At 43.0% G+C, this 144,179-nt stretch overlaps 1 protein-coding gene and 1 non-coding gene across 2 annotated transcripts; one reads left to right on the top strand and one right to left on the bottom strand.

Moving 5' to 3' along the window:
- Window positions 1-2,231: 2,231 nt before the first annotated feature.
- LOC136462068 (small nucleolar RNA R71) lies at window positions 2,232-2,336 on the bottom strand. The gene has a single exon (XR_010760590.1). It is a non-coding gene; the product is annotated as a small nucleolar RNA R71 (small nucleolar RNA).
- Window positions 2,337-30,080: 27,744 nt separating this feature from the next.
- Window positions 30,081-134,549, top strand: LOC136460617 (uncharacterized). Its single transcript, XM_066460249.1, has 7 exons — window positions 30,081-30,637; window positions 30,969-31,235; window positions 31,302-33,417; window positions 34,195-34,485; window positions 133,803-133,941; window positions 134,197-134,337; window positions 134,446-134,549. The coding sequence occupies exons 1-7, from the start codon at window positions 30,081-30,083 to the stop codon at window positions 134,547-134,549; spliced, it is 3,615 nt and encodes a 1,204-aa protein (XP_066316346.1).
- Window positions 134,550-144,179: the final 9,630 nt, after the last annotated feature.

Here is a 144,179-nt window from a genome sequence, read left to right as displayed (position 1 = left end):
AACCAGCCAATTATAATCCAAAATAAGAGAAATAAACATACTTTTGACAAATATGCCTTTACTATTGACCTAGTTCCACTTGTATTCGAGAAAACATGTTCTGTAGGTCACAAGTTTGAATACAAGTGGAAAACATACCAAAAGGCGCAAACAGAAGGCGTAAAGCAGAAAAACACAAAGGAAATACATGGAGAAGCCCACCTACACAACGTACCTAGGTAGAACACCACCGTGGATAGGGTCCAGGCCCATCTAGGAACTGACCAGGCGAAGGCGGTCGCGAGGCGGGCCCACCAGGGTGCGGGCGCACCGTAGGTGTGGCTACACCCCCATAGCATCCGCTCGAGCCCACGCTCCTCTGGCGGTTGCATGCCACCATGCATAGGCGGTTCCCGAGTGTTTCCTAATTTTCTAGCGCAAACCGACCCAGCTTCACTATATAAGAAGGGCTAGAGCTCATATGCAACACACACAATCATTTTGGAGCCTCTACCTCACTACCACCTCTTAGTCTCTTTTAGCTTTTAGTAGTAATTGTGAGCAAGGCAAAAGCTACTTGGAGAGCTTGTCTCCTTGGAAGAAGAGAACCTTCTTGGTATGAATACTATAAAGAGTTCTTCCAAGTTCTTGCTCTCATATTACTTATATATCAATGCAAATGAACTAGACTATAGTTCTTGTGTTATGATCATGATATATGAGCTAGTATATAGTTTGTGTGTTATGATCTTGACATGTAAAACTTTGTGCTTAATCATTCATATAACATACATGAGTAGAATTAGAGCTAAATTGAGGTGGCGGTTCATCATGCCTTCGGGTGTGCCCAAGTCCTTTACCTATCGATCTGTAGGGTCAGGGACCCTAGGGAATTTGGGTAGTTTCTATGTACGCAACCATGGTGCTTGGGTATGGAGAAATAGGTGAATACATTTCCTACTCAATAGTTGAGGGGTAGGCAACAGGTGGTGATAGCCCTATCCGTCCCTTGTAATCCCCCATGTTCGGGTAGGGTGTAGGAGTCTAAATTGTCAGATGAGGTTGCTGGCAAACTAGTACTTGGTGGCCTCTTGACCTATCTCACATTTAGTTCTTGCTCTAACCATATTCGTTGTATGATTATCAACTGTTCTTTGCAAGGCTATATTAGAACACGCCCGCTCCACTTAGAAATATTCTTTTATTCTTTGTTTTCCTTTTATCCTTGAGGTTGGCCCAGATGTGTGTCCACTATCCATGAAATACTATTTTTACCCCTATCTTGAAATATGGTCCACTATGCAAGTATGTAATCATGTTTATGTCTATGCTTGAATATGTATACCTTGCCCTCCTTTGGGAAAATATAAATAACGATACCCTTAATACTTTCGGGTGAAATGCTACAACGATGGATCCTGTACACTTGTGGATGTTGTCTGTAATCTTTAAGGACTATCATAGTTGGTTTTTCTTGGGAGCGTTGCTAAGATTAACTCAATCTTAGTAATGGTGTTAAGAAAGACCAACATGCATTTCTGGTGCCGTTGTCGGTGATGGACTTAAAACCTCCTCACTCGGTGATTGCGCTAAGAAATGCCAACAAGTATTTCTAGCACCATTGTCGAGGAGGGCATAGGTTAAAGAATCTAGCATAACATGAACGATGATCACATGCATGTAATGGTAGCCATAGTTTATGCAGGCTAATTCTGCTTGTTTTCTTGCAGTTGTGGAATGAAAACAGGATAGTGTATGAGTAGTTTTGATCTACCGAACAACTACATAGATAATCCTGAGGCACTCCTAAGAAAGAACAGGTCTTGTACCACTTCTTCTTCTACTACTCCACTGGCAGTCAAACCAGTCACCCCCGTACCATCCACAACTACCGTCATGGCCAAGTCACTTCACGATTATTCCACCCCCGCTGTTGCCAACGTGCCTGTTGGGCCCGCTATCAACACTAGGACTGGAAACTTTGAGCTATGCACTGGCCTCATAATGATGGTGTAGGAAAACCAATTCTATGGTTTGCCAAACAAGGACGCAAATGCACACTTGTAACACTTCCTTGAGTTGTGCGACACCATCGTCATCAAAGACATCACACAAGCTAGTATCATGCTCCGTCTATTTCCCTTCTCCCTCATGAGAAAGGCGAAATAGTGGTTTTACTAGAGCAAGGAAGCCGTCGACATGTGGGACAAATGTTCCGCGGTGTTCCTCATGAAATTTTCCCCATGGGCTAAACCAGTGGGGAAAATTTCAAACTTCTAGCAAACTTCACTTGAATCCATCCCCGAGGCATGGGAAAGGCTCCAGGATTATATCTAGGCCTGCCCACACCACGTAATGGAGGAATGGCTCATGCTCTAAAACTTTTATGAGGGGCTTATGCCCATGTCAAAGGGGCATGTCGATGTCGTTGCTAGAGGAGCATTCCTCTCCCTCACCACCAATGGAGCTAAGGCTCTCATCGAGAAAATGGTGGCCAACCATAGCTGGGGAGAGGAGCGCAAGCAACAAAAAGGCATGCATTTCGTGAAGGAGGCTAACAGGCTTGCCACAAAAATAGATCTACTAATGAAAAGGCTGGACGATCATGCTGCTGAGAAAGAAGCCATGAAGAGCACCATCGAGGCCATGGACTCACACATGACGTGTGAGGTCTATGGTGGAGTTGGCCACTCGGGGAATCACTGCCCCGAGACCCATGAAGAAGCTTCATACAGAACAATAATGGGTGGAACAATCAGTCCCGCCCGTAAGGAGGTAATTCGAACTTCAATTTAAATTACAATTCGAATCAACCTTCCTTGAAAGACTTGGTTCTAGGCCAAGCTAAAATAAATGAAAACATAACTAAAAAGCTTTCATACAATGATAAAATGTTTGAAAATATAAATTCTAAACTTGAAAATTTATCCTTCTCTATTAAGAATCAATTGAGCTTTAATAAAATGATAGGAACTCAAATAGCTCAAATAGCTGCTGCCATACTTGTCAACAACACGGGGAAAATCCGAGGGCAACCCGAGAATTTCCCTGAGTTTGCTCATGCAGCTACAAATCAATGAGGAGAAAAAGTCTTTCCGATGGACTATAAATGTCGAGCCCTTGCCGAAGGTAAATTGGTAGTTATCTTTTAAAAATTCAAAAAAAAATAAAAAATTTAAAATTTTTAAAATTCAAAATTTAAAATTTGCTTCAAAATAAACTTTTCAGAAAAATAAAATAAAAATCATTTTCTGGCATTATAGATTTTTCTATTATCATTTCTAATTTTTAAAAATATTTACAAAAATTCAAAATATAATAAAAGTTTTATGGAAAATAAAAAATGTGAGCAATTTTTCGAAAACGAAGGGAGCACCAACGGCTACCGCGGGTTGATCGATTTGTTTTCACTAACGTAACCCCATTTGCGAGTTTTGTTGTTGTCTTTTTTCTGCCATGGGCAAGTTCGGGAGAAAGCTCACCGGTGCTTTCAAGAAGGCCGTGGGAGCAAGCTCAAGTCACTCCCGCGGATGCTCAAGTGCGTGCTACACCGAGCCCAAAGAGAGCCCGATGCATGAAGAAGAAGAAACTGAGCCAACAGAAGAGCAAGAAGAAGTGCAAGAGCGACCAATGGAGGAAGGCGACGATGATCCACACCTTGATTTGGAGTGAGACCAGGAGACGTAGGCGTACAACCTCATCAAGAATCACGAGTTCATCCACATGCCGGCATATGACCCTGACCTCCTCCAAAAGATAGGTATGGACACCAAATTCGCCACCATCTGGAAAGCCGTTGGATGGGAGAATGTTGCTCCCGTCGATGAGCTTTGTTCTCGCCTTTTAACAATTCAATTCTTATGCTCTATGCAAGAAGTTGAGGGTGGGATTACTTTCCATCTTTTTGAGAAAGAATATTATCTTACATGGAGAAATCTCAGCTCTCACATAGGCTTTAATACAAGATGCTCAATTGACTTAGATCATGCTCTCAAAGGTTTTAATCGCCATGAATTTTGGAGAATGATTTCTAGTCAAAACGTAGTTGGCAAGTTTCAACCTCAAAATATGAATATTCATCATCCTACTTTGAGGTTCATGCATCGGTGGATTGCCATGACTTTGTTTGCTAGGCAAGACGTAAGATTTGTTTATCATGTCGAATTACAAATTCTCTATGCCATACTTAAAAAGATTAAAATTGCTCCTATGAAAGAAATGTTTAAACATTAGTTAGAAACTTTCAAGGCCTCTACATCTATCTCTTGCACATCCCGTATGACTCGTATTGCTACCAATATTGGTGCGTTGGATGGACAAGATGTGACATACATCTCTACTCCACGCATTGATAATGATGAGCACTACTTGATGCAAGGCACCATTTAAAATAAGATGATGCAGGGAACCTTGCATTTTTCTTTCTGGGATATATAAATGAGATCCCGCTCCCTAACCCGGGATTCTCTTTGTATAAATCCCCGTCACTCAATTTCACTCTTGTCGAACAAGATGAAGCACGCATGAGTTCTATTTCTCGTAGGGGGATCAAGAAGCATGGCTAGGGACGAAGCTGGTAGCTCTCAACAACCACCAACACCACTTGTGCCTAAGGCATTCCATACGGAGTGGTTCCTAGTCATGCAGACACCTAGGTTCACCCTCGGGTATCAGCCAGGCTGGGGACACACCCCGCAACCACATGAGGCTTGTGGATCGGGATGGCACGATGCCAATGATGCGGCGTGGGCGCACCACTTGTTCGACTCCGAGGGGCTACCACCACCCGTTCATCCACGATAGTCCACTTCAGACCATCGAGAGTTGGACGACATCAACACTCGCCTCGGAGGATTGAAAATCCACATAGGTGAAATTCAAAATACACTTAACACTCACATGCAGGATACAAGATAGTGGCACCTACAGTAGCAGCAATAGTTCGCGGACATCAACGCACTGCTGAGACAATAACAAGAAGCATAAGTGGCCTACTGGCAGTCCATGGGATACAATCCTAGACCATAGGCCTAGAGCTAGCTTGGAGGAGGACCCCCGTAGCGGTACCCTTGTATCTTTTCAATTCCCGCATTTTTATTTTCTGCATTTATTATTTATTAGCATATAAAAAAAGAAAATATGAAAAATTCAAAAATACCAAAAAAAAAGAATATGATAAAAATACCAAAAATATGAATTCCACTCTCATATGTGTTTTAAGAATGTTTAGTTTCTCCTATGTTAAAATGATAAATAGTTGCTCTGTCTATAATTCATCTGTGCCTAGGTTATAACTCAATATTCCCCAAGATTTAAGTTTGTTGGCTAAAAATGTCTCATCCTAAGAACTTTAAAACTTGGGGTTTGCAAATGCATGCTCCTTTTCTAAGTTGTTGCGAGTTATGTTATGCTACAAATAGAATTTACTATAACTTTATTCTAAGAGAGACTTGACATCCAGAGATTTCATTTTCAAAAATGCTAAAATTCAAAGTTCATCAATGATTATGAAGACCTACCAAGGCCATATGACACGATATTCAAAATCAAAACCTTAGTCATATGCTACTTGTTTGAGCATTGAGCTTTGTCAAATTATTGTGACTCTTGTTGAGATTCTCGTCATGCACCCATGATCAAGACGCACGTGCACCCACAAATAAAATTGCTGACTCTTACACTAAGAGTTATGCACAAACATGCTTTTTCCATCCACCAAATAATTACTCCATTCATCTATCGTGTCTCTCTTTCTCTCTAAAATTTCATATGCCAAAAAGAATAGTATGGCTATGCTAAAAAAGAAGAGAAAAAAATATCCATGCCAAAAGACATGAGAGAAAAAAATATACAAAAAAATGCAGGCCAAAGAGCATGAAGAAAAGAAAAAGAAAGAAATAAAGATAGCTCATACTTTTAAATAAAGGCATTCATTGAAAAGAGAGAGAGAGTCATGATTCAAGGAGTGCCAAAAATATTTAGAAATAGGAAGTTATAAAATTCCACACACTTGCATGTCTTGATCAAAGTGTATGACTTGCATCTTCTTGATGTCCTATTTTTGACTTAGCAAAATATGTGATGCAAGTATGCCCCACTTTTCATACCTACCCAAAACTCCACTCAAAAGCCTTAGTGGTAGGACATGAAAAAGAAGCCAAATAACAAATGCCTTGGTGATGTTTCATACACATTGAGCGATCGAGAGAATCATTTGAGGAACTTGCATTTATTTTACAAAACTTATAAAACCTCCAGATAGATGGTTAATCAAGGAATGAATGATTGGTGATTCTGTTATAACCATTCTATCTTCCAACCGCCCAAGAACTTGGAAAAGCTATATGCCCTAGAGGGATCAAGGTAAAGTGTGGATAAAATGCCAACTTATTTAAATCATGGAAGAATGCTTTGTTATAGACATGGCACTTGTGAATTGTATCGGCATAGTAGCAACTCTTGATCAACAACCAAGTACTTAGCTATTTGCTCGGGATGACCAAAGGTTAAGCTTGGGGGATTTGTTGGCGGTCACTAGCGACCATTTCAAACTACCAATTATAATCCAAAATAGGAGAAATAAACATACTTTTGACACATATGCCTTTACTATTGACCTAGTTCCACTTGTATTCCAGAAAACATGTTCTGCATGTCACAAGTTTGAATACAAGTGGAAAACATGCCAAAAGGCACAAACACAAGGCGTAAAGCAGAAATGCGTGAAGGCAATACATGGAGAAGCCCACCTACACAACTTACCTGGGTAGAACACCACTGTGGACAGGGTCCAGGCCCATCCAGGAACCTGACCAGGCGAAAGTGATCGTGAGGTGGGCCCACCAGGGTGCGGGCACACCCTGGGTGCGGCGACACCCCCACCGCCTCCGCTTGGGCCCATGCTCCTCTTACTGTGGCATGCCGCCTTGCATAGGCGGTTCCCGAGTGTTTCCTAATTTTCCAGCGTAAACCGACCCGGCTTCACTATATAAGGGCTAGAGCTCATATGCAACACACACAATCATTTTGGAGCCTCTACCTCACTACCACCTCTTAGTCTCTTTTAGCTTTTAGTAGTATTTGTGAGCAAGGCCAAAGCTACTTGGAGAGCTTGTCTCCTTGGAAGAAAAGAACCTTCTTGGTATGAATACTATAAAGAGTCCTTCCAAGTTCTTGCTCTCATATTACTTATATAGCAATGCATATGAACTAGACTATAGTTCTTGTGTTATGATCATGATATATGAACTAGTATATAGTTTGTGTGTTATGATCTTGACATGTAAAACTTTATGCTTAATCATTCATATAACTTACATGAGTAGAATTAGAGCTAAGTTGAGGTGTCGGTTCACCGTGCCATCGGGTGTGCCCAAGTCCTTTACCTGTCACTTCGTAGGGTCGGGGACCTAGGGGAATTTGGGTAGTTTCTATGTACGCAAGCATGGTGCTTGGGTATGGAGAAACAGGTGAATACATTTCCTACTCCACGATTGAGGGGAAGGCGGCAGGTGGTGACAACCCTGTCCGTCCCTTGTAATCCCCCACGTTTGAGTAGGGTGTAGGAGTCTAAATTGTCACATGAGTTTCCTGGCAGACCAGTACTCGGTGGCCTCCCGACCTATCCCACATTTAGTTCTAGCTCTAACCATATTCGTTGTATGATTATCAACTGTCCTTTGCATGGCTATATTAGAACATGCCTACTCCACTGAGGAATATTCTTTTATTCTTTGTTTTCCTTTTATCCTTGAGGTTGGCCCAGATGTGTGTCCACTATCCATGAAATACCATTTTTACCCCTATCATGAAATATGGTCCACTATGCAAGTATGTAATCATGTTTATGTCTATGCTAAAATATATGTACCTTGCCCTCCTTTGGGAAAATATAAATAACGATACCCTAAATACTTCTGGGTGAAATGCTACAATGAAAGATCCGTATGCTTGCGTATGTTGTCTGTAATCTTTAAGGACTATTGTAGTTGGTGTTTCTTGATGGCGTTGCTAAGATTAACTCAATCTTAGTAATGTTGTTAAGAAAGACCAACAGACATTTCTGGCACCGTTGCCGGCGATGAACTTAAAACCTTCTCACTTGGTGATTACGTTAAGAAATACCAACACTAAGTCGTGGAGGTGAAAAAGCCTTATCCCATCGGCATAGTGGTCCGAGGAAGGCATCCCGAGGAGGCCTGTGGTCACCCAATGAAATAGTAGTCCGAGTAAGGCGTAAGGCAGCCCGTGGAGGCGCGTACCTCACACAGCAGCATGGTCCATATCTGGTCTCCTACAAGATAAATATATAAAATTTTGTAGTTATTGATATTCAGGATAGCAAGTTGGGAGCAGGTCCCATGCATGCAAAATATTAGGTTGGGTGCGGATCCCAGTATAATGAAATGCTTGTAAAAGTTTTTCGCGTCTTGCTCTTACTAGGCTGTGTAAATTCCCTGAGTAATTGACTCCGTATTTGTAAGCACTTGTATCTCCGACATATGGTGGTGAGGTTCATGACCGTGACCATGTGAGCCGTGCGAGTAAATAGTGTGTCACAAATGTAAGTTCGAATTACTCAAGTATTCTTACAACCATTAAGAGAAGACTAGAGTAGTCGGCGTTGCGCGAAAAAGAGAATGTGCGAGGAGCACCTGTTATACTACAAGCGCGGAGCTATATGTGTAGTCGGAATGCATATTGTATTGCCGCGGAGGCGCATGTATAATATTCGGAGATATATGAAAATTAAAGAATATGTAGAAAAATATTAAAGCTGTGACTTAGCTTGATTCATGACCGAGTGGAGTAGTCGGCATGTCGTGGAGGCATAGTCGAACGGCTTGTTGCAGTCCGACAGCTTGCTTCCGGCTTGGATGGCTTAATGCATCGGACGGGTGCGCGGAGTCGTAGTCGAGCCGTGTTAGTCGGGCGAAGGTTGAAAGCACCCGAGCCTCAACTTGATATCTTTGGCCAAGTATTACCGTGGCCAAGTAGTCGGATGTTGATACGTCGAGCGCTCGGAACCCATCCCCGACTAGTGCGTTGGGTCCGAGTAGTCGAAGTAGTCGTCGCAGCGAAGTCCTTATGGCTGCTGATGTGTATGAGTCTTCCTTCCGCGTACATGCAAACCATAGTAACTTTGCTTGGCTCTACATACATAACTAGCTTGTATGTCTCTGATTAATCCGTACATGCATGCATGCTTGATACCCACATGCGTACATATGCAAGATTGTGATTGGTCTTTGCATGCTGTCGGATGAATTTTGATTGATCTCTGGCAATTGAGCGTTGATGCAAGTCAGAGCCCAGAGCGCGTTGCTTGTACTGCTTTGTCCGATTTGGGGTCGAAGTCGGCACCAGCCAGAGTTGATTCGAACTCGGAAAGCGACACTCGGCAGAGGCTAGCGAGCGTGGGTCGGAGGGAGTCGAACTCGGCTCCACGCGAGCCCATGTCTGATGCTGGTTTGTCTTGCATGTAGATTGGATCTTATCTTGAAACGATGGAACGTGCGGTTGCATGGCACTGTTTTTGCAGAGGAGAAATTCTTCTGATCGCGAGGTCCAAATCTCATGTGTGTTGCAACAGAGTACCGAATCTCTCCGTCTTTGTGAACTCGCTTCGGATCTCATCTCGACGGAAGTCCAGGGAGCCTAAAGATGCTCGGCAGTCCACCGAAGCCCACGATAGTAGATTGATTAGTAGAGATGCGCGTGATTAGAAATTAGATGGTAACATAGACACAAGACACAAGATTTATTCAGGTTCAGGCCGTCAAAATGTCGTAAAACCCTACGTCCTGTGCTCTGTTGATTTGTATTGATCTGGATGACCATGTAGCTCCTGACTAGGGGACCCTTGCTCCTCCTTATATACTCTGGAGGGGTAGGGTTACAAGAAAAATATCACAATCGGTTATATGGTAGGATTACAACTTCTATAAGAGTCCTAGCAAACCGTATCTTCAAGATATCTTCTAGAAGCCTTGCGGTGCACGTCGACTAGTGTCGTATGCCGCAAGTCTTGATGTCGCGGGCTGGACCGTCCCTGATGGTGCGGTCCATGTCTTGTGCCAGTGGGTATCTGGGGTTGTACCCCCCACTGTTAGTCCCCGAGTGCCTTGTATCCGCTTGGTGACGTCGTCTTGACCAAATCCGAGGAGTCTAGTACAGAGCTGACTAGTTTAACTGACGACCTGGGCGGTGAAAGTCAAAGCCGATCAGTGTAACTGGTGACCTGAGCGGTGAAAGTCAAAACCGACCAGTGTAACTGGTGACCTGAGCGGTGAAAGCCGGAGCCGACCAGTTTAACTGGCTTGTAGACCTTAGAGAAAACAAGTAAGGCACATCAATAGGATGTATGGAGCTCAAGTAAAAATTCAAAAATTCTTGATCGGTGAAGTGTACACACTTAAGTGCCAATTACGATGGCGTCGACGACATAGTCACCAGAGCAAAACAAAGGCATTAAGTGACAGATTTGGCGTAGCCTAAACATCATGAAGAAGAACCAGTACATGCACCGCAAGATGCAGTGTACAGACTGTAGTCCCCGAGCCTGAGATTAGGTGGAGAATACATCTGGTGTTAGGGTCTTGTACAAAAAATATGCAGTACCTGGCGTAGCCAAGAATGCATCCAGTCTCCAACGTAGCTGAGAAGGCATAGCAGTACATTCACCGTAAGGTAAAGTGTACAGACTTAGACTTAGTCCCTGAGCCTGCTAGAAGATGAATAATAAATCTTGTAGCAGGGTCAAAGAAAAAAAGTTTGAAAGCTTGCCAATGTCATCTATCATGTGCGTATCAAGACTGCCAGACGTGCTGTCCAAGATCAACACCCTGATCCGAACAACATAGGAGCAACTTGATAGCACACCGATGAGACGTAGCAAGATCCGACAGCCAGGGAAGTCCCCAGCTTAGCTAGCAACTCTTGCACGAAGAATCTGAACGTCAAGGAGTTCACAGCTTGGCTGGCGAGCCCTTAGCGTAGCTAACGATGAAGCCCAAGATACGAACAATCTGCCTAGCTGGTCGATGAAGGAGCAAGCACCAAGCAGTCTAACCAACTAGTCGGCAGCGAAGCGAGCGCTGAGTAGAAGTAAGCGCCGAGTAGAAGTGAGCGCCGAACAGACCGACCAACTGTTGGCGACGAAGTCCATGAACCTAGCGGTCCGACTAGTTGATCGGCGGAGAAGTCCGACTGCCCGGTGGTGCGACCACCCGGACGATGATCCTTTTGTCCTTCCTGGGTAATCCAGTCCCTGAGCGTAAAAGATAAGCTCGTTGACTGAACCAAGCTCCTACAATACAAATATGTAGAACGGGTAGTACATGATGTAAAAATATATGAACTCGGCGATGAAGGCAACAGAGTAGAGTGGATAAACATTATGTTTGTTTCAAGTGTTCATATTTTAAATATGAGTAACTTCCTTCCAATTGGTTCTATATCACGTCACCAGCCCTGACTAGCCCAAGCTCTATAGCGCGGAGTGGCCGGCACCTGTGTACGCTGAAACGATCAAGATGCCCAAGAGGGGGGGGTTGAATTGGGCTAATTCTAAATTTCTTTGCAATAATTAAATCCTATGGTTAGCCCAATTAACCCCTTGTGCCTAGAAAGTATTTCTAAATGTTCTACCGCATAAAATACTTGCAACCTAAGTTCCAATCCTACTCTAGCATGGCGATTCTGTGAATGTAAAGACAAGTATTGAATTGCTCAAAGTAAATGCTCAAAGTAAGTGCTCAAAGTAAATAGAGAAGGAGGAACATGGCGATGTTTTGCCGAGGTATCAGAGAGTCGCCACTCCCCACTAGTCCTTGTTGGAGTACCCGCGCAAGGGTGTAGCTCCCCCTTGATCCGCGCAAGGATCAAGTTCTCTCTACGGGTTGATTCTTCGACACTCTGTCGCGGTGAATCACCCACAACTACTCACAACTTGAGTTGGGTCGTCCACAAGCTCTCCGGATGATCACCAAGCTCCCAATCACCACCAAGCTATCTAGGTGATGGCGATCACCAAGAGTAATAAGCACGAACTCTCACTTGACCACGACAAGCCTAATGAGAAGGGTGGATGCACACTTTGCTACTCTTGATCTCACTAATGAGGGCTCTCTTTGGGATTCTCAAATCTCAATCACCTCACTAGGACCTTGCTCTTCTTGACACTCTCTAAAGTGTTTCTCAGCTGTTGGAATGAGCAAAAGTACCCCCACACACGAGTGGAGGTGGTATTTATAACATGGGCTGAAAAACGAACCATTATGCGCCTCTGCGGGGTGACCGGATGCTCTGGTCATGTTGACCGGACGCTTTGGTCAGTACTCCCCGAACTCTAGTGCTTACAGTGTGATCGGACGCTGGCCAGCGTCCGATCAGCACTGACCGGACGCATCCGATCATGATTTTCCCTCTCTGGAACCTTACTGGAGTCGACCGGACACAGGCGCTCAGCGTCTGGTCACTTCACCTCTCAGCGTCCGGTCATGCCAGACGATTTCACCTTGGTCAAATGAACTGACCAGACTCTACGCCAGCGTTCCGGTCAACCCGGAACCAGCGTCCGGTTAGTATTTGACCCTTCATTCTCTTCCAACTCTCGATCATATGTTAATGAAGTTTGCTCCATTGGATCTAAGGGCTGTTTTGGAGCTACCTAGTGCTAGTTTTAACAAGTGTGCACCACACCTAACTCACTAGACTCACCTAGGTCAAGCTACCCGTCCATACCCCCTTAATAGTATGATCAAAGGAAAAACAAAGTCCTAAACTAATCTAAGTGTCTCTCCAACTCCAATTGACACTTGGAACTAGTCCATCCTTAACCTTGTCAGTCCATCCTTTGAAAACCGAAATGATTTCCATCGTAGGGGCATGACCACCTTAATTGCCTAATCGATCTCCATTACTGTGACCTAACTTGATTGCCTCTGCAAAACACATGTTAGTCACAGTAATCACGTATTGTCATTAATCACCAAAACCCAACTAGGGGCCTAGATGCTTTCAATCTCCCCCTTTTTGGTGATTGATGACAATACTACCTCGAGTATGTGAAAGAGATGAGGTTTTTAACATGCTTGGTTCATATAAGCTTTTGGCAATAAGAACAAAAGTGTTAGGCAAGCTTATATGATCCAAGCTAACATAATGTACTCCAAGGATATGAAATAAGCATGAGTACAAGTAATAAAGCTCTTTTGCATCAGAGTAAAACACGGAAGCAAAGGCAAATGAGGATAACACAAGTGATATGACATATAAATAATTCAAAGTAGAGAGCACACATGTCATATATCATGATCACGTAGATATCACTATCACATAAATATAGTTCAATGCATGAAAGTAAACACACGATGAATGCATAATAGTGTATCACACATAAAAACTCTAAATGTAATAGATAAGCTAATATAATAACTAAGCTCCCCCTAGATATGTCACTCCCCCTAAGGCTAACATACTCGAACCCTCTCCCCCTTTGATGTTAAACACCAAAACCTAAGGGTTGGTCGACGGGGCTGCAGCGGACGAGCCGGGCGCTGAGGTACGAGGAGCGAGCTAGAACTGGGTGCCATCATCATCTGATCTGGAGCTCTGAGCTGTCTGACCCTCTATAGCTGGAAGCGATGCTGTAGCTGTCTGGGTCGGATCAACAATTGGTGCGGTTGTAAGCTGAGCTGGTACAACTAAAGCAGCAGGCTCTGATGATGCCACTGACGAAGGGAGCATCTCTATAGTGCTGGTAATAGGTGCAACAATAGAAGGACCGAGGACATGTAGATATAAGAGGAGTAGGCTGCCCTGTCAACTCACTAAAGGAAGCTCCAAGGCTCCTGGACACTGTGGTCTCTAGCACTAGCAGCGATGATGTCTTAGCCGGAGTGAAGCCCATACGAAATGGTGTGAACTAGCAGGGCTAGCACTGACGTAGCAAACCACTAGGACACCTGCTCTATAGGAGAAGCAAACTATGCTGGTGGCTATCCCTTACTCTGAAGCCCACTAGGCTGTAACGCTGGAGTCGTGCAAGTGGTGGTAGGCTGACCAAGCTGGAGCGAAGGCTATGGCGGTGGAGCCCCAATAGCTGTCACTACATGTTGCATAAATCCAAGAAGCTACTGCTGCATGAGGAGCTGCTGCTGATGCATGGCCTACTGCTGCTGCTGTAGAGCCTACGTCTGCTGCTGAATAGCCAACTGCTGCTGCTAGATCTGCTGCTGCTAGCGCTGGAACTCATCCTACCGAGTTTGGAACTGTGCAAATGTAGCAGCTATCTCTTGAGCCTAGCGAATCTGATCCTGCCTCATCTGCCCAAGTATAGCAAGGAGAGCGGGGTCTGTCTGTGGGGTAGGTGGTGCTGAACTAGAGCTGCCGGCCTCATTATCATGTCATCGTGGAGGCATCTGAGGAATGGGCTAGTAGTCATCATCAGAACTATCACTAGGGTCGCTCACGACCAACCCCTCCTGCTGAGCAAGCTACTCCTCCTCTATAGCTGCAATACCCTTGATAATATCATCCTGCTGGGCTACAGTCTCTAGCACCTCAAGACAACGGTGTAGCTGACTAGGTGTTGTAGGTGTACTATGCCGAATCATCTGTGTCATGTTATAGGTAAGGAACTCTGTCGTAGCACCACTATACTCTGCAAGCATCTCAGGTGGCCTAACTGTGACTACTCTGTGGATAAGGAATGCAATCTAGTGAGCATAGGGTAGCTGCCTGTGACCTCTGAAGCCCTCAGCTATAGTGTCCTCCATCTCTAACAGAATAAGATCCCAAATATCAAAAACTGTCTGCTGCATTAGAGAGTTGATAAGCCACAACTGTATGCGAGTCAAGCCCTCATGATACCCCATCCTCAGTAGCAATGTCCTCCTCATAATAGCCTCAAGCACATGAGCAGTAGGAGTAAGATCACTAGGGTTCCTACGTGACCCTTAGCCGAAAGGCTTAGTGAAGCAGTGGCGAACCAAGTCTGTAGGGGGCACCATACCACCATGTGGACGTCTGGGAGGCGCTGTCTATCCATAGCAAACCTGATGAAGTCTGATAGGCTACTCCTAAAGCTTGAGTATCTCTCTGACCCTAGTGCTCGTCAGCCGGTAATCTCGGCCTCTGAATCCAAAGTGAATAAAGTTATGCTGCGGGTCAATCCAGAGAGTAGCATAGAACTGACGAACCCAAGATGGGACATATAATCTAGTCCATCTAATCAAGTCTGTCAGCCCTGAATAGATATGCAAGGTAGGGGAAAATGTGCTCTCCAGCTGCTACAACTATCGAATCAATGTGGCACACCCTCTGAGATCTGAATATAGCACCACTATTGAGATAGGCATTATAGAAATCCTCCTGGAGTGGTGTGTAGAAGCCCTCTGATGCTCTATCATCCCTCCTTGGTGGCAACCACACCTCAAAGTCCACGAACCTCAGCTGCTGCACCTGCTTGGCCGTGGTGTCCCTCAAGTCAAGATGGGTCACTAGAGGAGGACCCTGTGGTCTAGGCGGTGGATGAGAACCCCTCCGTTGTGTATCTACCCTCGGTGTGACTGGAGCACGGGTACGACCAGAGCAGCGAAGCTATGGCTGAGGTGCCTACTCTGTCTCCTCTACCTGCTATCCCTCCTGACCCTCCTAAGTCTGCTCTGCTAGCTGTGCTTGCTGCTGTGACTCCCCCTGAGGCTAACCCTCATCAATAGCATGATGCCATCCACCAATCATGAGAGTCCTAGCTAGACCACCATGAAGGTCTCAACCTCCTCAAGTATAGCCCTCGCATCTAGTGAGAGCTAATCTATGATCCGGACTCCACTACGAGCACCTCCTCTCTTGGCACGCTCTATGGCCTCTACAACTACGGCTGCTCTAGCTATCTCTGCATCTGGGTACTTGCGCTTCTTTATTGCAATCTTCTTCGTCACCTTGCCTTTTGGATCAGCAGGCAAGCGAGGCAGATGCCTTGGATCCTCATCTCCCGAACCACCTCCGGCGTTCTTCACATGAGCCATCTGATGAAACTAAAAAGATCAACTACTACTGACAAGAAACAACTACCACTAACACTTACGAGGCTTGGCCTTGATTCGTACTCAAGAGCTTGGCCCCGAGTTGACTGACAACTGCAACCATGATCTCAACAGGCACTGACTCGCTGCACGATGGTATAGATAGGATATACAAATAATCTTAATTATTCATCTAGAGATGCGAAATCCTAGGAAGCAAGCAATTTAGGTACGAAATTGAAACGGAGGCTTGCTACCTGATGAATCGGCGACCCGAGAAGAGAAGAGAAGCAACACGTGGGGAACCACTGAACCATGAGGCTAGGGTTAGGGTTTGTGGCTTGATGAAATCTACAACCGAGAAGATGTGGAGGAGCTGATTTAGGGCATGAGCTCGGTTGCTAGGGCAGAGGTACGAGCGTTGGTGAGGAGGCATTGGAGCTCGGCGGGCGCATAGGATAGGATGGCATGGTGGCGTGAGCTTGCTCAGTGGTGCACGGGCACAAGGAGGCTCATGGTGTAGCAGGGAGACACGTGGGAGAGGCAGCAGCATGGAGCTGGGTAGCATGGCGGCAGTGGACAGAGGCGAGCATGGGCAAGAGTTGCGGTGGTGAATTCGGCGGGCAGTGATGTGGCGACTCGGGACGATGAGGGCGCTACAGCGATGTCGACGGATAGGTTAGGTCAAAACCCCGGTGCTGAGATTTGTAACACCTCGGGTGTTTAAATATTAAAATCTAGCATGTCATCATATGCATTGCAAAGCATTTGGCATTTGGTGAAAACTTTGATATGAATACACTAATACGAGTTTATATTTATGTGGTATGTGTTGCAATGTATTGTTTGACTCAAGTTCAATGTTTGTTTGGATTTTGAATTTTTCGAGAAAACCCTGCTTTTCCACATTTAAACCCTACCCTGAAAATCCATTTTTAAAATCTAAGCATATTTTGGGGTTGGGCCCAAAAGCAAAAGTGTAGAGCTTGGCAAGTTATACAAAGTTTATTTTTGGAGTTTTTCAAGTTGTTTAGAAAAATTTTGAGTAATTCAAAAAGGCGTAATTCGTTAAATTTCCCTATTTGAATTCAAAATTTATTTCAAAATCTAGACCGAATTAGGAAATGGTTGTAAAAGCAAAGTTGTAGAACTTTTGATTTTGAACAACTTTTATTTTTGGAGATTTTTGAGTTGTTATGAAAATTTGGGAGTAATTTATGAATTTTGGCGAATGGCAAACTTGTAATTTCGATGAACAGTTTTCACCGCTCACGCTACACCGGCGGCGACCTTCGGTTTGCTTCCAGGCGCGGTCGTGGCCGTCTTTGGCGTCGCGCTGGCGCGGTGAAGGCCACAGCGCAGCTTCCTTGCGCTTCTGAGCTGCTCTATTTAGCCCAGGCCATCGCCGTTGGCCCCGTTCTCTTGCTCTGTTTTCCCGACGCCACCGCCATAGCTCCGGCGAGCCCGCACCGTCTCCCTAGTGCCGTGGTCGTCTTGGTAAAGGCCGTTCCAATTCCGTCTTTCTCTTGCGCATCCATCCAGCCAACTATGGTCGGCTGATTTCGTCGGGAACTCGCTGACCACGCTCTTCTTCCTCGCGGCCGACAGAGTCCCCGTCGAGCGAGCGCCGTCGTGGCCAGTACTCTACGGTGAGCTTTTGGTCTCGGGAAGCATTGTTTCAGCTTCTCCGTGATGCCGTGGTGCTTAATATCTTGTTGATTGCTCGTTTTGTCCACCACAGCCACTGGAACACCACCGTCGCCATTGCTCGCACCGCCGTGATCGCTGTGAACGCCGCCCCGCTTCACCGTTGCTTCTCCGGCCTTAATTCTTGCTTGAACGTGTTCGTGGTGAGCTACTGGACCTTCCCATGCCCTCTGTTTCCCCGTTTTCGGCTTCGTTTCGCCGGCGTAGCACTGCCGTGCCATCGCATCCGCCATAGCCGATGTTGAGCTAGCATAGGACCGTTATCAGATCAAGTAGGGACGTCAATAGATGCGCCTAGTCTTGGTGAACGTTTTGGTACCTTGGCCATCGCCATTGGACTCACCGTCGGCGAGTTATCTCCGATCAGAGCCGTCGCTGCCGTGGTCAACGTCGGAGGTTGAAGATGACATGTGGGACCCGTTGTCAGTGACTCAGCGTTCAAATGGATTTTTTCTATTTTCAGATTTGAATGAAATTTGTTTTGCCACTTAGTTAACATGTAATGAACATGTACTAAAATTTTGAGCTCAATCAGAATAAGTTGATTTATTTCATAATTTTGAATTAAATAATTAATTCATAAAAGCAAATAGTAACCTTTAATGATTTAGGTTTTTGTTTGGACTTTTGGATTGAGTAATGACCTCGGATCATTTGTTGTTAATGATCCTTGGTAGTTGATATATGTGTTACGAAAAAGATTTAGTTTGTTTGACTTGCAACTGTACCGCGAAGGAAAGTTGTATTCAAATTATTAATTTTGCATCCATCATCGAGCATCATATTTCGTATTCCGCATCATGTTAAACATGGCATTGTTATTACGTGTAGTGAACGAAGGTGAAAACGTGGTAGTTAATCAAGCTATTGAAGAGGTTAATCCGTCTGTTGAGGTCGGATCGAATACTTGTGTAACGTCGCAGGAATCGGACTTTTCCGTCAACGAAGGCAAGCCCCGGATGCATACAACCCTACCTTGTGTTTTACAAATTAATTTTGCTTTTGCTTTCCGTTACTGCATTAAGTGATTAAGAGTTAAGTAAAAGCCTAATTGGTGCATTACCACCCTTGTTATTCCATATTTACCATTTTATCAGTTTTAAACTCGTATATGCCTAGTTTTGCTTAGCTATGCGTAGAACGATGAAAGTCGGGTGACTACCTGCCACCTGTAAGTTTTAAATGGAACATTGGTTAATTATGTTAGCATGTGATATGGGAATGTGGAGTAATAAATCTAGACCGGGCGGACTCGGTGTGTGTGAGCCACAGGACATGGAGGTCTTGTGAGCGGGTTCTTTCCGCCTGTGTCGATTAAGGCACGTCCGTTATTGAATTGTATGAGGTGAGAATTTGTAGTACTAACCACATACTCCGGTAAGCCTGAACTTGGCAATTCTATTACGAGAATGGCTACTCGCGCACTGGGAGTGGAGAGATGGCGGGAATAGCGTGTACCCACGTGGCCATGGGCTGGAATGGTGGAGTAGTGTGTTCTCGAGTGGCGCGGACCCGTTCTTATTTTAGAGGATCCGAGGGTAGGTTGGTATATGGAGGTCAGGGACCTGCATATGTCAGTGTGGTCTGGAATTCCCAGCTGGGTTTATAATCGGTTCGAATCAGTCGTTGCTCCTCGGTTAAGGAGACTCAACTCACTGTTCATCATCGTAGAATTAATAACCGGAACTTGAATAAGGCTTGTGAAGGTGCTGAATATGAAGTTTCATGATCTCAGTGCGGATCGTGTCAGCTTTATATATAATTCTTGAGAAGTTTTCTATATAAAGAATGTTGTTAAAATAGCTTTTACGCAAAAGAACTTTGATCATTGTTAAAGCTATACCTTGAATCCCTGAGCCTGCATTACTGAGTTTATCAGTTAATATTTCAGATAAGTCTTGTTGAGTACTTTTGTACTCAGGGTTCGTTGACCCCTTGTTGCAGGTGAACCTCATGAGCAGATCTGTTTTGGATCATGCTGCATGACTATCGTTCGTTCTGACGAATGAGAAGTAAATGTGTGATCCTTGGGCAGGATGTTTACTTTGTGTGTTATGTATATATTAATCATGCCACTCCACTACTACTATGGTTTGTAATAATTAAAGAACTTAGTTTGTAAGGTTTGAAATAACTGGTTTGTAAACTATGTTATCGTAAGACTTCCACTGATTTTACTTTGGTTTTGATATTTGAATAAATGTTGTAATACTGCAATGACTCTGTAACGTGATCCTGCTCGGAAATCGTGGATGATTCGGGGTTCCCCGAGGACACCCGACAGTCTTTTTAAGTTCATGGAAACATATGCATAGATGTCAAAGGTCGCCGGACAGTGACTAGGTGCATGTGAGCCCTATAACTTAGGAGGTTCTGCCACAGAATGGTATAAGAGCGATCGTTACAAGGTTTTGTTGTATTGTTTTACAAAAACTTCAAAATGATTTGGATGACTAAATTTAACTTGGTAATTTAGTCCAAATTGCTTCTGACTTATCTTATTTCTTTCTCACCATTCCCTATTTGATTAAAAGGTTTTTGTGTGGTGGAGTAGTAATCATACTATGCCCTATATAAAAATAAATGTTGTTTATGTGCATTATAAACTTTGATGTTTTTGTTCGTAAGAACGATTCATGCATCAGGAATAATTCACTCTTTACTTCCTTCACCTCTTAGTCTGGAGTTAAGCAGTGAGTCTGGTTTGAGGAATGTAATCCCTTTTAGCTACTTTTTAGATTTTGATCTAATGGTCTTACTTGGATTAAATTGGCTTCCTATAGTATGGCTTGTGCCAAGATGACGCCCCGTAAGTCCACCGGACCCAAAGGAGTTCCTCGTCACCAACTTGCCCCCAGAAACGATGGTGCTAGCAGTAGCAGTTCTAGGCCTGATCCTAAGGCAGAGATACAGAGGATTTCCACAGAGTTAGCACAAGCTACTAGAAATAGGGCTTTGGATGCTATACAGGTGGGAGAATTACAGGATCAATTGAGGCGTCTCACTACCGCACACAGGAACTATGAAAGTATGTTAGTTTGTACGATGGAAGGAAGAAATGAAGCTTGGCACAGGGAAAATGTAGCTAGAGCTCGAACTCATGAGCTAGAATTCTATGTAGAAGATTTAGAAGAACATAATACATATCTACATGAGGAAGTTCATAGGCTTAGCAATCTACTAAATCCGAATCATGAGCCTCAAGCTGATGCCATGGACCCCGGTGTCATCCTTGCCGATGATGATGAATCGAGAGAGGAAGAAGAAGAAGATCCTGAAGAATTAGTAATGATCGATGAAAGCGATGATGAAGGCGGTAATAATTCCGGAATGGATACCGAGCCTGAAGTTTGAAGAAATTGAGGAAAAGAGTAGAGTTGTATAATAATAGCTCTAGCTAAGTTATGTAGTTCTAGTTTTCGTACTCGTGGGTTTGTTTGTACATTAGTAAACTCTATGTAAGGTGTCTAGAGTAAGCTTTGGTACAATTCAATAAAGGCATGTGAATAAAGTTTGGTTTGTTATGAGCAGATGCGTCAGTACACTGGGGTTCGTTTATTCCGGGAACTTCACAAGATGAGGACGGTATTCCAGATCCGCCACCAGTTCCAACCAATTTAGCTGATGCTATAACTGCACTTGTCAATGTGATGGCTGAAAATTCTCGTTTGCTTCATGAGATGGCTCAGAGTAATCAGAATCAGATGTACGGAAACCTGTGGACAGCCACCATAACCTAACAGGAGGCTACATATGTTGATTTTACAGACATAAGACCCCCAGTGTTCACCAAGGCAGATGAACCATTGGAGGCTGATGACTAGCTTCGAACCATGGAGCAGAAATTTGACCTTATCCCATGCACGGAGTATCAGAAACCTACGTTTGCCGCCCAACAACTTAGAGGAGCAGCAAGTGCTTGGTGGGCAAACTTAGTGGCTATGCAACCTGCTGGTATTCCAATAACTTGGGCTGAGTTCCGTACATCCTTCAGAGCCCATTATATTCCCGAAGGAGTGATGGCTATGAAGCTAGATGAATTCCTTGCTTTGAAACAAGGAGATCAAACCGTGATGCAGTATGTGGGAAGATTTAATCATCTGTCCCAATATGCATCCGAACATGTCAATACTAATGCCAAGAAGAAGAGGTGGTTTATGAGAGGCCGGAATACCAAGTTGCAGACTATGATGACCACTTGCACTAATGTTACTTATCATGAGGCAGTAAATATTGCAATTGCTTCAGAATCAAAGTATCGGTAGCATAAGGAGCTCAAAAAGAAAAAGAGTGTGCCATCTGGATCTTTTGGAGGAAATCCGAAGAGGCAGAGGGTGATTTATCATCCAGTACATCATAATCGTCCTCCTTATCGTCCGCCGCAGTTCCAAGCCAGGCAATAGTCAAATGTCCGTCCTGCTATAACCTATCCGAGTTCACAGTCAACCAATACTCCTGGTGGCAATGCTCCAACATCCCAGGGTCACAACTATCCATGTTACAATTGTGGAAGAACTGGTCATTTTTCCAGGGAATGTCCATATCCTAGGCAGGCTAATCAAAATTATCAGAAGGCCCCTGCTAATCAACAACAGGGTCAGGCACCAAACAAGAACCACAATCAGAATGCTCAGAAGGGCAAAGATGAGAGAAAGACAGGACGGGTGTTCTATATTCAAGCTGGAGAAATTTTGGAAGGGGAGCCAGTGATGATGGGTATGTTTCCTATTGCTAATCACCCTGCCAGTTATACTTTTTGATTCTAGCGCATCACATTCATTCATCAATAGAACATTTGTCGTGAAGCATGAAATTTCAATTGGGGCAACAAAGGAAAGTTTCTTTATATAGTCACCCGGGGGACGTCTATGTACTAAGGAAATGGCATACCAGGTACCCATAAACCTAGGTGGGCATATTTTTCCCACTACCATGATTATCCTTAAGGATCAGGATATAGATGTAATTTTGGGAATGAATTGGATGTATCAGCATAAGGCTGTTATAGATGCTTTGAATAGGACCTTACGAGTGAATTTGCCTGATAGTAATTCTCAACTTCTTATCCAACTTCCAACCCTAAGAAGATCAGTGGGCAATATTTATGCAACTACTGTCAAAGAGATTAGAGATATTCTGGTAGTGTGTGAATTTCCGGATGTGTTTCCTAAAGATTTACCTGGTCTACCACCTGATAGGGATGTACAGTTTAATATAGAGTTACAACCTGGAACAGCTTCGATTTCTCGGAGAGCTTATAGGATGCCACCTAAGGAATTGGCCGAGTTGAAGACTTAGTTACAAGAATTGATTGAGAAAGGGTTTATCCAACCTAGTTCTTCACCTTGGGGATGTCCGGTAATTTTTGTGAAAAAGAAAGATGAGACCCTGAGGTTATGTGTTGACTATCGTCCGTTGAATGAAGTGACCATCAAGAATAAGTATCCATTACCTCGGATAGATCTGCTTTTTGATCAATTGGCCGGAGCCAAAGTTTTCTCCAAGATAGATTTAAGATCAGGATATCACCAAATCAAGATAAAGCCTGAAGATATTCCAAAAACCGCGTTTACCACAAGATATGGATTATATGAATACTTGGTAATGTCTTTTGGTTTGACAAATGCTCTAGCTCATTTCATGTATCTAATGAACTCAGTAGTCATGCCTGAGCTAGACAGGTTTGTAGTGGTGTTTATTGATGACATTTTAGTATATTCCAAGAATAAGAAAGAACATGCGGAACATCTTAGAATTGTTCTGACCCGTTTGAGAGAACATCAACTATATGCCAAGTTCAGGAAGTGTGATTTTTGGCTTAAGGAAGTGTAATTTCTTGGACATGTCTTATCAGCCGAAGGAGTTGTAGTTGATCCAAGCAAAGTGAAGGATGTGCTTGATTGGAAACCGCCAACCACAGTTCATCAAGTTCAGAGTTTTCTAGGTTTAGCGGGGTATTACCGCTGGTTTATTCCAAATTTCTCAAAAATATCAAAGTCCATAACTGAATTGTTGAAGAACCAAGTTAAGTTTATCTGGTCATCAGATTGTGAGGAGGCTTTCCAGACTTTGAAGAGACTGTTAACCACTGCACCAGTATTAGCCCAACCTGACATCGAGAAGCCGTTTGATGTTTATTGTAATGCTTCAGGTATTGGTATTGGATGTGTATTGATGCAAGAAGGTCGAGTCATTGCTTATGCATCCCGGCAACTTAAGCAACATGAAGAACACTATCCGACCCATGACTTGGAGTTAGCAGCTGTGGTTCATGCTCTGAAGATTTGGCGGCATTACCTGCTTGGTAATACGTGTCATATGTATACAGACCACAAAAGCTTAAAGTATATCTTCACTCAGTCAGAGTTAAACATGCAACAGAGAAGATGGTTAGAACTGATTAAGGATTATGATTTGGAAGTACATTATCACCCTGGTAAAGCAAATGTAGTTGCAGATGCCCTCAGTCGCAAAGGTTATTGCAATTGTCTGACAGTGAGGACAATGGATTTGAATTTATGTCAAGAAATGGAGAAGTTGAATGTAGAAGTAATTCAACAAGGAAGTTTGGCCAACATAATTGTTGAAGCCATTATTCGAGATCAAGTTATTGCTGCTCAGAAGGAAAACAAGGGTATAGCCCATATCAAGGAAAGAGTCAAGAATGGAAAAGCAGAATGCTTTAGTATTGACAATGAAGATGTGTTATGGTTCAAGGATCGCCTGGTGGTACCAAAAGTTCTTGAGTTGCGGCAGTCAATTCTAGATGAGGCACATGCTACTAGGTTAAAAATCCATCTAGGAAGCAACAAGATGTACCATGATTTGAAGCAAAGATTCTGGTGGACTAAAATGAAAATAGAAATTGCTAGATATATAGCGAAGTGTGATACTTGTCAAAAGGTGAAAGCTATACATTTGAGGTCTGCTGGTGAATTACAACCATTGCCTATTCCATCTTGGAAGTGGGAGGACATAAGTATGGATTTTATTGTTGGTCTACCCAAGACATCAAAAGGATTTGACTCAGTATGGGTTATTGTAGATCGACTCACTAAGTCAGCACATTTTCTTCCAGTTAAGACAATATATCCTATGATCCAATATGCCAAAATGTACTTAGCGAGAATCATGAGTCTCCATGGGATACCCAAGACTATTGTGTCAGATAGGGGTACACAGTTTGTCTCCAACTTTTGGAAACAATTGCATTCTTCATTGGGTACTAAACTTTTGTATAGTACAGCTTATCATTCGCAGACTGATGGACAGACTGAAAGGGTTAATCAAGTACTTGAAGATATGTTAAGGTGTTGTGTCCTTAACTATTCCAATAAATGGGACGAATGCTTACCTTTGGCCGAGTTCTCATACAACAATAGTTATCAGGAAAGCATTAGAATGGCTCCATTTGAAGCACTCTATGGTCGTAGATGCAGAACATCATTGAGTTGGTCTGAACCTGGAGAAAGAAGATTCTTTGGAGTTGACCTTGTGAAAGAAACAGAAGACAAGGTTAGGCAAATACAGAGTAATTTAAAGATAGCTCAATCCCAACAAAAGAGTTATGCGGATAGAAGATGGAGACCATTGGTATTTACCAAAGGAGATCTTGTATATCTGAAAGTATCACCAATGAAGGGAGTTGCCCATTTTGGTGTTAAAGGAAAGTTGGCACCTCGATACATTGGACCATATGAAATTTTAGAGAGGTATGGAAAAGTGGCATATCGCTTGCAATTACCTAAACGTCTCATAGCTATGCATGATGTGTTCCATGTTTCTCAATTGAAGAAGTGTCTCCGAGTGCCTGAACAGAATGTTGAAGTTGAAGGAGTGGAACTAGAACCGGATTTAACTTATTCCGAATATCCTATCCGAGTGTTAGATCAGAAAGATCGTGTTACTCGAAGACGGACAATCAAGTTCTATAAAATACAATAGAATCAACATTCAGAAGAGGAAGCTACTTGGGAATCAGAAGACTACTTGTTAGAAAAGTTTCCAGAATTTCTAGCGTCATTATAGAATAGAGTAATGTTAGTTGAGTTCGGTAGTACAAATTGTGTTTTGTAAAGGGACCTCAGCTAGTTTTATAGGATAGAGTTTGTATGTGTTCTCGCGACACATTTCCTTTTCCATTACTTACCCTATGGCTTTGAATCTCGGGGCGAGATTTCTTTTAGGGGGAAGGATTGTAACACCTCGGGTGTTTAAATATTAAAATCTGGCATGTCATCATATGCATTGCAAAGCATTTGGCATTTGGTGAAAACTTTGATATGCATACACTAATACGAGTTTATATTTATGTGGTATGTGTTGCAATGTATTGTTTGACTCAAGTTCAATGTTTGTTTGGATTTTAAATTTTTCGAGAAAACCCTGCTTTTCCACATTTAAACCCTACCCTGAAAAATCCATTTTTAAAATCTAAGCATATTTTGGGGTTGGGACCCAAAAGCAAAAGTGTAGAGCTTGGCAAGTTATACAAAGTTTATTTTTGGAGTTTTTCAAGTTGTTTAGAAAAATTGAGTAATTCAAAAAGGCGTAATTTGTTAAATTTCCCTATTTGAATTCAAAAGTTCATTTCAAAATCTAGACCGAATTAGGAAATGGTTGTAAAAGCAAAGTTGTAGAACTTTTGATTTTGAACAACTTTTATTTTTGGAGATTTTTGAGTTGTTATGAAAATTTGGGAGTAATTTGTGAATTTTGGTGAATGGCAAACTTGTAATTTCGATGAACAGTACTCACCGCTCACGCTACACCGCGGCGACCTTCGGTTTGCTTCCAGGCGCGGTCGTGGCCATCTTTGGTGTCGCGCTGGCGCGGTGAAGGCCACAGCGCAGCTTCCTTGCGCTTCTGAGCTGCTCTATTTAGCCCAGGCCGTCGCCGTTGGCCCCGTTCTCTTGCTCTATTTTCCCGACGCCACTGCCATAACTCCGGCGAGCCCGCACCGTCTCTCTAGTGCCGTGGTCATCTTGGTAAAGGCCATTCCAGTTCCGTCTTTCTCTTGCACATCCACCCAGCCAACTGTGGTCAGGCTGATTTCGCCTGGGAACTCAGCTGACCACGCTCTTCTTCCTCGCGGCCGGCAGAGTCCCCGTCGAGCGATCGCCGTCGTGGCCAGTACTCTACGGTGAGCTTCTGATCTCGGGAAGCATTGTTTCAGCTTCTCCATGATGCCGTGGTGCTTCAATATCTTGTTGATTGCTTCGTTTTGTCCACCACAACCACTAGAACACCACCGTCGCCATTGCTCGCACCGCCGTGATCGCTGTGAACGCCGCCCCGCTTCACCGTTGCTTCTCCGGCCTTAATTCTTGCTTGAACGTGTTCGTGGTGAGCTACTGGACCTTCCCATGCCCTCTGTTTCCCCGTTTTTGGCTTCGTTTCGCTGGCGTAGCACTGTCGTGCCACCGCATCCGCCATAGCCAACGTTGAGCTAGCATAGGACCGTTATCAGATCAAGTAGGTACGTCAATAGATGCGCCTAGTCTTGGTGAACGTTTTGGTACCTTGGCCATCGCCATTGGACTCACCATCGGCGAGTTATCTCCGGTCAGAGCCGTCGCTGCCATGGTCAACGTCGGAGGTTGAAGATGACATGTGGGACCCTGTTGTCAGTGACTCAGCGTTCAAATGGATTTTTTCTATTTTCAGATTTGAATGAATAGTGTCTGTTTTTGTTATTTTTGTGTAGATTTATTTAGAGCTCCAAAAATTATGAAAATTTTTGAGTGACTTATTTGTGAGGTATAGTATTTAAGAAAAATATGAAATAATGTTTTTCAGTAATTTTTAAATGTGATAAAAATTGCTCAATTTATTCATAAATGGATTTCCATGATTTTTCTAGGCTTATTTATTTATCCAAAAATTATGAAATTTGTTTTGCCACTTAGTTAACATGTAATGAACATGTACTAAAATTTTGAGCTCAATCAGAATAAGTTGATTTATTTCATAATTTTGAATTAAATAATTAATTCATAAAAGCAAATAGTAACCTTTAATGATTTAGGTTTCTGTTTGGACTTTTGGATTGAGTAATGACCTCGGATCATTTGTTGTTAATGATCCTTGGTAGTTGATATATGTGTTACGAAAAAGATTTAGTTTGTTTGACTTGCAACTGTACCGCGAAGGAAAGTTGTATTCAAATTATTAATTTTTAATGAGGACATTCCTAGCATTCACTCATCTTCAAATGAAACTCCACTTGATAAAGCTGGTCCAATTACAAGAAGTAGAGCTAAACAATTGGAGAAGGAAATTCATTCTCAGGTGAACGCTAACCTTATGTTTAATAATCAGTTTATGTTGAATGAGCCTATGCTTTTGAGTTCTTGTTCCAATGTCCTTAGGAATGATGGAGTGTATGAACCAGCATGGGATGAAGATGGATTCAAGCCTCTGGACATTTGAACCAAGAAGCCTATGGTGTGCAAGAATAAAATGGTGGTTCATCACCTTTACATGGAAATGCAACCAGAAGCTAGATGACTGATACATGGTACGAATTCCAAGCATCACCGCGAACAGAATACAAGGAGTTAGACGGTGTTCTATATGTGGATGGAAGCGTCTTCAAGTCTACTTTCCAGCCCATCAAACGGCTCATTATTTGGACTTCCCAATAAAGAGTTATGCTCATTTTAGTAACTACTATCAGAAGCTGAAAGACGCGCGAACCAGCCACGAAATCCACTGGTGCATGCGCATGCTGCCATTTACTCCAAGCTGAACGTCCCTATCCCTATATATATCTTGTACTAGACAATGAAAGGTCAGACCTTGATTAGCTGAATTCAGAATACACAAACTCGTGGAGTTTTGTTTATGCGTGAGTCTTGAGAGGCTTGCAAACTTGTTCTTTCAATTCCTGAGGGAGTTGTAGAACGCCGAACTGCGGTTCACCCAGTTCGTGCCTTCACGTCTATAGGGCGTGATTGCGTGGGCTGTTTCGTCGGTACGTGGAAGGGTGATTGTCTTGGTAGTTCGTCGCGTGGACAGCCTCGCGGTGCACTGCCTCTTCACCAGGTCACACAGCGACAAGTTATCAAGTTCGCGGATCCTACGAGAAGATCGGGCCACAAAACTTGCTACACGCGTTGCATAGGCGTGTGCACATCATCTGGTACCAGAGCCTCCAGTTTACTCGTTAGGATTGTTCTTGGTTTTTGGTAGGATAGAGTTTATATACCTACTGTCCACTAATAGCCAAAAAAAAAAGAAAACCTACAGCCCAAATTCATACGTGCTACTGATTTTGTAGTTTGCTTTATCGAGTTTTAATCCTTTAAGATTTGTCTAGTTGCTGAATTTTTCTTTTCCACATCATTCTAGTTGTTATCATTGTTCTAATCATCAAATCGCTTGCTGCATGTACCCACCCATCCCACCCTTGTTCTGATCATCATTGCTTGCTGCATATATATAAATCAAAAAAAAACCCACCCGTTCCACCCTTGTTTTCTACCCGCCACAAATTCCCCACGCGAGTTTCTTGTTTTTGTGCTGCGCCGTCCATCTTAGTTGATCCTTATGTGCCCCTTTAGTTGAAAGTTGTGCTGCGTTTCTCACAAAGGTTAAAAGAAAAGATGTATATGGGTCAAAAGAAGGACTGAAAACAACGAGTTCTTGTTCAAAAAAAAGGGAAAGAAAAGAAGTAAAAGAGAATTGTGTTCAGCACACCACAAAGGGGTTTGGGCAGCAACAAGTTTCGGTTGGTGCAATTGGTGTTCATCTATCCACTTCCTACATCTTGTTCCTTTCTTTGAGCATCTTTTCCTTTATATTCAGCAACTTAGACTTGAGTTCTTGGATTATTATTCGGTTTTGCATTACTACATTTCAGCGCATTCCATTTACATATTACCCCACCAAGCTCCACTTAAAAGCACCGTGAGCTGTTGCACCGTAGTCTCTTCACTCTTCCACTACAGATTGCAGCCCTGGTTCTTGCCCTTTCCAGGAAGAGAAAGAACTTGTTTAGCAAGTGGTGAGGGAGTGATTCCACATATATTCCACATATATATTGTCCTTTTTCCCCTCTACTAATATGGTAGGACGTGGAGATGGTGCCACTGTTTCGGTGGAGGAATTCCAGGAGCTGCGTACACAAATGAATGATTTGATGCAACAACTACAAACTCTCCAATTGAACATGCCTCATAGAGAACCACCACCAAATGAGGATGATGACAATGAGGATAACGAGGCACCACGTCATGCTGCTGGTCATGGACATGGACGTGGTGGGTTTGGCCATGGTTTTGGTCGTGCTCGGCTGCATTCTAGTTGGATGAAGAGATTATGATGGTGATGATGATATGTTGTCCGACATGGATGATCATCGACATGGTGGTGGCCATCATGTTTATCGTGACCGCCATCAGTCGTCGTAATGATGATGGTTTAAGAAACATGAAAGTGTCTATTCCCCCTTTCAGCGGACAGGAGAATGCTGATGCTTATTTTGAATGGGAGACCAAGGTGGAACAAATATTTGATTTGTATGAATACTCTGCTGAAAAGAAGGCAAAGCTTGTAGCCATTGAGTTTAAAGGCTATGCCATAACTTGGTGGAATCAGGTCCGTACTGAATATCAGAGAGTTGGGCATGTTCGTATAACTTGGGAAGACATGAAGAGAGAAATGCGACGTCATTTTGTTCCAGCATATTACTCTCGTGATCTACATTTGAAGCTGAAACGTCTTGTGCAAGGTACTCGTACTGTTGATGAATATTTTCAAGAATTGGAAATGTGTGTACTTCGTACAGGGATAACTGAAGATGAGGAATCCACAATGGCTCGGTTTCTAGTTGGCCTCAATAAACCCATTGCTGATAAAGTGGATATGACAACCTACACATGTCTCACCGAGTTGGTTCATTTTGCAAAGAGGGCTGAAAGGCAAATTGCTACAGTCTTACAAATACAATGCTTCATGGCGTCATTCCCAACAGCAAGGGGATGTCACGCCTCAATTCCAACAGCAAGGAGCTACAACGCCCAAATCCTCATCTCGTGGAGCAAATAGATATATTCCAACTTCTTCCAAACAATTGGATGTGAAAGGTAAAGCTGTGAGTTCAAGTCAGCCCACTTCTTCTACTGCAGCCACCCAATGCAAGACAAGCAAGATTGAGTGTTTTAAGTGTGGTGGTCATGGGCATAAGCAAGCTGAATGTCCCAATCGTCGTACTATTATTGCACTTGTTGATGGTTCTTATGATTCCCAAAGTGAAGAGGAGGACGAGTTTAACAATGTATTTGTAGATCTTAATCTTAACACTTGTGAGTATTCAGCAGAGGATGGTACATTTGAGCTAGGTCTAAATTGTTTAGCCATTCAACCTATTCCAACTTTTGCTCACAATGACCTATTACAAGATGTTGTTTCTCCATCTTTCGACGAGATTACTAGTGATGATTTTGATGAGTTGCTTGCTGATTTTCCTGATTTGACGTGTTCTATAATGAACACACCATCTCCTTCTTTGGTGGTGAGGTGAGTTCTTTCCACTCAATTTGTTGCTGCTGAACAAGGACAACGCCATAATTTGTTTCAATCTAGATGCAAAGTGAAAGGACAAGTGTGCTGTTTCATCATAGATGGTGGGAGCTGCAATAATATTGTTAGTGCTTTGCTTATTGAGAAGCTTGGCTTGCAGCCACGTCGCCATCCACATCCATACCATATGCAATGGTTGAATAATTCTGGGATAGTTAAGGTTTCAGCCATGATTCGTTTGTCATTTTCCATTGGTGATTATCATGGAGAGGTGGATTGTGATATTGTCCCCATGCAAGCATGCCATTTGCTGCTTGGTCGGCCCTGGCAATTTGATGTGGACTCGGTGCATTTTGGACGGTCTAACAAACACACTTTCATTCACAATGACAAGAAGGTGGTTCTTATTCCATTATCTCTAGAGGAGATACATGCTTCAGATATGGCTTGCAAGAAAAGAGAGGAATCTGACAAAAGAAAATTGAGTGAGATCCCCAACACAAGTAAGGGAGAGAGTTCTAACCCATCCAGCCACATAAAGACTCATGCCAATCCTAAACAGCCACACCACACTGAGTGTCTCTTTGTGAGCAAGAGTGATATGAGAGAAGTGAGAAACACCACAGCCCCATTCTTTGTGCTCTTGCACAAGGAGGTCTTACTTTCAACTAACGATTTACCTTCATCGCTGCCTAGTGTTGTTCTTGATCTCTTACAGGACTTCGAAGATGTTTTTCCCGATGAGATACCAGCTGGACTTCCTCCACTCCGTGGAATTGAGCATCAAATTGATTTGGTACCAGGTGCTTCTCTTCCAAATCGTCCAGCCTACCGCACCAATCCCACAGAGACAAAGGAAATTCAGCAACAGGTAAAAGAGCTTTTGGACAAAGGGTATGTTCATGAATCCTTATCACCATGTGCTGTTCCCGTTCTTTTAGTTCCAAAGAAAGATGGCTCTTGGCGCATGTGTGTTGATTGTCGTGCTATCAATGCTATAACTGTTCGATATCGCCATCCCATTCCACGACTTGATGACATGTTAGATGAATTGAGTGGTTCCATCATTTTCACCAAGATTGATTTGCGTAGTGGCTATCATCAAATCCGCATGAAACTTGGTGATGAATGGAAAACAGCGTTTAAAACTAAAATTGGTCTCTATGAATGGCTTGTGATGCCATTTGGCTTGACAAATGCTCCTTCAACTTTTATGCGCTTAATGAACCATGTTTTACGAGCTTTCATTGGCAAGTTTGTAGTTGTTTATTTTGATGATATTCTGATCTATAGCAAATCATTTGATGAACATCTTGATCATATCCGTCAAGTACTTGCTGTTTTGAGGGAAGAGAAATTGTATGGCAACATTGCTAAGTGCACCTTTTGCACAGACCATGTTGTTTTCCTTGGCTTTGTTGTTTCCGCAGATGGTATTCAGGTTGATGAAGAAAAGGTTAAAGCAATAAAGGATTGGCCTACACCTACAAATGTGAGTCAAGTTCGAAGTTTTCATGGTCTTATAGGTTTTTACAGGCGTTTTGTTAAAGATTTCAGCACCATCGCTGCACCCCTCAACAATTTGACAAAGAAGGATGTTCCATTCAAGTGGGGTAATGAACAAGACCAAGCCTTCAATGAGCTGAAAACAAAGCTTTGTGAAGCACCGCTGCTACAACTTCCTAATTTTGGTAAGACATTTGAGATCGAATGTGATGCAAGTGGTATTGGCATAGGAGGTGTACTACTTCAAGAAGGTAAACCTGTTGCCTACTTTTCTGAAAAGTTGAATGGTCCACATCTGAATTATTCTGTCTATGATAAAGAGCTTTATGCCTTAGTTCGAGTTTTGGAAGTTTGGCAACATTATTTGTTACCTAAAGAATTTGTCATCCATTCTGATCATGAAGCTTTGAAATATCTAAAAAGTCAAGGCAAACTGAACCGTAGACATGCTAAATGGATTGAATTCATTGAAACATTTCCCTATGTTGTAAAACATAAGCGTGGAAAAGATAACATTGTTGCCGATGCCTTATCATGGAGATGTGGTTTGGTTACACAATTAGATACAAAAGTGCTTGGTTTGGAATCCATTAAAACACTCTATGCAGCTGATTCTGATTTTAAAGAACCTTTTTCTCATTGCATTGCTGGAAAAGGCTGGGACAAGTATTATGTGCATGATGGTTTTTTATTTTGCACTAACAAACAATGCATTCCAGCCTGCTCGATTCGTCAAGTTCTTTTGCAGGAAGCACATGCTGGTGGCTTAGCTGGTCATTTTGGCGTCAAAAAGACATTGGACATGCTCTCCAATCATTTCTTTTGGCCACATATGCGACGTGATGTCCAGCGACATGTTGCACGCTGCATAATCTGCTTGAAAGCTAAGTCCTGCCTTAATCCCCATTGTCTTTATACTCCATTACCAGTTCCGAATGTACCTTGGGAAGATATATCCATGGATTTTATTTTGGGGTTACCTCGGTCTCAGAGGGGGAGGGATTCTATCTTTGTTGTTGTTGACCGATTCTCTAAAATGGCACATTTTATTCCATGTCATAAGAACGACGATGCTTCACACGTTGCTGATTTGTTTTTCAGTGAGATCGTTCGTTTACATGGAGTACCAAGGACTATTGTTTCAGATCGGGATACAAAATTTCTAAGCTATTTTTGGAAGACGTTATGGGCTAAACTTGGTACAAAGTTGTTATTTTCCACCACTTGTCATCCGCAAACCGATGGGCAAACTGAAGTTGTCAACCGTACCTTGTCCACCATGTTGCGTGCTGTGTTGAAAAAGAATTTGAAGCAGTGGGAAGACTGCCTTCCACATGTTGAATTTGCTTATAACAGGGTAGTCCATTCCACAACAAACTTTTGTCCATTTGAAATTGTTTATGGGTTTAAACCGCATACTCCCATGGATCTTTTGCCTTTACCATTATAGGAACAAGTTAACTTGGATGCAGCAAAGAGATCAGATTTTCTCAAGAAGCTACATGATGAGACAAGAAGGAATATCGAGAAGAAATCCGCACAATATGCAAAGCAAGCGAACAAAGGTAAGAAGAAGGTTACATTCCAGCCCGGAGACCTCGTGTGGTTGCATCTACGCAAGGATCAATTTCCCCAACAGCGCAAGAGTAAGTTATCTCCTAGGGGTGATGGTCCGTTCAAGGTTTTACACAAGATAAATGATAATGCTTACAAAATTGAGCTGCCACCTGAATATTCCAATGTGAGTACAACATTCAATGTCAAAGACTTGCTTCCATTTGTTGGTGAGCCTGAGTCGAGGACTGACTCCTTCTCAAGAGGGGGAGGCTAATGAGGACATTCCTAGCATTCACTCATCTTCAAATGAAACTCCACTTGATAAAGCTGGTCCAATTACAAGAAGTAGAGCTAAACAATTGGAGAAGGAAATTCATTCTCAGGTGAACGCTAACCTTATGTTTAATAATCAGTTTATGTTGAATGAGCCTATGCTTTTGAGTTCTTGTTCCAATGTCCTTAGGAATGATGGAGTGTATGAACCAGCATGGGATGAAGATGGATTCAAGCCTCTGGACATTTGAACCAAGAAGCCTATGGTGTGCAAGAATAAAATGGTGGTTCATCACCTTTACATGGAAATGCAACCAGAAGCTAGATGACCGATACATGGTACGAATTCCAAGCATCACCGCGAACAGAATACAAGGAGTTAGACGGTGTTCTATATGTGGATGGAAGCGTCTTCAAGTCTACTTTCCAGCCCATCAAACGGCTCATTATTTGGACTTCCCAATAAAGAGTTATGCTCATTTTAGTAACTACTATCAGAAGCTGAAAGACGCGCGAACCAGCCACGAAATCCACTGGTGCATGCGCATGCTGCCATTTACTCCAAGCTGAACGTCCCTATCCCTATATATATCTTGTACTAGACAATGAAAGGTCAGACCTTGATTAGCTGAATTCAGAATACACAAACTCGTGGAGTTTTGTTTATGCGTGAGTCTTGAGAGGCTTGCAAACTTGTTCTTTCGATTCCTGAGGGAGTTGTAGAACGCCGAACTGCAGTTCACCCAGTTCGTGCCTTCACGTCTATAGGGCGTGATTGCGTGGGCTGTTTCGTCGGTACGTGGAAGGGTGATTGTCTCGGTAGTTCGTCGCGTGGACAGCCTCGCGGTGCACTGCCTCTTCACCAGGTCACGCAGCGACAAGTTATCAAGTTCGCGGATCCTACGAGAAGATCGGGCCACAAAACTTGCTACACGCGTTGCATAGGCCTGTGCACATCAATTTTGCATCCATCATCGAGCATCATATTTCGTATTCCACATCATGTTAAACATGGCATTGTTATTACGTGTAGGGAACGAAGGTGAAAACGTGGTAGTTAATCAAGCTGTTGAAGAGGTTAATCCGTCTATTGAGGTCGGATCGAATACTTGTGTAACGTCGCAGGAATCGGACTTTTCCGTCAACGAAGGCAAGCCCCGGATGCATACAACCCTACCTTGTGTTTTACAAATTAATTTTGCTTTTGCTTTCCGTTACTGCATTAAGTGATTAAGAGTTAAGTAAAAGCCTAATTGGTGCATTACCACCCTTGTTATTCCATATTTACCATTTTATCAGTTTTAAACTCGTATATGCCTAGTTTTGCTTAGCTATGCATAGAACGATGAAAGTCGGGTGACTACCTGCCACCTGCAAGTTTTAAATGGAACATTGGTTAATTATGTTAGCATGTGATATGGGAATGTGGAGTAATAAATCTAGACCGAGCGGACTCGGTGTGTGTGAGCCACAGGACATGGAGGTCTTGTGAGCGGGTTCTTTCCGCCTGTGTCGATTAAGGCACGTCCGTTGTTGAATTGTATGAGGTGAGAATTTGTAGTACTAACCACATACTCCGGTAAGCCTGAACTTAGCAATTCTATTACGAGAATGGCTACTCGCGCACTGGGAGTGGAGAGATGGCGGGAATAGCGTGTACCCACGTGGCCATGGGCTGGAATGGTGGAGTACTGTGTTCTCGGGTGGCGCGGACCCGTTCTTGTTTTAGAGGATCCGAGGGTAGGTTGGTATATGGAGGTCAGGGACCTGCATATGTCGTGTGGTCTGGAATTCCCAGCTGGGTTTATAATCGGTTCGAATCGTCGTTGCTCCTTGGTTAAGGAGACTCAACTCACTGTTCATCATCATAGAATTAATAACCGGAACTTGAATAAGGCTTGTGAAGGTGCTGAATATGAAGTTTCATGATCTCAGTGCGGATCGTGTCAGCTTTATATATAATTCTTGAGAAGTTTTCTATATAAAGAATGTTGTTAAAATAGCTTTTACGCAAAAGAACTTTGATCATTGTTAAAGCTATACCTTGAATCCCTGAGCCTGCATTACTGAGTTTATCAGTTAATATTTTGGATAAGTCTTGTTGAGTACTTTTGTACTCAGGGTTTGTTGACCCCTTGTTGCAGGTGAACCTCATGAGCAGATCTATTTTGGATCGTGCTGCATGACTATCGTTCGTTCTGACGATGAGAAGTAAATGTGTGATCCTTGGGTAGGATGTTTACTTTGTGTGTTATGTATATATTAATCATGCCACTCCACTACTACTATGGTTTGTAATAATTAAAGAACTTAGTTTGTAAGGTTTGAAATAACTGGTTTGTAAACTATGTTATCGTAAGACTTCCACTGATTTTACTCTGGTTTTGATATTTGAATAAATGTTGTAATACTGCAATGACTCTGTAACGTGATCTTGCTCAGAAATCGTGGATGATTCGGGGTTCCCCAAGGACACCCGACAGTCTTTTTAAGTTCATGGAAACATATGCATAGATGTCAAAGGTCGCCGGACAGTGATAGGTGCATGTGGGCCCTATAACTTAGGAGGTTCTGCCACAAGATTAAATAAGGTGCCCCCCGAATCAGATAAGGAAATGGAGAAAAGAAATCTGATGCCGCATGTTTTCTACTGACCGGACGCTCTGGTGGCAGCGATCGGACGTTGCCACCCAGCGTCCGGTCGATTCCAAAGAGGTCCAAATCCTCTAGAATCACGACCGGAAGCATCCGGTGGACACCGACCAGACGTAGCCAGAGTCCGGTCACCTAGCCTTGACGTCTTCATGATCGACCGAACGCTGAACCTCCTTCTGACCGAACGTTGCGAAAACACTGTTTCAGCGTCCAGTCACTCCTGCTCGGCAGCTGTTCACCTGCTATGAACTGATCGGACGCTGGACATTAGAGTCCGGTGCAGCGTCCGGATCACTCTTTCTCCAGCGAATCTTCAAACTTGTTCGTGCCGCCTATTCTCAATCAAGTCCCAACTCCAATAAGATCCAAATAAGCACCAATTGGGACTGATGTGAGTGACCTCTCTCAAACCCTCAAGTTTTTTCAAAATATTTTGCCTTAGGCTATAATTCTTTTTAAGAAAATAGGCAAATAAGAGGGCAAATTAAGATAAACGACAAAACAACATTCATGCATATGCAATACTTGTAAGTAAATCTAGTTGCTTGCCAAGTTTGATCCAAGGTTAAGCTTCTTCACACGCTTTTCAGCGATTATCTTAACCATGTTAGACAAGCCCTATATGCATTACTAAAGATTAAACATGTTGTATTTTACAATGCAATGCAAGGGACAACACAAGCTCATCTTTTAGTAAAGTTGCTAAAATCAAGAACATTGAGCTCATTCCGCAATCTTCAAAATGTTGCCTCATCTAGCGGTTTAGTGAAGATATCCTCCAATTGATCCTCGGTCCTTACACCTTCTAGTGAAATATCATTCTTGGCAACATGATCTCTAAGAAAGTGATGGCGGATATCTATGCGCTTGGTGTGAGAGTGTTGAACCAGATTATTTGCAAGTTTTACCACACTTTTATTGTCGCACAAAAGAGGTACTTTTTCTAGAACTACACCATAGTCTAGCAAAGTTTGTTTTATATAAAGTATTTGTGCACAACAAGCACCCGCGACAATGTATTCTACTTCGGCGGTGGACAAGGCCACACTATTTTGTTTCTTGGAGGACCAAGACACATGTGATCTACCAATCAAATGGCACCCTCCGGATATGCTTTTTCTATCAACTTTGTATCCGGCATAATCCGAATCAGAATAGCCAATTAATTCAAATCTAGCTCCTTTGGGATACCAAAGGCCAATGCTTGGTGTGTGCTTAAGATACCTAAGGATTCTTTTTATGGCAATTAAATGTGATTCCTTAGGCTTAGCTTGAAATCTAGCACACATACACACACTAAACATGATGTCAGGCCTAGATGCGGTTAAATATAACAAGCTACCAATCATAGAACGGTAGAGAGTTTGATCAACCGTGTTACCTCCCTCATCTAGGTCGAGATGTCCATTAGTTGGCATTGGTGTCTTGATTGGCTTACATTCATCCATCTTGAATCTCTTGAGAAAATCATTTGTATATTTCTCTTGAGAGATGAAAATCCCTTCTCTCATTTGCTTGACTTGAAAACCAAGAAAGAATGTAAGCTCTCTAATCATTGACATCTCGAAACTCCTTCGACATTAATTCACTAAACTCTTTGTAAGATTCTTCATTTGATGATCCAAAGATGATATCATCAACATAAACTTGACAAATGAAGATATGCCCATCATGCTTCTTGGTGAATAGTGTGGTGTCGACCTTCCCAATGGTGAAGCCCTTCTCAATGAGGAAGTCCCAAAGGCGCTCATACCAAGCTCTTGGGGCTTGCTTAAGCCCATATATTGCCTTGGACAACCAATAAACATGATTAGGATATCTAGGGTCTTCAAACCTGGGAGGTTGATCAACATAGACTAGTTCATTAATAAAGCCATTTAAAAATGCACTTTTCACATCCATTTGACATAGTTTTATTTCATGATATGATGCATATGCAAGGAGGATACGAATGGCTTCTAGTCTTGCAACCGGTGCAAAGGTCTCTCCAAAATCCAAACCTTCAACTTGAGAGAACCCCTTTGCAACTAGTCTTGCCTTATTCCTCACAACAATGCCTTGATCATCTTGCTTGTTTCAGAACACCCACTTTGTTCCAATGACACTTGCACCTTTTGGCCACTCTTCAAGAGTCCACACTTTATTGCGGGTGAAGTTGTTCAACTCTTCATGCATGGCATTTATCCAATCCAGATCTTGAAGAGCTTCTTCAAACTTAGTAGGCTCAAAGCAAGAGACAAAAGAGTGATGAGCAATAAATGAAGCAAGTTTTTGTGAATGAGTCATTACACCCTTTGATGGATTCCCTATGATAAGATCTTGTGGATGATCTTGTAGTAGAGGTGTATTTCTTCTATTGACCACTTGAGGAGGAGGTTGTGGAGCATGAACATCTTGTGCTTGTACCACCATTTGCTCATGGGAGACATGAGTGTCTTCATTTTCTACTCTCCCATCTTTTTCACCATCTTATGGCAGACTTGATGAAGAGGGTGGATCAATCACTTGTACATCATCTTTAGGCTTGATGTCTCCAACCGGAATGTTCTTCATAGCCTCCCTCAATGGTTCATCACCTACATCATCAAGATTCTCATGTGCTCCTTAGGAGCCGTTAGATTCATCAAATTTCACATCATATGTTTCTTCAACCAAACTGGTGGCATGATTAAATACTCTATATGCTTTGGACTTTGATGAGTAACCAACAAGGAAACCAATATCACAACGTCTTTGGAACTTCCCTAGGTGTTGCCGCTTCTTGTAGATGTAGCATTTGCAACCAAACACCTTAAAGAAGGAGACGTCCGGCTTCTTCCCATTGAGCAACTCATAAGGTGTCTTGCCAAGGAACTTTTGAAGGAATAGGCGGTTGGATGCATAGCATGCAGTGTTGATTGCTTCCACCCATAGAGCTTCGAGGGTGTTGTACTCATCGAGCATTGTTCTTGCAAGAGTGATCAATGTCCGATTCTTCCTCTCAACTACACCATTTTGTTGAGGAGTATATGTTGCGGAGACCTCATGTTTGATTCCAACTTCATCACAATAGGCTTCTATGTTTGTGTTGTTAAATTCTTTCCCATTGTCACTTCTAATCTTTTTGAGCTTCACTTCAAATTCATTTTGTGCTCTCTTGGCAAACTTTTTGAAGCAAGATGCAACTTCGGATTTGTCATGAAGGAAGAATACCCATGTATACCTTGAATAGTCATCAACAATCACAAGACAATAAATATTTCCTCCCAAACTCTTATATGTTGTTGGTCCAAATAAATCCATGTGAAGGAGTTCTAGCACTCTTGTGGTTCACATGAAAGCTTTGGTTGGATGAGTATTTGCAACTTGCTTGCTGGCTTGACATGCACTACAAAGCTTGTCCTTCTCAAACTTCACATCCTTCAACCCTCTCACCAAATCATTCTTCATTAGCTTCTTGAGTGAGCTCATCCCAACATGAGCTAGTCTTCTATGCCATAGCCACCCAAGTGTTGTTTTGGTGAATAGGCAAGTCTTCAAGTTAGCATCTTCGGAGGTAAAGTCCACTAGATATAGGTTGTTGTATCTAAATCCTTTGAATATCACTTGATCATCATCCTTCTTAGATACAACAACTTCCTTCTCGGTAAACAAGCATTGGAAGCCAAGATCACACAATTGTCCAACGGATAGCAAGTTGAAGCTCAATGAAGCAACATATAGCACATTTGAGATAGAATGATCATTTGATATTGCCACTTTGCCCAATCCTTTAACCTTGCCCTTTGAGTTATCTCCAAATGTGATTCTTTCTTGTCCATCTACTTCTTCATCTAGTGAGGTGAACATACGAGGATCACCGGTCATATGTTGTGTGCAACCACTATCAATAACCCAATGACTTCCACCAGTCTTATAGTTCACCTACACATAAGAGATCAAGATTTAGGAACCCAAACTTGTTGAGGGCCCTTCACCTTCTCAACAAGTGACTTTGCAACCCAAATTTTCTTAGGCCTATTCTTATTGGGAGGTCCTAAGAACATCACTTTCATCTTTCCACTAGAATCCTTTCTAAGCATGTAGTGAGCATTGAAGGCAAAGGGTCTAGCATGCTTGGGCAAGGGTTGTGGCGGTGGAGTTTGGCACTCATGAGCAAAGTGGTCTTCTTGTCCACACTTAAAGCATCTCTTTGGCTTTGGCTTTGGCTTTGATTATTGTTGTTGAGCTTGAGCCTTCTTCTTCTCTTGATTTGCCATGTACCCAATACCACTTCTATCCATCTTCATGATAGTGTTCATTAGGAGCTCACTTTAAAGATGCTTGCCTCTTTTGAACTTGCTCAATCCAATCTTAAGATGTTCTTTCTCCAACTTGAGCTTCTTGTTCTCTTCCTTAAGAGCATCATTGTTCTTCTCTTCCTTGAGCTTCTTGTTTTCTTCTTTGAGCTTCTCATTTTCAAGGATCAAGTCACCATCATGATCAAGAATTTCTAGCACAATAGTGTTGTGGCTTTTGATTTCTTCAAGATCTTTCTTGAGCTTTGCATTGTCATTCTTGAGCTTGACAAACTCATCATAATTATTGGCCTCAACCACTTGCTTGCCCTTGCTACTAGAACTTTGCTCAATGCTCTCAATGATCAAGTCATCACATGATGTAGTTATATCAATCTTAACAACATGGTTAGTAGCATCATGTGGCTCATTGGATAGAAATTCTTGAGCTATGGCAAGATTATCATGATTAATCTTGAGAGTAGTATATTCATCTTTTAGCTTGTTATTGTGGTAGAACCTCCTAAATTATAGGGCCCACATGCACCTATCACTGTTCGACGACCTTTGACATCTATGCATATGTTTCTGTTAAGTTAAGAAGACTGTCGGGTGTCCTTGGGGAACCCCGAATCATCCACGATTTCTGAGTAGGATCACATTACAGAGTCATTGCAGTATTACAACATTTATTCAAATATCTACATCAGAGTAAAAAAACTAGCAGAAGTCTTACAATAACATAATTTACAAAATAGTAGTTTCAAACCTCACAACTAAGTTCAATGATTAATACAAAATGAAATAGTGGAGTGGCATTATAATATACTACAAAACACACAAAGAAACCACCCTACCCAAGGGCCACACATTTACTTCTCATCATCAGATTGAACTAATAGTCATGCATCACGATCCAAAATAGATCTACTCATGAGGCTCACCTACAACAAGGGTCAACAAACCCTGAGTACAAAAGTACTCAACAAGACTTAACCGAAATAAAACTGAGAAGACTTAGGAATGTAGGCTTAGGGATTCAAGGTACAGTTTTAGCAATAATCAAAGTTCTTTTATGTAAAAGCTCTTTAACAAAATTCTTTACATCAAAGGTAAAACTTTATAAGTACCACATATGAATCTACCATGATCCGTAATGAGATCATGAACTTCATATCAATCTCTTTCTCAAACCTTACTCCAGTTCTAGTTATTAAACTACGATGATGAACAGAGAAGTGAGTCTCCATAACCGAGGAGCAATGATGATTCGAACCGATTAAACCCAGCTAGGAATTCTAGACCACATGACATATGTAGGTCCCCAACCTACATATATCAACCTACTCTTGGATCCTCTAAAATAAGAATGGGTCTGCGCCACCTGAGAATACAGTACTCCACCAATCTAGCTCAATGCCATGTGGGTACACGCTATTCCCGCCATCTCTCCATTCCCAGTGCGTGAGTAGTCATTCTCGTAATAGAATCACCAAGTTAAGACTTACCGGAGTATGTGGTTAGTACTACAAAGTCTCACCGCACATAGTTCAACAACGGACGGACCTTAACCGACACAGGCGGAAAGGACCCGCTCATAAGTCCTCCATGTCTTGTGGCTCACACAAACCTAGTCCACCCGATCTAGATTTATTACTCCACATTCTCATATTTTATGATCACATAAGTAACCAAAGATCCATTTAAGATTCTCAGGTGATAGGTAATCACCCGACTAAGCATGACTAAGCATATCTAGACATTTACGAATAACCAGGTAATCAAGGTAGATATGGAAAAACAATGTTGGTAATGCACCAATTAGGCTTTTACTTAACTCTTAATCACTTAATGTAGTATAGAAAAGCAAAAGCGAAATTAATTTGTAAAACACAAGGTAGGGTTGTATGCATCCAGGGCTTGCCTTCGTTGACGGAAAAGTCCTATTCCTGCGATGTTCCACAAGTATTCGATCCGACCTCAATAGACGAACTAACTTCCTCAGCAACTTGATTAACTAACACATGTTCACCTTCGCTCACTACACATAGTAACAATACCATGTTTAACATGATGCGGAATACGAAACATGATGCTTGATGATGGATGCAAAAGTTAATAACTAGAATACAATTTTCCTTCGCGGTACAGTTACAAGTCAAACTAACTAAACCTTTCCAGAATACTAACATCAATTGCCAAAGATCATTACCAACTAATGACCCAAGGACATCACTCAATAAAAAATTCAAACAAAACCTAAATCACTAAAGGTTACTATTTGCTTTTATGAATTAATTAATTAATTAAGAATTATGAAATAAATCAACTTGTTCCAATTGACCTCAAAATTTTTGTAAATGTTTATCACATGATAACTAAGTGGCAAAACAATTTTCATAATTTTTGGATAAATAAATAAGCCTAGAAAAATCATGGAAATCCATTTATTAATTAATTGAGCAATTTTCATCACATTCAAAAAGTACTAAAAACATTATTTCATATTTTTCTTAAATAATATACATCACAAAGAGGTCACATAAAAATTTTCATAATTTTTGGAGCTCTAAATAAATCTAGACAAAAATAACAAAAATAGACACTATTCATTCATTTCAGAAAATAGAAAAATCCATTTTTGGAACTACACAGTCACTGACAGCCCGACCCCACATGTCATCTTCAACCTCAGGCTTTGACTCCGGTGACACGCGCGCTGACCAGGCGATATCTCACCAATGGCGAGACCAACAGCGACGACCAAGGTACCAAAACACTACCCTCGACTAGACGCATCGATTTGGGGCACAAGCTGGACTGGACCGAGCACTACGCCGGCCATGGCAGCCACGACGGCGTGGCTACACTACACTGGCGATGTGAGACTTGTAAAGCTTAAATAGATGGCCCAGGAAGCATCAGTAGCTCACCCCAAACACGACTGAGTAGGGCACAAGGCCGGAGGAGCACTGGAGACGCCGTTCGACGGTCACAGCGGTCATGGCAGAGCAAGCAATGGCGACGGTGGCGCTCCGATGGCTATGGTGGACAATTTGATCAAGCATCAAGGTACAAAGCACCATGGCATCATGGTGAAACTGAATCACGGCTCGGCAAGGACAGAGACTCACCGCAACGCGCTGACCACGACGAAACAGGATCGCGGGTGAGGTTGCCGGCCGCGAGGAAGGAGAGCGCGCACCGCGAGTTTTCGGTGAAGACAAGCGACAAAAGTAGGTTGGTTGGGTGTGCAAGTAGCAGGTGGAGCTATGACAAGATTTGCAGTGGCTGGAGTGCGCTAAAGCGATGGTGAGAGCTCGCCGGAGTTATGGCCATGGCGTCGGGAAAATAGAGCAAGAGAGCGGGGGCAAACGGCGACGGCCAAGGCTAAATAGAGCGGCTCAGAAGCGCAAGGAAGCTACGCTGTGGCCTTCACCACTGCAAGCACGATGCCAAAGACGGCCACGACCGCACCTGGAAGCAAACCAAAGGTCGCCGACGGTGTAGCTTAGGCGGTGAACACTGTTCACAGAATTTACAGAATTGCCCTTTGTTTTCAAATTCAAATTACTCCCAAATTTGTGTAACAACTCAAAAATCTCCAAAAATAAAAGTTGTTCAAAATTCAAAGTTCTACAACTTTGCTTTTATAACTAACCCCTAATTCGGTCTACATTTTGAAATGAACTTTTGAATTCAAATAGGGAATATTTAACGAATTACGCCTTTTCGAATTACTTCAAATTTTTCGTAACAACTTTAAAAAATCCAAAAACAAACTTTGTATAACTTGACAAGCTCTACACTTTTTCTTTAAGGCTCAACCCCAAAATATGCTTAGATTTTGAAATGAGTTTTCAGGGTAGAATTTAAATACTAAAAATGAGGGTTTTCTCGAAAATTCAAATCCAAACCAAAATTTTGAACTTGACTCAAACAATTCAATTCAACACTCATAACATAAATGTAAACTTGTTTTAGTGAATGCATATCAAAGTTTGAAATATGACCAATGCCTTGCAATGCATATGATGACATGTCCTATTTTTAATATTTAAACACCCGGGGTGTTACAATCCTTCCCCCTAAAAGAAATCTCGCCCCAAGATTCAAAGCCATAGGGTAAGTAATGGAAAAGAAAATGTGTCGCAAGAACACATACAAAATCTGTCCAAAAAATAGTTGAGGTCCCTTTACAAAACATAACTTGTACAACCGAGCTCAACTAATATTACTTTATTCTATATTGACGCTAGAAACTCTGGAAACTTTTCTAACAAGTAATCTTCTGATTCCCAAGTAGCTTCCTCTTCTGAATGTTGATTCCATTGTATCTTATAGAACTTTATTGTCCTCCTTCGAGTAACACGATCTTTCTGATCCAATACTCGGATAGGATATTCGGAATAAGTCAGATCTGGTTCAAGTTCCACCCCTTCAACCTCAACATTCTGCTTAGGCACTCAGAGACACTTCTTCAATTGAGAAACATGGAACACATCATGCACAGTTGCGAGATGTTCTGGTAATTTCAAGCGATATGCCACTTTTCCATACCTCTCCAAAATTTGAAATGGTCCAATATATCGAGGTGCCAACTTTCCTTTAACACCAAAATAGGTAACTCCCTTCATTGGTGATACTTTTAGATATACAAAATCTCCTTTGTTAAATACCAATGGTCTCCGTCTTCTATCCGCATAACTCTTTTGGCAGGACTGAGCTATCTTCAAATTACCCTGTAGTTGCCTAACCTTGTCTTCTGTTCTTTCACAAGGTCAACTCCAAAGAATCTTCTTTCTCCAGGCTTAGACCAACTCAGCGATGTTCTGCATCTACAACCATAGAGTGCTTCAAATGGAGCCATCTAATGCTTTCCTGATAACTATTGTTATATGAGAATTCGGCCAAAGGTAAGCATTCGTCCCATTTATTGGAATAGTTAAGGACACAACACCTTAACATATCTTCAAGCACTTGATTGACTCTTTTAGTTTGTTCGTCAGTCTTCAGATGATAAGCTGTACTATACAGGAGCTTGGTACCCAATGAAGAATGCAAGTGTTTCCAAAAGCTAGAGACAAACTGTGTACCCCTATCTGACACAATAGTCTTGGGTACTCCATGGGGACTCACAATTTGTTCTAAATACATCTTGGCATACCGTAGAGTGGGATTGTATTCTGAACTAGAAGAAAATGTGCTGATTTGGTTAGTCGATCTACAATAACCCATATTGAGTCAAATCCCTTTGATGTCTTGGGTAGACCAACAATAAAATCCATACTTATGTCCTCCCACTTCCAAGATGGAATAGGTAATGGTTGTAATTCACCAGCAGACCTCAAATGTATTGCTTTCACCTTTTGTCAAGTATCACACTTTGCTATATATCTAGCAATCACTATTTTCATTTTAGTCCACCAAAAACTTTGCTTCAAGTCATGGTACATCTTGTTGCTTCCCGGATGGATAGATAACCTAGTAGCATGTGCTTCTTCTAGAATTGACTGCCGCAACTCAGGAACCTTTGGTACCACCAGGCGATCCTTGAACCATAACACACCTTCATCATCTATGCTAAAGCATTCTGCTTTTCCATTCCTGACTCTTTCTTTGATATGGGCTATACCCTTGTTTTCCTTCTGAGCAGCAATAACTTGATCTTGAATAGTGGCTTCAACAATTATGTTGGTCAAGCTACCTTGTTGAATTACTTCTACATTTAATTTCTCCATTTCTTGACATAAAGTCAAACCCATTGTTCTCACTACCAGACAATTGCAATAACTTTTGCGACTGAGGGCATCTGCAACCACATTTGCTTTACTAGGGTGATAATGTACTTCCAAGTCATAATCTTTAATCAGTTCTAACCATCTTCGTTGTCGCATGTTCAACTCTGACTGAGTAAAGATATACTTTAAGCTCTTGTGATCTATATAAATATGGCACGTATTACCAAGCAGGTAATGCCACCAAATCTTCAAAGCATGTACCACAACTGCTAACTCTAGATCATGAGTCGGATAGTGTTCTTCATGTTGCTTAAGTTGCCTGGATGCATAGGCAATGACTTGGCCTTCTTGCATCAACACACATCCAATACCAATACCTGAAGCATCACAATAAACATCAAATGGCTTCTCGATATTAGGTTGGGCTAATACTGGTGTAGTGGTCAATAGTCTCTTCAAGGTCTGGAAAGCCTCTTCACACTCAGATGACCAGACAATCTTGAATTGGTTCTTCAACAATTTAGTTATGGACTTTGATATTTTAGAGAAATCTAGGATAAACCAATGGTAATACCCCTGCCAATCCCAGAAAACTCCAAACTTGATGAACTATGGTTAGCGGTTTCCAATCAAGCACATCCTTCACTTTGCTTGGATCAACTGCAATGCCTTCAACTGACAAGACATGTCCAAGAAATTGTACTTCCTTAAGCCAGAAATCACACTTGCTAAACTTGGCATATAGTTGATGTTCTCTCAAGTGGGTCAGAACAATTCTGAGATGTTCCGCTTTTCTTATTCTTGGAATATACTAGAATGTCATCAATAAACACTACTACAAACTTGTCTAGCTCAAGCATGAACATTGAATTCATTAGATACATGAAATGAGCTGGAGCATTTGTCAAACCAAAAGACATTACCAAGTATTCATATAATCCATATCTTGTAGTAAATACCGTTTTGGGAATATCTTCAAGCTTTATCTTGATTTGGTGATATCCTGACCTCAAATCTATCTGGAGAAAACTTTTGCTCCAGCCAATTGATCAAAAAGCAAATCTATCCGAGGTAAAGGATACTTATTCTTGATGGTCACTTCATTCAATGGACGGTAGTCAACACATAACCTTAGGGTCTCATCTTTCTTTTTCACAAAAATTGCCGTACATCCCCAAGGTGAGGAACTAGGTTGGATAAACCCTTTCTCAATCAGTTCTTGTAGCTGAGTCTTCAACTTGGCCAATTCCTTAGATGGCATCCTATAAGCTCTTCAAGAAATCAAAGCTATTCCAGGTTGCAATTCTATGTTAAACAGGACATCCCTATCAGGTGGTAGACCGGGTAAATCTTTAGGAAACACATCCAGAAATTCACACACTTCTAGGATATCTCTAATCTCTTTGACAGCAGTTGCAATCTTGCCCACTGATCTTCTTAAGGTTGGAAGTTGGATGAGAAGTTGAGAATTACTATTAGGTAAACTCACCCTTAGTGTCCTATTTAAAGCATCTATAACAGCCTTATGCTGATACATCCAATTCATTCCCAAGATTACATCTATATCCTGATCCTTAAGGATAATCATGGTAGTGGGAAAAATATGCCCACCCAGGTTTACGAGTACCTGGTATACCATTTCCTTAGTACACAGACGTCCCCTAGGCAATTGTATAAAGAAATTTTCCTTTGTTGCCCCAAATTGAAATTTCATGCTTTACCACAAATGTTCTATTGATGAATGAATGAGATGCACCCGAATCAAAAAGTATAACTGCAGGGTGATTGGCAACAGGAAACATACCCATCATCACTGGCTCCCCTTCCGGAATTTCTCCAGCTTGAATATAGAACACCCATCCTATCTTCCTCTGATCTTTGCCCTTCTGAGCATTCTAATTGGGGTTCTTGTTTGGTGCCTGACCCTGTTGTTAATTTGCAGGGGCCTTCTGATAATTTTGATTAGACTGCCTAGGATATGGATATTCCCTAGAGAAATGACCGATCCTTCCACAATTGTAACACAGGATAATTGTGACCCTAGGATGTTGGAGCATTGCCACCAGGAGCATTGGTCTGCTGTGGATTCAGGTTGGGTTATAGCAGGATGGACATTTGACTGTTGCCTGGCTTGGAACTATGGCGAACGATAAGGACGATTATGATTTACTTGATGATAAATCACCCTCTGCCTCTTCTGATTTCCCCCAAAAGATCCAGATGGCATACTCTTTTTCTTTTTGAGCTCCTTATGCTGCCGATACTTTGCCTCTGAAGCAATTGCAATATTTACAGTCTCATGATAAGTAACATTAGTACAAGTTGTCATCATTGTCTGCAGCTTGGTATTTAGGCCTCTCATAAACCACCTCTTCTTCTTGGCATCAGTATTGACATGTTCAGGTGCATATTGTGACAGGTGATTAAATCTTCCCACATACTGCATCACGGTTTGATCTCCTTGCTTCAAAGCAAGGAATTCATCCAGCTTCATAGCCATAACTCCCTCCTGGGATCTAATGGGCTCTGAAAGCAGTACGAAACTCTGTCCAAGTTAACAGAACACCTATGAGTTGCATGGCCATAAGATTTGCATACCAAGCACCAGCTGCACCTCTAAGTTGCTAGGCAGGAAAGATTGGTTTATGAAACTCCATGCATGGAATGAGATCAAATTTCTGCTCCATGGTTTGAAGCCAATCGTTGACCTCCAATGGTTCATCTGCCTTGGTGAACACCAGTGGCCTTATGTCTATAAAATCAACATATGTAGTCTCCTGCCTGTTATGATGGCGACCACATTTTCCTTGCATCTGATTCTGATTACTTTGAGCTATCTCATGAAGCAAACAAGAATTTTCGGCCATCACATTGACAAGTGCGGTTATAGCATCAGCCAGATTTGTTGGAACTGGTGGCGGATCTGGAATACCATCCTCATCTTGTAAAGTTCCCAGAATATACGAACCCCGCGTATGATGCATCTGCTCATAACAAACCAAACTTTATTCACAAGTCTTTATTGAATTGCACAAAAGCTTACTCCAGACACCTTACATAGAGTTTACTAATATAAACACCAGAACCTATAAGTACCAAAACAAGACTACATAACTTAACTAGAACTAACTATTATACAACTCTACTCCTATCCTTGATCACTTCAAACTTCTGGCTCGGTATCCATTCTAGAAATATTACCGCCTTCATTATCACTTTCATCGATCATTACTAATTCTTTAGGATCTTCTTCTTCTTCCTCTTCTAATTCAGTCATCATCGACAAGGATGACACTGGGGTCCATGGCATCAGCTTGGGGTTCATGATTTGGATTTAGTAGATTGCTAAGCCTATGAACTTCCTCATGCAGATAGGTATTATGTTCTTCTAAATCTTCTACATAGAATTCTAGCTCATGAGTTCTAGCTCTAGCTACATTTTCCCTATGCCAAGCTTCATTCCTTCCCTCCACTATACAAACTAACATGCTTTCATAGTTCCTGTGCACAGTGGTGAGACGCCTCAATTGATCCTGTAATTCTCCTACCTATATAGCATCCAAAGCCCTATCTCTAGTAGCTTCTGCTAACTCTATAGAAATCCTCTGTATCTCTAGCCTAGGGATCAGGCCTAGAGCTACTACTGCTAGCACCGTCATTCCTAGGGGCAAGTTGGTGATGAGGAACTCCTTTGGGTCCAGTGGACTTACGGGGTGTCATCTTGGTATGAGCCATACTATAGGAAGCCAATTTAATCCAAGTAAGATCATTAGATCAAAGTCTAAAGAGCAGCTAGGATGGATTACATTACTCAAACAAGACTCACTACTCAACTCCAGACTCAGAGGTGAAGGAAGTAACTAGTGAATTATTCATGATGCATGAATCGTTCTTACAAACAAAATCATCAAAGCTTATAATACACATAAACAACATTTGTTTTTATATAGGGCATAGTAAGATTACTACTCCACCACACAAAACCTTTTTAATCAAATAAGGAATGGTGAGAAAGAAATAAGATAAGTTAGAAGCAATTTGGACCAAATTAACAAGTTAAGTTTAGTCATCCCAAATCATTTTGAAGTTTTTGTAAAACAATACTACAAAAACCTTGTAACGATCGCTCTGATACCATTCTGTGGCAGAACCTCCTAAATTATAGGGCCCACATGCATCTGTCACTGTCCGACAACCTTTGACATCTATGCATATGTTTCTGTTAACTTAAGAAGACTGTCGGGTGTCCTCGGGGAACCCCAAATCATCCACAATTTTCGAGTAGGATCACATTATAGAGTCATTGCAGTATTACAACATTTATTCAAATATCTACACCAAAGTAAAAAAACAGCGAAAGTCTTACAATAACATAATTTACAAAACAGTAGTTTCAAACCTCACAACTAAGTTCGATGATTAATACAAAATGAAATAGTGGAGTGGCATTATAATATAATACAAAACACATAAAGAAACCGCCCTGCCCAAGGGCCACTACATTTACTTCTCATCATCAGATTGAACAATAGTCATGCGGCACGATCCAAAATAGATCTACTCTTGAGGCTCACCTACAACAAGGGTCAACGAACCCTGAGTACAAAAGTACTCAACAAGACTCAATCGAAATAAAACTAAGAAGACTCAGGAATGTAGGCTGAGGGATTCAAGGTATGGTTTTAGTAATAATCAAAGTTCTTTTGCGTAAAAGCTCTTTAACAAAATTCTTTACTTCAAAGGTAAAACTTTATAAGTACCACATATGAATCTGCCATGATCCGTAATGAGATCATGAACTTCATATCAATCTCTTTCTCAAACCTTACTCTAGTTCCAGTTATTAAACTACGATGATGAATAGAGAAGTGAGTCTCCATAACCGAGGAGCAACGATGATTCGAACCGATTAAACCCAGCTGGGAATTCCAGACCACACGACATATGTAGGTCCCTGACCTACATATATCAACCTACTCTTGGATCCTCTAAAATAAGAACGGGTCCATGACACCCGAGAATACAGTACTCCACCAATCCAGCTCGTTGCCACATGGGTACATGCTATTCCCGCCATCTCTCCACTCCCAGTGCACGGGTAGCCATTCTCGTAATAGAATCGCCAAGTTAAGGCTGACCGGAGTATGTGGTTAGTACTACAAAGTCTCACCGCACACAGTTCAACAACGGATGGACCTTAACCGACATAGGCGGAAAGGACCCGCTCACAAGTCCTCCATGTCTTGTGGCTCACACACACCTAGTCCGCCCAGTCTAGATTTATTACTCCACATTCTCATATTTTATGATCACATAAGTAACCAAAGATCCATTTAAGATTCTCAGGTGATAGGTAATCACCCGACTAAGCATGACTAAGCATATCTAGACATTTACGAATAACTAGGTAATCAAGGTAGATATGGAAAAACAATGTTGGTAATGCACCAATTAGGCTTTTACTTAACTCTTAATCACTTAATGTAGTATAGAAAAGCAAAAGCGAAATTAATTTGTAAAACACAAGGTAGGGTTGTATGCATCCAGGGCTTGCCTTCGTTGACGGAAAAGTCCTATTCCTGCGATGTTCCACAAGTATTCGATCCGACCTCAACAGACGAACTAACTTCCTCAGCAACTTGATTAACTAACACATGTTCACCTTCGCTCACTACACATAGTAACAATACCATGTTTAACATGATGCGGAATACGAAACATGATGCTTGATGATGGATGCAAAAGTTAATAACTAGAATACAATTTTCCTTCGCGGTACAGTTACAAGTCAAACTAACTAAACCTTTCCAGAATACTAACATCAATTGCCAAAGATCATTACCAACTAATGACCCAAGGACATCACTCAATAAAAAATTCAAACAAAACCTAAATCACTAAAGGTTACTATTTGCTTTTATGAATTAATTAATTAATTAAGAATTATGAAATAAATCAACTTGTTCCAATTGACCGTCAAAATTTTTGTAAATGTTTATCACATGATAGCTAAGTGGCAAAACAATTTTCATAATTTTTGGATAAATAAATAAGTCTAGAAAAATCATGGAAATCCATTTATTAATTAATTGAGCAATTTTCATCACATTCAAAAAGTACTGAAAAACATTATTTCATATTTTTCTTAAATAATATACATCATAGAGAGGTCACACAAAAATTTTCATAATTTTTGGAGCTATAAATAAATCTACACAAAAATAACAAAAACAGACACTATTCATTCATTTCAGAAAATAGAAAAATCCATTTTTGGAACTACACAGTCACTGACAGCCCGACCCCACATGTCATCTTCAACCTCAGGCTTTGTCTCCGGCGACACACGCGCTGACCGACGATATCTCACTGACGGCGAGACCAACGGTGACAACCAAGGTACCAAAACACTACCCTCGACTAGATGCATCGATTTGGGGCACAAGTTGGACCAGCTACGGACTAGACCGAGCACTACGCCGGCCATGGCGGCCACAATGGCGCAGCTATGCTACGCTGGCAATGTGAGACTTGTAAAGCTTAAACAGATGGCCTAGGAAGCATCAGCAGCTCACCCCAAACGTGACTGAGTAGAGCACAAGGCTGGAGGAGCACTGGAGACGCTGTTCGACGGTCACAGCGGTCACAGCAGAGCAAGCAATGGCGACGGTGGCGCTCTGGTGGCTACGGTGGACAATTTGATCAAGCATCAAGGTACAAAGCACCATGGCATTGTAGTGAAACTGAATCACGGCTCGGCAAGAACAGAGACTCACCGCAATGCGCTGACCACTGACGAAACAGGATCGTGGGTGAGGTTGCTGGCCGCGAGGAAGAAGAGCGCACACCGTGAGTTTTCCGATGAAGACAAGCGACAAAAGCAGGTTGGTTGGGTGCGCAAGTAGTAGGCGGAGCTGTGACAAGCTTTGCAGTGGCTGGAGTGCGCTAAAGCGACGGTGAGAGCTCACTGGAGTTATGGCCATGGCGTCGGGAAAACAGAGCAAGAGAGCGGGGGCAAACGGCGACGGCCAAGGCTAAATAGAGCGGCTCAGAAGTGCAAGGAAGCTACGCTGTGGCCTTCACCGCACCAGCGCGATGCCAAAGACGGCCACGACCACGCCTGGAAGCAAACTAAAGGTTGTCGGCAGTGTAGCTTAGGCGGTGAACACTGTTCACAGAATTTATAGAATTGCCCTTCGTTTTCCAAATTTGTGTAACAACTCAAAAATCTCCAAAAATAAAAGTTATTCAAAATTCAAAGTTCTACAACTTTTCTTTTATAACCAACCCCTAATTTGGTCTACATTTTGAAATGAACTTTTGAATTCAAATAGGGAATATTTAACGAATTACGCCTTTTTGAATTACTTGAAATTTTTTGTAACAACTTTAAAAACTCCAAAAACAAACTTTGTATAACTTGACAAGCTCTACACTTTTGCTTTAAGGCTCAACCCTAAAATATGCTTAGATTTTGAAATGAGTTTTTAGGGTAGAATTTAAATGCTGAAAATCAAGGGTTTTCTCGAAAATTCAAATCCAAACCAAATTTTTGAACTTGACTCGAACAATTCAATTCAACACTCATAACATAAATGTAAACTTGTTTTAGTGAATGCATATCAAAGTTTGCAATACGACCAATGCCTTGCAATGCATATGATGACCTGTCCTGTTTTTAATATTTAAACACCCGGGGTGTTACAGTTATGGCTAGTGATGAGCTCTTTGTGCACCCACTCAAGTTTATCATGTTTATCTTTAAGCTCTTTCTTAGAAGATTTGAGCTCCTTGAGTTTGGATGACATAGCATCATTTGCTTCTCTAAGCTCAACACTAGCCTTTTTTGCTATGTCACATTTTGCTAAAAGTGAATCATTTTTAGCCTCTAGCTTTTCATTCTTAGCTCTAGTCTTTATAATGATCTTAGTGTATTGTTTTAGCAATCTAGCAAGATCATCATAAGTAGGTGACTCATATTCATCATCATCACTATCGCTATCATTATTACTAGCATTTTCATCATCACTACTATCGTCACCATTTGATACCTTGTGTTCACCCTTGGCCATAAGGCATAGGTGTGTAGAAGATGATGTTGGCGGTGGCGGTGAAGATGATGAGTCAATAACAATGGCGGCCACCTTCTCATTGTCACTATCATCATCGGATGATCCACTAGATGAATCAATGTCCGTGAGCCAATCACCGACGATGTAAGCCTTTCCACTCTTCTTCTTGTGGAAGTCCTTCTTCTTGCCATCTCTCTTCTTGTATGGCTTGTTGTTTTTATTCTCATCTTCATCTTCATTGCTTGAGTCATCTTTCTTGCCCTTGTTCTTGTTCTTGAACTTGTGTTTCTTGGGCTTTGTGCATTGGTGAGCTAGATGACCAAGTTCTCCACAATTGTAGCAATCCATCTTGGAGATTGGCTTCCTTCTAGAGCTAGTGAAGAACTTCTTCTTGCCATCAAACTTGATGCCACTCTTGTTGAGCTTCTTTAGCATCTTGGCGGTTTTCTTCACCATGAGAGCAAGACTTTCATCATCAACTTCATCATCACTTGAGCTCTCATACTCAAGTCTTGCTTTGCCCTTCTCTTGGCTAGCCTTGAATGCTAAGTCTTTTTCTTTCTTCTTTGTAGAGGATGAGCCATCTTGAGGTGTGATGTGCATGTACATCTCATGAGCATTGATCTTTCCCAATATTTGTGTTGGTGTAGCGGTGGAAAGATCACCTTGATGTAGCACGGTCACAATATGCCCATATTTGTTAATGGGGAGGACACTCAAAATCTTTCTTACAACATTGGATGGTTGCATTTGAGTAAGCCCAAGCCCATTGACTTCCTCTACAAGAACATTCAAACGTGAATACATTTCATTAGCACATTCTTTAGGAAGCATTTCAAAAGAGTTGAGCTTTTTCATGACAAGATGATAGCGTTCCTCACGCTCACTCTTTGTTCCCTCATGGAGCGCACAAACGTCCGACCATAGTGCATGGGCATCTTTGTGGTTCCTCACCCGGTTGAACACATCTTTACAAAGGCCTCTAAATATGGTGTTTCTAGCCTTTGCATTCCACTTTTCATAGTTCAACTCATCGCCTTGTGGGTGTGCAGCATCCCGAGGTTTTGAGAAACCTTGTGAGGCGGCTCTAAGTATTCCAACATCTAGAGCTTCTAGATACACCTCCATACGAATTTTCCAATATGGAAAATCATCCCCCTCAAAGATAGGAGGAGGTCCATCCCCATGAGACATCTTTCACTAGGCGGTTAAGCCTAAATATGTGAGCACGAGGCTCTGATACCAATTGAAAGGGTCAAGATGCCCAAGAGGGGGGGTGAATTGGGCTAATTCTAAATTTCTTTGCAATAATTAAATCCTATGGTTATCCCAGTTAACCCCTTATGCCTAGAAAGTGTTTCTAAATGTTCTACCGCACAAAAGACTTGCAACCTAAGTTCCAATCCTACTCTAGCATGGACAATTATATGAATGTAAAGACAAGTATTGAATTGCTCAAAGTAAATGCTCAAAGTAAGTGCTCAAAGTAAATAGAGAAGGAGGAACATGGCGATGTTTTGCCGAGGTATCAGAGAGTTGCCACTCCCCACTAGTCCTCGTTGGAGCACCCGCGTAAGGGTGTAGCTCCCCCTTGATCCGCGCAAGGATCAAGTGCTCTCTACAGGTTGATTCTTTGACACTCCATCGCGGTGAATCACCCACAACTGCTCACAACTTGAGTTGGGTCGTCCACAAGCTCTCCGGATGATCACCAAGCTCCTAATCACCACCAAGCTGTCTAGGTGATGGCGATCACCAAGAGTAACAAGCATGAATTCTCACTTGACCACGACAAGCCTAATGAGAAGGGTGGATGCACACTTTGCTACTCTTGATCTCACTAATGAGGGCTCTCTTTGGGATTCTCAAATATCAATCACCTCACTAGGACCTTGCTCTTCTTGACACTCTCTAAAATGTTTCTCAGCTGTTGGAATGAGCAAAAGTACCCCCACACATGAGTGGAGGTGGTATTTATAACATGGGCTAAAAAATGAACCATTATGCGCCTCTGCGGGGTGACCGGATGCTCCGGTCATGTTGACCGGACGCTTCGGTCAGTACTCCCCTGAACTCCAGTGCTTACAGTGTGACCGGACGCTGGCCAGCGTTCGATCGGCACTGACTGGACGCGTCCGATCACAATTTTCCCTCTCCTGGAACCTTACTGGAGTCGACCGGACACAGGCTCTCAGCGTCTGGTCACTTCACCTCTCAGCGTCCGGTCACACCAGGCGATTTCACCTTGGTCAAATGAACTGACCGGACTCTACGCCAGCATCCGGTCAACCTAGAAGCAGCGTCCGATCAGTATTTGACCCTCCATTCACTTCTAACTCTCAATCATATGTGAATGAGGTTTGCTCCATTGGATCTAAGGTCTGTTTTGGAGCTATCTAGTGCTAGTTTTAACAAGTGTGCACCACACCTAACTCACTAGACTCACCTAGGTCAAGCTACCCATCCATACCCCCTTTAATAGTACGGCCAAAGGAAAAACAAAGTCCTAAACTACTCTAAGTGTCTCTCCAACTCCAATCGACACTTAGAACTAGTCCATCCTTAACCTTGTTGACTATCCTTTGAAAACCGAAATGATTTCCATCATAGAGGCATGACCACCTTGATTGCCCAATCGATCTCCGTTACCGTGACCTAACTTGATTGCCTCTGCAAAACACACGTTAGTCACAGTAATCACGTATTGTCATTAATCACCGAAACCCAACTAGGGGCCTAGATGCTTTCATACGCGTAAGAGATAGAGTGTCGCAAAGGAGCCCCTGCCGACTGTCCATAACGCAGAGCATGGCTCATGCATGTGTAGGAGCGAAGTCGAGGTCAGATCCATTTCTCAGTGCTGCGAGTAAGAATGTGGCTGGTCGGCAAGTCAAGTGGAGAATATCTTTTGCATTATGGAGAACAAATGGAGAATCTTAACGATGTTAAATATGGATAACAAATGGGGTATCTTAAAGATATTAAACATGGAGATTAACCAAAGAAAAATAATTTGGAGAGACAACAACCAGAAAATTGTATTAAATACAAATATAGGAAGGATACTTATCTTTAGTCAGATCATCTGATCAGCGGCGTATGACATTATCTAGTCTGCGTCGACAAAATTGCCCAGCTCTCAAGCTTTCCGGCCTATCATCATGGCGGCAGTCGCGGTCGTCATAGCGCGTTCTTCACGGCAATCATTATTGCGATGTGGTAGGCGATCAGAGCGAGTAGTCCGGGCGACGTCGTCCTTATATTACTGGTCGGCCGTAGGCAGATCTGATGCGGGGAGATTGTTTATGTAGCCACATTCGATCTGGTCAGAAAAGCGATGTTGAATGGCGCTTTGATTGATGGCCGAGCGGAGTAGTGAGTGTGTATGATGTCCAAGTAGACAGATGCGGTGTGAACGGCTCGCTTGCGGCTCGACTTGGCTCACTAAGCGGCTCGGTCAGTTCGATGCGAACAAGTGCACGGAGTTGTAGTCGAATGGGCGTCATCGAAGACTGATGGAGTCAATCCGCGTGGAGAGGCAAAGCCCTCGGACGTGTCCAACCGAGGGGAGATGCAGTCCAAAATCTCCTTTGTTTGACGTACTGTGAAAGCTAGCTTGCATGGCAGTTTAATTGGTGGCCTTCGTGTACTTGCATGTTTGTCATCCTGGTGTGTGCATTAGGCCTGATTTGGGCATATAGCATGGTCGTGTACACATGCACATGTACATGCAAGTTACACGTTAATTATTAAATAACTTGCATTGCCTGCACACGCTTCTTGTTTGCTCGTAAAGGCAGCAGTGCCTCGAACGTGGAGACCTCTATTTAGAGATCCCTGTGTTGATGTCGCTGTCGAACAGTCAGAGATGGTGGATGCGGAGTTGGTGGACAAGGAGTTGTAGATCTGATTAGATCGGATCTAAACAAAGCTGCTGTGTTCGATGCTGTCATCCAAAATCTGGTACCCCAGGCTGAGTAGCTCAGGGTGGGCACCAACACTACGGAGCACACAATTGCGCGGCCGAACACCGAAGTATCATGACGAGTTGCGTAATGATGTCAAGCCACCGTGAATAGCCTCAGGACGACGACTCCATCATAGATGAACGCCGCCGCCACCAGAAGCCAGATTGCTACGGATGGCGCTGATCTTGAGGTCTATCTAGTTCACCAAGGGATCAGGCGCACACCCCTACCTAACGCGCTAACGAGATCCATCTCCGCTGATCAAATGATCAGACTGCTAGGTTCATGGGCTTCGTCGCCGACCAGTTGGTCGGACTGTTCGGGGCTCACTTCACCGCCGACCAATTGATTGGGCTGCTCGGTGCTCGATTCTTCATCGACTAGCTGGTCGAATTGTTCGTTGCTTCATCGTCAGCTACGCTGGGGGCTCACCAGCTAAGCTAAGGACTGTTCGACGTTTGGATTCTTCATGCAAGCGTCGCCAGCTAAGCTTGGGACTCCTCGACGTTCGGATTCTTCATGCCAGCATCGCTAGCCAAGTTGGGGACTCCCTTGGCGGTCGGACTTTACATTGTTTTGACAGCGTTGCATGCCATGTGTGCTATCAAGTTGCTCCATGCTATTTGGATTAGGGTGCTGATCTTGGACGACGCATCAGGGCCTTGGTAGATACATGACAAATGTCGATTGCTATTTCACTCATCAACACTGGAATATCAAGCTCCTGATTTCTTTGACCCTGCTATAAGATTCATTCTTCATTATCCAGCAGGCTCGGGGACTAAGTGGGTACACTTCATCTGACGGTGAATGTGGTGCTTTTTTCCTAATTTACCCTCCTTATTGACTAAGCATGGATGATAATCATCCGGCCTTGCAAATGGAGTTTAAGTGGCTACACTTCATCTTAGGTGAAGAATTTTTCAAAATTAGTCTTGAGCCCCTTACATCCTTCGGCAAGCCTTACTTGGCTAAGTCCGAGGTCTCCTAACCAGTTAAACTGGTCGACATTGACTTTCACCACCCAGGTCACCAGTTAAACTGGTCGGCTTCGACTTCCACCGCACGGATCACTAGTTAAACTGGTCGGCTTCACGTCAAACTGCTCGGACTTGTTCAAGACGGCGCTGCTCAAAGGATACAAGGCGCTCAGGGACTAGCTGTAGGGGGTATAACCCTAGGTACCCATGGCAAGGGACATGGGCCGCACATTCAGGGACGGTCCATCCCACAAGATTAAAGACTTGCGGCGCATGACATTGGTCGGTGTACACCGCAAGACACCTAGAAGATCTAATCCGATACTATAGATATTATAATCTAAATAGAATACATGCCATGTAACCGACTATGATACTTTTCCTTGTAATCCTATCCCTCTAGAGTATATAAGGAGTGGTAGGGGGTCCCCTAGTCGGTAGATCCCCATCCCACATCTCATCTCATATTCCAGCAATACAAACCAACAGAGCACAGAACATAGGGTTTTACGTCATCTTGACGGCATGAACCTGTATAAATCTGATGTCTTGTGTCTCTGTTACCATTCGGTTCTTGATCACGTGCATCTCTACCAATTAATCTACCATCGTGGGTTGCCCCTCGGTGGACTGCCGAGCATCTTTAGTCGCCAGAGCTAGAGCCGATTGCTTGAGACGTGAAGTCCCGTCGTAGGTTATCGTTGCTGTAATAAACTGAGTTACCATGAACGACACTGATGATGACCATGAGTACGGTGAGTTGTCGACCAGGGCCAATGAGAGCCACAATGAGTCATCGACAAGAGCTGACGAGTGCCATAGCAAATATTGATCTTGAGGTCCATCGAGCTCTCGGACGCAATTGTGCCAAAAAGGCCCACCTGGCGCGCCAGCTGTCGATGTTTGATGACTGGCAACTCGTCATGGGGTTACCTGGGATGACTGTTGGTGGGCTTTGACATATGTAGAACTCGACGGTGAATGCAAAGATAACAATTTATACTGGTTTGGTCCACTAGAATAGTGCCCCTACGTCTAGTCTGGGTGAAAAGTATATTGCGCCCTACGCTTAGGGTTTAGACCGTGGGGTCTGTTTCTCTCTTGCCAATCTAGGGAGCCTTGCCCTCCTTTATATATCCCAGGAGGCAAGTCTCCTAGTCATTTAAAATGTAAGAGTCCTAGTAGGATTACAGGATAGCAATGTTACAAGGATTACATGTGGGCAATCCTAGTCGGACTAGATCTTCTCCCTTCCTTGTGGGGTACCCGGGGACTATGTCCCACAATATTCTCTATGTGGATGCCCTATAGGTTGACCTATATATTGGATATCCCCTGCAAATGGAAACAAATCTGTGCCCGTTGGACTTGCGGCGGCGGCGACAACAGCAGAGGTTCCCCGGTGTGCTATGGTGGCTCAGGCGTCCTTTTGGAGGCTAGGCGGCGAAGCTTCTTGGTAGAGCACGGCGGCATTGGCATCCATGTCCGTTGTGTGCCGTGGCAGAGGCGACATATCTGATCCGCAGGTTTCCTTTCTCGTCTTTTCCTATTCGCTTCACTATTTTGGTCCTTGCTTGAACATGAGGTATACAAGAAACATTCTAGTGTTGGAGATCTGATTAGGCCAATGATGATGAAAAGTAGGAGGTGGCACTGGTTGGTTTTCTATTGATGTCTTGGTTGTCTGCATATGTTCAGTGTTCTTACTATAAATTCCTATGTGCAACTAGGCCTATTAATTGTCAAATGCTTGCTTGATTATACCTATCTATCTAGGCAAACAAACAGGCCCTACCTTAAACTATGTTTTCGGTCCAGTGCTTGCTTGATTCTACATTTTTGTTCCATATGCTCCAGTGCCACCAGTGAGTCCTTATGGTATTTTGAACTTGTGAAAACTGAGGCAGCTAGTTTGGATTGTGCAGATTTGAGATGAGTCCCTACTATGTTGTGTTCAATGGCAGTCAGCCAGGAGTTTACTACAAATGGCTTGACTGGTAGGAACAAGTTCATAGGTTCCCTGGTACTTCTTATAAAAAGTACTACTCCTATGAAGATGGGATTACTGCCTTCAAATCAAGAACCAACTCAAATCCACCCTTAGCTCATGATGGTGACTTCTGTCTTCAAAACCCAATAGCTGCTCAACTCTCTTTCTCCTTCAAAACTGTTGTAATTGTAGTCCTCTTAATCTTTGTTTGTCTCCTATGGAAGAAGCTCTGAGCTCGTGTACTGATTGTAAGTGTGATGGTTAGACTTGATTTAGCGAAAATTGTAATGGATACAGTTCCATTAACTGCTACTCTAGTTTGAGTTATATATATCTATGTGGTGGTACTCTAAATTCAGATGAGGTCGTAACATAAAAATTGTTAATGGTTGTTAAAGTTGCACTTTGGTATGAGTTGTGGACTTCACTGATAGATCTTTGTTGGATTATTTTCCTCTTTAGTGATCTCATTACTGAGCAAGCTCTCATCCTACTGCACACTAATGAAATGGAGGAGGCCCCCAATAAGAGGAACACATTGGCCAGCCTCACAAACTGTTTCGTTGTTGAGATCCTTAGTCGCCTCGCCGCCCGCTCCTTGTTCTGTTGCAAATGTGTCTGTCACTCTTGGAAATGCCACATCTCAGACCCCAACATCCATAAGGTACTGCCCTAGACTCTGGTCGGCTTCTACTATGACAGCGAGAACGGCCATCGACACTTCACCAATGTCAACAGACAACGCCCCTCCCTAGAGTTCTTGCCCTTCACCTTGGACAATGTAGCTATCTCAGATTGCTACAACGGTCTCATCCTATGCTGGTGCCGAGGGGTTGATGGATCATACCGCTATGTCGTCTACAATCTAGAAACTAAGAAGTTGAAGGTACTGTCACCTAGGATCCATTCTAAATGGGGCGAGGGTACTGATGTGACATATTCTAAATCAACAACTCTATTCTTAACGGTTGTCTACACATTATTGGGTACTCATAGTGCTCTCCTCAGATACTTGCTATGGATATGGAGGGAGAGACATGGAGGAAAATTCCTATGCCTAGTGGTTCTTCACACTCCATCCATCAAGCTCAAGGTTACTTGTATGTATGTACTGGTCAGGGTCGCAAGATGTGCAAACTTTCAATCTGGATCCTTGAAGACTATGGTACTACTAATTGGACATTAAAGCATACTGTCAGTGTGCTAAAGTTGTTTGGAAATGCTATGATTCAATTTAATTACTTGGATGTTGACGAGGGCTACACAATGATTGCAGTTCACCTAGAATGGAATTTGATTTTCTTTGTTGGGTGGGAAAGAACCATCATCGCATATAACATGGACAACAGAAAAGTTCATGTCATCCTTGCCCTTGCCATTCGGTATGGTAGACGTAGCATCCTTCTAGAGGACTTCATCAGCAGACCTTACTATCATCCCTATGTTCCCTTGTTCTCGGAGTCAATAGTAGAGGAGTAAATAAAGTTCCATTTGATGTATGTCATGTTGCATTTGATTTATTTTCCTTATGTTGGGAGTTGGGAGTTGGGACATACATGTTGTTACTCTTTCCTTATGTTGTTACTCTTCCTTATGTATCTTCCCTTGCATTTTATGTCATAGATGTTGTTACTCTTTCCTATAAAGTTAGTCAAACATAAAATTGTAAACAACATAGTAACAAGCATCGTAGGAAAACAAGGAAAAACTATGGAGGATACTATTAGATGTGTTAAATGTACAGAGGTCGGACTTTCTTACATTCGCAATAACATTTCAATAGATTGTAAGTGCGAGACTTGCTCCTGGTGCTGAAATTGTAATGGTTGTCACATGTACCTTCTTCTAATTGTAAGTGTGATTGTTAGACTTGATTTAGGTGAAATTATAATGGTTGTCACATGTACCTTCTTCTGTTTGCCTTTTAACTAATTCCTCAAAAAAGGTAAAGTTTTGTCTCCTATAACTTGGGTCTAGGATTAATATATGATGTGAGGACTACATTAGTTTTATCTCCTATATAAACAAATCCACACAAATTGCTGCAGCACTCAAAGCCACAGAGGAAACAATATAATGTCAGATGCATCCAAACCTATAGAGGTCGGACTTTCTTGCATGTGCAGTAACATTTCAACACCAGTGGCTCCTCTTTGTTCCCCAAAAACACCAATGGCTCCTCTATAGTAGTGATATATTAAGGTTCTTGCAAGTTCAACAAAGATTGACAAAGACACCAAGGCAACAAAAAAAGAACAAATCCTAGTAGTGAAGATTTTAGACGGCCAGACCTTGTGTGATCCTGTAAAGTATAAAAATTCTAAATAAAAATAATCTTTGATGCATAGTTCTTGCAAGTTCAATAAATCTTATCAAATACACGAAAATGAGACGAGTTGGGGTTCAACACAGATCAAAGCCACTCATGATTAGTTTGACTACTAATACAAATGTTGTGACCGTGTGCAATAGTTTTACTCATAGCTCTGTACTGTATACTGTCCGACGAGATCAAATGTGCCGCATTCAAACTTTCTTGCGAGTGCAATAAAATATGAGAGTGAAGCGAATGCGGCAGGAAAGCTGGACGCAAGAAGTGAATCAAGAAATAGAGCTTTTGACCACCATGACACGCTTGACACTTGGGTGCATGGTGCGGTTGTGATAGGTCTTTTCTGTACTTATTTCACTCCAATCCAATCAGTCATAGTAGTCATGGGGAAGACTAAATGCTACAACACTTTATATTATCCTACGAGATCAAATACGTAGCGGGTGGACTTTCATGCGTCGCAGTAAAAGTCAACATCTATGGCTCCTCCATTCTGCATTAGATCGAGGCAAGACTTGTTCAGATGAACTCCTCGCTGCATGGTTCTTTCAAGTTCAACAAATTTGATCAAAGACATGAGTTGGCTTCAACAAAGATAAAAGGCACTCGTGAATGTTTAGCATATTATAGATTTGATCAAAGACAACCAGAAAGAACCATGTAGGGGCTACAAACAAACAGGGGCTACAAACCAGCTACAAAATGACCAAACAACCTAAGGTACACCACGCTCAATAGAGATTATCCATCTAATACAAAGTGCAGCAAAAGTTCACATAGATATGCATACAAATAAGAGTTCACATATTTGTAAGGGCATCCCATAGATCAAACCTAGTCATGACTACTAATACTATTGATACATCCCATAGATCAAGGGTCGAGGCAGGCATGTTGGATCTCATCCACATCCACCTTCGCTAAGACGGTTGTCGTGGGGTCAAAACCACAACAAGCATAGTTGTTTGAGTCGGTGTTAGAGTACGGGTCTTTGGTGGCTCGGGTGGACTCAAGAACACAAGAATCATAGAGAGGATGCAACGGTTTATCATGGCTCAGGCCAATCGATGCCCTACGTCCAACAACTGATGATCCTTATACTTAAGATACCCAAAATCTAGGGGGTTACAACAGAGTGTAGAGGGAGATTTGGTAGGGGGTTAGCTCGGTGTTAATCCTAAGGATGCCTCGCCACCAGTGGAGCCTTCCCCTTGTCAGAGAGGAGGAAGACGATGGGATGTGGTGGAGGAGCTTTCGGTGCCCCTCTCTTTGGGTTGCCCTGCTCTCAGTGCTGAGCAGGAGCAGATGGAATGGAATGATCTATCTTTCGATTCCCCTTCCCCAAGGTCTGACCTTATCCCTTATATAATAGATCAAGGGTCGAGGTGGGCATGTTGGATCTTGTCCACATCCACCTTTGCTAAGATGGCTATCGCAAGGTTAGAACCTAGCAAGCATAGGTGTTTGAGTCGGTGTTAGAGTATGGGTCTCCTGGTGGCTTGGGTGGACTCAAGAACACAAGAATCACAGAGAGGAGGCAATGGTTTATCCTTGTTCAGGCCAATCAATGGCCCTACGTCCTATAGCTAATGATCCTTATACTCAAGAGCACCCAAAATCTAGGGGTTACAACAGAGTATAGAGAGAGATTTGGTAGGGGGTTAGCTCGGTGCTAATCCTAAGGTTGCCTCACCACCTATGGAGCCTTCCCCTTGTCGGAGAGGAGGAAGATGGCGGGATGCGGTGGAGGAGCTTTTGGTGCCCCTCTCTTTGGGTTGCCCTGCTCTTAGTGCTGAGCTAGAGTGGATGGAATGGAATGATTTGTCTTATGATTCTCCTTCCCCCCAAGGTCCAACCTTATCCCTTATATAACAAGATAGGTCGGGTACATGGTAGTTTGGGGAGGTGAGTGTATGGTCTACATGCGCTAGAGTCCAGGAGGGTCTTGCGGCGATGCTTTGTGGACCTTCTGGAGTCTTCTTTGTGATGAAGGAGGTTGGCTTCAGGGGCTAACCCATGGGCTCTGGAGCCACCTAGCCCCAAGAGGCTAAGGGAAGCTTGTCTTCTTATGTCACTCCCCATGCGTGACACTATCGCAGGAGTGGCCGGCAAGGCCACACCTGAAGCGCAGTGTCTAGGAGCCCCCAACCGTCGATAGCTCGGGTCTTGTCTTCTTGTGCCTGGGCCTAGGCTAGTATCGTAAGCCGGACAGGAGCCAAGGCCCAAACTCAAACGTGTCATCGATTGGGAGTTTGAGGCTTGGGTGAGCCCCCAAGCCCTAAGCAGGGGCGGCGCCATGCCCAAGCTCGGTCAGGTTTCTTCCTTGGAGGGTGCACACGAGCATACTCGATGGTTATAGCCTCTGAGCCCCTAGGCGATCCTAGGGTCGATCGACGGTGTCCCTTTGATCAGGAACCATTGATCCTGAGGCTTAACATACTCATATGTTAGGATCCCATCAGGAGCCCCTGAGCCCTTTGTGGCCTCACTTGGCCTGATTCGTGATGGCGATGAAGGGCTGAATTTGATCTTCTGGTGACCGAACTAGCCATGATGGGGATGGTTTCTGCTGACGGGGTGTGTTGCCCTATGTGGGGCCATTTCCCTTAGTGTGACAGGGGCACTTGTCTATCAAGGCCAAATGGTAGTGGTGTTGACCCCTTCTCTTCTCCTATGTCGCATAGGTCAGTGACTCGAGTGAGGTTTCGGTGAACTTGTTTGGGAGTTACCGACTTTAGGCCTAGGGGCACCCTTCTTTTGGTCAGGACTTGCTGTGGGTCGGGTGATCGAGAGCATCTAGGCTCTAGATCAGGGCCACCTGATCGCTTGGCGTGCCACGCCTTCTAGGGGCTTTGATAGTAGGCCCCGATCCTCTCGAGATGGCCTTCATCGGCCGACCTTCTATAGCCATAGGTCGGGGCACCCTCATTGGGTCGATCGCTTAGCGGCTCCTGACCCAACTTCTCAGAGTTGGTTGGTTTTTTGCGGGTGCGCCGCCCGAGCGCCTGTCGATCGAGGGGTCAAGTTGTTCTGTCTGGGGAGTTGGTGCATCCCTTGAGGCCATCGTGGGGCCTCCTTGTCAGTAGGAGTGGTGGCTTCTAGGCACATCCCTTCAGCTGATGCTTTGTACAGGTGGTTTGATGGCGTCTGGGCCATCGTGCCTAATGGAGGAGTTAAGTCATGCGCTCCCGCGCTGTCCCACTTCATTTGGGAGATGGGATGTCATGCCATGTGGAGAGGATCTAGTGGAGGAGCTACGACACCTAGTACACGTGGATCTGAGCCATTGATGATGACTGGTGGGCCCGAGGGGAGTCAAATCCCCAGAAGTTCCACGAGGAGGCATGCACGGAGTAGTTGGCATGCTTTGTGGAAAGTGGAGCAGGGACTTGACTCGTTGTCAATGCCCTCCGAACTCCACCTTTACTGCACGGCCACCATCATGCAACCACTCTGAGGCATGTTGCGGGGATTGAAGGGGTGCCTGGCCGGTACCCCGAGTCCTTGTTGGCGGTCCTTAACTCATAATTTCAACTGCCAACTTTTATGAAAAATGCAACCAAATGAAAACCAAACCTAGTAATGGGGCTTTAAACTAATGATTTCCATAGGTTTTGGTGAGTTGTGCATTTGCATTACACATACATGGAACACATATGAAAAACAGTCAAAATGCGCAATAGGAGAAAGCGTAACATAGATCCAAAAACAAGCAAATTAAGGAAGTCCCACTTACCTAGTGAATCTGTGCCAAAAACCCACGTGCAAGCAGTCTAGGCCCAACATGCAACCACCATGCTGAAGGCCATCATTGGGAGGCAACACCTGGGTGCAACCGCACTCAGGGTGTGCCCGCACCCCTACATGTAGGCACCACCTCCCCCTTCCATGTGGCGTCTCCTAGAGGCTCTCCCAAGGCGATTGGATGTGGGATCCTATGGAACATTCCCTACAACTGACCATTCCACTCCTATATATAGATGGGAATGCCTCCTCCTCATATCATCAATGTAATAGACAACACAATGTGACAAGACGAGTAGAGCTACACTCCTATTTTTAGTCTTAGCTATTTTTAGTGAAGGGAGTGAGTGAGTAAGAGTGAGAGGAGTACCAGAGATGTTGGCTCCCTCTCCACTTGTACCTCGATGGACCTTGCGCTGCTTGGAGTACAAAGTTCATGTTCTTCTACGGTGGTGAGTTCTACTTTAAGTTAGTCTTGTTCATTATTTACTCATAGGTTCATCATCCGTTCTTGTAGCGGATACTCTAGTTGAGGGCCCTGATAAAGATGGATAAACCTGATCAAGATAGAGTAGTAGTCGATAGCAGTAGACATGGTGTCTAGGCTAGAGGCGACCTTCATTTGCCTCGTATCCTTCGGTTGAGGGGTAGGTGCCAGGTGGTGATAGCCCTGTCCGTCCTTCAAATCCACCATGTTTAGATACGATGTAGAGCTATAGGCCGACAACGCTTGGCAGACCAAGTGTTATCCAGTGCCTGAAGTAAGTATATAGTGGCAAACTATCTTAACTTAGGATCTCTATTCCTAGAAAACCTCGCTACCCAAGCTATCTTTCTTCTTGTTACCTTAGGTGAACTAGCTAAGAGACATTGCACATCCATTTCTCATGGAAATACTATACCCTAAATACTTCCAGGTGAAATGCTACAATGGTAATTCTGTGCGCTTGCAGATTATTTTTGTATGCGCTAAGAAATACCAACAAGCATTTCTGGCATCGTTGCCGAGGAGCAGTTGCTGTAGTATCTCTGAACCTAGTTCACCCGTGTAACCTTGTGTTTTATCTTTGAAAAAAATTCCTTTTTCTTTTTCTCATCATGAAGCCCTTCAACTCAAAATTTTTTTGCTCCTAAGGACGAGTTCTTAGAGCCACCACCATCGAAGCCAATCATAGCTTCTGGCTATGAACTCCATCCTGGATTTATAACCATGGTTCAGGAACAAACCTTCTTAGGTTAAGATTACAAAAACTTTTAGCATCTTCTGCGAGAGTTTGAGTAGCTTTGTGTGTGCTTGACAATCTCAGGCATGACACATGAAAACCTTCGGTAGAAGTAGTTTCCCTTCTTTTTGAGAGGGTGAAACAACCTCCACCCACAATGTAGGGAAGCTAAACAAAGATTGGGAAGAATTGAGGGATAGATTCTGTTTTGCATTTTTTCCTATATCTCAAATCACTTCCCTGCGACATGAGATTCCCAGCTCCTGCCAACATGAGAAGGAAACCGTAGGTGCAGCCTAGGCTAGATTTTCAATCTTAGCACACTCTAGCCTAGCCTTGTCTATACCAAACCATGTGTTGTTATAGCACTTTTGGTCAAGTCTTAGCAAGGAATCTGCCCTATAGCTTGATATAAGTACTGGAGGGTCCTTTGACCACAAAACCATAGCGAAAGGAGAAGCACATCTAGATCACATACTATAAAACACCCTTTCCTTCAAAACCCTCCATGTAGAACCTAAATCAAGCCATGGGGAAGACTCTTCGGTTGGGGCTGAACCAATACCCCCCATCTAGAGACCTTCACCCAAACTGGAAACTCTAGAGGAAGGTTTCCAACCTTTGCACTTTCTATTTTTTGAGGACAAACTTTTTGATGATTTTGAAAATACCTCGAATCAATAAGCAAAATTGAGGTTCATTCTAATTTCCACATCCTTGCTAGCCTCGATTTTGATCTTCTCATAGGGTACCCTAAAAAAATTTCCAATGGTAGCCTTGATGAAGAGGTTGGGAAAACTACTTTTGCCACATTTATAACTCACCTAGAAAATCCTATGGTGAAGCATAATCCCAAAGCACCAACTCTGGAAACCATGGAGAAGGTTTTCACCATTGAGCATGAGAGTTTCTCTTTTGAGACCCCCATGTTTCATGCTCACTTTTGAAGCCTCCAAAGTTCATCTCGCTTAGTGCCGCTTGCTTCTACGTGGATCACAACCACCTCTTGACCTTCATCTTTAACTTTTAAAATAGGTTGGTTGTGGATGCTTTTGTTTTCCACAAATTTTGCAAATCCCGTAGACTATGGATGCTACTACTAGAGGTGCTTTCCTATCACTCACTGTCGGTGCAAAAATATGTCAATGCGTTGGGCACACAGCAAGTCGGAAGGATCTGCTTGATGGAGCAAGGCTGGAGATCCGCTTGGCTTCAATGCTAGGGTTAGCTGATCCTATGAATTCCTCCTGAGGCGTGACAGTCAATTTGATCTACAATTGACAAGGAGAGAAAGTTTATCAGTAATTTAAGGTGGAACATGCTAGTTTTTGCCCATACAGTTCCAAGTGTGCCGCTTCGGAAGCAGCTAGATAGGAAAATCGACTAAATAGCCGATACGCGCAGAAATCGGCTATTACGAACTATAAAGCTTGTGGGTAGAGATTAATTTTATGTTGACAAGTACAGTACATGCAGATGTAAGTGAGATCACCACTAGGTAGATATTACCAGTGTAAAGCATTGAGCTAATGAATCTAATGAGAAAGGATATAGTCTACGAACAAATCGACTATCTAGTATGAATGGACCTATAAACGCTCTGAGTCTAATCTATTACCATCAATAGTGAGGTTCGACTAGATCGATGGCAGCTATGATGATAATAACAAACAAAAACCAAAGAATCCATAAAACCATCTATACATTGATAGGCTTTTCGAAAGACATGCTATATGTGTGAAAGCTCAAACGGATCGGCTGAAATAGCCGATTTAGGTGGAAAAGGGACTACAACATGTGAACAATCGACTATTTAACATGGACAAATCTATGAACTCATCAGACTTAACCTGCTATCTCTAACAGTGGGGTTCGACCGGATCGATGGCAGCCATGATAAAGACAACAAATCAAACCTTTAAAGTAAATAGATCTATTCACATTTAATAGAATCATGGAGACACACTATAGGCGCTAAAGCATAGGCGATCGGCTATTTAGCCGATGCAGGCATAGCAAACAGCTAAGGTCACACCTGTTTGGGAACAAATCTACCAACTAGCATCCTCCAATCTAAAGTGCCATTAGTGGGGATCGGCCGGATCGTTACAGCCATAATAGCGAACTATAGACCAGATTTAACTAGCCAACAAACCTCTTCAAGATCATACGTGCCTTAACCGCGTACTATGCATGATCAAGATTGAGGTAGAAGAGCCGATAAAACATAACCTAGTCGCTCATTGTAAGAAATATCGTATTGTAACAAAGCAAACGACAGACTAAAGGATGTGAGGCTGATCTAGATCGATCTCGATCAGGTAGATTAATGTTGCTGAAAACTAACAATCAATAAGAACATCACTAAGATCGGTAACTTAATGAATCTACCCAAAGGATGCCACCCATAGGTAGAGCCGATAACTTGACCTTAATCTAATTCGAGCAGTGGGGGTTGAACTTAACCGATGCAGTCCGTACTTGAACTAGACAAGAGTCGATAACTAGCTTGTACTAGAGTTCGTAGTGGAGGTTGAACTTAACCAATGCAACTGTACAAACAGAAGTATAAGCCATGATGGTACTTACAGACATGCCGGAGGTCGGCCAGACCGATGCAGCCCTGCATTGTTGAAGAACTCGTCGAGATCTACACTAGTCCTACTCCTAAGGGTTGGCGTAAAGCTGAAAAAGTAATTTTTATTGATTGATTGGATGTCTTTTACAATAGCCAGGGTCTAATATTTATACCTAGAGCCTAAGCATGAATCCTACTTAAGTATGACTCATTATAATCTTTGGTATAAAAGAAAACATTCCTAACTTAAGATAATTTGGAACCTAATCTTTTCCCTTTTTGTAGAGTCCAACATGTATTTCCTGACGCCAACCATAGCTCATTGTCGTTATCTTCTGACGTCATTCGAAGAGAGCCGATTCTAGAGCCGCATCTGAATCAGCTGAGATCGACCCTTATGCAATCGATTCCTTGATGACATAATCCTAGAAGCTTTGAGTTCCCTGTGTTCTTCTTCCCAAATTTTGGTGTAAACACATGCCCCCCAATTTTTGGATAAAAGTGATTTTATTCCAAAATAACCAATTTTGTACCCCCGATGGGTCCATGGTCATGGGTAGAGAATCTTGATCTGGGGCCTACTATCTATCACTATCCTTGCATGCTTATGAGCCCATGCTTCAAAGCTTCACGAGAACACCATTGTTTCACGGGTGCTTGGATCCATCTGTTCAGATCAACTATAAATGTCTATCCGACTCTAGCGAGAGCAACTCAACGACTTAGTTATGTTTCTCTTTTGCTGCTTCCTCAAGTGCCTTTGGCTTCGCTAGACCCTCCATGTCCTAATTCCTTCCTATGTGGGTCCTGAGTGGTTAGAAGAATTCTTGTGCATAGGGTGATTGTGTCGCTCATTTCAGCGCCTTGTCGAGCAAGAGGATCAGCCACTATGGTTAGAAGAACTCTTGTGACATCACCTGAGTTTTCTCACCATGATCATAGAGCTATTCTAGTGTTTGCAAGGGCTAAAATGTGTGGACACCTTTCCCTTGTTCGCCTTGTCAAATGCTCATCGGGGAAACCACATACTTCTTTCCCATGGTTTCCCAGCCACCGAGAAATGGGCGTCTTTTACCTGGCGGCTTTCTTTCCCATTGTCTCCTAGCCACCGAGGAATCGGTTGGACATATGGGTATCTTTAAAGTAGGCGACCTTTTCACTTCACTTCTATCAGCAGGTCGATATGGCTGGGTCCATGATGACCTTCGGCCTTATGGGGATCCAGACTCCCTTCAATCCAAAGAAGTCTTAGTGGGTTGATTGTCAGTTAATGTAAACCTTTGGTATCTTGTAATTATGGGAAGCAATAAGTCTGAATCCGCTATTTCTTCATGATCTGTCCCTTGAATTTCTAGAGTGTCAATCCATTTCCATAACTGACTTTAATTCCATAACCCCGACTGAAGCTTATCTTCTCACCTCCCAGGCTATATATACGGGCCATGGCTGTGGATCGGAAAACAACCTGCTTTGTCCCAAACCTTCTATGTTCTTTTGTGAGATTTTGCTTTCCCATAGGCTCAAAGACATGGAGAAGGGCAAGATGTCTGCTGAAGAGACCTTTGATGGGTCTATGTCACCACTGCCAGCATCTTTGTCATCAGGAGGATGCAACTTAGGATGCTCCCATTGTCTTGGAACATAGGGCTTGATTCCACTCAACTTCCAAGGTCATCTTCATCAACGATTCGCCACCCACTCCCCTGCTACCCGAGGAAGCAGATCGACAATGATGATCTGATCACATCCTTCGATCGGGCTGGCCAGAAGCTCGCAGAATGCCTCTCTATCGCAGAATTAGCTCTGACCACCTTGGTTCAGGGCCGATCACCCTCTGAGGCTGACCAGGTGGAGGAGAGGTTGGCCAAGGCCGAGGCCAGAATCATGGGTGAGATGCCTACCACAATTTTCTATCTCTTCTTTTTTGTGTGTGTTCAAGATCTTGATCATCCCTTCCTCAAATCTTTCTAGATCTATCAGCCTAGTTGGAAAGCCTTCGATCAGTTGCAAAGTATGCAGTAGGATTCATCAATGCCTAGGGGTGCCGTGTTGGTGGTTTGCCTATATGATGTCCCAAATCATGTTAGAGAGGTTGCTCTCCATGGTGTTTGTCATGGTGTTGCCATGGCATTGGCTCCTGCGCAAGCTCGCTCTAGCTACGAGCTTCGACTTCTTCCCATGGTTTTCTAGCCACCGAACACCCTGAGGATCATGAGCACCTAGTCAAGGATTTCTTCAATGCCACCAACTCCATAGCCCTTGCTTCCCAGGCTGAAGACATAGTGAATAAAGTATTTCCTGGCCTTTAGCTTGTAATAGGAGAAGCTATCAAACAATTTCTTCATTTTAAGTGGTTTCTTGTACTCATATTCCATGTACCAATCTGTGTTTGTTCTTGCTCTATAGGTGATACGTATCGTACCAGCTTTTACCCCTTCGGGTTTATTTTTGAACTAGAGGCGATACCCTTCTGGTATCGGCTATTAGAACCGATGACCAAACAAATCAGCTATCAAGTATTAATCCAAACGCTAGGATAATATTTCTTTAAATAGTTTCCATTGATTGCTCTGTCAAACTCTTCTTCTCCTCCTAGTGTTTCCAAAATATAAGCATTGCTAGGCGCACAACGTTTAATCTGATAAGGTCCTTCCCAATTAGGTGACCATTTGTCCGAACTTGCTGTCCTTTGACCCGATCGGCAATTTCACTTTCTAGACTGTCTCCTTCAGAAAATTGTTTGCTCTTGACCTTTTTATTGTAATACTTTGCAATCCTTAGTTTATTGGCTTCGATATTCTCAAGAGCACGCAGCCGAAGGCAACTCAAGTCCTCTATGTCAGTCTACATAAGATTCTTGTAGACTTCGGCTGACAAATCATTTTGCAATGTGACACGCCTCGATCTAGTTTTAATCTCCCAAGGAAGGACTACATTATGACCATACACAAGTTCATAAGGTGATGTTTTAATCGATCCATGAGAGGCCATCCTATATGCCCATAGTGCCTCATTAAGCATTGAATGCCACTTCCTTGGCTACTCTTCAATCTTTTTCTTGATCAACTTAATCATAATCTGATTGGACGCCTCTACCTGACCATTAGCCTGAGCATAGTAAGGAGAAGATTTTAACAACTTAATTCCCATACTAGTAGCAAAGTCTCCAAACTCTTCTGATGTGAACATTGTCCCTTGATCGGTAGTGATAGTTTGAGAAATCCCAAAATGATACACAATATGCTCCTTGATAAAATCAACCATGTTCTTTGAGGTTACCATCTTCAAAGGAATTGCCTCAACCCACTTAGTGAAGTAATCTGTCGCTACCAATATGAACTTATGTCCTTTACTTGAAGGCAGAAAAATCTGGCCAATTAAATCAATTCTCCAACCTCAAAACGGCCATGGTTTGATTATTGGATTCATAGCCGATACGGGCGATTTTTGAATATTACCAAAACGTTGACAATTTTGACACCCCTTATAATATTCAAAACAATCTTCTAGTATTGTTGGCCAGAAAGATCCAGTCCTGCGAATAATCCATTTCATCTTATAAGCCGACTGTTGAGCTCCACATATCCCTTCATGTACTTCACCCATCAACACCTTAGCTTCTTCTTGATTTAAGCATTTAAGCAACACCCCATCGACTGTTTTGTAATATAACTGATCATCTAGCAAAACATACTTAGTCAATTTATACCTTGGCCTCCTGGTAACCTTCTATGATGGATTCTTAAGGTAATCAGCTATTTCAACTCTCTAATCATTATTCGAGGTCTCACTACTTAAGACCTCTTGAAACACTTGATAACCTAACGCACTTTGAGCTAAATGATTAGCCTCTTGATTTTGTGCTCTCAGAACATGTTGAACAGAGACATGAGGAAATTCCTTAAACAACCTTTGGCACTTATCATAGTACCCCCTCAGGGTATCTTCTTTACATTCATATAGGCCAATCAACTGATTGATAATTAACTAGTGAATCTCCAAATACTTCAATTGCCTTGGCCTTTACTTCATGGAGAAGTTGAAGCCCCTCAAGAATAGCTTCAAATTCTGCTTGGCTGTTGGTAATCATTGGTTTAGTTGGAAAAGCAAACTCAAAACTTGCCCCATAAGTTGAAATAATAACAATAACAATGCCACCACTTTGCTTGCATGATGATCCATCAAAGAATAACGTCCAAGGTATCGACTCTTCATAGCCAATACTTAGTTTATGATGCTGGGTGACAAAATCGGCTATTACTTGCCCTTTGACTGCTTTAGCCGATTCGTACCTCAAGTCAAATTCCAACAATGCAAGAATCCACTTACCCATTCTTCCATTTAATATTGGCATTGATAGCATGTACTTTATTACATCAGCCTTGAAAATAACTGTACACTCAGCCAATAACCAATAATGTCATAACTTAGTGCAAGAGAAATATAAGTACAAGCATAACTTTTCAAAGGGAGAATATCTTGTTTCTGGATCCAAAAGCCTTCTACTTAGATAGAAAATAACTCATTCTTTCCCATCAAACTCTTGCATTAAGGCTGATCCAATCGTTTGGTCATTGGCCGATATGTACAACTTAAAGGGCTTACCTTGCTGAGGAGGGACCAACATAGGTGGACATTTCATGTATTCTTTTATCTCCTCAAACATCTTTTGTTGTGCATCACCCCACTTAAATTCTTGATCATTTTCAACTTCAACAAGGGAAAAATGGCAGAACTCTTTTTGATAAATTTGAAATAAACTTTTTGATGAAATTAATCTTACCAAGCAAAGATTGTATTCTGTTTTAGTAGTTGGGGGCACTACCTCATCAATTGTTTTCATACTTTTTTGACCAATTTCGATTCCTCTCTCATGGACCATGAAACCCAAAAATTGTCTAGCTAATACTCCAAAGGCACAGTTATTGGGATTCATCTTTAGATCATGCTTTCTTGTGCACTCTAGAGTCTCCCGCAAATCAGCTAGATGTTCCTTGTACCCCTTAGATTTTACCATTACATCGTCAATGTAGATTTCAACAATCCTACCAATCAACTTATGAAAAATATAATTCATCACCCTTTGATAAGTTGCACATGCATTCTTCAAACCAAAGGTCATCACAACCCATTCAAATAAGCTGATCGCGCTAGGGCATCTAAAAGTTGTTTTTGCTACATCGTCTTCAACCATAAAAATTTGGTTATACTCTACATTGCCATCCATGAAACTAATAACCCTATGCCCGGCTGCTGCATCTACCAACATATCAGCTATCAGCATTGGATAACCATCCATGGGTGTAGCCTTGTTCAGATCTATGAAATCGATGCAAACTCTTAACTTCTCATTCTTCTTATACACAGGAACAACATTCGATATCCACTCTGCATATCAGCACGGTCAGATAAATTTCGCTTCTAGTAACCTTTCAGTCTCCTTTTTGATATCATCAAGAATGTTTGGGTTGAACCTCCTTGGAGCTTGGTTAAATGGCCGATATCTAGGTTTGATTGGCAACCGATGTTCAACAATCGATCGGTCTAGACCAGGCATCTCATAGTATTCTAAAGCAAAACAATCTTTAAATTCCTTTAATAGATCTACTAACTCTTGGTTATACTTAGGATCCAACTTGGCACTTATATACGTCGGCCTAGGCCTATCTCTAGAACCAATATCTATCTCTTCTAATTCATCGGCCGACATAAAGCCATGTCCTAGTTTACCATCTGTACCATCTATTGGATTATCCAGTAAAACAAATTCTCAAAGCCGACTGCTTGGATCGGCAATTAGTTTTCATCATTGACTCTAATGAAGCCTCCTTCCCATAGCTTGCTAGAAAAACACTTGAAGTCTTCTAGCTCCCAATATACTAGATCGGCTGTTGCGATACTCACAGATTCATCAGCGCGAACTAGCTCAACATCATCTCCATGCCATTGAACCAAACATTGATGCATGGTTGATGGTACACAACAATTTGCATGAATCCAGTCATGACCAAGGAGTAGACTGTATGAACCTTTTCCATCAATGACAAAGAATGTGGTGAGCAAAGTTTTACTTCTAATTTTCAATTCGACGTTCATTGCCCCCCTGGTTTTAGATGCATTACCTCCAAAATCCTTAAGCATCATATTAGTTTCAATCAAATCTCCTGGCCCCTTGCCAAGCTTGCAAAAAGTGGTATAAGGCATAAGATTGACAGAAGCACCTCCATCCACCAACATCTTGCTTATTGGCTTCCCATCAACAAAACCTTTTACAAATAAAGCCTTTAAGTGCTGATGTTTGAATGGCTTATTGAATATAGCCTACTGTATTACTGTCAACTTGGCAACTATTTCCTCATACTCCGATTCATCAAAATCTGAATAGACTTCTTGGTCTACCGGAGCTCTAAATTTTGATGGCAATAGAAAAACCATTTGAATATTACCCGATGGTTGCCCCCTATCGGTTGTTTGTTTGGCACGCCATACTTGAGGTCTACTAGATGCCTGAGCCTGTTCTAGCTCTCTATTCCTTAGGCATTGCACCCTTCTTTTCTAGGCTTCTGGTCAAACCTCCTAGACACCATTGGCCTTCCTGCCAAACATATTCTTCCTTATTACTTTCGTCTTCATAATCAACCCAATTTTGATCAACAACTCGCTTCCCTAGCTGATTATGAACACTTCTATCTTTTAAGCACCAATCTATATTATTATGATGATACTCATCTCAAGCATGGATAGACCGACGGTTGGCTTGAGATTGCCTAAACTCCCAATATTGCTCGCTGCACTCTGGGCAATTATTTCTAGTAGGCAATTTGAAACCTTCATTTCAATAATGTCTGAAGAAAGGACAATTCCAATGTGATTCAGAAAGCTTTCTTTCTTTCATACCTCTCTTCCTCTTATCGACGCTGGTATTCTTTCTCTTCTAACCAATGCTAATAATCCTTTTTCTTTTGCCGCTGCCATTTATTCAATAAAATTTGAGATGTAACACGTGGCCTTGTCGCCCCATCCCTTGATGTCTCTCCCTATTCGTACTGGCTCTTTTGTTGGTCACGATGCCTTCTAATCTTTCTATATTCATTAGCCAATATTTGCATCTCAGGATCGACTATTCCTAGTTTCTTTTGCTCTGGTTGATGTCAGGACTTTAGTTTTCCCTTTGAGCAACCTAGCATCGACCATGTTCTGATCTCTTGGGAAAGGATTATCATCAACTTTCATCTTTCGAGGTGTATCAATTTTGAGCCTCCCTTGCTGAATAGCCCTCTGTATCGATTTCGAGGTGTATCAACTTTGCACTCATTAGTAGAATGAGAAGTAGCGTTGTGAAATTTGTAGAACTTCTTATTTTTCAACTGGTCGGGAGGCAACATAACATGATTTTCGGGCAACTTGATATGTCCCTTCTCAAGCAAGGAATCGAAGAGCTTGTCCGATTTTGAGATGTTGAAATCATAGCTTTCTTTCGACTCCTCTTCCCTAAGGATTTGTCACCATTACTGTCTTCTTACCCCAATTCCATTTAGTCGAGGCAACCTCTTCTTCTTCATTATCTTCATAGCCGTCATCAACTGAATATGGATTATAGGTTTTGGCAATTACAGCATTCTTCTAGAATCGGGTATCTCTGCACATACTCTGGAATTGGCTATTGAGTGCTGCCACTCATTGAGCCAACTGACCCAAGTTATCAAACTCTTGTTCTAGCAACTTCTCTCTCCATGTTAGCAACATTCCTTGAATGACAGATGCAGCTAGCTGATCATCAGTCAAATTCAATGAGAAGCACAAATTTCAGGTCTCTCGGAATCTCTGAAGAAACTTGGTGCCCGATTCATTATTTCTCTGCCTTATAGTCGTTAAATCGGTAATTTTCTTTTCTCCGGTCCTAGTGTAGAAATATAGCATGAAACTTCTTCTCTAGGTCAGCCCAATTAGCAATGGAGTTAACTGGCAATGATGAAAATCAAGTAAAGGCTGGCCCTAATAGAGACAAGGAGAAGAAACGAACTTGATGGGCCTCTTCAATGGATGCTTCGCTCAACTGCGTGAGATACCGACTGACATGTTCTATTGTGCTTGTGCTATCTTGGCCAGTGAACTTAGCAAACTCTGGGAGCTTGTAATTTGTAGGAAGAGCAACCAAATCATACCACTCCGGATATGGGCATTTGTACGAGAAGATCTGCCCTTTTGGCTTCAAACTGAACTGATTCTTCATCATCTCGGTCACTCTAAGCAACAACTCATCAGCATTTGAATTTGGATTTCTCTGCAATTGCTGACCCACCAATGGATTAAAATTTTAGGGTACCTTAATACCTTGGATTTGGAATCATGTGAAGGGTATTATAATCTATGCCATAATGATATCCTTGTGAAATCTCTATCTACTGGGTCCTTTGCTAGTTAGCTACTTGAAGTCTCTAGTTATAGATGTTAGGATCTATATCTCTATGAATCCTTTGAACTAATGGTGCTATTTTTTGAGCCGACGATGGAATTTGGCCTGATGTGCCAAAATTAATCATTTGATTCTGAATTTGCCCCGATGGCTATTGCACATGCTGCATTGATGATCCAAGATTATACTGTATCTAATTAGTAGTAGCACCTTGAACTTGCTCAGATGAGCTCTGAACCACTCGGATATCATCATTACCAGCTAGTGCTGCTTCTTGATGGCTAGTACTAGCTTGATTAGTCCCCTAAGTCGATGGATGTGTAATGTTGTAATAAGCTAGCCCAACCTAATCAATTGGAAATCCATGAAACACCTCTTTCATGGTGTTGTGGAATGTGTTCAAGAAGACTGTATTATGATTTAATATGGCATCATGAACAGATTTGTTTACAACTTCTACAAAGAAACACCTGTCTTCAATTTCATCTGCATCTGTCTGCCCATGCTATAGAACTCTTGGTAGTGGATATTACTGAACAACTTTATTGTCATGTGTTTTGGTGTAGGACAACAAACACTTGTTCTGAAATTCTTCTATAGCTTTACTGATGACATCTTTATCTTCATCTGGTAAGTCTTCATAAGGCACCATAAGGATGTCACTATAGTTGTAAGTCGCCATGATGATTATGGGGTCCCACCGAGCATAGTAGAACATGTGTCGACGCAAAAATGTGTTAATGTGCCGGGCACACAGCAAGCCAGAAGGATATGCTTGATGGAGCAAGGCTAGAGATCTGCTTGGCTTCAATGCAGGATTAGCCGATCCTGCGAATTTCTCCCAAGGCGTGCCAGTCAATTTGACCTGCAATTGATAAGGAGAGAAAGTTTATCAGTAATTTAAGGTGGAACATGCCGATTTTTGCCCAGATAGTTCCAAGTGTGCCACTTCAGGAGCAGCCAGACGGGAAAATCAACTAAATAGCCGATATGCGCAGAAATCGGCTGTTATGGACTGTAAAGCTTGTGGGTAGAGATTAATTTTATGCTAACAAGTATAGTACACGTAGATGTAAGTGAGATCACCAGCTAGGTAGATATTACCAGTGTGACAGAACCGCCCAATATATACAAGATCAAGTACGGCTATCCCCGCTAACACGTTGACACGAGCATACGTTCACTTATATAAACCTGGTAGTCCACCGGGTGTCATGAAGGTCCTCGATAAATCAACATCACAAACAAGGTCGTGTGATTAAGCAAATACACATCACATACGTAGAGTTACAGCGGAAATAATATTACAAATGCGTTCACAAATAATAGTACATTTTTTTGTTTCAAAACCAATTAGTGAAAACAACATAGCTTTCAAATGATTACATTAATATAAGTTCCAAATACATTGCTTGCATAAGTGACATCCTCTAACAAAAGCATATAGATGAGAAATAAATATAGTGTCACTAAGCCCACCGACGGTTAGCCACCCTCTTCAGTAGGCCAAGAACTTCACCTGCAACATGGTGGGATAAACCCTAAGTACTCAAATATACTCAGCTAGACTTACCCATGCAACTAAAATACTAAGACACCAAGGAGTATGCAAGGCTTTGTAAGTAGAGCTGGCAGATATTATTTGCATAAAAAGCATAAGTTATCCAATATCTCTTTAATTGTGAATCACTAGTTCTTAATCCTATCTCATACAACATTAGCACTATCCTATGCCTAACATGTTGGTACCATTAAGTCATCACAATAATAACCATATCTAGTTGAGTTGTTGCATAATCTCGTAACCACACTTCCATCAATTACTACAATGAAGTGTGATCCTATCAAGTTCTTACTATCCGGGAGAGACGACGATTCGAATCGATTCCTACCTAGCTGGGGAATTATTCCTAACAGACACCTAGACAAACCTGCGCCAAGGTAGTCTTAGGTCACCTTTGGGACAACTCAAGTACAATCATGGGTAGGACCAATGCCGCACCCTCAAAGATACAACCAATCTACCAAGGGGGCTCGGGACTCTAACCCACCCTTGGGCTTATGCCATTGGCTCTCCACACATCCTTACTGCCTCCAAGGTGCGCACTTTAACTACTCGTGTCCTCGGCCTGAGTTGAGCTACTCGGCTTCGCGGTCAAAATGACTTATCTAGCCAACAATGTGAGAGGCATGCGTTCAACATGACAAGATGAACTCCAATGGCTGGTCCTTAAATGACACAGATGGAATCACTATGATACCACAACATAATATTCCACCTGAAACGACCCCAATTTCCGCGAAGGGAAATCCACAACGTCGAAGTGTAATAAGACCGTTGTAGATCATATTACCCAAATTCTAGTCGAATATCACATCCATACAACGATAATATCAGAGTACAAATAGTGCGGAATTACATAAATTATTACATCGCCGCATTGACAGAATCAAAAGTAGCATTCATTCAGAACAGCTTGAAGATAAGATCGCCAAACTTGAGCATAGGCACGAACCCCTTATCCCTCAAACTCCTCGGAGCTATACTCCTTAGTAGAACCTATGTGCCAAAATTTATCAGTACGATTTGTACTGGCCACTCCCAACCCTATGAGCATTGCTTTGGGGAAATTGGATGCAAGTTGGGTATAGTCAAAAGGAACCTATAAGGCTGGGGTTTCCTATGCAGTAGCATATCAAGTATATAATAATAATTAGGTCAAGTTTTAACACCATTCCCACACACCATCCACCCCATTCCTTTTCCCGAGCTAGGTTTCAATCCTAGGATCGATATACCACCATCTCCATCAACACCATACCATCGCTCAGTCGATAGGCCAACTCCCTCTCGACACTACCTCAAGGCCCGTAGCCCCTGGCTACGACCGACAATCTCTCACTGGGGAAGAAGAGGACTCATCTCACTATCTAGTTTAAGCAAAACCTAGGAAAGGTCCATAGCCGACAAGTCGGCACATGTATTGATCGATCAACCATACACTCCAGTAGAGGTTTTACATAACCACAAGATCCACCTTCCTCGCTGACCATCATCAACTAGGCTGATTCTAGCCACTTGCTAACCTAGGATAATGCCACTCTACCATTCAGCCTTGGTTCACCCCAAGTCTAGTCTAGGATGGCTGAAACTATGAATCATGAGCCAAGTCCACAAGGTCTCCATGAAGTCTCAGAAGGGTGTGGGGGAAATCCTCTGCACCCCATACCTTCTTACACTATCCGCTATCAACCTAGCAGTAGTGGCAATATCCTACCAAGTAATTTGGTCATCCCACACCATATAGGGCAAGTGGTACGTAGGGCTTCCCGGTGAATCTGAGTACTAGTAAGTCCTTAGGGATGACCAAGCCAGAATGTCTCCATTAGGGTTTCCATTTATCATGCCACCATAGCACCTCCATCCTGGGCTCCTCCCATCATAGGTTCGCACCCAGGACCACCTCATATACCATTTACCCACCACAGGTATCCATTTCCAGGGATGCCTAGGTAGCACCCTATGGCAAGACTTGCCCCAAGCTTGTCGTATACTCCAACTTGGTCGACTCAACCCTCACCCTCCATGCACCCAAGTCACACATGCATCACTCTCCCCATAGTCTAGTTAACACCAGATTCCACCATGCATCAACATAGTACAAGCGTAGTAGAAGTAATAAGTAATATAGTAGCAAGCGTGTGTCTAGCCTAATAGCAGGGTGAGCAAGGGTAAGGTTGCATCAAGGTAAAGGCAATCAAGAAAGCATACTACCATGCAGGTCCTATCATAGTGTGATTACAACTATAATGTAAAGCAATTGCAGTTCTATATTAGCCATGCATAATAGGTGCTACGAGACTGGGTGAGATGTGGCACCATCAGTGTAGTCATCTCCGTTCTCCTCATGGTACTCATGATCCTCGTCGGTTTGGTTCTCCTCCAAGTCTACAAACAATTGCATTATAGTCACGTTAGCGACGTCTATAGAATAGCACAAAGAAGCAATGAAAATTCAAAAGAGCCAAATGCACTCAAACATGGGTTCATTGCGTAGAGCTTGATTTTAGATGAATTTTGGTCCTAGTTTCATATTTTTCTAAGGTCATATGGATTAGTTCTGAATTTCTGAAGTTTAAATCATTTCTGAAAATGGAAAAAGGCCTGAATTAATCCTGGGCTGACACGTGTCATGCAGTGACTAGTCCATGTGGCATGCTGATGTTAGTATGATGTCAGCATGACACGTGGGGTCTAGCTGACATCAGTATGATGTCAGCAACATCATCAGTTCTAATAGGTGGGTCCAGGGGCTCTTGGGTCAGTGACATGTGGGTCCGGTCAAGGTCAACGTCAGCCAACGGCAAGTCAACGGTCAACAGTCAACGGTCAGAGTCACTGACATGTGGGGCCTAGGCTGCTGACATCAGCAGCTGATGTCATCGTGATGTCAGCATGACATCACCCTGGCTGTGTTGGCTTCTGACGTGTGGGTCCCGTGTGACGTCAGCATCTGACATGTGGGTCCAGAGTCACTGTGTCACTGATATGTGGGTCCGGTTAATGGTCAACATTGACCGGTCAATGGTCAACATGGGCTGGGTTTCAAATGGGCCCTGGTGGGCTCGGGTTGGGCCAGTCTGGGCCGGGCTTGGCCTGCCATGTGGCATGCTATGGTGCTACCACGTCATGTCCCCGGGCCTCTACTGGGCCATGGTCCATGGCTCGCGGGCAGTGAGCGTGGCTCACGGTGGACCAAGTGGTGCTGGTCCATGGACCGCAGATAGGTCTACGGTGGACCGAGTCCACCCTTCTTCTCTTAGGCATGGTTCATGTGCACCAGGTGCAGGCGCTGACGGCCGATGAGGGGAGTCTCCCCTGTTTCTCCCATGGCTATGCTCCTGCCTACGGCGTGCTCGTTGGTGAGCCTCCATGGTGGCGCTGGTGTCCAATTGGGGAGGGGAAAGGCTTCCCTAGGCCGAGGCAATCATGATGCTGAGGTCTAAGTGGTGGGCGGGGTCTTCCATGGCGTTGGCCACGGCGGCTGGTGGCTCAGCAGTGCTCGCCAGTGGTGAGGTCACGCATGCAGGCTCTCTAGTGGCTAAGCTGGGCAGATGAGGGCTTCTGCGGTTCTGTGGGTGCATGGCGAAGGCATCCAGGGCTCAAGGCGAGGCTTCGGGTTCCTAGGTGGCCGGTAGGGACTTCCCGGCAGCCACGGTGACATAGTGACGACGGCGAGGCGCGCGGGTGAACTATGGGGCTCCAGCGGGTTGGTCATGGCGTGGTCGCGGATGTGTGCGTGGGTGTGTGTGTTCCCAATGGCCGGAGACAGCCCTAGCCTACGCGCTCCAGGTGTGGAGTGCCATGGCCGACAAGGTGAGGTTCGGCGGTGGGTAGGGAGAGACCGGAAGAGGGCTCACCGTGGGTGTTATAGAAGAGGGGATGGTAGTGCAGTGATGAGTTGTGGCCGTGTAGCTCTGGAAGCCATGCAGTGCCGACCCATGACCGAGATGATGATGACGGTGTCGCCCTCAGCTCCGGTGACTTCGGCAGCACGTGGGGGCTCCGATCCTCCTCTCATGATCTCCTTCTTGGCCCTCTGCTCTCGGTGCGGTGTGGCTGCTAGGCCACCAAGCAGCGGCTGTGGCTGAGGAAGAGGCTGAGGCACCAGGTGTGGCTTTATAGCCGAGCACCATGCTTCCCATGGCGGCTAGCATCGTGCGGTGGAGGCGTGTGCACCGCATCAGATGGTGGTGTGGGGTTGCATGAGCGCAGCGCAAGGGGGATAGGGTCATTCCCCGGGCGTGACCCCCTAGCCCACCCTGCCACCGCTGTCGGCTCTTGGTCGCATGGCGGTTGAGCGTGGCGTGGAGAAGATGAATAGGAGGGCTGACATGCGGGGCCCGCGTGGCAGCGGCAGCAAGGGAAAACGGGGAGGCACGTGGGCGTTGGCGTCGCGTGCGGGCTGGCTGTTGGGCCTACGTGAGCTCATGGGCCAGCCTACTACTGCGTGCTGGTGGGGCTGGCTGGCTGCTGTGCGCTGGCGGGCCAAGCAGGCCGAGCCTGCGAGGCCTTCTTCTTCCCATTTTCTTTTTCTATTTTATTTTCCTTCTTCTTTATTTGAATTCAATTTTGATTTTTAAATTTGGATTCCAAATTGGTGCACCATATTCATTGGAGTTTTTGATATGAGGCCCACAACATACTTATATAAATACTAGGAATTTATTTAGCTATTTTGTATAACAAAAATAGGTGTGGTTTTTGTTATACAAAAATAGAATTAGTTTTTCTCTTTTAAACCTTTATTCCTTGGTTTGAGTTTTAATTCTTGTATGGTTTATTATTTTATTGGAGTTGTTAAGCATACCATAACTCAAATGGAAATCCAAATCACATTTCGAATAATCAATGTATGCAATACTTTATTTGTTAGAATTTAAATAAACACAATTAACTAATGACATGCCATGCTTATGTGTCAACTTGGGTTGGGGTTAGATCCAATGTATCTCTTAGGTTGGTTTTCTATACATGACACTCATCATCACATGGGAGTTTTAAGAAAAATTTTGTAGTTGGTATTTTTGGGTGTATGGATTTTTGGGTTGTTACAGTCCTACCCCCTTAACAGAATCTCGTCCCCAAAATTAAAGCGTAACGTACTCTTCGAAGAGATAAGGGTATCATAGTCAGAGGTCAGACTCTTTCTCCCATGTTGCTTCTCTCTTGGTGTGGTTACTCCATTGGATCTTGCACATAGGAATAGTTTTGCTTCGGGTCTCTTTGGTATCTCTGCCCAGAATTCTGATAGGATGTTCTTTACACTCAAGTGTATCTTGAATGTCAAGTGTATCAGTTGGAACCACTTCATCGGGCACTCTCAAGCACTTGCATAGCTGTGAGACATGGAATACGGGGTGTACACCCATCAATTCCTTGGGTAGCTCAAGTTTGTAGGTGAGCTTTCCAATCCTCTTGCGAATCTTGTATGGGCCAACAAATCTAGGGGCAAGCTTTCCTTTCACATGGAATCTGACAGTTCCACGTAGCGGGGATACCTTGAGATAGATGAAGTCTCCCACATTGAACTCAAGTTCTCTTCTCCTTTTGTCAGCATAGCTCTTGTATCGACTTTGAGCAATTCTCAAGTTCTCCTTCACTTGAGCAACTCCTTCTTCAGCATCTTGAATCTTGGCAGAGTCAAAGAACGATCTTTCTCCCGGTTGGGACCACATCAAAGGTGTCTTACAAGGTCTGCCATATAGAGCTTCAAATGGCGACATCTTGATACTGGCCTGGTAGCTGTTGTTGTAAGAGAACTCTACATAGGGTAGGCATTTCTCCCAATCAGAGCCATAATTCAGTACACTGGCACGAAGCATGTCTTCTAAGATCTGATTTACTTGTTCTGTCTATCCATCTATCTGTGGGTGGTAAGTGGTACTGAAATCAAGTTTGGTTCTAATGGACTTGTGCAGAGCTTCCCAGAATCAGGGACACAAACTGAGGGCCACGATTAGATACAATACTAGAGGGAGCTCCATGTAGTCTAAGAATATGCTCAACATATAGATCTGCTAATTTTTCTACATTGGTCTTGGTCTTAACTGGTACAAAGTGAGCAATCTTGGTCAAACGGTCAATAATCACCCAGATGGAATCATTGCCTTTCTGTGATCGGGGCAATCCAACTATGAAATCCATGGATATGCTCTCCCATTTCCACTCGGGGAACGTTAAGAGGCTTTAGCAAACCTGTAGGCCTTTGATGTTTAGCCTTGACTCTATTACAGGTGTCACAATGTGCCACATGTCCTGCAATGTCTGTCTTCATGCCTTTCCACCAGAAGTGTTTCTTCAAGTCTTGATACATCTTTGAACCTCTAGGGTGAATATAGTACTTGGAATCATGAGCTTCTGATAGAATTTCCTCTCATAGTACTAGGTCAGATGGAACACAGATTCTATTCTTGAACCAGATGGTTCCTTGTTCATCTTCTTGGTGGTTGGTCTTGTAGCCTAGTTTCATCAGACCATGGAGATATTTGATCTCTTTGCAACCTTTCTGAGCTTGACGGATGCGATCCGTGAGATCATACTGTATGCGGAGCTCATTCAACAAGCCATGTGGTAGTATCTCTAGTTGGAAATCATCAATCTCTTCCTTGAGCTCAGGTTGTATGGATTCAATGATCAAAGTGTGATAGTAACTCTTGCGACTGAGAGCATCTGCGACTACATTAGCTTTTCCCGGATGATAGTGAATTTCTAGGTCATAATCCTTGATCAACTCTAGCCATTGGTGTTGCCTCATATTTAGATCTTCCTGAGTGAAAAAGTACTTCAAGCTCTTATGATCCGTATAGATATCACACTTGTTGCCTATCAAGTAGTGTCTCTAGATCTTCAAGGCATGTACAACTACTGCTAACTCAAGATCATGGGTTGGGTAATGGTTCTCGTGTTCTTTCAACTATCGAGACGCATATGCTATCACTTTTCCATCTTGCATCAGTACACAACCAAGTCCTTGATGGGATGCATCACAATAGACCATGAAATCTTTACTGATATCAGGCAATGCTAGCACAGGAGTTGGGGTAAGCTTCTGTTTCAATTCCTAGAAGCTTTGTTCGCACTCGGGCATCCATTCAAACTCCTTAGTCTTCTTTAGAAGGTTGATCATTGGATGGGCTATCTTGGAGAAGTTTTCACTGAATCGATGATAATATCCAGCCAATCCCAAGAAACTTCTGATTTCTGTCACATTACAGGGTTGATTCCCGCTCTTTCACAGCTTCAATCTTGGCTGGGTCAACTGTGACACCTTCAGCTGATAATACATGGCCTAAGAAGGCAACTTTCTGTAGCCAAAATTCACATTTGCTGAACTTTGCATAGAGCTGATGTTGGGCTAGTTTCTCAAGCACCGTTCTTAGATGATGTTCGTGTTCTTTAGTAGTGTGTGAATAGAAAAGGATGTCATCAATGAATACCACCATTAATTTATCTAGTTAATCCATGAAAACCTTATTCATCATGTTCATGAAGTATGCGGGAGCATTCGTGAGTCCAAAGGATACCACAGTGAACTCAAACTGCCCATACCTAGTCATGAAAGCTATCTTCGGGATGTCACTCTCTCGAAACTTCATCTGATGATAGCCAGATCTAAGATCAATCTTGGAGAAATACTTGGCACCTCGAAGCTGATCAAGCAGATCATCGATTCTTGGTAGGGGGTACATGTTCTTGATGGTGACTGCATTCAAGTTCTGGTAATCAATGCACATTCTCATTGAGCCATTCTTCTTCTTAACAAACAGAACAGGGGATCCCCAGGGTGAAGCACTGGGTCTGATATATCCCTTCGAGATGAGCTCATCAAGCTATTTCTTGAGCTCAGCCAGTTCATCAACTAACATGCGATAGGGTCTCTTGGCAATGGGTCCTGTTTCTAGCAAGAGATCAATGATGAACTCTACATCACGGTCTGGTGGCATACCCGATAATTCTTTAGGGAATACATCGGGATAGTCTCTGACCACCGGCACATCATGAACTATCTTCTCCTCTATCTGTGATTCTGGACTGGCTTTAAGGGCACATAAGATAGAGGTGGACTTTCTGGACTGGGGTTCACATCTAATGACTTGGCTTGATGGGTGGGTCACTTGGATGTATCTAGGTGAACATAATATGATACCTCGGTGAATGGTTAACCAATCCATACCTAAGATGACATCTAGGTTTGTGGAAGGTAATAGGGTTAGGTCGGCTTTAAAGATAAGACCCTCAATGGTAAGACTCACTCCCTTACAGATGTGGGTGCCATTTTAGGTCTCCTAAATGTGAGCTGGTGATGATAGGCTTTTCACAGTGGGGTTACAGACAGGTCATGTTTTCGTGCAAACTTGGATGATATATAAGAACAAGTTGCTCCAGAGTCAAATAGAACTGATGTAGTATTGCCATTAACTAAAAACATACTATACACAATGTCAGGGGCAGCCTATGCTTCCTCAGTGTCCAGATGGTTGAGACATCCACGGGTAGCAGATCCCTTGAACTAAGACTTCTGAGCAGCTGAGTTCTGCAGGGCACTCAGTGGCTTTGTGACCTGATTGGCCACAAGCAAAATAGGTGAAAGGCGTACCGCCTGTAGGGGTTGGCACAGGTGCCTTCCAGTTTCTAGTGCTTGGTGTAGAGTGGTTCTGTGCTGGGCGTTCATTCGCTGAGCGGGAACTGGTTAAAACAGTCCTGAGTGTTGCGGTCATGAGCATAACAGTCCTGGGTGTAACAATCCTAAGGAGGGTGGGAGTATTTGGCAGTGTAGCCTCCACTACCCCTACTCGATCTAGGGTTGTCATCCCTGTTGTGGCGAGAGCGTTCCTTGGATGGTGCATCTCTATGGAACCTCTTACGATCATGACCATAGAGAGACTCCTCAGGCTTACGCTTCCTCTCCCTGTACTCTTCTCCAGCTTCAGCATGGTCCTTCTCAATATGGATGCAGTGATCCACCAGAGCACGCAACGTGTTACTCTCAATACCACCAAACTTTAGCTTGATGTGCAGGTTAAGTCCCTTGCGGTAATAGTACAGCTTCTCCTTCTTAGAGTTCACAACATAGGGAGGTGCATAGCGTAGAAGGTTGGTGAAATGAGTAGTGTACTCAGTCACCCTATCCTTTCCCATCTTGATGTTGCGGAACTCCTCAGCTTTGGCCTCCATGACACCCTTGGGAATGTGATACTCAGTGAATGCTTCGGCGAACTCATCCCACGAGATATTGGCATGGTCCTCATGGGAATCACTAAAACTATCCCACTAGGCATGTACTGCACCTGTGAGCTAGTGTGTGGCTGCTCCAACACACTCATCGTCGGTGAAAGTAGTGAGGTCAAGCTTCTTCTCCATCTCCTTGAGCCAATCATCGGCTACAAGTGGGTCAGGGTTGGTGCCATCATAGGTAGGTGGCCTTAGCTTTAGAAATCCTTCCAGCTTCCTCTAGAAGTCATTCTACTGACCTCCCTAGAGATGGTTTGCTCCCTCAACAAGAGCTACAAGAAGCTGGGTCTATTGTGCCATCACTTCTGCCAGGTTTGGTGGTGGTGGTGGTGGAATGTTCTCCTCAGGCGGTGGAGTATTCTCTAGGTGGAAGGGTATCCCTCCACAGTCCACGGCCACGGCCACGGTTGTTGCCACCACATCGCCCATTTGGTTCAACTGGTTCAGGGGTGGGTGCATGTCCATGGTTCATTAGGCGATTAGATCGGCGGTTTGACATCTGCAACATGGATCATAGAGAATTTAGTGCTTGTGCCATAAGTGCTTATAATTTAATATGATTACATGATTTTGACGATTTAAAGAAAAACATTTATACTATCCAACACTCATTACAAAGAAGCGATAAGATCCATAAAATGCAATAAGATCCAAAAACATTCATTACATGGGTTTTATTACATAGCATCATCTCCAGTAGCTATACTTGAAGACATGCGAGAATCGTACTACGCATAATGTCTCATAATACACCTCATAAGGGGTACATCATGGGGTACAACTTATGGAAGCTACTGACATGACTCATGACCACGCTAGGGTCATTCTACTCTAACTCGTACACCACAGCTGGGATACGACTGTTCTCGATCTCGATCTCCTCGTCAGACTTGTGAAGTCGGGACACGTACTTCAAGGCCTCAGGCGAGCTCCTTAGTAGGCTTGGCTCTAGGTAGAGTAGGGTAGGCATCTAGGTTAAGGCGAGTCGGGGCTAACTCAAACTCCTCTATCCTAAGCTTCATCTTGCTGTGAATCTCCTTGGGTAGCTGATCCCACATACCCTTCATCTCCCTGAGGCGCTTCCTCTTAGACTTCTGCCAAGCCTACCATGTCCTCTCACACTTGTCCTATAGGTACTCGGTCTGCCTAAGTGCCTCGATCAGGTGACCCTAGTTGCGAACAGCCTTCTTCCTGAACTCCTCTAGCTCTTGAGTCATGGTCTTGTTCTAAGATTGGATCTTCAGCATATCAATCCCCTTGGATCTCTCTCTATCTCCTCTACGGTTGAACTCGGCCTTCTTGTCATCCAACTCTCTCTGCAACTCCAAGACCTTGCTATTGAGGTAGCAGTTCCTGTTGCCTAGGTCGGCTACTTTGTCCTGTAAGTCAGCGACCTTGGCTTTGTGGACTTCTTCATGACGGTTGAGCTCATCCTGTAGCTTGGCAACTGTCTCCAGTAGACTAGCCTGCTCCTGTACTCCCTACGAGTCTCGCTCCTGGTGCTCCCACTGAAGGGCCTAGTCCTGACGTCTCCTCTGCTCCAGCTGGGTCATGTACCTATCCTGCTCTAGTAGGTGAATAGCTAAGACACGAAGGCATCTATCCTCCTCAACAAGGATAACTCTTCCTACTGCGAAACTCTGCTCACTAGGGGGTAAGGCTGAGGTCGAGGGCCTGGGGATGTAGATGGAACTCTGTCGTCTTCAGGTGCTCATAGTGGTCCCTCATCACTCTGCGAAGTGCCTTGTGTGAGATAGCTTGTAGTCCCTCCTCGACCGTGTCCTCTATAGTCAACTCGGTGAAAGCTAGGACAGAAGGCAAGGTAGTGCTAGCTGGGAACTCAACTGAGGTGACAATCGGTCCTTCGATTCCTCCTTCCTGAGCTGGCTTCCCGGTGTAGGTGACCTTGACAAGCTCGTCGGGGACACCTAACATGACGAGAACTCGGCAGAGGGTCTGTGCAAAACCCCCGAGCTCACATAGGTTGAAGGTAAGCTTGGCATGGTCCAGAGGTAGCGGTCCTAGAGGCGGTCAGTCGATGTTCATTGCCATCTGCATGTTTTTAAGGAACAGGTGTTAGTAGGTGTCGATACGGGACCCACAGGATACCCCACAAAGGAGAGAGAAGATCTAGTCCAACTAGGATTCTTCCCTTGTAATCCTAGTAGTAGTACTATTCAGTAATCCTACTAGTAACTCTCATTATGAACCAACTAGGACTCTGGCCTCCTGACTATATAAAGGAGGGCAGGGCTCCTAGACAGAAGAGAACGACAATTGTATAACACAACACTTCATAATCAATCCAATGCAAAGGCTAACGCCGACTAGGACGTAGGGCTATTACTCGATCCACGATCGAGGGCCTGAACCAGGATAAATCGTTTGTCTCTTGTGTTAACCGTCGAGTTTAGCACATGCCGAAGCCCAAACATACTGCCTCGGGTACCCCCGTGGCAGGCTATCGGTGGTAAAACATCGACAGCTGGCGCGCTAGGTAGGGGCTTTCGGTGACTTTGCATCCGAGAGCTCGATGGACCTCGATAACATGATCTTCCCAATGGGATCAACTTTCATCTTCGGCTCATGGATCTGCAAGGCAGACAACTATGGCAGGCTTCAAAGCCATCTCCTCAAAGATCCAGATCATCATGAAGAATTTCCTATTTCGACAACTACGGCAGATCAGCTCACCAGAAGATTTGCGCAGCTCATAATATCTGATTCGAATAAGATTTCACGGCTATGCGCATCCGACTCAAATTCAAGCTCCGTGTCCAAGGTGAAGTCTTATTCGAGTGCTTTAAAGAAACCGAGTTCTTTTTTGGTAGGATTCTAGAGCACAACCCAAAACAACTCGGATTACCCTCAGAGTTCTTTCAAAAAGTCGAGTTCTTTTCCATTTGGGCTCGACAACACGGCAAAATCCTATCAGGGACAGATCAAAAGGTCTTTCAATCCAAGGCTTGGGATACCACTGACAGGAGCCTAGGAGGGTCTCGTGCTAATGATAACATCGCAAGACTGTATCATCCACTGGCTAGGTTCCATTCCTGGAGATAGCGGAACCCAACTAGTTGGCACAACAACAATAGCTATTCTACCTTACCAAGAAGGAGACTCAATCTAGCGACATCGAGGCGTCTACTGAAGTCATCAGCAACTCTAACAGTATGAAAACTAACACCAATAATAGAACGGCTCACGCATAGGAAGTACTCATGGTTTGACGTCCTCGGTCACCATTAAATCCCCTAGAAGCACCCGATGTCAGGTCATCAGATGAATCAGAATCCAACATATCACCCTTTGCCTAGGGCTACTGATGGAGAAACCGAGAGTCAGAAATAGGCTAGAGAAAGAAAAAACAAGTTGAAGCAAGGGCACCAACACCGCGCTAGGCAGCGCAGGGAAGCCTAGATCAGATATGAGTCAGATTTGGCTGAATACGACAAAAGAAAATCAAAACAAGAAGTTGAAGAAAGACGCACGGTGAATACGCCTTACGATAATATTCGAGAAGCATTAGAAGAACTCAAGGCAACTTCGCATCACGGAGAGAAGTATGAACAGCTCCAGGACTTGCTCCTGGTCAACTGATCCCAAGAACGCATGAAGAGAGAGCCCGATTGGGACTACCCGCCAGATCAACAACCCATAGGCAAGAAGATCAAAATCAAAGGAAGTCCGCTTTCAAAAGACTTGGGCCAGGTGGAAGCCATAACGGAGAAAGTAGGAAGGAACATAATCAAGGCCACCAATTTGAACAACCAAGAAAAACTAGGAGTAGGGTACCTATTCAGACAGCCTTGCAGAGTTATTCCCATCAAAACAACAGTTGGCCAGAAGGAGGTGCCAAATCCGAATTCAAAGAAACCGGAACACACGACAAATTCCCCTGTTTCACGAACAGGCTTGCATCGGTGCAATTACCTCACAAATTCAAACTGTCTAACCACTCTAAGTATGATGGCAAAACTGAACCAAGGCAATGGCTCAGAATATATTCACAATCAATTGAACTAGCCGGAGGAGACGATGATATCAAGACCCTGTTCTTTCCCATGGCACTAGAAGCTATGCCCCTCCAATGGTTCGACAAATTAAATCTAGGATCTATCAGAAATTGGGAAGACTTATAAAGAGCTTTTTGTGAAAATTTTGTAGGTATCATCACACACCCAATCACTCATGCAGAACTGAAAGGGCTCAAGCAAAAGGGAGGCAAAAGTCTCAGAAATTACTATCGATGATTCGGTGAACTGTGGGCTCAAGTGCATGACATCATCAAATGAGAAGTGATTGAATCTTTCTCTCATGGAATCATGGCTAGATGGCAATTTCAAGACTTCTACAAAGAAAATCTGAGAAACAATGAAGAATTCAGATGAACAGTAGAAAAGATGATTACTGCAGAAGAAAAAACACAAGAGAGGTTCCCGGATAGAAGCAACCAGGACAACCCGGACAAGCAAAATCATCGAAATAGCAGACATCAAGAAAGAAAACATAGACCAGACAATACTGTGGCAATGGTGACAAATCAAAGAAGTTTTCCAAACCCCGAAGATATGATGACATTGAAAGCATACGATGCCCATTGCACCCCAATGGGAGACACACCATCGGAAATTGCTACACTTTCAATGATCGATACATAAGAAAAGATAGTAAGGAGAACACCAAAGAGGACAATCAGAAAAAAGATGAAAACAACCACTGAGGACAAAGGATTCCAAAAACCCAGGGGAACGGTAGCAGTGATCTTCTCAGGGGCTCCAGATTACAGAAGCAAACATCAAGAAAAACTAGCACTATGGACTATCATGATAGCAGAACCAGCTACACCAAGATATCACAATTGGTCACAGTATCCTATCCAATTTACTAGAGAAGACCAATGGACTAGCGTGGGAAACACAGGCCATTATCCACTGGTTCTAGATCCAACTATTGCTGGTATGACTGTCACCAAAGTATTAATCGACGGGGGAGCCAGACTCAACATCATGTTTTCGGAAACACTAAGGAAGATGGGACTACAACTCGCCGGGATGATCACACCAACAAGCACACCTTTTTATGGAATAGTACCCAGCAAAGCAGTCATGCCGCTCGGACAAATTACTCTACCAGTCACTTTTGGAACACCCTCAAACTACCGTATGGAATTCATCAAATTTGAGGTGGCGGACTTTGAGTCATCATACCACGCAATTCTCGGACGACCGGCACTAGCAAAATTCATGGCGATACCGCATTACCCGTATTTACTGCTCAAGATGCCAGGACCTAATGGAGTGCTTTCCCTTCGAAGTGACTTGAAACGCGCTTTTGACTGTGATGTTCAAGCAATCCAGATTGCAGCCAGAGCACAAGATGACCAAAGTAGAAAAGAAATAGCCACAATTGCTGCAGAGATGGGCCAAGAAGAATTGGAAATACCGGCTAAAAAGCCCAGCATCATCACGCCACCAAAAGAAGCCGACGTCAAGCAGATCGACCTAGGTACTGGCGATACCTCCAAGACAGCAACCATCAGTGCTCACCTCCTGGCAAAATAGGAACTCGCGCTCACCAACTTTCTTTGGGACAACAAAGATATCTTCGCTTGGAAGCTGACCGACATGCTAGGTGTCCCAAGAGAGTTGGCTCAGCACGGAATTGATGTTAATGAAAGCTCCTAGCCTATAAAGCAACGGCTACGACGATTCTCACTCGACAAAAAGGCAGCGATTAAAAAGGAAATCACAAAACTGATGGTAGCCAGATTCATCAGAGAAATCCTTCATCCAGATTGGCTAGCAAACCCGGTCCTTGTGTAGAAGAAGAACACGGACGAGTGGCGCATGTGCGTCGACTACACAGATCTCAACAAACATTGCCCAAAAGATCCGTTCGGGCTACCACGTATTGACCAGATAGTCGACTCAACAGTAGGGTCTGCACTATTATCCTTTCTCGATTGCTATTTAGGGTATCACCAGATCGCATTAAAAGAACAAGACCAGAGCAAGACGTCTTTCATTACTCCGTTCGGTGCTTACTGTTACAAGACCATGTCGTTTGGACTAAAGAACGCCGGCGCCACATACCAAAGAGCTATCCAAACTTGCCTTGGGGATCAAATCGGTGAAAATGTGGAGGCATACGTGGATGATGTAGTGGTGAAAACAAAGAACCCAGACACTATTATTGAAGATTTAAAGCAAACATTCAAAAATTTGAAGAGATGGAGATGGAAGTTGAACCTAAATAAATGTGTATTCAGAGTTCCTTCAGGACAACTACTCAGATTTTTGGTCAGTCAGCGCGGGATTGAAGCCAGCACCAAGCAAATTCGAGCTATAACAGAAATGGGCCCACCTAGAAGTATCAAAGATGTGCAGAAACTAACAGGATGCATGGCGGCCCTCAACCATTTCATATCAAAACTCGGCGAAAAGGGGTTACCTTTCTTTAAACTACTAAAGAAGACAGACAAGTTTGAGTGGACAAAGGAGGCCGACGAAGCCTTCAAGAAACTTAAGGCATACCTCACATACTCACCAATTCTCACACCCCCAAGGAACGACGAAGATATGATGCTATACATTGCGGCGACTACTGCTGTGGTCAGCACGGCAATAGTTGTAGAAAGAGAAGGAGAAGAACGCGTGTATAAAGTACAATGACCCGTATACTACATCAACGAAGTATTATCTGAATCAAAAATACGGTACCCGCATGTACAAAAACTACTCTACTGCCCTATTGATCACTTCACGCAAGCTTCACCACTATTTTGAAAGCCACCAGATCACAGTGGTGACAGACTTCCCGCTCGGAGACATCTTACACAATAGAGACGTGATGGGACACATATCAAAGTGGGCAATCGAACTCGGAGCTCTTAACATCAATTTCACCCCACGGAAAGCAATCAAATCTCAAGCCCTTGCCGATTTTGTGGCCGAGTGGACAGAGATTCAACAGCCTTTATCAGATACAATCCTTGACCACTGGAAGATGTACTTTGATGGGTCACTCAAACTAGGCGGAGCCGGTGCAGGCGTTCTCCTCATTTCTCCAGAAGGAAAACAACTCAAGTATGTCCTTCAGATATTATGGCAAGCTACAAATAACGAAGCAGAATATGAAGCCCTCATCCACGGGCTATGAGTGGCAATTACCCTTGGAATAAAGAGATTACTCATATACTGCGATTCAGCAGTAGTCATCAACCAAGTCAACAAAGATCGGGATTGCACCAAAGAAAACATGGGTGCTTACTGTGCTGAAATACGGAAACTTGAAAAACATTTCCAAGGATTAGAAATTTTACATGTCCTACGCAATTCCAACATTGCAGCAGATGTCCTTGCCAAGCTCGGATCAGACAGAGCGAAGGTTCCACCCGGCGTATTCATAGAAGAACTATCAGTTCCCTCTATCAAACAACCCGGTGAAACAACCCATGAAATTCAGGCTAAAGGCGTTCAGATCTTGGTAATCAACACTTCATGGAGCCAAGTTTTCATCGACTATATCAAAGAAAATAAATTGCCAGCAGATAAAGCAGAAGCCACCCAAGTTGTTCATAGAAGCAAAAACTATGTTCTAGTAGGAGATAGACTTTACAGAAGAGCAGCGTCATCAGGAGTACTCCTAAAATGTGTCTCATTTGAAGAAGGCAAAGAGATCCTAGATGAAATACACTCAGGATGCTATGGAAATCATGCCGCTTCAAGGACACTAGGTTGGCAAAGTATTTCGCACCAGATTCTACTAGCCAACTGCTTTGAAAGATGCAGAAGAACTTGTCAGAAAATGCAAAGGTTGCCAAATGTTTGCAAGACAAGCCCATGTACCAGCTCACAATCTTATCTGCATCCCACCCGCTTGGCCTTTTTCCTGCTGGGGGCTAGATCAAGTAGGACCCCTGAAGAAAGCAAAAGGCGGCTTCGAGTACATCTTTGTAGCAATCGACAAGTTCACCAAGTGGATCGAATACAAACCACTCGCGAAATATAGCGCAACCAAAGCAATCGAGTTCATCCAAGACATTACGCACCGCTTCGGCATGCCCAATCGAATCATCACAAATCTAGGCTCCCCCTTCATAGCTATAGAATTCAAAAGCTGGGCACAAGACTGTGGTTTCAGTATAGACTATGCGTCTATTGCACATCCAGAAGCCAACGGACAAGTAGAAAGGGCTAATGGACTCATACTAGCTGGATTTAAACCAAGGTTATACGAAGAACTAGTGGACTATGGGTCCAAATGGATTGAAGAATTACCAAAAGTAGTATGGGGGCTACGAACTCAAATAAGCAGAGCAACAGGCTACTCACCCTTCTTCCTAGTTTATGGGTCAGAGGCCGTACTGCCTGCCGACTTGATCTGGACATCACCAAAGATAGAACAATATGATGAAGGAGAAGCAGAGCACACAAGAAGATTAGAACTCGACAGCTCAGAAGAAGTTAGAGTAAATGCTACCCTCCAATCAGCCAGATACCTACAAGGTTTAAGACGACACTACAACAAGAGTACCCATCCTCGATCATTACAAGTCGGAGACTTAGTGCTAAGAAGGGTACAAAAGACTAACGGATGACATAAGCTACTCAGTCCATGGGAAGGTCCGTTCATTGTCACAAAAGTCACCGGACCAGGCACATACAAGTTAATAACCAAAGATGGAAGAGAAGTCAGCAATACATGGCACATCAGCCAGCTAAGAAGATTCTACGTGTAAAAACAACTCAAGAAAAAACAGATATGCAAGCCACAAGAGACCAACGTTCACAATCGATGAAGGACAATATTCTTTGACAACATATGTATTAGTTTATATTCATGATCAATAAAGATGATATTCATCCATAACATGTCTTGTCATGACTTTCAACGAGTTGTTTTCCTGAATCAAAAAGCAAAATGGCGGAAAACATGCCTAAGCATCTCGGCCGAGAGCAAAATAGCTGAAAAGACGCTTGAGCCCGCCGATGAGGGTAGCTAAAAGCTAACACCCAAAACAAAAAGCAAAATGGCTGAAAACATGCCTGAGCATCCCGGCCGAGAGCAAAATAGCTGAAAAGACGCTTGAGCCTGCCGATGAGGGTAGCTAAAAGCTAACACCCGAAACAAAAAGCAAAATGGCTGAAAACATGCCTGAGCATCCCGGTCGAGAGCAAAATAGCTGAAAAGACGCTTGAGCCCGCCGATGAGGGTAGCTAAAAGCTAACACCCAAAACAAAAAGCAAAATGGCTGAGAACATGCCTGAGCATCCCGGCCGAGAGCAAAATAGCTGAAAACACGCTTGAGCCCGCCGATGAGGGTAGCTAAAAGCTAACACCCAAAACAAAAAGCAAAATGGCTGAAAACATGCCTGAGCATCCTGGTCGAGAGCAAAATAGCTAAAAAGATGCTTGAGCCCGCCAATGAGGGTAGCTAAAAGCCAACACCCGAAACTAAAAGCAAAATGGAGGAAAACATGCCTGAGCATCCCGGCCGAGAGCAAAATAGCTAAAAAGACGCTTGAGCCCGCCGATGAGGGTAGCTAAAAGCTAACACCCAAAACAAAAAGCAAAATGGCTGAAAACATGCCTGAGCATCCCCGCCAAGAGCAAAATAGCTGAAAATACGCTTGAGCACACCGATGAGGCTAGCTAAAAGCTAACACCTAAAACTAGTCGACCAAAATTGAGCTTCAAAAGCCCTCTAGCTCTTCGTTCTGAAAAGCAAGAGGCTCGGGGGCTACATCCAGATAGGAATACTTTTTCCTCAGAAAAGCACAAGCACCACTCAAGAAAGCATTCGGATGCCAAAGTTCGTCAAGGCAACATTCTATGCCGAGTCATTTTACATAGCGCGAACGGATGTCGAAGTTTGTCAAGGCAACATTCTATGCCGAGTCATTTTACATAGCGCGGACGAAAGGTTGTCAACACAAAGAGCACAAGCGCCACTCAAGAAAGCATTCAGATGCCGAAGTTCGTCAAGGCAACATTCTATGCCGAGTCATTTTACATAGCGCGGACGGATGCCAAAGTTTGTCAAGGCAACATTCTATGCCGAGTCATTTTACATAGCGCGGACGAAAGGTTGTCAACACAAAGATTTACATCTAACAAGTCATAGCGTGGACAGAGCACTCGACGGATCACAAAAGAGGAAGAAAAGAAAAGTACTCGACAAATCGAGGGATTTCGTCAGGATAACGCACAGAGTTGTTTACAGAGCAGAGACGAAAACGGGACAAAGTACTCAGCAAGTCAAGTAACTCTGACCACACCCAGGCAAAGAATACATCAATGAAAATAAAGAATCTTCATTTAAAGAGGAGTGTAATATTACAAGAGGCTGGTCAATTGGATCAGGCATTGTCATCAGGAAGGGAAATATCAATATTTAGACTGTCTACAACCCTACTGGCTAAACCTTCGACCTCAGGCTCCATCCTCTCAACGGCATCAAGGTATTCTTGGCTATTAGCTTCCTCTGCTATCTTGGACAGAGGCGCCTCTGGAGCAAGGACCCAGACCTGGGCCAGCACATTCTTGGTACATACTTGAGCACACTTCTTTGCGAACTCTTGGAAACGAGTCGGAATCCGGGGAATGAACTGCGCCTAAGATTGCTCATCATCCGCTGGAGTCTGGAGAACATCAGCTACTGAACGAAAAGATTTCCACAAAACATTCCAATTTTCAGTAGCCGTCGCCAGCTTCCCGGACAAGCCTTCAATAGTTTTTTGGGCCTGCACAAGATCTCTGTCAGCTCCACACCTAATCATCTTAGCAAGGGTGAGTTCTTCCTCAGCATGAGTAATTACCTCCTCAGCCTTGCTATGACTAGAGCAGACAAGAGCCTTCATTTCATCGATACTCTCCGAGAGCTTCTGCTTTTCAACTCGGAGAACTAGACAAGACACCAAAGAACAAGTCAGCAAAAAAAGAAGTCAAAATAAAAGAAGAAACAAGCAGAACCTGTGGCACCTTTGCATTCATTCTTCGCAGACTCCACCGCGGCATCTCTCTGCTTCTCTGTCTCTACTACCCGGGCATGAAGGGTCTTCTCCTCCTTTTGGTGCATTTGATGCTCTGTCTCCAACTCAGCCCGGAGGAGGTCAAGATCGACTTTCAGAGCGTTCACCTCAGAAGACAACTTTCTCTCATTTTCAGATGAGAAAAAGAAGCCAGAATGATCATGAGAGAAAGACTGAGCAAAAAGAGACAAGGAGAAACAAGGCATAAGGACAGAAGAAAAATGAGCATGCAAAGGAGGAGTGGTAGTAAAACTTACCTGGAGCTTTTCACCAAAAGAAGTCGCAAGGGTCGACAAGCTCCCCCAGGCTATGGTCAACTCCGATAGCCGATGGGTGGCATCGAACTGTTGCACCACGTCACCGGTAAAAGAGGGACCGCCAGAAGCAAGAGAAGGGGAAGGAGAGGCCGGCTAGGACAAAGAAGGAATAACCAAAGCAACCTCCAGGGAAGCCGGAGCCAATGCCTCAGAAGGACCCGACGTGATGGCTACAGTCACCTCTGGGACGGCCAAGTTCGCAACTTCGCTAGGTAGCTCCGAAGCCCCCGTAGCAACTTCATCAACATATGTTGTGAGTCCTAAGGCTCGATACTTGATGGCACGGTGGAAGGCTAAGAAGAAGTCGATGAAGAAACGAGAGAAGATGAAACACTGAAAATTGATAAAAGGAAGCACCAATGAGAACCAGAAGAAGGAAGACAGAAGCAAAAAAGATGAAGCCGGAATCTACTCACCCAACCACTTTCTTCTTCGCGAAGCCAAAAGAAGGCCTTGCAGGGGGAACCATGATGGCGAAAACGTCCCCGCCACTCGGCGATGGGAGCGGGATAGCCGATAACGGAGCCATAGAAGAAGCCAGGGCTGGAGCCATGGAAGAACTCTGCACTAGAGGAGCGGTAGAGCTCGGTACCGAGGCTACCAAAGAACTCAACACCGAAGCTTCAGAAGAAGTCAGCGCGGGAGCCTCGGAAGAACTCACACCCGACGTTTGATTACTTCAAAAAGTTCAAGACTAAAAGTCAAGACAAAGAAGAGAAATTCAATGCAACAGGAATATGAAAAACAACTCACCACTGCATGATGAGGGGTACTTCATCATCCTCTTCTCCCTCAGCTAAGGAAACCAGAGCACCTGCTGAAAAAAGAATAAAAAGTACTCGGTTCAAGAGAGAAACAGGAAAACAAAGGAACAAAGAGTATTAAATGTGCTCACCTAAGAGCATGCTAGCAACAACTGGAGTACCTGAGGGAGTACTTGGTTTATGAGGCTTCTTGGAGACAGGCAGGCTAGATGAAGACCCATCCGTTCGCCCCCTCTTCAGGACACTGCGAGGACCGTGAGGGACTAGACGAGGAACATATTCTTCATATACATCAACAAATCCGAAAGAAACCCCAGGAAGGGCTATAGAGGTTTGGGACTTACTAGTTGCAGAGGTTACAGCAAGTTTATCCCCAGTCTCTGCCACGGCGGGGAGAACATCAAGAGGGATCGGGTCGACAAAGTTCCGCCCAAGCTCCTGTGAAAAAGGATAAAACACCAAGACAAAGAAAAGCTAAGCAAAAATGGATGCAGCAAGAGTACATAAAGTACCCAAACAAAGAGATAGACAACTCACAGCTGGGGGCGGGTTGTTGGTAGAGAACTCAGAGATAGCAGGAGGAATGATGCTCACTCCTTTCAGCATCTTTTGGAGACACTCAAGTACCTCCTCACCGGTCAGCTCAAGAGCTGGGACCATGCGTGAAGGATCCTCGGCCCAGAATACTCGAAGCCAAGGTGCTCCCGCTCTTTCAAAGGCTGAACTTGGCAACGAAGAAAGCTCGAAACAATACCGAAGCTGGTCAAACCCTGCTATTTCAGCATACTAATCCTATCAAGGAGTGGCTGGATCACTTGAATCTCAGCAGGTGACTCAAGTTTCTTGTCCCATCGATCATTCACCATAGGACCAGATCCAGAGTGGACGACAAGGGAAGGGATCAAATTGGCAGCGTAAAACCACTTGGCACACCAATCTTTTATAGAATCGACTAGGTCATAGTCAAAAAACTTAATCTTGAGACCCTGGCTGAAACTGAATCCCGCAACCGCCAAGAACGCTGGTTTCTTCAGCGGCGGGGTTGAGGTTTCAAACGAAAGAAAAAGCAAAAAAGAGATAGAGAAGGAGGGATTCCAAGGAAAGCTTCACAAAGATGAACGAAAATAGAAAGATGGAGAACGGCATTAGGGGTTAGATGGTTCAGACTAACCCCAAAATAACCAAGAAACCAATGAAGGAAGGTGAAAGCAGGAAGGCAAAGTCCAGCGCGGACAAAGGAAACGAAGAGGACAATCTCACCAGGACCCGGAGCTAGAACCCGATGCTTGCCCAGAACTCTCCATTCATCGATGACTTTGCTTTGGATCAAGCCGTCGCTGACGAGCTCGCGCAGCTGATCTTCGCTTGTTGTTGGAGCCAGCCAAACCTTCTGAGCAGCCCTCATGGCCATGAACTCCTGGTTTTCGATCAAAGAAAGGGATGACTCCTCGTCCATGAAGGTCGCCTAGGACTTGCTTGCGGTTTTCTTCTTTCCCATGAGCTGGTGGAAGTAAAAAGGCACTAGGGAAGATGAAGCTAGGATGATGGTACTCAGGTGACAGCGACGATGATGGCGGCGGATTTCTGAAAGCTAGGGTTTAAAGGCAAGAGCTGGGCAGCAAAGGAAAGGAAGATAAAAGGTCTTTAAATAGATTTTTCAGTAATAAAAACGGCCCACAAGGCCCGTTAAAACACAGTGTGAGAACGCAACGGTCCATTTACCAACGTAGCTAAAATGATGGAGGGCACAAATCCACACAACGGTACAAACCAACGGGCAGATTTTAGACTTATCTGTCCAGCACCACGACAGGGTTATCAGATCGCCACAAGAACAACTCGTCAAACCAAGAAGAAAGAAAGGGCTACCTCACAAGGAACAAAGAAACCCGATTATTTAAGAAAGAACTCGGTAATCTCATGAACGACAGGGATCACAGCAGAAGAGTAAAAGACAACTCAGAAGACAAGATTCGTTCCATTACAAGCGGCTTCAAAAATAGAAGATTACAAATCTTACAAGACCCAACGAACTCGGTACCACGAAAAGCAAAGTGGCAAAGAGGAACACAGACATGGCTAGGCTCTGGAATGACTATGTGTCCCAAATTGCTACTCGGAAGGACAAACCACCATCAGCTACACTGTTTTCTTCAAAGGACTGGACACAGTGCATCCAAGGCAGAAATCGGCAGCACGGCAAGGCAACATGGAGCAGAGAAGGCCGGCGGGCATCTGTCTACCCAAGACTGATGTGATGCTAGATATGGTGTTGATCTACATCGGACAGTCTCAAGACAGGCGACGAGGATCAACCCAGAACTACCAGATGAAGGAACGAAGCTCACATCACAAGACTTCCTCCAACTACCGCACATACATCCTGGCACAATGCTGTCGCGGGATTAGCCTACCTCTAATCCCTATCACAAGACTTCCTCCAACTATGACAAGACGCAAAGGAACTACAAAATATGCCCGGGGGCTGCTCTACTTCACAAACTACCATGTTCATGACCACGAAGGTTTCAATAGAATGTCCAATGGATGAAAACAAGCACTCCGAGACAGTATTTATAGATCAAAGGAGCGGTGCACATGGACTAGGAGTACCAACAAAATAAGCCTAACAAAGGACACAGTGAAAAGACAGGACTCAATAATGGATGACTCAGGCGAGAGGGAACAGTACTCGAAGACGGGCATATTCAGAAGAATATAACAGCACAGTACAACCCGTAAACAAAAGGCATTTACACTCAACCACCACCATACAACTACATCTAACAACAGCAGACTATCAAAGAATACACCAAGACCTCGCATTCGAGTTCTTCCTGAACAAAACAACAAGGATATATGCTCGAAGGCTGCATGCTGCGAAACTACTTGGATGATGGTTTAATCCAAGACTAAAGGGCTGCTTCGAAAAGATGCCGCAAAACTACTCAGATGATGACATAACCCAACTCTCAGGAACTACTTCAGAACATAAATTTTCAAACAACATAAAGATTCAAGACCCTCCAACTTTTTGTTCCAAATAGCAAGAGGCTCGGGGGCTACACTCAGTGAGTGCACTTTTTCTTCGAAAAAGCGCACATCACCAAAAGACTTCCTCAACATAGACCACTTCAAGACATTACGACAAAAAGAACCCGGAACGAGCCATATTCGAGTTCTTTTTGATAAAACTTCAATGAACAAACAGAGCAACTTCAAGACAAGATCCTCTAGCTCCTTGTTCCAAATAGCAAGAGGTTCAGGGGCTACAACCAGATGGATGTACCTTTCTTCAAAAAAGCACTCACCACTCGAAGGTCCCAAGAAGCGCTACAAGGTTTCACTCCAGAAAGCACTCGAATGACGTTTGTTACTACTCATCAAGACTTGAAGGAGCAAAATGAGACTTTCAGAGCTCAACCATGAAGTGCTCGGGGGCTTGTCGATATAGGACCCATAGGATACTCCACAAAGGAGAGAGAAGATCTAGTCCAACTAGGATTCTTCCCTTGTAATCCTAGTAGTAGTACTATTCAGTAATCCTACTAGTAACTCTTATTATGAACCGACTAGGACTCTGGCCTCCTGGCTATATAAAGGAGGGAAGAGCTCTTGGACAGAAGAGAACGACAATTGTATAACACAACACTTCATAATCAATCCAACGCAAAGGCTAACGCCGACTGGATGTAGGGCTATTACTCGATCCACGATCGAGGGCTTGAACCAGGATAAATCGTTTGTCTCTTACGTTAACCGTCGAGTTCAGCACACGCCGAGGCCCGAACATACTGCCCCGGGTACCCCCATGGCAGGCTATCGGTGGTAAAACATTGACAGCATGTCAATAATAGATAAGCCTTGCATAAAAGTAAATGCTGGGTCAATATATAACCGAAAGAAGGGTTGTTCACAGTCCTATTATATCATCCATTTCTAAGGGTTTCGTCCTATGGTCAAGTATGGCTCTGATACCAACTGAAATGACCCCAATTTCCGCGAAGGGAAATCCATAGCGTTGAAGTGTAATAAGACCATTGTAGATCATATTACCCAAATTCCTAGTCAAATATCACATCCATACAATGATAATATCAAAGTACAAATAGTGTGGAATTAAATAAATTATTACATCGCCGTATTGGCGGAATCGAAAGTAGCATTCATTCAGAACAGCTTGAAGATAAGATCACCAAACTCGAGCATAGGCACGAACCCCTTATCCCTCAAACTCCTTGGAGCTATACTCCTTAGCAGAACCTGTGTGCCAAAATTTATCAGTACGATTTGTACTAGCCACTCCCAACCCTATGAGCATTGCTTTGGGGAAATTGGATGCAAGTTGGATATAGTCAAAAGGAACCTATAAGGCTGGGGTTTCCTATGCAGTAACATATCAAGTATATAATAATAATTGGTCAAGTTTTAACACCATTCCCACACACCATCCACCCCATTCCTTTTCCTGAGCCAGTTTCGATCCTAGAATCGATATACCACCATCTCCATCAACACCATACCATCACTCAGTCGACAGGCCAACTCCCTCTCGGCACTGCCTCAAGGCTCATAGCCCCTGGCTACGACCGACACTCTCTCACTGGGGAAGAAGAGAAGGACTCATCTCACTATCTAGTTTAAGCGAAACCCAGGAAAGGTCTATAGCCGACAAGTCGGCACATGTATCGATCGATCAACCATACACTCTGCAGTGGTTTTACATAACCACAAGATCCGCCTTCCTCGCTGACCGTCATCAACTAGGCTGATTCCAGCCGCTTGCTAGCCTAGGATAATGCCACTCTACCATTCAGCCCTGGTTCACCCCAAATCTAGTCTAGGGTGGCTGAAACTGTGAATCATGAGCCGGGTCCACAAGGTCTCCATGAAGTCTCAGAAGGGTGTGGGGGAAATCCTCCATGCCTCGTACCTCCTTACACTGTCCGCTATCAACCTAGCAGTAGTGGCAATATCCTACCAAGTAGTCCGGCCGTCCCACACCATATAAGGCCGAATTAATCTTGGGTGACACGTGTCACACAGTGACTGGTCCACGTGGCATGCTGACATCAGCATGACGTCAGCATCTCAGTTCCGAGCTGACAGGTGGGGTCCAGCTGACGTTAGTATGATGTCAGCATGGCGTCAGCAACGTCATCAGTTCTAACAGGTGGGTCCAGGGGCTCTTGGGTCACTGACATGTGGGTCTGGTCAAGGTCAACATTAGTCAACGGTGAGTCAATGGTCAACAGTCAACGGTCAGAGTCACTGACATGTGGGGCCTAGGCTGCTGATGTCAGCAGCTGATGTCATCGTGACGTCAGCATGACATCACCCTAGCTAGTGTTGGCTTCTAATGAGTGGGTCCTATGTGACATCAGCATGACGTCAGCATCTAACATGTGGGTCTAGAGTGACTGTGTCACTGATATGTGGGTCCGGTCAACGGTCAATGTTGACCGATCAATGGTCAACAGTTGACCGATCAACGGTCAACATGGGCCGGGTCTCAAACGGGCCCTGGTGGGCTCGGGTTGGGCCAGTCTGGGCCGGGCTTGGCCCTGCCACGTGGCATGCTGTGGTGCTGCGACATCATGTCCCTGAGCCCCTACTAGGGCCATGGTCCACGGCTCATGGTGGACCAAGAGGTGCTGGTCCATGGACCACAGACAGGTCTACAGTGGACCGAGTCCACCCTTCTTCTCTCAGGCGCGGTTCATGTGCACCGGGTGCAGGCACTGACGGCCGGCGAGGGGAGTCTCCCCTATTTCTTCTACGGCTATGCTCCCACCGGTGGCGTGCTCACTGGTGAGCCTCCGTGGTGGCACTGGTGTCCAATTGGGGAGGGGAAAGGCTTCCCCAGGCCGAGGCGATCATGATGCTGAAGGTCTAAGTGGTGGCTGAGGCCTTCCATGGCGTTGGCCACGGCGGCTGGCGGCTCGGTAGTGCTTGTCGGTGGTGAGGTCACGCATGCAGGCTCTCTAGTGGCTAAGCTAGGCAGATGAGGGCTTCTGCGGTTCCGTGGGTGCACGGCGAAGGCATCCAGGGCTCAAGGTGAGGCTTTGGGTTCCCAGGTGGCTGGTAGGGACTTCCCGGTGGCCACGGTGACATAGTGACGATGGCGAGGTGCGTGGGTGAACTACAGGGCTCTAGCGGGGTGGTCACGGCATGGTCGCAGACGTGTGTGTGGGTGCGTTTGTTCCCAGTGGCTGGAGACGGCCCTAGCCTATGCGCTCTAGGTGTGGAGCGCCATGGCCGACAAGGTGAGGTTCGGCGGCGGGCAGGGAGAGACCGGAAGGGGGCTCACCGTGGGTGTTGTGGGAAGAGGGGATGGCGGTGCAGTGACGAGTTGCGGCCGTGTAGCTCCGGAAGCCGTGCAGTGCTGACCCAGTGACTGGGATGACGACGACGGCGTCGCCCTCGGGTCCGGCGACGTCGGCAGCACACGGGGGTTCCGATCCTCCTCTCACGATCTCCTTCTCGGCCCTCTGCTCTCAGTGCGGTGTGGCTGCTGGGCCACCAAGCGGCGGCTGTGGCTGAGGAAGAGGCTGAAGGCACCGGGCATGGCTTTATAGCCGAGCACCATGCTTCCCATGGCGGCTAGCATCGTGCGGTAGAGGCGTGTGCACCGCATCAGACTGGTGGCACAGGGTTGCAGTGAGCGCGGTGCAAGGGGGATAGGGTCATGCCCTAGGCTTGACCCCCTGGCCCGCCCCTGCCACCACTATCGGCTCTTGGTCACGCGGCGGTTGAGCATGGCGTGGAGAAGATGAATAGGAGGGCTGACATGCGGGGCCCGCATGGCAGCGGCAGCAAGGGAAAGTGGGAAGGCACATGGGCGTGGGCGTCGCGCGTGGGCTAGCTGCTGGGCCTGCGTGAGCTCGTGGGCTGGCCTGCTGCTACGTGCTGGCGGGGCTAGCCGGCTGCTGTGCGCTGGCGGGCCGAGCAGGCCGAGCCTGCGAGGCCTTCTTCTTCCCATTTTCTTTTTCTATTTTATTTTCCTTCTTCTTTATTTGAATTCAATTTTGATTTTTAAATTTGGATTCCAAATTGGTGCACCATATTCATTGGAGTTTTTGATATGAGGCCCACAACATACTTATATAAATACTAGGAATTTATTTAGCTATTTTGTATAACAAAAATAGGTGTGGTTTTTGTTATACAAAAATAGAATTAGTTTTTCTCTTTTAAACCTTTATTCCTTGGTTTGAGTTTTATTTCTTATATGGTTTATTATTTTATTGGAGTTGTTAAGCATACCATAACTCAAATGGAAATCCAAATCACATTTCGAATAATCAATGTATGCAATACTTTATTTGTTAGAATTTAAATAAACACAATTAACTAATGACATGCCATGCTTATGTGTTAACTTGGGTTGGGGTTAGATCCAATGTATCTCTTAGGTTGGTTTTCTATACATGACACTCATCATCACATGGGAGTTTTAAGAAAAATTTTGTAGTTGGTATTTTTGGGTGTATGGATTTTTGGGTTAGAGGCAGGGTCGAGCGGGTCACGGCCAAGGCGAGCTTGCGCCGGGAGGACGGGGTGGTTGCACGCTGTGGCCATCTTGGCGAGGCAGTAGTGCGGCGTAAAGGAGGGAGTCTAGTAGCAGCGGTGTTCATGGTGGTGGCATGGTGCCGGCTTGGAGAGAGCATGAGAGGGAAGGGGAAGGGAGAGGGAGAGAGTGGAGAGGAGGGTGCCGGTCTCTGTATTCAATCACTTGGGGGCGAGGTGGCAAGCAAGGGCAGCACAGAGGAGCCACGCGGTGGCAAGCCTCTGTACAGGTCATCCACGTTCAAAAGCTCCAAGCTAGCTCAAAAATGTCTGAAAAACCGACTGAACGCCCATTTTCTCGCCTCGCTATCTACTAAACTGAGCGATGAAAAACTAAACCAATTTCATAGTGTTGTAGAGCTATATGAGGACTAGAACTTTGATTAAAGGTTTTTGGTCCCACTCGGATTATATTGGAAGATAGAGAGCTGCAAAGGAGGGTTCATGAAACTGAAAGTTCAGTTTTCAGTTACTCAGACAAAGCAAATTTTTCGGACTCTGAAAATAGCAGCAGATTCAAAGTTTGAGCCTCGGTTTGACTTGCTTACAAGCTAATCTAGCTTTTGGTCCAAAAACAAAGTTTGTTCTACTCCACTCAGTATTCAACTTTTATTTAAGTTCCACTACCATGCAAATACTCTAAGCCACAGTTCACACCAATTCAAAGTAGCATCACGGTAAAGCTTAAATTAGAGTTTTAGACCGATTGAGGCATTTTCTTGACCTTTGCTCAACATGAACCCTTCATAACTTTTGTTGTAGAGTTCAATTAGAGTCGTTTGGGAAAGGTAGCAAGGTTTGGTTGATGACCTATAATTCCATTCAGTTAATAAAGCAATCCAAGAAAGATTATAACTTATCATTTCCTATGACTTATTGATTCCAAACTTCATGAAACTTTTCCACTGGTCTAGATGGATGTATGTTGATGTAATGTACATGAAATAAGCATGTTTGACATTACTCTTGCATAATCTTAACAAGGGTACACATGTAAGTAAAGGTGTGTTGTCTGAGTTTAAGTTCGAGCTCACTCTTGTAGATTTGATCTTGACACCTTCATCACCACTTAACATGTCATGTTTGGTCTCAAACCCATTGCTTAACTAGGTGACAAACACCTAGGGTGTTATAGCCCTCCCCATTACGAGAATCTCGCCCCAAGATTTGGTGCGAAAGTACTTTTAAGGGAAGAGAAGCATGGCATCCATTTTCCAACTTCAGTGATAGCATTAGGCTACTTAACTTTGTAGTATCAGAGAGGCTAATTTGGTCAAGACACTTTCTGATACTTGCCCTTCGTAGTAAGTTTTGTCTAAAGAATTTCCTTCATTGGCGTCCATGAAGTATTGTTACTCTAGGAGGAATCCAAGATAGCACAATACTTCGTTCTCGGGATCCAAAGAGTACTCTGGAGCATAAACTAACTACCCATAATATCTATTTCCCTAGTGAATATAGCATGGACCATGTGAACTTTGCAGTAGACTGCAAGCTTCTGAAAGCTACTCATTATTATGGTTCCATGTTCATTCAAAAAGTTTAAAAAACAGTTCTCTACCAAAGTAGCTTGAGTACAACCTTTCGTAAGGGATGAGATCATAGATGGGTTAACATCCTCTGAGGCTGTGAGAAACTGAGTAACCAATAGACAATATCTATGCTGGTCATAACTGTTCAATCACTCAGATGCCAACCGATGGAAAACTACATAATGTTCCATGTGTGTAGTTTTCTATCTCTAATGATAACACTTTATTATCTGAGTTCAGTTGAGTGAGCGGTGAATGCAATAGCTGACTCTATTGACTCAGTGTTTTCGACTGATCATTAATTGGGGAAATCCTCAGTATCCAAACGACAATAGTTATCTGGGTTGAATCTGATGCAACCTCTTGGGTAAAACACATGGAAGGTACCAAAGGACAAGTCCACCTTGGAAAACTTGCACTATCACAAAAATTTGCCTGGTTGGACTACTTTCGACATTGAGGCTTCCTTTCTAATGTCAATCTACCACTCAAAATCAAAGTCTGAAATCTATTGTTTGACACTTTTCTAATTGCTTTCGACTCGTAATGGCACAAATTGACTTGTGGAACACCTTGACTGCTCAAGCATTATTGATATGAAGAGGGCAAAAGCAAGGCACAAAGGGTGCAAGGAGTCTTTTCTAGGGCATCTAAAGGATTAACAATCATCGCATTGGCAACATGACCTAAACTACAAACACAACCTTCTAATATGAGGGGCTGATAGTAGTTAGCAGAGAAATCACAGATTCTATACCTCTTGGTAATCAGTTTATATCTAGCAAACTACTATTCTATGGTGCACAAAATTTGGTAGATATTTGGATCCAAGAGTCCTTTAACTACTGACCAAAATTCAGCTAAAACGGTCACCAGTTTGACTATCTAAATAAATCATCTACCAAAACTGCTTTGTTCTGAAAATTTGGGACTGAACTATCAAAACATTTCTCAAATCTGATGCTTTACTCAACCAATACTCAAACCAACTTAAGGCATCGAAGTACCTTAAGTGAGGAATGAGATCACCAAGTTTGGTGTGAATTCAACCATGTTTGAGCCACTAATCACTAGCTTAAAGATAACCAGTTTAGTTCCATAAAATCTTAACAGATTTCCTGTTCTTCTTTTCCTAGGATTTACACATTGGGAAGTGTGTTCTGCACTCTCTAATTCTCTTTATGATAGCGGTAGCTTTCTCACTGAGAATGGAGGCTAGGGTTTTCCTTATATGCTTCCTAGGGAACAACTTCAACCTGTTGATTTAGGCACCAGCTCATGATGCACAAACATTGGACTGGTGGGCTATTTTTGCAGGGAACAATGCATACTTCACGTGGAGGGGTGGTCCTATAGGATAAGGGACGTCTCTGATTATCCTTTTGTGCTTCATCCAATAGAATCCAGAACAATCCTTTGATAGAACCATATACATAACGATGCTAACCGAAACTAGGGACGTGCTTTCTCTAGCTCTTTACTTAGCTGATAAAGTATCTTGCACTACCCATGTGATTGTCCAAGATGGAATTGACTTGACGATGTAGGGCTTGGAGAAGAAAGTAGTACTAGCATTGTTGACTGGCTTTGTTGTTTCTTCGCTTAGCATTGTCCTGTGAGACATAGCCTTCGGAGCTACTAAGGAGTTATTACCTAGCTAGAGACTAACTTTCCTACTAGTAACTAATCAGTTATCTCTCAACACCAAAAAGGTTCCAAATCTTAACTCTTGACAATAAGAATTGTGGTCGAAGCATAAATAGATGGTCACCATTGAAGTCAGCAGAAAGGGGTCACACCAAAGAAGGTCGGTTGATCATCTTGCACCTAAAGATCAAGGCTAAGATAGAAAGCTCATAAGCACCAGGTGACCCATCATAGGACATAATATCCTGGTCCATTTATTATCCAACTAATAACTTGACCAACTTTAAGTGTTGTGCACCTTTCTGATCCAATGAGAATGCCATAAGTTTCTCACTAGATGATTGACTGTCATTACAGGGACTGTCAAGTAGAGTCACTTAGTCTACTACCTCTTGCAGTCTATTTATGTTCATGTCAGTGACCTATTCTTCAAAGGTTATCCTTTGGACAACTTCAGAAGGAAGTCCTATTGCATCTGGTTCGACATACAAATCTTCTACCACGATAAGGAGAGATAACCAAGGAAGAGCTCACATGAAAATAACACATCGGTGTAGTCTGCAATGGATCATAACTAGAAGCCTCGAATACCAGTGCACACCCAGCCGCACAACCATGTGCCAACCAGCCACAAGGAGGCCCTAGGTTCCGTTGTGGCACCATAGTTGCTACTCATAACACCATTACTGAACATACAACCCACAAGAATTTTCACGAGGTACAAATTTGGTTTCAAAGGAGCAAGCACCATAATAAGGAGGGGTAGCAGGCAAAGGTAGTCATAAGGTTAGGAGTCAACAAGGGGGTGATCTGAAGATCAAAACACAGCGCAAGAGAACATAGCCTTATTACGGATGACAATTGAGCAGGGAACTCTTTCTTAATTTCCATATATGCCTTGTGTTCACCAAAGTGATTACCAGATAAAGATTAACATGAGATTTGGTCTTGCCGAGCAGCAACATGAGATCAAGACTGATAAACATCTAGAGACTTGGAAGAGTTGGAGACAAAACAAATGAGATTCGAGGGATAGAGCCAAGGCACTAATTAGGGATTCAGTTGATAAAACAATGACATGATCTATGAGGAAAAGGTTCCAAAGCCATGGTAGATAGCGATTCGCATTGCACCAGATCATCTGTAGAAGAAGGAGCAATGAGATCTAACAAGGATTTTAGAGCAGGGTCCTCCCACATAGGAGCAGGACAACCACGACACATCAAGCATTCAAGGGAACTAAGCTTGGGCTTAAGGTCAAGCAAAGGAATGTATAACGGTCTTCGTAGCGCAACATTCAAGGGCTAGCAACCACATGCACAGGCTCAGGCTCCTAAGAGAGAACTTAATTAGAGACGACAACCATGAGATTAACAAAACTTGGACACTGTTCCAAGATAGCGCTCTTCAACACTCGTATGCTTACGGAGGACAAAAGAGTGACAACTATGGCACTACCTAGATAACGAGCATCCACACATACATCATGGTCTTAAGCAAGCATTTCGAAAACACTCAATCTAATTAGCTTAGGCGACTATTACTAAGCACAAAGCTCCTACATAACAAACAGTCATCTACAACAACACCACTACCCATAGCATGCATAACATGGTGGTAAGGTACTGTTACCTTTTATTTCCTTTTTACTGAGTAGGTGGATATCTCTACAAAATAAGTTTTACTTACATTTAGCAATTTAGTTTTCAAAGGGGTGAACTTTTTGCTAACTACTAACTTGTCATCTATTTCCTTTGGAAGCAACATACAAGACGAAGCTAATCACACACTATCTTCAAGCACAACTATTCAATCGGCATGGAACAAGGCATTTTGCCTAGCTTCACACAGGGAAGATAGTAATATCACATTGATCACAAGTTACTTAGTAGTAGAACAAAGTGAGGGAAGCATATTTATGCACACGCACAATCTTGATGCATGACCGTCCTATTCAGTCCTCACAAATTTGCCAGCCTAAGGTGGCAATCACGTTCTATGTCGGTGGCATAACACGTACTCTCTCAATATATATAGCTAGTCGTCAGCTACATTCAATCTATGCATTCGTGGTTATCGTACCTGTAGAAGGATTTCATTTCAGCCCAAGCCCATAATTATATATGCAGAACTAAAAGTCTGGGCTCTAGGTTGCAAGCTAAATACTTCTATATATATATATACACTTCCGTATCAAAGCTACCCGATCATTAAATTTGCTACCCACAATTAAATACACACCATACACACATGCAAGCATGCATATATAGTCGTATCAAAGCTAGCTCTCCCCGACCGCATGCTCACACTTGCGGTCATGCTACTCATCAACTTACCTTCTTACCTGGGCATAGAGGTATAGTGATCCATACATTGCCATTCAAGAGAACGGCATCCATACAATAGCACGCCATATGGACGATGAAATAAAAATTGCAATAAAGTACATCCCCCATAGTTAGTACTTAGATAGCCACCTAATAGTCCTTAACTGGGCATAAAGGAGGGTGTCGCTAGAATAGTTTTGCAAATAAGTTTTGATAAATTTGCCTATAGCTAAAGTTTTAGCTAAAAAAGGCTTTTTAAAACCAAAACTTTGTTTTTAAAACTATGTACATGACAGTATTATGCTTAATCTTCCTCTGATGCCAGCTGTGATAGAACTGCCCAATTTATACAAGATCGAGTATGGTTGTCCCCGCTAACATGTTGACACGCGCATACGTTCACTTATATAAACCCGGTAGTCCGCCATGTGTCATGAAGGACCTCGGTAAATCAACATCACAACCAAGATCGCATGATTAAGCAAATACACATCACATACGTAGAGTTGCAGCGGAAATAATATTATAAATGTGTTTATAATTAATAGTACAAGTTTGGGTTTCAAAACCGATTAGTGAAAACAACATAGCTTTCAAATGATTACATTAATATAAGTTCCAAATACATTGCTAGCATAAGTGACATCCTCTGACAAAAGCATATAGATGAGAAATAAATATAGAGTCACTGAGCCCACCAGCGGTTAACCACCCTCTTTAGCAGGCTGAGAACTTCACCTACAACATGGTGGGATAAACCTTGAGTACTCAAATGTACTCAGCTAGACTTACCCATCCAACTAAAATACTAAGACACCAAGGAGGATGCAAGGCTTTATAAGTAGAGCTAGTATACATTATTTGCATAAAAAGCATAAGTTATCCAATATCTCTTTAATTGTGAATCACCAGTTATTAATCCTATCTCATACTACATTAGCACTATCCTATGCCAAACATGTTGGTACCATTAAGTGATCACAATAATAACCATATCTAGTTGAGTTCTTACATAATCTCATAACCACACTTCCATCAATTACTACGATGAAGTGTGATCCTGTCAAGTTCTCACTATTCAGGAGAGACGGCGATTCGAATCGATTCCTACCCAGCTGGGGAATTATTCCTAATGCACACCCAAACATACCTACGCCAAGGTAGTCTTAGGTCACCTTTGGTACAACTCAAGTACAATCGCGAGTAGGACCTAGCGCCGCACCCTCAAAGATACAACCAATCTGCCAAGGGGGCTCGAGACTCTAACCTGCCCTTGGGCTTATGCCATTGGCTCTCCGCACATCCTTACTGCCTCTAGGGTGTGCATTTTAACTACTCGTGTTCTCAGCCCTGAGTTGAGCTACTCAGCTTCGCGATCGGAATGACTTATCCGGCCAACTATGTGAGAGGCATGTGTCCAACATGACAAGATGACCTCCAATGGCTAGTCCTTAAATGACACAGACAGAATCACTATGATACCACAACATAAGACTTTGCCCGATCTCCATTTATTCAATAGTACCAGGTTATGTTCCATGATAGCACAATACAGCCATCCATGATCAAGTTATCGCCTATAGCTCGCAGGTGACTAGAAAATCACCCGATTTCTACCGGTCTAAGCATAGCTAAGCATAATAAGCGTTCCTAGACTTAAATAGGATTCATGGTAGATATTACTAGTCAAGAAAAGGTAATATGCAGCAAGTGTTTCCAAACAACTCTTGTCACGTAATGCATCAATACGAATAACTTAGGTGACATTAATAAAATAGGGAGACTTATAATGCTTCGAGGCTTGCCTGTGATCCAACACTAGGTTAGTGTTTGTTAGATGACACTCGCTTGGCGATCATCTCCCATTCAGGCATGTACTCTAGGGGTCCTTCCATCTTCGGGATAGGTCCACCATATACAATCTTCGGGTTTCGGTTCCAACATCACAGTCCTTCACATGGTTCATCTAGCGTACATAGATGAGATGCAAGATGCAAGTGCGTGAATATGAAGAATGGTAATATGAGATGCATCACATAATAGCATTCAAGGTAAACATAAGACCATGCAAGACATAGGTACCTAGAGTTATTTAACTAAACATCACTCAACCTATTATAGAGGGATAGCAAGCATATTAGGCATTACACACAAGTGAACTTAAGTTCAGAAATTGCACACATGCATTGATCAAGAACTAACCAACATGTTTAGCCAAAACAAGAGCAAGCTAAAGTAATCACCTAGCACATGTATAGAAATCTAGATAGCAGCACAACAGTCACTTATTTTAACCATAACTAGAGATCTAGACCTCCAAAGAAGGTGATCCTAGACTTTCTGGAAACCTAATGAAATTGCCTACAATGTTTTTATTATCACCAAAAGCTTATTCCAAATCTAACTAGGACAACGATGCCAATGTTTTAGATTTGCACAGAACTAGGACAAAAAAGTAGTAGTACTTTCAAAAATGTAAAACTAGAGTTACAGACATCAAACAAACATGAACCTTAACTTTCTAGAAAGCTTATTAAATTATATAAAACATGTTTATTATCATCCCAAGTTGATTCCGCAATTAACATAGTCAATGAAGCACAATTGAGCACCTTTGTCCAGACTTGGACAACTTCTGCCATGCAACTTCACAAGCTTATAACTAGAGCTCTAAAACACCAAAAGGGGTGATCTAGGATAATTTGGAAAGCTTAAGGAAATCACTATAACTCTTATATTATAACTAAGACAACATTTCATACTTAACTAGGTCAAACAATGAAATCCTTCAAATCTGCACAGAGCATAGACCAAACATGATAGATCATTTGTCAAATTCATAACTATCTGGCCTATGGTCATGAAATTTGAACACAAGTAAGATTATGAGATTATATACAACTTTGGTATTCACTACAACCACAAAAAACATCATTTTCACCATGAAAATAATTGCACAAGCAAAACTAGCGCATGCAACCCAAACAACAGTGGTATAGAAAACTGATAGGAACTTCAGAGAAGCATAACTGGAGTTCTTGACCTCCAACAAACATGAATCATAACTTTTTGAAAAGCTTATGAAGTTACCTACAACTTTATTACTGTCATCTTAAGATGATTCTATAGTTAACAAGGTCAATTAATCCAATAAATGCATCTCTGTCCAAAACATGGACAGAAACAGAAATGCCATTTTAAACAGCTATAACTAGAGTTCTAAATGTCCACTAAATGTGGTTCTAGACTTTTTAGAAATATTAGCAAATTCTAAACAAATTTGTTATAAAAACATAAAGCTAATTCTACTATTAAAAAGGCCCCACAGTACCAACAATGCAACCCTGTCTGGGTTTGGGCAGAAACAGCCACAGAATTTTAAGCAACTATAACTAGAAATCTTCTTAAACAAAAATTATGATCTTTAGCTTTTTGAAAAGCTTAAGAAATGTACTACAACCCATGTATTGTCATCAAGGTATGATTCATAACTTAACTAAGCCAATTAATTCAAACATGTAGGCCTATTTAGAATAGGAGCAAAGCAACACTAGGGCATTTATTATTTTTATAGATCTTAAACTACCAAGACTAAGCTCCTGAAATTTTTACTAGACATCAACCATCACCTGTGTTGCACTCCATAAAAAGTTCACATTTATTTGAGCACAAGAACTGCAGTTATGAAAAAGACAAGACACAACTAGTATTAAAAACCTAACGGCACAAATTGATTTTAATAGAAAAGAAATTTAAACTAAATCATGCCATATTATAGATATATTGCATATATAATTTCACAAGGATTCGCAAAAGTCCTCATTTGCCATTTTTGGATTTTTCTACAATTTGCTACAATTTTCTAAACTTCAGCTGATTATATGCATATAATGAAAAAGAAAAGGAAAATGCTTTTTCACTAGGGTCCCTGCAAAAACCATAAATCAAATGTTAGCAAACCGGCCCTTCTTGGTACTATTCCTATGAGTCATGGCTTCGCAGTTAGGGCCTCCATCTTCTTCTAATTCATGTTCGTGGTCCTTCGCTCTTCTTCTACACGGGAATGGAGCAGCGCACGACATGGACCGGCCGGGCTCGGCCAGCGAGAGCCGACAGCGGTGGGGAGGGGCTGACCGGGCTTGGCCGTGGCCGCACCTAGCCAATAGCATAGACAACAGCAACCCATGGCCCTCCTGGCCATGGCACAGGAACCCGAGGCGAAGGCGAGGATGTCGGCGCCGCTGGCAAGAGGCAGGGCCGAGCGGGTCACGGCCAGGGCGAGCTTGCGATGGTAGGACGGGGCGGTTGCACGCCGTGGCCGTCTTGGCGAGGCAGCAGGGTGGCGTAAAGGAGGGAGTCCAGCAGTGGTGGCGTTCATGGCGGTGGCATGGTGCCGGCTTGGAGAGAGCAGGAGAGGGAAGGGGAAGGGAGAGGGAGAGAGTGGAGAGCAGGGTTCTGGTCTCTGTATTCAATCACATGGGGGCAAGGTGGCAAGCGAGGGCAGCACAGAGGAGCCATGTGGTGGCAAGCCTCTGTATAGGTCGTCCATGTTCAAACGCTCCAAGCTAGCTCAAAAATTTCTGAAAAACCAACTAAACGCCCATTTTCTCACCTCTCTCTCCTAAATCATTCGATGAAAAACTAAACCAATTAGACAGTGTTGTAGAGATATATTAGGACTACAACTTTGTTTAAAGGTTTTTGGTCTAACTCAGGTTATATTGGAATATAGAGAGCTGCAAAGCAGGGTTCATGAAACTAAAAGTTTAGTTTTTAGTTACTCAGACTTAACAAATTTTTTGGACTTTGAAAATAGCAGCAGATTCAAAGTTTGAGCCTCGGTTTGACTTGCTCACAAGCTGATCTAGCTCTTGGTCCAAAAACAAAGTTTGTTCTACTACACTTAGTCTTCAACTTTTATTTATGTTCCACTGCAATGCAAACAATCTAAGCCATAGTTCACACCAAGTCAAAGTAGCATCACGGTAAAGCTTAAATTAGAGTTTTAGACCGATTGAGGCATTTTCTTGACCTTTGCTCAACATGAACCCTTCATAACTTTTGTTGTAGAGTTCAATTAGAGTCGTTTGGGTAAGGTAGCAAGGTTTGGTTGATGACCTATAATTCCATTCACTTAATAAAGCAATCGAAGATAGGTTATAACTTATCATTTCATGTGACTTCGTCATTCCAAACTTCATGAAAGTTTTCCATTGGTCTAGATGGATGCATGTTGATGTAATGTACATGAAATAAGCATGTTTGATATTACTCTTGCATAATCTTAACAAGGGTACACATGTAAGTAAAGGTGTGTTGTCCGAGTTTAAGTTGGACTTCAATCTTTGATCTTGACACCTTCATCACCACTTAACATGTCATGTTTGGGCTCAAACCCATTGCTTAACTGGTGATAAACACTTGGGGTGTTACAACCAGTGTAAAGCATTGAGCCGATGAATCTAATGACAAAGGATATAGCCTGTGAACAAATTGACTGTCTAGTACAAATGGACCTACAAACGCTCTAAATCTAATCTGTTACCATCAATAGCGAGGTTCGACCGGATCAATGACAGCTATAATGATAATAACAAACTAAAACCGAGGAATCCATAAAACCATCTATACATTGACAAGCTTTCCGAAAGACATGCTATAAGTGTGAAAAGCTCAAATGGATCGGCTGAAATAGCCAATTCAGGTGGAAAAGGGACAACAACATGTGAACAATCGACTATTTAACATGGACAAATCTATGAACTCATCAGACTTAACTTGCTATCGCTAACAGTGGGGTTCGACCGGATCGATGGTAGCCGTGATAAAGACAACAAATCAAACCTTCAAAGTAAACAGGTCTATTCATATTTAACAGAATCATGGAGACACACTGTAGGCGTTCAAGCATAGATAATCGGCTATTTAGCCGATGTAGGCATAGCAAACAGCTAAGGTCATGCCTGATCAGGAACAAATCTACCAACTAGCATCCTCGAATCTAAAGTGCCATCAATGGGGATCGATCGAATCATTACAGCCACAATAGCGAACTATAGACCAGATTTAACTAGCCAGCAAACCTCTTCAAGATCATACATGCCTTAACCGCGTACTATGCACAATCAAGATTGAGGTAGAATAGCCGATAAAACATAACCTGTCGCTCGATGTAAGAAATATCGTATTGTAACAAAGCGAATGACGGACTAAAAATGTGTAGATTGATGTTGCTAAAAACTAACAATCAATAAGAACATCAACAAGATCGATAACTTAATGAATCTACCCGAAGGATGCCAAACTTAGGTAGAGCCGATAACTTGACCTTAATCTAATTCGAGCAGTGGAGGTCATGAAATTTGAACACAAGCAAGATTATGAGATTAGCTACAACTTTGGTATTCACTACAACCACAGAAAACATCATTTACACCATGAAAATAATTACACAAGCAAAACTACACATTCAGCCCAAACAGCAGTGGTACAGAAAACTGAAGGAACTTTAGAGAAGCATAACTAAAGTTCTAGACCTCCAACAAACATGAATCATAACTTTTTGAAAATCTTATGGAGTTACCTACAACTTTCTTTTTCTCATCTTAAGATGATTCTACAGTTAACAAGGTCAATTAATCCAATAAATGCATCTCTGTCCAAAACATGGACATAAACTGAAATGCCATTTCATACAGCAATAACTAGAGTTCTACATGTCCAATAAATGTGGTTCTTGACTTTTTAGAAAGATTAGAAAATTCTAAACAACTTTGTTATAAACACATAAAGCTAATTCTACTATTAAAAAGGACCAATAGTACCAACAATGCAACCCTATCTGGGTTTGGGCAGAAACAGCCACAAAATTTTAAGCAACTATAACTAGAAATCTTCTTAACCAAAAATTATGATCTTAAGCTTTTTCAAAAGCTTAAGAAAAGCACTACAACCCATGTATTGTCATCAAGGAATGATTCATAATTGAGCCAATTAATTCAAACATTCAGCCCTATTCAGAATAGGAGCAAAGCAACATAGGGCATTTGTTATTTTTATAGATCTTAAACTAACAAGACTAAACTCCTAAAATTCTTACCAGACATCAACCATCACTCAGTGTAGCACTTCATAAACATTTCACATTTTTTGAGCAAAAGAACTGCAGTTATGAAAAAGACAAGACACAACTAGTATTAAAAACCTAACTACACAAATTGATTTTTACAGCCAAAAAATTTAAACTAAAGCATGCAATATTATAGATCTACTGCTTACGTAATTTCACAAGGATTCAAAAAAGTCTTCATTTGCCATTTTTGGATTTTTCTTACAATTTGTTACAATTTTCCAAAGTATTGCTGATTATATGCATATAATGAAAAAGAAAAGGAAAACACTTTTTCACTAGGGGTCCCTGCAGAAAACATAAATCAAATGTTAGCAAACTGGCCCTTCTCGGTACTATTCCTCTGAGTCATGGATTCATACTTAGGCCCTCCATCTTCTTCTTATTCATGTCTATGGTCCTTTGCTCTTCTTCTACACGGGAATGGAGCAGCGCATGACATGGACCGGCCTGGGCTCGGCCAGCGAGAGCCAACAGCGGTGGGGAGGGGCCAGCCGGGCTAGGGCCACGGCCGTGCCTGGCCTATGACATAGATAGCAGAAGGCCGCTGCCCTCCTAGCCATGGCATAGGAACCCGAGGCAGAGGTGAGGATGTCGGCGCCGCTGGCAATTGGCAGGGCCGAGCGAGTCACGGCCAACGCGAGCTTGTGCCGGATAGGATGGGGCGGTTGCATGCCATGGCTGTCTCAGCGAGGCAGTAGGGTGGTGTAGAGGAGAGAGTCCAGCAAGAGTGGTGTTCAGGGTGGCATCATGGTGCCAGCTTGGAGAGAGCATGAGAGAGAAGGGGAAGGGAGAGGGAGAGAGTGGAGAGGAGGGTGTCGGTCTCTATATTCAATCACATGGGGGCAAGGTGGCAAGCGAGGGTAGCATAAAGGAGCCACATGGCGGCAAACCTCTATATAAGTTGTGCACGTTCAAAAGCTCCAAGCTAGCTCAAAAATGTCTGAAAACTAACTGAACGCCCATTTTCTCGCCTCTCTATCTCCTAAACCGAGCTATGAAAAACTAAACCAATTGCACAGTGTTGTAAAGCTATATGAGGACTACAACTTTGATTAAAGGTTTTTGGTCTAACTCGGATTATATTGGAAGATAGAGAGCTACAAAGCAGGGTTCATGAAACTGAAAGTTTAGTTTTCAATTACTTAGACTTGGCAAATTTTTCGGACTCTGAAAACAGCAGCAGATTCAAAGTTTGAGCCTCGGTTTGACTTGCTCACAAGCTGATCTAGCTCTTGGTCCAAAAACAAAGTTTGTTCTACTACACTCAATCTTCAACTTTTATTTAAGTTCCACTACCATGCAAACAATCTAATCCATAGTTCACACCAAGTCAAAGTAGCATCACGGTAAAGCTTAAATTAGAATTTTAGACCGATTGAGGCATTTTCTTGACCTTTGCTCAACATGAACCCTTCATAACTTTTGTTGTAGAGTTCAATTAGAGTTGTTTGAGCATGGTATCAAGGTTTGGTTGATGACCTATAATTCCATTCACTTAATAAAGCAATCCAAGAAAGATTATAACTTATCATTTCATGTGACTTCTTGATTCCAAACTTCATGAAACTTTTCCACTGTCTAGATGGATGCATGTTGATGTAATGTACATGAAATAAGCATGTTTGACATTACTCTTAGATAATTTTAACAAGGGTACACATGTAAGTAAAGGTGTGTTGTCCGAGTTTAAGTTGGAGCTCACTCTTGTAGATTTGATCTTGGCACCTTCATCACCACTTAACATGTCCTGTTTGGGCTCAAACCCATTACTTAACTAGTGACTCACACCCAGGGTGTTACAACTAGCATAAAGCATTGAGTCGATGAATCTAATGAGAAAGGATATAGCTTGCGAACAAATCGACTGTCTAGTATGAATGGACCTGCAAATGCTCTGAATCTAATCTGTTACCATCAACAGTGAGGTTCAACCAGATCAATGGCAGCTATGATGATAATAACAAACTAAAACTGAAGAATCTATAAAACCATCTATACATTGATAGGCTTTCTGAAAGACATGCTTTATGTGTGAAAGCTCAAATGGATCGGCTAAAATTGCCGATTCAGGTGGAAAAGGGACTACAACATGTGAACAATCGACTATTTAACATGGACAAATCTATGAACTCATCAGACTTAACCTGCTATCTCTAATAGTGGGGTTCGATCGGATCGATAGCAGCCATGATAAAGAAAACAAATCAAACCTTCAAAGTAAATAGATCTATTCACATTTAACAGAATCATGGAGACACACTGTAGGCGTTAAAGCATAGGCGATCGGCTATTTAGCTGATGCAGGCATATCAAACAACTAAGGTCACTGCCTGATCAGGAACAAATGTACCAACTAGCATCCTCCAATCTAAAGTGCCATCAGTGGGGATCGACTGAATCGTTACAAGCCATAACAGTGAACTATAGACCAAATTTAACTAGCCAGCAAACCTCTTCAAGATCATATGTGCCTTAACCGCGTACTATGCATGATCAAGATTGAGGTAGAATAGCTGATAAAACATAACAGGTCGCTCATTGTAAGAAATATTGTATTGTAACAAAGCGAACGATAGACTAAAGGATGTGAGGACCGATCTAGATCGATCTCGATCGGGCAAATTGATGTTGCTAAAACTAACAATCCATAAGAACATCAGCAAGATCGGTAACTTAATGAATCTACCCAAAGGATGCCACCCTTAGTTAGAGCCAATAACTAGGACCTTAATCTCATTCGAGCTATGAAGGTTGAACTTAACTGATGCAGCCGTACTTGAAACTAGACAAGAGTCGATCACTAGCGTATACTAGAGTTTGTAGTGGAGGTCGAACTTAACCGATGCACCCGTACAAATAGAAGTATAAGCCATGATGGTACTTACAGACAAACCAGAGGTTGACCGGACTGATGCAGTCTTGGTTGTTGAAGAACTCACCGAGATCTACACTACTCCTACTCCTAAGGGTTTGCGTAAAGCTAAAAAAGTAATTGGCATTGATTGATTGGATGTCTTTTACAATAGCTGGGGTCTAATATTTATACCCGGAGCCTAAGCATGAATCCTACTTAAGTACGACTCATTATAATCTTTGGTATAAAAGGAAACATTCCTAACTTAAGATAACTTGGACCCTAATCTTTCCCTTTTTGTAGAGTTCCGACATGTATTTCCCAACGCCAACCGTAGCTCATTGTCGTTATCTGCTGACGCCATTCGAAGAGAGTCGATTCTAGTGCCGCATCTGAATTAGCTGATATCGATCCTTATGCAATCGATTCCTTGATGACATAATCTTGGAAGCTTCGAGTTCCCATGTTCTTCTTCCCAAATTTTGGTGTAAACACTCACCATACCAACCACAACAACTCTCATGGAGAAGATGGCCTCTAACCAAGGTTGGAATGAAGAACGTCTTTAGACCCGCAAGAGTGGTGGGGTATGCATCAACTCAAGGAGGTAGACATGCTATCTACCATGATGGACCTGCTGATGAAGAAGCTCGAGGACCAATCCAATGACAAGCAATAAGTCATGCACATCCATGATTCCCGCATGACGTGTGAAGAGTGTGGAAACACTAGGCATTCAGGAACAACTATCCTAAAACCCATGAGGATGTGAACTTCATCAACAACAACTACTTTTGTCCTCAACAAAATCAAGGATAGAACCAGCAATAGAGGCCAAACTACCAAGGTAACCCTCAAGGTAATAATTTTAATCAACCACCCTTGAGAGAATTAATTGCTGGCCAATCCAAACTTATGGAGGGATTATCTAGAAAGGTAGCTACCAATGATAAAATTTTAGAGAACATAAATAATAGAATGGATAGCTTTGCTTCTTCCATTAAAACCTAGCATAGTTTTAATAAAATGATAAAATTACAAATAGCTCAGCTGGTAGTTACTATTCCTCCATCTGATAAAGGTAAGATTCCAGGGCAACCGGAAGATCTGGAAACTACAAATCTTGTCGATATTCACAATGCAACATATTACTATATACAACCATTGACTGGAAGGTGGATAGATTACACCTTGCCTAAAAAGAAGAGCGATCTAGGGAGACCTATCATCCCCATTGCCACTGGACCTCACATTTTTCAAGAATCTGTATGTGACTTCAGAGAAACTGTCAACATCATGCCTAAGGTAATTTATGATCAAATTAATGGAGATACCTTGTTGTACACAAATATGCATTTGCAGCTTGCAGATCAGTCACTCTGCTACCCTAAGGGAGTTCTTGGCATCATACGAGTGGGACAATCAGTACGTCCCTGTGGATTTTGTGATTCTAGAAATAGGTGGAGATGAAAGGGCACCCATCATCTTGGGCCAACCTTTCCTAAGCACCACGAAGGCCATCATCTATGCAGATAGTGCCAAGATCTATTTCACAATCAAGGATAAGAAGGAGAAGTTCTCTTTCAAGAACCACATCTTGTAATCTCCTAGTCATCCCCAAAAGTCATACCCACCTGAAGAAACAACAGTGACCAAGAAGAAGAAGAATAGGAGAAGAAGGAAGAACAAGGTTAGGTAGCCACAAGAAGAATCAGTCAACATGATCAACACACTCTGATCAGAGTATGACCACCTCCTCGCTTCACCATTCCTTGCCAAGAAGGATGATCCAGGTGTACCAACGATCGAATGTACCATTGGACAAAGAATCTTCCACAAGACCTTTTGCGACTTTGGGTCAAGTGTCAACATAATGTCCAAGGTAACATATGAATATTTATTTGGTGATGAACCTTTGTTCCCTACATATATGCAATTGCAGATGGTGGACCAATCAATCCAATTTCCGAAGGGGATAGCTAAAGATATAATGGTAAGAATACAAGATCATTATGCCCCTACTGAGTTCATGGTTCTAGACATGGGAGAAGAAGAAGATGATACACCCATCATCCTGGGAAGACCATTCCTCAACACCACTAACGCGATCATCTACATCGGATCTGGGCAAGTCCACTTCCAATTCCTTGGAGAAAAGGTACGCTGTTATTTTAATAGTTATACCACTTATGAGCAGCCAAAGAAGAACTGGTCTATGAGGAGATGTCAATCATCTCGACACCAAAAGAATCAACTCCCAAGGGATGAAAGGGAAGAACATGAAGAACCCATGAAAGATGAACCTACTCTGCTAAGGTGAAGTCAATAGACTAGATAGGTGTGGAAGGAAAAGGTGGCAACATCATAGTCACCATCATTAGAGGTGCAACCATCAAGGTCTCCATCTCTGGGACTGACAGATGCACCCAAAGAATGAGCAATACAGGAGAAAAGTCATGTCCGGAGGACTTAAAAATCTGAACCCTCGCCAGGAGGTAACATCGGTAGTTATCCATATTTACTTTTCAAGCATTGCATGAATTATGTTTTTACTTTAGCATATTTACTTTTCTGTATTATCATTGCATTTAGAAAAGAAAGATAAAAAGTTTCATAACTGCATTTCATCATTGCATTATATATCTTTAGCCCCATGTGAAAAGTTCCTCGGTGTGAAAATCTACAAGAATATTCATTGTGGAGGCATAAAAATTAAAAAATACCATGGATGCATATTTTCTGTTCTGCATATCATAAATAAGAAAATCCAACAATATATATTAGGTGAACATCCTGCTAAAATTCTACCATTAGAAAAATATTTCTAAACCTCAAGAACAACTAATCTCAGGATGGCTGACCGCTAACCATTTTTATCCTAATCCATTCCATGAGTTTTGGTGTTCTTAGTGACAATTGCAGGATGATATGATCATGTCGGCGCAAAAACGTGTCAATGCACCTAGCACATAGCAAGCTAGAAGGATCTGCTTAGGATGAGCCTAGAGATCCGCTTGGCTTCAATTGCAGGACCCATCGACCCAGCGAATTCCTCCTGAGGCGTGCTAGTCAATTTGACCTACAATTGACAAGGAGAGAAAGTTTACAGTAATTTAATGTGGAACATGCCGGTCTTGCCCAAATAGTTCCAAGTGTGATGCTTTGGGAGTAGCCAGATGGGAAAATAGACTAAATAGCAGATACACAAAGAAATCGGCTGTTACAGACGGCAAAGCTTGTGGATCGCGATTGATTTTATGTTGACAAGTACAATGCACACAGGCATAAGTAAAATCATCAGCTAGGTGGTTATTACTGATGTAAAGCATTGAGCCGATGAATCTAACGAGAAAGGATATAACATGTGAACAAATTGACTATTTAGTACAAATAGATCTACAAATGCTCTGAATCTAATCTGTTACCATCAATAGTGAGGTTCAACCGGATCGATGGTAGCTATGATGATAATAACAAACTAAAACCGAAGAATCCGTAAAACCATCTATACATTGACTGGCTTTCCAAAAGACATGCTATATGTGTGAAAGCTCAAGCGGATCGGCTAAAATAGCCAATTTAGGTGGAAAAGGGACTACAGCATGTGAACAATCAACTATTTAACATGGATAAATCTATGAACTCATCAGGTTTAACCTATTATCTCTAACAGTGGGGTTCGACCGGATCGATGGTAGCCATGATAAAGACAACAAATCAAACCTTTAAAGTAAATAGATCTATTTAGCCGATGTAGGCATAGAAAACAGTCAAGGTCATGCCTGATCGAAAACAAATCTACCAACTAGCATCCTCCGATCTAAAGTGCCATCAGTGGGGATCGACCGGATCGTTACAGCCATAATAGCGAACTATGGACCGGATTTAACTAGCCAGCAAACCTCCTCAAGATCATACATGCCTTAACCGCGTACTATGCACAATCAAGATCAAAGTAGAATAGCCGATGAAATATAACCCGTCGCTCAAAGTAAGAAACATCGTATTGTAACAAAGAAAGCGATGGATTAAAAGTATATGAGGCCGATCTAGATTGATCTCGACCTAGTAGGTTGATGTTGCTGGAAACTAATGGCAATAAGAACATCAGCAAGAGCGGTAACTTAATGAATCTACCCAAAAGATGCCACTCTTAGGTAGAGCCGATAACTTGACCTTAATCTAATTCGAGCAGTGGAGGTTGAACTTAACCGATGCAGCTGTACTTGAACTACATAAAGATCGATAACTAGCTTATGCTAGAGCTCATAGTGCAGGTCGAACTTAAGTGATGCAGCCTTACAAACCAAAGCATATGCCATGACGGTACTTACAGACAAGCCAGAGGTCAGCCAAACCAATGTAGCCCTGCTTGTTGAAGAACTCATTGAGATCTATACTACTCCTACTCCTAAGGGTTGGCGTAAAGCCGAAAAAAGTAATTTGTATTGATTGATTGGATGTCCTTTACAATAACCGGGGTCCAATATTTATACCTGGAACCTAAGCATGAATCCTACTCAAATATGACTCATTACAATCTTTGGCATAAAAGAAAACATTCCTAACTTAAGATAACTTGGACCCTAATCTTTCCCATTTTGTAGAGTTCGACATGTATATCCTGACGCCAACCGTAGCTCATTGTCGTTATCTACTGGCGTCATTTGAAGAGAGCCAATTCTAGTACCGCATCTGAATCAGCTGATATCGACCCTTATGCAATCGATTCCTTTATGACACAATCTTGGAAGCTTCAAGTTCCCGCATTCTTCTCCCCAAATTTTGGTGTAAACACATGCCCCCCAATTTTGGGATAAAAATAATTTTATTCCAAAATTCCTATTTATCTATTTATCACGTCGCAACCATTTTATTCCGAGATATACGTGTGACTCCTGACTTCTTGGTCTGAGTCTTATATAATATCCCAATAGTATCATTTCCAACTCACTTGGCCCATTTGCTTTCCCCTTCTTTCTTGAGCAAATCTTAACAGCCGACGCCTTCATCGCCAAATCCTCAACCCTAGCAAATCCTCTACCCTATCAAGCTTTTATTCAAGTCATCTTCCTTAGATTCAAATCTATTTCGACTATAATGGTGACCAATGACCATGTCCCTGAGGTATGTTTTCAACTTCCCATTCTCCAAGTACCGGCTGCTACCTTGCATTTCCTTTCTTCTCAAATTTATTTTATCTAATTTCTAGGAAATGAGGAACAAAATCTTGATTCCATCGGCTATTGCTCCCAATGTCTATTTTCATGGGCCTATGGGTGACCCTGATCCATCTAATTTTATCCATCAAGAAACCAATGAAATCCCCTTCAAACAATCTATAGTGGATTTGTCCTCCTAGAACACCAAAACTCCCTTCAGAAACTAGCCCAAAATAACTAGGGGATGGAGAGACTAGTATCCGAGAAAAAGGGTGGAGATTGGGAGATTTATGATTTGAATCCATGCTTGACACTCTCATTGTCTGGAATGGAGAGGAATGATTCACTCCTGATTTCTGCATCTTATTTCTGGTCTAATACCCTAAATGCTTTCATTTTTGGTCATGGCCCAATGACCATCACTTTGGCCGATGTTTATATGTTGACTGGCCTTAGAATAACAGGATCAATGTAGCCTTATGACCTCTTATGTGTTGGATCCAAGAAATTAGCCAAAATATCAAACATCACAGGATGGGCAAGCTACATTTTGAACCATATCGGAGATGGATCAACTGTTAGCGAAAGAGAATATGTGGCCTTTCTCAACATGTGGTTAGAGAGATTCATCTTCTGTGGGTCATCTTGTGGTCCAACTTACAATCACAAACTTATGGCAGAGCATCTAGCAGTAGGCGCTGATATTCCCCTTGGAAAGTATCTGTTAGGAGTTGCTTATCATCTGATGCACCAGGTAGCTACCCAGTTACTAAAGAATGAACCAGTGCATACTATTAGTGGTCCTTAGTGGTTGATATAGCTATGGCTGAACCTGTATATGCATAAGATTGTAAAACCTGATCTCAGAAACCTGAGCTTTCCTTCCTCCAAATTTGATGAGGAATATAGAGGCGAAGAAGGAAGAACTTGTCAGTGCATGAGCTATGGTGAAGCTACATCGGCCATAACAATTGTTGTTGATGTTGGCAATCCCTTCAAAAAGTTTTATAGAGGGTTTGATGCAGATATCCTTACTTGGCTACCCTATGATGAGGATGAGAACAATGAGCAGGTCTTCCCATTCAAATTTCAATTTGAATCAGGCTGTTTAGATGAAACAACGGCTGCAATCTTCAATTCCTTCATCACGCCCTATGTTTTTCTAGCCGAATTTCATCATGATCGCGACAAAATGTCTATAGGTTCCTTCCTTCTAGGCAACCTTCCAACCTATGAGTTTTACAACCCTTCTTTTGTAGCTTGTGAGTTTGGTCTTGGTCAACTGCCTCCTCAATTATTCTTCAAGGATGTACTGAGGCCAAGAGAGGGTATTAGTAAAGTAATGGAAGCCTCCAGAGTCTTCCAACTAGGATCAGATCTTCCTTCTCTTTGCTTGCATGACTAGACAAGAGTCAACTTCTCTTCCAATCTTTTTGAATCCTAGTGCTCCCATCTCTTCTGTGGGTTCATCCATCCTAGATGCATAGCTCTAGATGGAGAGTTTGTTTCTGATAGAGAGGTAACTTATCATTTCATTTTCAAAAAAATTGTTCAATGCATTCTCCTTCTATCTGTTGTAAGAGACCTTTTTAGGACACCGAATTCAAACCCCCAAGCTTGGATAGGAAGGGGCATTCTATAGATTATAAGCCACCATGCCTAGTCTCAAGGATAGGATCAACTGCACCCACATAGAAGAAACTGATGAAAACTCAAGCTGCCTCTACCATTGTAACATATCAATCCTCAAAGCACAAGGCAGCCCAAGGGACACCCCAAAAAACTATTACTAGGAAAAGGCTTCGTAGAATGAGACCATCAGCTGCCCAGGTAAACAATTCATCTTTTCTTCAAAATGATATTCAACTTCTAATCCTCTTTCTTCATAGTTATCAACCATTGCATCCCAATTGGCTCTTGGTGTGGAACTATTGTCCTAGACATTTAATTCAGCATCAGCTAAACCTTCATCGACCGATCCCCAAGAGAAGCCAATTTTGGTTGAACCAACCGATGCCTCTAAGACTACGGAAGATGAGAACCCTTCCACTTCAATCCCTAATGTTGCCAAGGTATCTCCTTAAAGTTCTTGATTCTTATTCATTTCTCACCCTTCATCTGACTATTTATCATGCTAGATACTCTTTGAGGAAACACCCATGCAAGAGCAGGAGTGTGATAGTCCACCTATTCACAATGATCCTATTGGCATTGAGAATGATCCTATTGCTATTGACACTCAAACTGTTGATTCCCCAGTTCAGCACACAACTGATGGTAAGAAAATCATATATCTATTTTATCCTTCTACAATAATCATGAACTAAAAATCTTCCTTGATGTTTGTAGGTACCAATGTTAAGAGTTCAGAGCTGATTCAACCAGATACCATTGGTGCATCATTAGCCATTCCTTCTTCTTAGATAGATGCTATCTCAGAAAAGGTACCATATTTACTTCATCATTTATCTTATCATCAACTGATTCAATCCTTCTAACAAGATTTCCTTATATTGGTACTTAATCTTCTAGCTCTGAGCTACTCTTTCAACCTTGAAGAGTATCTAGATGAAGATGAAATTAGCTCATCAGGCACCTCTTCTAAAGAAGCTTTATCAGAAGAGACTAGAAATTGGCTAAGGGTTATATTGCCAATGCTTGAGAAGAATATAGGTGATTTGGTCCAAGATGCGGATTCAATGCAAAGAGTCTCCTGAGCCTTTAAGGATAATTCATCCCTGGTTCTTACCAAAGTCTTGTCATCTTTGTTTACCATTGAAGATCAAGCCCCAAAGGTGAAAAAGGCTCAGAGGAACCTATCTAACTGTGAAACTTTATTGGCCAAGAAGAACTTCAACAGGCAAGAGGCCAAAGAGCTGACATAGTTGATCGATGATTTGAAGAACTCCTCCCTTAGGATCGAACCAGAGCTGACCGAACTAGAAATCAAGGGTGCAAAACATGAGAAGGAACTGGAGAACGTGAAGGCTGCCATCGATCGCCATAAGTCCAATCTGGCTCAAATACCCGATGCCATTAAGAATGACAAACAAGAACTGCTGGCCATGGTTAGAGAAGGTAGGGCCATCTACAACAGCCTTGAGGATATTCCTAGATCAGTCAAAGAAGACAAGCAACAAATCGTAGAAGTCGATGCTATCTAGCTAGAAGCATTAAAAGCAATCCAAGATATTCTAGACTTATAATCCATATATCAACATGTATCTTGTGTAGAATCAATGATAACCATATTTTATGTCACCTTATTGTATTTTTGTTTCAGTGAAAGAGCTGATTTGAAAATAGCCAATTCCAGACTTCTAACGTTAATCCGATTAAGTCTGAAAACACAGTCTTTATTAAGAGAACCCCCTCAACCTTCTATCTTTAGTTATCAACGCTGCATTCTCTTCGGCATTAGTGCAGTGATGCTTCACCTTCTATTAATTGAAGTTGCCTTTTGCATGCCTCGAGATATCTACCACCTCACTTTGTGGCTACAAATACCAACCAAGGTCTCCGGCTTCGAACACATCTATACTTGCAACTGCTCCTGTTCCTTTGCAATTCTCTACCTTCGCAAACTCTGTAGCAGTCTTCATCCTCCTTTTTGTAGACTCAATCAATCCTATGGCCATCGAGGACAACCGAGGCAAACATGGGGTGGAGGAGGTCCTAGAGGAGGACATGCCGGTGAGCCAGCGCCTTCGACGTATGAGGTGAGATCGATATCTTTAGCTCAAGGCGATGAAGTTTTCTAACTTGTTTATAGGTTCATCTTGAATGACAACCTTCGTCCTCTTCCTAGGGCTAGCAAGCCCTCCAATGCCGTATCTAATGCTACCTCTATGCCGGATCCATCATCGGACTCCTCTGACTCCTATAACGGCGATGACGCTTGGCATTTCCTCCAGGAGTAGTGGGCAGCCCAAGACCGTTATTCCGAGGCAACTTGGGAAAATGGTCAGCTTGAGATCCGCCTTGGGGTCTCTTGAGCCACTCTTCACACCGTCGAGGAAGAGCTTAGCGCTGCTCGAGTGCAGCTAGCCGAATCTGATGCCATGGTGGCGGGTAAGATGGACTCCAAGAACATCTTTACTTTGATTTCTACTGTCTTTATCCTGATAGTTCCTTTGTTTCTATGATCCTCAGCCCTTATATTGCAGTTGGAGTCCCTCCAACTGTTGGTGAACATGGCTATGGTGGTCATCAATGCCCAGGGTCCCTCATCAACGCTCACTTCCATGATGTCCTAGCCCGTGTCCAGGAGATTGCCCTTCATGGCGTCCATCATGGCGCGTTAGTGGCGCTGTTGTGGTGCAGGTCTATGTAACAGAACCGACCAATTTATAAGAGCACAAGTACGAAAGCAATCACCAGAGTGATCAAACCATCATACTTGAACCCTTATAAACCCGGTAGTCAACTGAAACCACGATGGATTTCAAACCAACTTGCATACAACCAAGATCATAGTAATTCAACATAACAAGCCACATGTTACATCCATTTCACAAGTAGTTCATAAGTACCTCATACATCAGAGTTCACATAGTTATTACAAAATGAGTTCACAAATAGCGGAAACAAAGTAGTTTGAGACCCTCACATACACTTAGTTCAAATACGAGCCAGCTCCATAGTCATATCCAGCAAAAGCAACAAGATAAGATAACATAGAAGATCATGCCCATGATCTAGTCTTCATTCCCCGTAGGGTGGAGACAATACTTGAAGTAGCTATTATAGAGCATGTCATCTGCAACAAGGGGGAATAAACCCTAAGTACGAGAATGTACTCAGCTAGACTTATCCGTCATAAACCAGAAATAAATGACACCAAGGAGTATGCAAGGCTTTATCAGTGGATCTTGCTGGACAACCTTTTTGCATAAAAGCTTGAGTAACCATTTGCATTATTTACCTGTACTAGCAGTGACTTTTAGCCATTTCCTACCATCTATATTAGCACCTGTACTAATCAATCATTTGATTTAGTTGCAAACAATAATAACCATATCAGGTATTTCATGGCTCATCATCATCATTATCATCATCATTTAACCATATCTTTATATTTAGTGAATCTACGTTGCCGCTGCTCAAGTCAAGTTCTTACTATCCGGGAGAGACGGCGATTCGAATCGATTCCTATCCAGCTGGAGGGGTATTCCTAACACAAACCCTGCTTCCCCCGTCAGGGTCGCAAACAAGTCACCTTTGGCACAATTCAGGAGTCGCGAGTCCGAACAGATTGGCATTCTCAGAGAACCACTCTGCCAAGGTTGTTCGGGACTCTAACCCGCCTTGGGCTTATGCCAATGGCTCTCCGCACATCCTTACTACCTCCAGAATGCCGCCACTGCTCGCGTTCCCGGCCTGAGTTGAGCTACTCGGCTTCGCGGTTGGAACGACTTATCCGGCCAGCTAAGTGTTAGGCTGTGTTCAACATGACCTGAGGACGTACAGCGAATCGATCCTTAAATGACACAGACGGGGATAGATTCACACCCAAGACCTCCATGCCTTGTTGCTACACTACCATTATCCCGTCCGGTCTCTTTTCATTATTAACACATGGTTCTTTTCTATGATAGCAATTATAGCCAACCGTGACCGGAGCTCATCCTACATCTCGCAGGTGACAGGAAATCACCCGACTTCTACCGGTCTAAGCATAGCTAAGCATCATTCGATCCTACACTTAATTAGGGTTCATAGGATTTTATCTGGACAAGGTAAGGATATAATGCAACAATTGGTTCCAACCAATTCCTATAGTTAATGCATCATCAACAATAAAAGATACTCAAGATCTTTGTAAAAACATGGGAGGCTTAGAATGCTCCGGGGTTGCCTGGGATCCGACACAAGTCAGTTCAGTTAGGTTGCACCGTCCTGGTGACATCTCAGGTCCTAGCACTTGCATTCAGGGGTTCTTCCATCTTCTGGACAGCCCACCGTTACACCATCGTCTGTCTCCACATCATGCGCTCCACGTCCACGTGCTGTACCTAGCGTACCTAGGATGAGATGCATAGATGCAGATGCATGAACATAAAGAATACACATGAAGGAATGCAACAAGCATACTAAACAAGCATATGTTACACTATACACACATAAGCATGTCATACAACCAGCTAGCTATACATGATCAAGTACTTCACAATTTAGCAAAACATTTTAGGCCTGCTACCTTAACTCTAGGTGTCCAAGATAACCATTTGCAATCATACAAACAAGAGCAAGTAGAAGCAAACAATTCTAGATACAAGCAGATTTGGACAGCAGCAAACAGTCACTTGTTTCAAACATAACTTAAGCTACAAACATCCCACAAGGATGATCTAAGACTTTATGAAAATCCATAGAAATTGTCTACAAGATTGATGTTTACATAAAAAGCTAATTACAAAGTTAAACAGGTCAAACATGTAGATGTTTCAGACCTGTCCAGACATGGACATAAAACTGATTGCAACTTCAGAGAAGCATAACTGAAGCTACACAAATCAAAATGACTTGCAAGAAGACATTCTGGAAATCTTATGAAATTGTCTACAATTCATATTTAAACCTATCAGCATGATTCCAAAGTTAACAAGGTTAAACAGGCACATTTATCAAGGCTGGTCCAGAAATTCCAGAAAGCTACAATTTCTGAAGACCAACTTTGAACAGTCATAACTCACAAACTACTTGGCCACCTGCCATGAAAATTTAACACAAGCTATTTAGGTGAGTTATCTATAACTTTGTTATTATCATCATAAGATGATTCTACAGTTAGAAGGGTCAATTAATCCAATAATTACATCTCTGTCCAAAACATAGACAGAAACTGACATGCCACTTTAAACAGCTATAAATGGAGTTCTACATATCCAATAAATGTGGTTCTAGACTTTTTAGAAAGCTTATCAAATTCTAAACAACTTTGTTGTAAACACCTAAAGCAAATTCTACTATTAAGAAGGCCCCACAATACCAACAAGGTAACCCTGTCAGAGTTTGGGCAGAAACAGCCACTGATATTTAAGCAAGTATAACTCAAGATCTACTTAACCAAAAATCATGATATTTAGCTTTTTGAAAAGCATAATAAAAGTACTACAACTCATGTATTATCATGAAGTCATGATTCATAACTTAACTAAGCCAAATAATTCAAGCATGCAGGACTATTCAGGGTTGGAGCAAAGCAATATAGTACATTTGTTATTTTTATAACTCTTAAAATATAAATCCTACACTTCTGAAATTTTTACCAGACAACAACAATAACCTTATGAGCACTCCATAAAAATTTCACATTTATTTGAGTAAAATAACTGTAGTTATAAAAAGAACAAGACATGACTAGCATTAAGAACCTAACTTCCTAAATCTATTTTTACAGATAAACCTTTAAAGTAAAACATGTAATATTATAGATCTAGTGCATAGAGAATTTCACAAGGATTCCAAAAAGTCCTCATTTGCTATTTTACGGATTTCCTATGAATTACTATGATTTTCTAAACTTTTAGCCGATTTAAAACAAATAGGTCCCTCGAGGTACTATTCACTTGAGTCAATGACAATGCAGTTAGGCCCTTGACCTTCGTCGAATTTGAGCCCGAGGCCCCTGGTCGCAGAACACAGCAGGGGAGCATGTCGGACTTGCTGTTGCCGGCCGAAGGAGGCTTAACGGCGGCGGTGAAGTGGAGGATGAGCACCAGGGTGTCCTCCCGCACACGCTAGTGGTCTCGGAGGACCGAGAGGCGGCCCGAGGTGGCTTGGCCACGGCAGCGGGTGGCACCGGCGTCGAAGAAACGGCAGCCCGGCGGTGACGGCCTTCTAATGGCGGTGAAGTGGCGGTGTAGTGCCAGTGGGCCCGCGCGCACCTGCTGGTGGCCACGGCCTGCTCTGTGATAGCTTGAGGCAGCCGCAACAGGCGCTCCGGCGACGGCGCGTTACGGCGGCTGCGGTGACCGGACAATGGGTGAAGGGGGAGCGGCGCATGACTGAGAAGGTGATGGCGCACTCGGGAAAACCCGGAGGCAGCGAGGACGCGGCGGCGGCAAGCTCAGCCGCGACGCCCATGGCGGCCGCGCGTCTCGGCGCGGAGCGAAGCGAGAGGCAGGGAGTGAGATGGGCGCTGGAGAGGCGAGAGGAGGCGAGGGCCGCTCGGTCTTGGAGGCGCAAGGCGTGAGGCGGCGAGACAGAGAGGCAGGCACGCGGCAGCGGCAGGGGCGCCCTGCTCGCGCATGGTTGCCACGCTCCTAGACGCGCGTCGCCGTTCGGCCAAACCAGCGAACAGGTGGCGTGCACTAGAGTGAAGAAGGTGGGACGACATTTTGGGCCGCTTCCCGGCCGAATTATACATTGGGCCATAAACGAAGTTTGTTCACCTCGGCCTGCTCTACATTTCTTATTTAAGGTGCCCGGCCATTTGAGCTTTGTAACAGCGGATAATTAAGCTCCAAGATGATAGTGTCAATATGTTAACAGCGATCACGGAAACTCGCTTTCGGAGGTCGAAACTCGATCAAACTTAGTGCAACTTTTTGCATTCTCTTCTCCATAACATAACCTTGAACTTTTATTTTTGGACTAACTCAAGTTGCTTAGCAAAATTTGGAGAACGTGGGATGTCAACGTCGATGTCGGTGAAATCCGGACTGCAAACACAGTCGGGTTGATTTTAGCTTTTTTTCTCTTATACTTTGAGCACTGTTTTGATCTATTTCGAAGCTAAATCATGACTTGGTCCTTTAACAAAGTTTGTTATACTCAAACTTTTCTTCAACTTTCATTTTTGGTCAAACCTCATATCTGGTCCATAAGTCAACTTTATTTCTCGGTCAACACAAAGTCCTTTCTGCTACAAAATATAGGGTTTCCATTATTTTCGGACATTTTCTACACCTTCGCTCAACACGAACCCTTCATAACTTTTGTTGTAGAGTTCAATTAGAGTTGTTTGAGCAAGGTTACAAGGTTTGGTTGACTTCATATGTTTCCAGTCACTTGATAAAGCAATTCATGCAAAGATATGACTTATCATTTCATGTGACTTTTTGATTCCAAACTTCATGAAACTTTTCCACGGGTCTAGATGGATGCATGTGGATGTAATGTACATGGAAGAAGCATGCTTAGAATTACTCTTGCATAATCTTAACAAGGGTCCATATGTAAGCAGTTGTGTGTGGCCCAAGTTTAAGTTGGAGCTCCATTATGTAGATTTTGATCTTGACACCTTGATTACCACTTGACATGTCATGTTTGAGCTCAAACCCATTGCTTAACTGGTGATAAACACCTGGGGTGTTACAGCCCTCCCCCCTTAAAGGAATCGCGTCCCGAGATTCGGTGCGAAAGACTTTTAAGGGAAGAGAAACATGTCATCCAGTTTCCAACATCAGTGATAGCATTAGGCCACTTAACTTCGGAGTATCAGAGAGGCTAATTTGGTCATGACACTTTCTGATACTTGCTCTTCGTCGTAAGTTGTTATCTAAAGAATTTCTTTCATTGGCGTCCATAAAGCATTGTTACATTGGAAGGAATCCAAGATAGCACTATCCTACGTACTTCGTCCTTGATGTACGAAGAGTGATTCAAGCGTAGACCAAATACCTGTAACATTTACTTCCCTAGTGGATATAGCACAGAACTTATGGACTTTGCACTAGATCGCAGTCGGTTGACGAATATTCCTTGCAACGGTGCTATATTTGTTCCCAAGGTTTGAAAAGCAGTTCTCTACAAAAGTGGCTTGAGCACAACCTTTTGCAAAGGAGGTGATCATAGCCGGGGTAAACATCCTTTGAGGGTATGAGAAGCTAGCTAACCAATATCCAAACTGGTTGTAGCAGTGCACTCACTCATATGTCAACTGATGGAAAGCTACATAATGTTCCATGTGTGTAGTGCTCTTTCTCTGATAACAATATTGTATTACCTGAGTCAGTTGAGTGAGCGGTGAATGTGATAGCTGACTCTATTGACTCAGCGTTTTTGACAACCATTATTTAAGGGAATTCTCGTATCCAAACGGCAATAGTTATCTGAGTTGTATCTGAGGCAACCCCTTAGGTAAAACACATGGAAGACACCTTAGACATGTCAGCATTGGAGAACCATTGATGCAGAAGGATGTTAGCGAGGCTTGGAGGGCAACACAAGTTGCAAGTAATCACAAAACTAGGGACTAGTTCACTACCAAGCAGGTTAAGTACAATTTGCCTTCGTGGTGCAGTTGCACAGCAAGTTGGTTGACTTGCATTGTAGCAAAACCAGCTTTCTTAAACTATATTTGACGTCGAGGCTTCCATTCTTAGGCCAATCGATATCTCAAAAACCATAATCTAAAAATCCATGGTTTGACACCTTTCCAATTACCTTCGAATTGCACGGCACAATTGACTTCTAGAACACCTTGACTGCTCACGCATTGCTAATCTAAGAGGGCAAAAGCAAGGCACATAGGGGGGCAATTAGTCTTCTCAAAGGTATGGAGGGTTGTCTAACAGCAAGACATCTACAAGTTGTAATTTCTTGGCATGAATTACAAACACAACCGTCTAATGCAAAGGATGATCGCAGTCACAGCGAAATTGCAGATTCTGTACCCTTTTGTTTTCTATTCATATCTCACAAACTAGTGCTCCATTGTGCATGAATTTTGGTAGGCATGTAGATCCATATGTCTTCTAACTACTCACCAAAATTCAACTCAACCGAACACCATTTGACCATCCAAACAATTCATCTACTAAAACTGCTCTGTTCGGAAATGGCAGCAAACCGAGCCGACATGGTATCTCTCAAATCCAATGTTTTACTCAACCAATACTCAAACCAACTTAAGACATTGAAGGGTCCTAAGCAAGGAATGAGATCACCAAGTTTGGGGTCAATCTGATTTTGTTTGAGTCACTAATCGCCGGCTTGAAGATAACCGGTTTTGCTGTTTCTTTGCTTAGCATTATTCTGTGAGATCTGGCCTTCGTAGTTACCATAAGTTGTTACCTAGCTAGAGATTAACCTTACTATGGGTAACTAATTAGTTGTCTCTCAACACTCAAAGTTCCAAATTCTGACTCTTGACCACAACAATAATTGCAATCAAGGCACAAACAGACGGTCATCATCGAAGTCTGCAAATAAGGAGTCACACTAGAGATGGTTGATTTCAACTGTATGACCATCATGCACCTACAGATCAAGAACTTGAATGGGAGGTTCATTAGCACCCGGTGACCTGTTACACCACATGATATCGCCATCCATTATCATTAGATTGATAACTTGTCCAACATTAAGTGTTGGGTACCTTTCTGATCCAACAGGGACGACATAAGTTGCTCACTAGATGACTGACATCATTACAGGGACAACCAAGTGGAGTCACTTGTCTACCACCTCTTGTAGTCTGTTAATGTTTATGTCGGTGACCAGTTCTACAAAGGTTATCCTTTTTGTGACTTCAAAAGGAAGCTCTACTACTTTCGGTCTGATATATGTATCTTCGATAAGATATGGAGAGATAACCAAGGAAGGGTTCACATGAAAATAACACCTCGGTGCAGTTCTGCAATGGATCATGACTAGAAACCCTGATACCAGCGCGTGCCGAGCAGCATAGCCTTGTGTGTGCACCCACAGGAGGCTCTCGGTTTCGTCACAACACCATAGATTGCTAATCGTGGCACCATTACTGAACATACAACCCAAAATAATTTTCATGTGGCACAATTTTGGTTGCACAGGAGCAAGCACCATGAAAAGGAGGGATAGCAAACAATGGTAGTCACAAGGTTAGGAGTCAACAAGGAGGTGATCCAAAGATCAAAATATAGCGCAAGAGAACATAACTTAATTGCCAAAGACAATTGAGCAAGGGACTCCGGCCTAATTTCTATATATGCCTCGTGTCCACCAAAGTGATTACCAGATAAAGATTAACATGAGATTTGGTCTTGTCGAGCAGCAACATGAGATCAAGACTGATAAACATCCAGAGACTTGAAAGGGTTGGAGGCAAAATAAATGAGATTCAAGGGACATAGCCAATGCACTAACTAGGGATTGAGTTGATGAAGCAATGACAGGATCTACGAGGAAAAAGTTCCAAAGCCAGGGTAGATAGCGATTAGCGTTGCACCAGATCATCTGTAGGAGAAGGAGCAATGAAGTCCAACAAGGATTTTTTTTTGAGCAGGGTCCTCCCACACAGGAGCGGGACAACCACAAAACATGCAAGCATTCAAGGGAACTAAGCTTGGACCTAAGGTCAAGCAAAGGCATAGATAAAGTCTTCGTAGTGCAACATTCAAGGCTAGCAACCACATGTACAGGCTTAGGCTCCTAAGAGAGAACTTAATGGGAGACAACAACCATGAGATTATCAAAACTTGGACGATGCTCCAGGATAGCGCTCTTCAACACTCGTATGCTTACCGAGGACAAAAGGGTGACAACTATGGCACTACCTAGATAACGAGCATCCACACCTAACAAGT

The sequence above is a fragment of the Miscanthus floridulus genome, chromosome 6 (assembly GCF_019320115.1).
Source record: "Miscanthus floridulus cultivar M001 chromosome 6, ASM1932011v1, whole genome shotgun sequence".
NCBI lineage: Eukaryota > Viridiplantae > Streptophyta > Magnoliopsida > Poales > Poaceae > Miscanthus > Miscanthus floridulus.
The sequence above is the reverse complement of the archived record's forward strand: the minus strand, read 5'-3'. Positions and strand labels throughout refer to the sequence as shown.

Coding starts and splice junctions, on each gene's coding strand:
- LOC136460617 (XM_066460249.1), top strand. CDS start 30,081: ATGGTGGTGGCCATCATGTTTATCGTGACCGCCATCAGTCGTCGTAAT. Junction 30,638..30,968: donor TTTGCAAAGAGGGCTGAAAG/GCAAATTGCTAC, acceptor TGATTCCCAAAG/TGAAGAGGAGGACGAGTTTA. Junction 133,942..134,196: donor AGTTCAGCACACAACTGATG/GTAAGAAAATCA, acceptor TTAATCTTCTAG/CTCTGAGCTACTCTTTCAAC.